The 122,896-nt window shown below is 42.9% G+C and overlaps 2 protein-coding genes, 2 long non-coding RNA genes, 1 other non-coding gene and 1 pseudogene across 5 annotated transcripts; 3 read left to right on the plus strand and 3 right to left on the minus strand.

Annotated features, from left to right (window-relative positions):
• Positions 1 to 4,611: 4,611 nt before the first annotated feature.
• Positions 4,612 to 22,843, minus strand: LOC115111588 (KAT8 regulatory NSL complex subunit 3-like). The gene is made up of 25 exons (XM_065011141.1): positions 22,662 to 22,843; positions 21,855 to 22,083; positions 21,316 to 21,591; positions 21,014 to 21,150; positions 20,799 to 20,827; positions 17,503 to 17,642; positions 13,495 to 13,703; positions 13,127 to 13,297; positions 12,832 to 12,922; positions 12,485 to 12,670; positions 12,238 to 12,369; positions 11,830 to 11,946; positions 11,618 to 11,714; positions 11,382 to 11,455; positions 10,930 to 11,004; positions 10,625 to 10,782; positions 10,354 to 10,417; positions 9,967 to 10,155; positions 7,849 to 8,005; positions 7,510 to 7,587; positions 6,922 to 7,098; positions 6,598 to 6,685; positions 6,276 to 6,403; positions 5,761 to 5,867; positions 4,612 to 5,665 (listed from the first exon to the last, which is right to left on the minus strand). The coding sequence occupies exons 1-25, from the start codon at positions 22,841 to 22,843 to the stop codon at positions 5,429 to 5,431; spliced, it is 3,528 nt and encodes a 1,175-aa protein (XP_064867213.1). The 3' UTR covers positions 4,612 to 5,428.
• Positions 22,844 to 29,521: 6,678 nt separating this feature from the next.
• On the minus strand, positions 29,522 to 31,791 carry LOC115111590 (uncharacterized). The gene is made up of 4 exons (XR_003860820.2): positions 31,690 to 31,791; positions 30,268 to 30,355; positions 30,048 to 30,153; positions 29,522 to 29,817 (listed from the first exon to the last, which is right to left on the minus strand). It is a non-coding gene; the product is annotated as an uncharacterized LOC115111590 (long non-coding RNA).
• A 440-nt stretch (positions 31,792 to 32,231) lies between these two features.
• On the plus strand, positions 32,232 to 35,517 carry LOC115111199 (uncharacterized). The gene is made up of 4 exons (XR_010461498.1): positions 32,232 to 32,345; positions 32,777 to 32,864; positions 34,903 to 35,011; positions 35,222 to 35,517. It is a non-coding gene; the product is annotated as an uncharacterized LOC115111199 (transcript).
• A 1,132-nt stretch (positions 35,518 to 36,649) lies between these two features.
• On the plus strand, positions 36,650 to 88,142 carry LOC115111589 (anthrax toxin receptor 1-like; annotated as a pseudogene).
• A 3,433-nt stretch (positions 88,143 to 91,575) lies between these two features.
• On the plus strand, positions 91,576 to 92,550 carry LOC115111592 (uncharacterized). The gene is made up of 2 exons (XR_003860821.2): positions 91,576 to 91,661; positions 91,924 to 92,550. It is a non-coding gene; the product is annotated as an uncharacterized LOC115111592 (long non-coding RNA).
• Positions 92,551 to 94,365: 1,815 nt separating this feature from the next.
• Positions 94,366 to 109,952, minus strand: LOC115111591 (glutamine--fructose-6-phosphate aminotransferase [isomerizing] 1-like). Its single transcript, XM_029637782.2, has 19 exons — positions 109,868 to 109,952; positions 106,253 to 106,360; positions 105,817 to 105,924; positions 105,522 to 105,647; positions 105,295 to 105,353; positions 105,055 to 105,189; positions 104,902 to 104,963; positions 104,711 to 104,790; positions 104,499 to 104,613; positions 104,159 to 104,322; positions 102,907 to 103,002; positions 102,622 to 102,719; positions 102,311 to 102,431; positions 101,860 to 102,017; positions 97,310 to 97,424; positions 96,483 to 96,610; positions 95,757 to 95,924; positions 95,084 to 95,245; positions 94,366 to 94,963 (listed from the first exon to the last, which is right to left on the minus strand). Exons 1-19 carry the CDS (start codon positions 109,872 to 109,874, stop codon positions 94,919 to 94,921), a joined length of 2,055 nt encoding a protein of 684 aa, XP_029493642.1. The 5' UTR covers positions 109,875 to 109,952; the 3' UTR covers positions 94,366 to 94,918.
• Positions 109,953 to 122,896: the final 12,944 nt, after the last annotated feature.

Consider the following 122,896-nt stretch of genomic DNA (forward strand, 5'->3'; position numbering starts at 1 on the left):
GAGCACACTTCCTGGTAATCCGCCTGGCCCCGCAGCCTTGTGTACGTTGACCTGTTTAAAGGTCTTACTCACGTCGGCTACGGAGAGCGTGATCACACAGTCGTCCGGAACAGCTGATGCTCTCATGCATGCCTCAGTGTTGCTTGCCTCGACGCGAGCATAGAAGTGATTTAGCTCATCTGGTAGGCTCGGGTCACTGGGCAGCTCGCGGCTGTGCTTCCTTTGTAGTCTGTAATAGTTTGCAAGCCCTGCCACATCCGACAAGCGCCGGAGCCGGTGTAGTATGATTCAATCTTAGCTCTGTATTGACGCTTTGCCTGTTTGACGGTTCGTCGCAGGGCATAGCGGGATTTCTTGTAAGCTTCCGGGTTAGAGTCCCGCACCTTGAAAGCGGCAGCTCTACCCTTTAGCTCAGTGCAAATGTTGCCTGTAATCCATGGCTTCTGGTTGGGGTATGTACGTACAGTGTACTGTGGGGACGACGTCCTCAATGCACTTATTGATAAAGCCAGTGACTGATGTGTATTCCTCAATGTCAACGGAAGAATCCCGGAACATATTCCAGTCTGTGATAGCAAAGTAGTCCTGTAGTTTAGCATCTGCTTCATCTAACCATTTTTTTATAGACCGAGTCACTGGTGCTTCCTGCTTTAATTTTTGCTTGTAAGCAGGAATAGGAGGATAGAGTTGTGGTCGGATTTACCAAATGGAGGGCGAGGGAAAGCTTTGTACGCGTCTCTGTGTGTGGAGTACAGGTGATCTAGATTTTTTTCCCTCTGGTTGCACATTTAACATGTTGATAGAGATTTGGTCTTACTGGAGTGTGCTGTTCTATCCTGCCGGTGCAGAGTGTATCCCGCTAGCTGAATATCCATGTCGTCATTCAGCCACGATTCCGTGAAGCATAGGATATTAGTTTTTGATGTCCCGTTGGTAGGATATTTGTGATCGTACCTCGTCTAGTTTATTGTCCAATGATTGTACGTTGACGAGTAATAGACGGTAACGGCAGCTTTCCTAGTTGCCTTCTGCGTGTCCGGAAGGGGCATCCGGCTCTTCGTCCTCTGCGTGGCTTCCTTTTGCGAATAATTGGGATGTCTGCCCTTTGGGGTGTTTGGAGAATATTGTGTGAATCCTGCTTGTTGTTGTTGAAGAAATCTTTGTCTCATCCGAGGTGAGTGATTGCTGTCTTGATATCCAGAAGCTCTTTTCTTCCGTAAGATACGGTTGCAGAAACATTATGTATAAAATAATTTACAAATATCACGAAAAGAAACACATAATAGCACAATTGGTTAGGAGCCCGTAAAACGGCAGCCATCTCCTCCGGCGCCATCTCCTTGGCAATGCCAAGTGTGTATCCTGTGTGTATCAAGAACAATCCACAACCCAAAGGACATCCAGTCAACTTGACAACTGTGGGAAGCATTGGAGTCACCATGGGCCAGTAACCCTGTGGAACTCTTGACACCTTGTAGAGTCCATGCCCTGACAATTGGAGGCTGTTGTGAGGGCAAAAGGGGGTACAACTCAATATTAGGATATGTTTCTAATGTTTGTTCTAATATGTTCCTAACATTTTGTACACTCAGGATATTTGGTAACAAAACATTGTTTTAGAAAATGTGATAAAAGTTAACATGTTTGCGAGGAGACAGACTTTCATATCAGGATGTGAAAACGGTCGTCATAAGGAGGAGACCAAGGCGTAGCGTGATAAGCGTACATTCTAATGTATTAAACGAATGCAACACTGAACAAAACTATACAAAATAACAAAACGAACCGTGAAGCAATATGCCTAGTGCAAACAGGCAACTAAACATAGAATAATAACCCACAAAACCAAAATGGAAAATGGCAACCAAAATAGGATCCCCAATCAGAGACAACAATAAACAGCTGTCTCTGATTGGGAACCAATTCAGACCACCATAGACCTACATATACCTAGACATCATCCATAGATATACAGAAAAACCCTAGACAGTACAAAAACACACATACCACCCTCATCACACCCTGACCTAACCAAAATAATAAAGAAAACAAAGATAACTAAGGTCAGGGCTTGACAGTACCCCCCAAAGGTGCGGACTCCCGGCCGCAAATCTAAACCTATATGGAAGGGTCTGGGTGGGCATCTAACCTCGGTGGCGGCTCTGGTTCTGGACGCCGCCCCCCTTCTTTACACTGAGTCCGCTCTTGTAGCACTGACCCGTGGACCGTCGCCGGAGACCCCGGACTGGGGACCGTCGCCGGAGACCCCGGACTGGGGACCGTCGCCGGAGACCCCGGACTGGGGACCGTCGTCGGAGGCCCCGGGCTGGGGACCGTCGCCGGAGACCCCGGCGCTGGGGACCGTCGTCGGAGGCCCCGGGCTGGGGACCGTCGCCGGAGACCCCGGACTGGGGACCGTCGCCGGAGACCCCGGACTGGGGACCGTCGCCGGAGACCCCGGACTGGGGACCGTCGCCGGAGACCCCGGACTGGGGACCGTCGCCGGAGACCCCGGACTGGGGACCGTCGCCGGAGACCCCGGACTGGGGACCGTCGCCGGAGACCCCGGACTGGGGACCGTCGCCGGAGACCCCGGGCTGGGGACCGTCGCCGGAGACCCCGCACGGTAGGCCTGGTGCCGGCACTGGTGGTACCGGGCTGGGGACACGCACCTCAGGGCGAGTGCGAGGAGCAGGGCGTACTGGACCCTGGAGGCTCACTGGAAGCCTGGTGCGTGGTGTTGGCACTAGTGGTACTGGGCTGGTGACACACACCTCAGGGCGAGTGCGGGGAGCAGGCACAGGACGTACTGGACTGTGGAGGCGCACTGGAGGTCTGGAGTGTAGAGCTGACAACCTGTCCTGGCTGGATGTTTATTGTTGCCCTGCATTTGCAGGGCGCTGGCACAGGACGCAGTGGGCTGTGCAGACTCACCGGAGACACAGTACACAGAGCCTGCGCAGGATATCCTGGTCCAAAGAGGTCTACTGGAGACCAGGAGTGCTGAGCCGGCACCCTCCTTCCTGGCTTGATGGCCATTCTAGTCCGGCCAATGCGAGGAGCTGGAATAGAGCGCACCGGGCTAGAATAGCGCACTGGAGACACTGTGCGCTCTACCGCATAACACCGTGCCTGACCAGTAACATGCTCCCCACAGTAAGCACGAGTCGGCTCAGGTCTCCGATCTGACTCATGCAATCTCCTCGTGTGCCCCCAAAATTGTTTTTTTGGGGCTGCCTCTCGGGCTTCCGTGCAATCCGTGTACCTTCATATCGTCTCTGTTCCTTTATTTTCCGGTATTTATCCTCGCAGTATCACCGTTCCGCTTTCGCTGCATCACCGTTCCGCTTTCGCTGCCTCTAACTCCTCATTAGGACGGTGATACTCCCCTGGACACAGTCCTGCTCAATCTAATATCTCCTCCCAGGTCCATTTCCCCATTAAGAGCTGTTCCTCCTTTTCACGCTGCTTGGTCCTGGTTTGGTGGGTTATTCTGTCACGGTAGTCATAAGGAGACCAAGGCGCAGTGTGAAAGGCGTACATTCTAATTTATTAATCGAATGCAACACTGAACAAAACTATACAAAATAACAAAACGAACCGTGAATCAATATGACTAGTGCGAACAGGCAACTAAACATAGAATAATAACCCACAAAACCAAAATGGCAACCTAAATAGGATCCCCAATCAGAGACAACGATAAACAGCTGTCTCTGATTGGGAATCAATTCAGGCCACCATAGACCTACATACCAAAACCCCATAGATATACAAAAAAAACATAGACAAGACAAAAACACACATACCACCCTCTGACCTAACCAAAATAATAAAGAAAACAAAGACAACTAAGGTCAGGGAGTGACGGGATGTTTGCCACCCACAGCCTAGCCCAGTGCAGTCATTCTGCTGGGCTGTCCTCGCAGTGTCACAATTATATTTTTGGGGGCTCTGCAGCCCTGCTGCCAACACAGAGATGGCATGGGTTACACATCTACTCTGATCTTTTAACTTGATCTTGGTGTCAAGCCTAGTTCAGACAGAATTTTCCCCAGACACAGCAAAGCAGGCAACTTTCCAACTGACATTCCTGAACAGCGAGTATCCAGCAGTGTTAATCCGATGGGGGAAAAATATTTAAATCAGATCAAATATTTCTTCAAATAAAACTAAGTACCCAAGGGCGTATTTGGTGTTTGGCTGTATTTTCATGTCTGGCTTGCTTTTCTCAATGACGGGAACAATCCATGTCAGGAGACACAGTGAGGAAAGATCTCAATTGCATACTCCTCGCATCCTCTCTCCTTCTCAAAACCCATTGGATGAGAAAGTCAGAGGTCCCTGTCCTCAAATGGGTTTTGTGTAGAGGACACAAGGTGTATGCAATTGAGATCTTCCCGTATATACAGGATTTCTACTGGAGTATGTAAGGATAAAAATAACTTGTTTTAGTCTTAGCGTAAATGATTCATTCAGGTTCCAACATTACACAGAATTACAAAAATAAGCCTCCAAAGGCAACAGCAATCCTGGGGAAGGAGTGGAAGACTTGGATATCTTAACAGCAACATCCATTTCTCAATCAAAAAATAGGAATGAAAACATGGGTTATTTTACACTCTTTATTGCAATGATAGAAACAGAAACATATGCCGGATGTGAATATTACTATCTTCAACTCTTCTACTCTGAATATTACTGTCTTCAACTCTTCTACTCCCTCCAAAGTGAGTCTGTGGGTCCTTGTGCGCATCTGGAAGTATGGCTGCTGCTTGCAGGTGATTTAATTAATAATGTAACATGAAGACCATCTTTACCGAGTGGACGTATGTGGTGAAGAAATTCATTCTGAACAGGGCCATTGACATATTCTGTAGTCATGTGACATTTAGTCAATATTAAAATGCACTCATTTTTGGTCCTCCTGATTTACAATTCTTGTGACATCAATTTTGTATCAAGAGTTCCATGTATTCAAAGCAACATCATGCAAATATGAACATGCCATTGACGGATTCTCATGTCAGCATTTTGAACATTTACATTTGACATATCCGCAGACTTCCATTGATTCAGAAACAATAACTATTAAACTTGACTTCATCAAACTTCTAATTCCAATGTCACATCCCCCAGATCATGGTATTCATTGATGTTTTCCTTATGGCTCTTTCAAACATGAAAATTAGTACAAAAACACATCCCGTACGATACAAATCTATATACTTGACTTGCAAGTCTGGCTTTTCAAATACTGACAACACCTAGGATCTTCATAGATGACTATCTGCATACACATTACTGATCATGCTGTCCACTATCTGTGTCACCCATCTGTAGTGTGGCCAAAGTGAACTGGCGATAGGGCCCGTCCTGCTATTCTAGCTTTCCCGAAACAAGGGGTTAAGGAGTTAACCCTGGGCATTCAGCGTGGCCGCCTTGGTTTGGCAGTTCGAGACGTACCGGCACTCTGGGTGGAGATGTGTGACAGGCCGAGGAGGCCACTCGCCGGCTTGGCCAGCCCACTGTTGTTGAGTAGCTGGTGGATGGCAGTTGTCTTGGTCAGCCCTCCAGTGGAGACCACAGGCACTGCCCGGAGCAGAGTGCTGCTGCCAGTATCTATGGAGTTAAGAACCTGACCCTGGGGCTTCCCACCGAGGGCCTAGGGAGAGAGGAGAGGTAGAGCCAGTCAGTAACAATGAGTCAGCACACACAGACACAAGGATACTTTTAGCAGGTTTTTGAGGCTGGGTGTACCTGAATGCTGCCCATGCTAGCTGTTGTGCTGGGCAGGCTAGGGGATTTGGTCACCATCTCCTGTAGACTGAAACTTAGGCCGTGGAGGAGGCTGCTGGCGGAAGGTGCTGCACACAAACACAGCGAGAAGGATTCAGCACAGTTCACATTTAGACACAGTCAATACAGGAAGCTCAACAACACAATTGCTGGTGACGACAGTTGAGAACCACCCCTATTTGTCTATTCAAAATAAGGACCTTGAAAAAACAACCAGAGACATTGCAAGGGTAACGCAAAAAGTAATCAATAACATTGTTTGCTCAGATCGGTTCTCGTGAAGTGCTCAAAGTCATGACATAAAACTCCACTTTAGTCCCATTCTTTTTACATTGATTCTCTGTTCCTCTGCATTGCAATTAACAAATCTGTGAAAATATACTGTACAACATATTTGGTTGTAGTTCACAGTGTTCTGTGAGATAGATCTGCTGCAGTGCCGAGTTAGGACAGTTGTGCAGGCAGGTAGGAGATACCTTGGGCAGTAGCAGGAGCTTGCGCCTGGACTTGTGAGGAGGACCCTGACACCATGCAACTCTGCAGATTGTGGAAAGAGCTGGAACCCGAGCTCTGGGAACTAGACACCCCTGTCAGACTACCAGACCTGCATTAACACACACAATCAATCTACTCAAAGTTGCTCTGATAAACAGAGCTGCTGTGATAGCTACCCTCCCCATAGTTTATTTTCTATACAATAACTTCCAACCAGTCCAAAACTCAATCCGTTTGCAGCACACACCGCTGCCCAACGGGCTAGAGTTTGGAAAGTTGGAGATCATGGTGTGTCAGGCCTACCGCTGGGCTGTGAGTAGTCTGGAGACTTCCTTGGCTCCAGATACAGTCTGTCCCACAGTCACATTCAGGGGCTTCCCAGAGGGTCCCACTGCATTGGAAAACAGACAATGAAGAGAATAAGCCAAATCTGATTGGACAATGCCACAATATGACATTGACAATGGTTTCTAATGAGTTTTGAAATGGTGGAAATGAATATGAATATGATCCATATAAGCCCTACAAATATTTAAATTAACTTGGAAACTATTTCTAATTTTTCTTTACTGAATCATTCATTTAGAGGAGCAGAAAACTGCCCACACTTAAATCTGAGCCAGTTACCTTCCTGTGCTGCAGAGCTGACAGCAACCCCTGCTGACTCTCCATGCAGGATGGTCACCTTGATCTTGGCTTTCTTTGAGGCCTTGGTGGGAGTGGGGCTGGGTGTCTGCCTTCTCTTCAGATGGGCCATCAGTTCATCTCTCTCCAGGCTCTCAGTCTGCTCACTGGATACAGGCACTGAGACACAGACAGACATCACTGACTGGGATATACAAACCAGACCACTTCAACCCTGATAAAAATTCTCAAAATTGTTATATGACCCTGTAAAAAATGTACATCAATTATCTGGTAACCTAATGTAGAAGGCGTAAAATAAACATCTAAAACTAGTTCCCCTACATACCGGTCTTGACGAGAAAAAATCTAAGTAAAAATGGAAGGTTCTCTTCTGCATTGTTCAACAAGTCCAGTAAATGTGGAGGAGTTCAGATGGAGTGTCGCCTTGTTAACGTCCAAAAGTAGAAGTCGCGTGCGTCATAACCGGAATAAACCCCGGAACATCCGGTAGTTGGGAACTCGGCAGAGGCTAATGATCTGGCAATAAGAGGGAGATGGCAGACAGAAGAGAAAAGAGGAGATACTTACCAAAGACACAGGAGGGAGCGCCAGGGGGCAGATTTTTCCTCACAAGCATGTTTTGTTTCATAAAAGCAGCAAACTGGGCTGGAATGAATTAAAAGGGATGAAAAAAAAGGGATGAAAAGATATCAGTTACGTTCCATTGTGCCCTTCTGTTGTCGTGACTGCTCTAACAAGATTCATGTCGAAGAAAACTATTTTCACCATTCAATATTTCATTCATATTTTCCAAAGCCCACATTGGCAATGGAGGGGACTGACTCATTAGAACAAACGCACACAAACAAATGTGTCAAATGTGAGAGCTGTGTGTGTGTGTTCATACACGCAAGTAAGCCCACAAACCTTGTGCCTGCTTGTGTGTGAGCACCGTCCCAGACCGCTGCATATGGGTCTTGAGGAGTTGTGTGGCGGTGATCAGGCTGGACTTCTGTGCCGGGGACAGTCCCGAGGTCTTTGGCTTGGGGCTGGAGGTGGGACTGCTGCAAACACTGGACATGTCCTGAGGACACAACAGAAAACACAGTTAATCAAATGATCAGCAATGTACACTGAGTGTACAAAACATTAGGAACACCTGCTCTTTCAACAACAGTCTGATCAGGTGAAAGATATGATCCCTTTTTGATGTCACTTGTTAACCCCCTAAGGTCAATGTCTGCACCCTGTGGAAATCGAATTAGCATAATAATACAAAATCCCCATAAGAATCTGTCAGCCTAAAATAGAGATGTTTCTTTTATTTGGATGCCGTCTCAAGCCATCCAACACAATCAATCACTCAATTCATGCAAATATGTACAAAAAGTATTTCAGCAGATTTTGTGCGTTTGTGTGTGAAAAGACCCCCCAAAATTAGCGACTTCGTTCGTAGGAAAATATTTTTTTTGTGGGCAAACTTCGGAAAAATCTTTTGAAAGTTAGAGCAATGCATGATGTTATACACTGACTTTTCTTTGACCCAGTTATTTATATAATAAAACAATTAAGTGACCCTTTGGTAAGTATTCAGACCCTTTGGCTTTTTTCATATTTTGTTTCGTTACAGCTTTGTTCTAAAATGTATTACATTGTTTTTCCGCCCCTCAATCTACACACAATACCCCATAATGACAAAGCAAAAACAGGTTAAGACGTTTTTGCTAATTTATAAAGAATAAAACAGAAATATCAAATTTACATAAGTATTCAGACCCTTTACTCAGTAACTTTGTTAAAGCACAATCTTGGCACACCTGTATTTGGGGAGTTTATCCCATTCTCTGCAGATCCTCAAGCTCTATCAGGTTGGATGGGGAGGCATTCAGGCCAAAGAGTTCAATCTTGTTTTCATCAAACCAGAGAATCCTGCTTCTTTAGCTGACTTTTGGCAAACTCCAAGCGGGCAGTCATGTCTTTTACTGAAGAGTGGCTTCTGTCTGGCCATTCTACCACAAAGGCCTGATTGGTGGAGTGCTGCAGAGATGGTTGTACTTCTGGATCGTTCTCCCATCTCCACAGAGGAACTCTGGACCTCTGTCAAAGTGACCATCGGGTTCTTGGTCACCTCCCTGACCAAGGCCCTTCTCCCCCGATTGCTGAGTTTGGCCAGGTGCCCAGCTCTAGGAAGAGTCTTGGTGGTTCCAAACTTATTCCATTTAACAATGATGGAGGCCACTGTGTTCTTGGAGACCTTCAATGCTACAGAAATGTTTTGGTACCCTTCTCCAGATCTGTGGCTCGACACAATCCTGTCTCGGAGCTCTATGGAAAATTCCTTCTACCTCATGGCTTGGTTTTTCTCTGGCATGCACTGTCAACTGTGGGACCTTATATACACAGGTGTGTGCCTTTCCAAATCACATCCAATCAAGTCTAATAGCAAAGGGTCTGAATACTAATGTAAATAAGGTATCTGTTGTTGTTTTTTAATACATTTGCAAAAAAATGTAAAACCTGTTTTTTCTTTGTCATTATGGGGTATTGTGTGTAGATTTATGAGTTTTTATTTTAATTTTATACATTTTAGAATAAAGCTGTAACATAACAAAATATGGAAAAAGTCATGGTGTCTGAATACTTTCGAAAGGCACTGTATGTGCCATCCAGAGGATGAATGGGCAAGACAATATATTTAAGTGCCTTTGAACAGGGTATGGTAGTAGGTGCCAGGCACCAGTTGGAGTGTGTCAAGAATGGCAATGGGGCAATGAGTTTCACACCCAACAGTTTCCCGTGTGTATCAAGAATGGCCCACCACCCAAAGGACATCCAGCTAACTTAACACAGCTGTGGGAAGCTTTGGAGTCAAGATGGGCTAGCATCCCTGTGGAACGCTTGACACCTTCTAGAGTCCATGCCCCGGCGGACTTAGGCTGTTCTGAGAGCAAAAGGTGTTCCTAATGTTTTGTACAGTCAGTGTATATAATTCCTAGCATTTCCTTGTTAGTTTTCCTAAGCGTGACTGAGTGATGCAGGATGTACCTCGGAGCCTGAGGGGGAGATAGGTACTCTGAGGGCAGGGGAAGAGGGGCGGGCCCTCTCTAGGTCAAAGGGTAACTCCCGCCAGGGCTGCTTCTTCTTCTCTGTGTCCAGGTTCCTCAGCTCTCCGGAGCTGTGGCCGTGGCTCTCCGCCCGCTCCAGCACTCCCGACAGGAAGTCTGCTATCTCATCCTACACATGAGAGACAACAGGCATATATCTGCATCAAACGCATTTCACTGACACTATATGTGAAGAGTTTGATGGCCATGGTTTTAATTCTCAAAATTCTTTGGAGTTTTCGTAGAAACTCCTGCACTTAGCCAACCATTGTCTGGATAAAACAAACATGGTTCCTTTCCAAGACAAGGACAAGAAAAATGGACCAACCTGAATGCAGCGATCCACCATGGTCTGTGTCAATCCCTCTGATTTGATCTTTGTTGAGTTGATCCTGAGGAAAGACACCATTTAATCATGACTGAGAAATAAACTGAAATGTCCTCAAATTCTTCAATTGAATAGCCATGCAGAAAATGACTGTGAGCAATCAACAAATTGAAAATTGCTTTCTTAAATTCCAATGTCTTCATATATATTTCAATAGCGTGTGAAGACCACTAAGCCTCCTCAGAGTAAACTCAGGGTAGGCTTAACCCACCTGAGGTTGTCTTCAGCTCCCCCCACCACCACCATGCTGTTGTCGACTCTAAGTTTCTCTCGGAACTCCTCCATGGCTTCTGTGCCACACTGCAAAGCGTTCTGACCAACCACAAACAGCACTGGGGTCTTCATGTCCAGTAAGGGGTCGTCCACATCCTGCCAGTCAACAATACAAATACAGTCAATACAAGTCTATGACTCACATCCCTGACCCGTGAAAGAATGTTGAAACTGTAAGACAAGTAGAAGCATCATATCCTAATGTCTCCACAAGGCAGAAAACTTTGGAGCATATTTCCTTACCCCTCTTGCCCCATTGATTGTTAGCAGAGGAAAGCCAAGACACACCACAGCGGTCAGGTACTCCATGAGAGAGACCTGGGAGAGGACAACCACGTCAATATGTGCGCCAATGTCACATCCACCCATCACACACGTCAAACCGTGGATTAGTATTCAATAACCAACAGATGTATATCTTTCTGAGCATCACAGAGAATTATCTTAGGAAATGTGGACACCATATATACTGAACAAAAATATAAACGCAACGTGTAAAGTGTTTGTCCCATGTCTATGCCCTCCCAGGCCCACCCATGGCTGCGACCCTGCACAGTCATGTGAAACTCATAGATTAGGATCTCATTTCTTATTGACTGATTTCCTGATATGAACTATAACTCATTGAAATAGTTGCATGTTGCGTTTATATGTGTTCAGTATAGATAGAGACAGCATTCATAAAGCAGCCTTACGTGACAGGCGATGAGAGCTCCCACATTCCAGCCAACCAAGATAATGGGTTTGTGAGGGAAGTGACTGTGGACCTGGTGCATAAATGCATTGAAAAGCAAATGAATAGAAGCAAATGAAGACAGATCAGTCTGGTACATAGTATTCAAACAACAATCTCAATTAGCAGCAATGGTCAAATCCATTAGGAACATTAATCTGGATACACAACTTCAGATTCATAGACCAGCCTTACCTCCAATGACTTTGGCCCTGACTGTGGCCAACATGTGCTCCAGACACTGAGCGATACCCACATTGGCTCCACTGTTTACATGGGTACTTACTGGGATGACCTGGGATAGACACATTATACAGTAAGTAATTCAATTACTTTCCCAAAAGCCTATTGGGTGTGAATAAAACACAGAGACGCAGTCACACTTGAGTATGAATAGAATAGATATAAACCTTTCCCAAGCAGGAGAGTTGTGACTGCCAAAATCTAAATCGGCGCGGGGTAGAAAGAGCAGGATTGGTGGGACCTGATGGTACAATTAAGATGAGTGGGGAGCCAGGAAGCTTGCTCTGCAATACAAACAAGCACAAAGATAGGCATCTGGTTATCATCACATCATTTGGGAAATGTAATCAAAGTAGTGCAAGTCAAAACAGTGGTCAAAGTAAGACAGTTAGCCGTATAAAACAGTATAAAGATGAAACTACTAAGAGCTTTCTCTTACTGCCACAACTATCACTTTCATCCCTATTATAATTTGGAATGTGTGTTTGTTTCCATTGTCCTATTCATTCTTTGACTGCAGTGAATTCTGATTGCTCCCAGCACCACTGACAGGGATATCAGCATTAGAGACGTACCGGTTTGTTGTGAGACAGAACGCCCACGGCTGGATCCCACGGCCTCTTCAGGAGCAGAGAGAGGGCTTCTGCACCAGCCGCTCCAGTCTTTACTGAAGACGTCAGCAGCATTCTGTCAATCAGCAAGGGCAACTGCACAGACAGAGAGGAATGGTGAATCACCCTGATAGAATGTATCCCTCTATATAAGAATGCATGTGTCATAACATCAAAGTGTAACATTTTGAGAGAGAGAGACAATGAGTACCTTGCTCTTGAGTGTCTGCAGTACGTCCAGGTAAGCAGCCAGCATGGCTAGACTGAGAGACTCTATCAGGGTGCTGTGTAGCCACTGGGTCAGTTTGGTGTCCCAGTTGACACTGGCCAGTGCATGGCGCACCTTCCGGGCACATTTGTCCACAGCAATCCTGCGCAATACTGGCTCATTGGAGGCCTACGAGTCAGAAGGGTGGTGAGATGGTAAGACAACAGGGACAGGAACTTTGATAGTCATTCAAACTGAAACATGTCAATGCAATATTTTCATGTTGAATCACATTTGAAACAAAATACGCACCACATACAAAAGCATTTAGCTGGTGTTTATGAACTCACATTTTCATTGGCAAGCCGGGCCAGTCGTTCAGCTTGCAGAGCTTTCAGCAGCTTATTAAATAATTTGTTTTGAGTGACCGACCATCCAGCCCTGTAATACAAGCAGTGTGTACCAATATTGAAGTATGAAGATGATCACTATTTGAAATGGAGATTGAGAGACATTAATAATTTAGGGAAAAAGTGTATACAAGAGCTGAGCAAACAAGGTAACCACCACAGAAGTCCGAAATAATGTATATTTTGAAAAACTCTATAGGGTTATTCAAAGGGATGTTGGGTAGAGGCCACTCACTTGTTGATGCGTTCGTCCCAGTCATCAGGGGGTGGGGGACCATCGGCAACTGTGCGAGCAAATAAAACATGTCGCTCACACTCCTTCATAACACTGCGTGCTTTCTGGTTGTCATAGAGTCGGATAGGTGTAGGCGTGACAGATTCCACATCTATTGACAGATCTGATTCCCTGCAAAAGACACAAACATACTACAGTCAATGATGTTATCCAGTTTTAGCAGTCACTTAATTATTGCCTTGATAAAGTTACAAAATCAAATTTGTTCTGAGGCAGAAAGATAGACATGTCTTCAGTGTTGTCATATGTGTGCATAAAATAATTTGGGCATGGAGTCATTAGTGAGGATTATGAGGGTTGACACTCACGGAGTGGCATCAGGTTGGCGACGGGGTGTGACGAACAGCATGCGCGTGGGCCGGGCACTGCTGGCGTCCGGGTGGGCATTCCATGGCTTGGCATAGCTGTGATCCAATAACACCAAGTCCTGCTCACGCTCATGAACAGACAACTGGAACAGCAAGGATGTACCCATCCTCTGCGCTGAAGTCTGGAAGTCCCCACTACGATAGATCCTCTACTGAGACCCCAAGGCTCTACAGCTCTGAGAGAGTGGTCCTTTCAACCCAAGCCTGAAGGGGGAGGAACCATGATCAATATCATACACGTCAAAACATAATGGGACATCACGTCATGTGAGTTGGACCACTCATCTTTAACCCACAGCTGGTTCGTTACAAGCACCCTTCTTATGCATTGGCTTAATAACCAACTTTGTAACGCTAGCTAGCGGCATTATTTTAGCTAGCTAGATTCTTTAGAGATGTTCTCATAATGTTGATAGCAAGCAACATGCGTTTGCTTCATGCATGGCGGAGAGCGATCTGTGCGTTGTTGACATTACTTTATTATGTAGCTGGCTAACTTGCTAACGTAAGCTAGCTACATGCCTAGACAGATGCGCTAACGCCAACTAGCTAGTTAGCTACCTAACACGAAATATGCATTACACTAACGTTAGCGTAGCTTACAGAATGGGTAACTAACAATCATACCGGGCATTACAACGTGGCTACGTAGCTAGCTAACTTGGCGTGCATAGTAGCACGCGCTAGTCGTATTGGCTACTCACCTTTTCATACTACTACCATTGATAGCATTATGTGATTACAATCGAAATCTAATTAAGTTAAAATTCAATAAAATATAAACGTCAAAATCTAAATTCCGTGTAAATTGTCACATTTAAGAAGGACTACTCCGCCTCGGGTTTATGTAAATCATTGATTATAGCCGATTTCCTTTTGTTTTGAGTGGGCGCGTGCCACTGTCAGTACACGGATGTAAAACACCGCCTGGGTAGCTATTTCCTACGGGCGGTGCATGTACTGGGGCCTTGGCCAGCGCCTGCTCTGAACCCTGAAAATCAGTGGCTCTATGTTAACCAGATGGTAAAGAATGTATTAAAAATCTACTCAGTACACAATTGTCAGAAAATGAAATAAAAACTGCATGGTGGATTTCCGTACGACTTTTACCAGTGCGTTCCGTAGTAAAGTGGAGCTGTTTTGTACATTTTGTCCTATGCCTAATTGTCATGATGATGAGAGTTTAGAACACATTTTATGGAACTGCTACTACACACTGTAAACCATGTTATGTAATAATGAATCCATGTATTGATGTGAAAGCTGATTTGTATTTATGTGAACTATTATGATTGTAAAATGTGAAAACAGTCAATAAATATGATTTTTAAACCAATAGCCCCTTACCCTAATTCAAACCCTGGTGTTTTAGGTCCCCACAAGGATAGAAGAAGCCCCCCCCCCCCCAACACCACCACACACAAAAAAAAAAAATTGTCTGAATGATCTGAATGATATTTTTTATTGATATTTTACTGGCAGTAAATGACAGACAACACCAATCATTTCCCCACGCCACCAAAGTACGGGCATGGCACAGCTCGATCATTCTTCTTAAATACGTCATATTTACACCTCTTCATATCAAGTTCCGTCGTGCAGTCATTTGGAACATCGCAGGGAAATGCAGCCCTACACCAAACAAATCAAATTAGCAAATGATATTGTACAGTTCTTTATTTTCATTAGAGCCAACAGTGAACTACTTTTATTCCAACAAACTGAAATGGTAAAGACAACGTGCCATGATTATGACCATTTATAACAACATGTTTGTATCATGTTTCTTACGCATGGCAGCACATCTCATCCACTGTTCCTCCACCTAGACCCTAGAGAATGCCATGTACCATCCAAATGGTCCTGGCAATGGATCATGCCCAAAAAGACACTATGTGATTCATCAGAGTAGGCTTCCTAACACAGCATCAGTTTCTGAAATGTAAAACATAGTTGACATTCTTTTCATTAATTTGTGCTCTACAGGCTAATGTAGGCCTATATGTTTTGTCTTGTTTGTTGAGGGGTTGTTGTTTTGTCCTTTGCCTGGTTTCATATTTTGAAAGATGACACGCAGCATGGGACAGTGGAGGCAGAGCAAACAGGATTACAGCTAGAGCTGTACCTATAGGAAATGAGAGAACAATCAATAAACCCCACAGATAGATTTTCAGTTCCATTTTTGTTCCACATTTTGTTAGCAGTTTAGTTTCTCACTCACTATATGACTTTGCCTCAATGCCCTTTACTTCAGCTTATTATCTGACATACCTAAAATGTAACTGAATTAGACATTGTCATATTAATAATAATTTATTAACCACAGAAGAAGAAACAAACATGTCTCTTTTTGAATTGCAATTGCTCCAAAATTGGAAGAAATCCCCAGAGATTTTGGGGATCATTGGAATGATCAGTTTTGTGCAAGAGCTGTCAATGCCGGGAAAAATATTAGGATCTGAGCTCCGGAAAACTCAGACAGCGAGTACTACAGCTACAAGGGCTTTTAAGCAATGGTCCTGAAGGCAGGCTGCGATCCAAGGTACCGCTTCACCATGATCGACGTGGGCGCATATGGTCTAGAGGGAGATGTGGGAATCTTCTCATGACGCAAGTTTGGCTCCCAACTCATTGCAGGCCAGATGCCGCTATCAAGGCCGGAGTGCTTGCATGGACCCCAAACACAGAGCCCATATGTCTTCGTGGGATACCAGGCATTCCCTCTGAGGGTAAACCTGATGTGACCATATCCAGATAAGATATGCTAACTAAACTCAGCAAAAAAAGAAACGTCCTCTCACTGTCAACTGCGTTTATTTTCAGCAAACTTAACATGTGTAAATATTTGTCTGAACATAACAAGATTCAACAACTGAGAGATAAACTGAACAAGTTCCACATACATGTGACTAACAGAAATTGAATAATGTGTCCCTGAACAAAGGGGGGATCAAAATCAAAAGTAACAGTCAGTATCTGGTGTGGCCACCAGCTGCATTAAGTACTGCAGTGCATCACCTCCTCATGGACTGCACCAGATTTGCCAGTTCTTGCTGTGAGATGTTACCCCACTCTTCCACCAAGGCACCTGCAAGTTCCCAGACGTTTCTGGGGGGAATGGCCCTAGCCCTCACCCTCCGATCCATTGGGATTGAGATCCGGGCACTTCGCTGGCCATGGCAGAACACTGACATTCCTGTCTGGCAGGAAATCACGCACAGAATGAGCAGTATGGTTGGTAGCATTGTCATGCTGGATGGTCATGTCAGGATGAGCCTGCAGGAAGGGTACCATATGAGGGAGGAGGATGTCTTCCCTGTAACGCACAGCGTTGAGATTGCCTGCAATGACAACAAGCTTAGTCCGATGATGCTGTGACACACCGTCCCAGACCATGTTGGACCCTTCACCTCCAAATCGATCCCGCTCCAGAGTACAGGCTTCAGTGTAATGCTCATTCCTTTAACGATAAACGCAAATCCGACCATCACCCCTGGTGAGACAAAACAGTGACTCATCAGTGAAGAGCACTTTTTGCCAGTCCTGTCTGGTCCAGCGAGTTGAGTTGATGCCAAAGAGCTCCATTTTGGTCTCATCTGACCACAACACTTTCACCCAGTTGTCCTCTGAATCATTCAGATGTTCATTGGCAAACTTCAGACGGGCATGTATATGTGCTTTCTTGAGCAGGGGGACCTTGCGGGCGCTCCAGGATTTCAGTCCTTCACAGCGTTGTGTGTGACCAATTGTTTTCTTGGTGACTATGGTCCCAGCTGCCTTGATATCATTGATAAGATCCTCCCGTGTAGTTCTGGGCTGATTCCTCACCGGTCTTATGATCATTGAAACTCCACGAGGTGAGATCTTGCATGGAGCCCCAGGCCGAGGGAGATTGACAGTTCTTATGTGTTTCTTCCATTTGCGAATAATCGCACCAACTGTTGTCACCTTCTCACCAAGCTGCTTGGCGATGGTCTTGTAGCCCATTCCAGCCTTTTGTAAGTCTACAATCCTGTCCCTGACATCTTTGGAGAGCTCTTTGGTCTTGGCCATGGTGGAGAGTTTAGAATCTGATTGATTGATTGCTTCTGTGGACAGGTGTCTTTTATACAGGTAACAAGCTTAGATTAGGAGCACTCCCTTTAAGAGTGTGCTCCTAATCTCAGCTCTTTGCCTGTATAAAAGACACCTGGGAGCCAGAAATTTTTCTGATTGAGAGGGGGTCAAATACTTATTCCCCTCATTAAAATGTAAATCCATTTATAACATTTTTGACATGCGTTTTTCTGGATTTTTGTTGTTGTTATTCTGTCGCTCAAATAAACCTACCATTAAAATTATAGACTGATCATATCTTTGTCAGTGGGCAAACGTATAAAATCAGCAGGGGATCAAATACTTTACCCCTCACTGTACGCACTCTTCTTCTGGTTGATGTCTGTTTATATGTCATGTTGTGAGCTACACATTTGGTTTTGCTGTTTGGATCTTTATGTATTTCTTATTCACATTTTACAAATCACAATAAAGACTACCATAACAGAAGTCACTTCATCAATGTTGTTTAAGTTTTTCATCTTTTTTTGGAGGCTAGACCCTCAAGACATATACCTAACCTTGTGTCATGTGTGGTGGCCTTTCAATGAGGACTTTCCTGCTATGGTAAATGGTGAGAATGGCTGTCCAGCTGTAGACAATAAAGGCTAGACCATCGAGACATTAACCTGATCTACATAACACAGGGTTGTACATGGTCATGTGTAGTGAGTGGCCTTTCAATATAAACCTTCCTGCTATGGTACATGGGTGAGTATCCAGGTGTATAAGGGCAGACCCCTGTGACATTAACCTCATCTGCTTATCTCATGTACAAAGCAGTACACATTTACTGAGTGACTAATTCAAAACAGTAATGTTTTCTGTCACAAGTACAAATAACCAGACAAATACATTTGCAGACATTTTAGATATGTATTTACTCTCACAAGAGGAAAATAGTGATATGTAAAACAATGTAATTACACAGGTAAAAAGTCTGATGAAAGTAACATGTGAATGAGGAAATACAAAACGTTTAAATATATATACTGTATATATACATTTGAAGTTGTAAGTTTACATACACCTTAGCCAAATATATTTAAACTCAGTTTTTCACAATTCCTGACATTTAATCCTAGTAGAAATTCCCTGTCTTAGGTCAGTTAGGATCACCACTTTATTTTAAGAATGTGAAATGTCAGAATAATAGTAGAGAGAATGCTTTATTTCAGCTTTTATTTCTTTCATCACATTCCCAGTGGGTCAGAAGTTTACATACACTCAATTAGTATTTGGTAGCATTGCTTTTAAATTGTTTAACTTGGGTCAAACGTTTCAGGTAGCCTTCCACAAGCTTCCCACGATAAATTGTGTGAATTTTCGCCCATTCCTCCTGACAGACCTGATGTAACTGAGTCAGGTTTGTAGGCTCCTTGCTCGCACACGCTTTTTCAGTTCTGCCCACAAATTGTTTATGGGATTGAGGTCAGGGCTTTGTGATGGCCACTCCAATGCCTTGACTTTGTTGTCCTTAAGCCATTTTGCCACAACTTTGGAAGTATGCTTTGGGTCATTGTCCATTTGCGACCAAGCTTTAACTTCCTGACTGATGTCTTGAGATGTTGCTTCAATATATCCACATAATTATCCCACCGCATGATGCCATCTATTTTGTGAAGTGCACCAGTCCTTCCTGCAGCAAAGCACCCCCACAAAATGATGCTCCCACCCCCGTGCTTCACGGTTGGGATGGTGTTCTTCGGCTTGCAAGCATCCCCCTTTTTCCTCCAAACATAATGATGGTTATTATGGCCAAACAGTTATATTTTATTTCATCAGACCAGAGGACATTTCTCCAAAAAGCACGATATTTGTTCCCATGTGCAGTTGCAAACCGTAGTCTGGCTTTTTATGTCGGACTTGGAGCAGTGGCTTCTTCCTTGCTGAGTGACCTTTCAAGTTATGTCGATATAGGACTCATTTTACTGTGGATATAGATACTTTTGTACCTGTTTCATCCAGCATCTTCACGAGGTACTTTTACTGTGCTGTTGTGGGATAGATTTGCACTTTTCGAACCAAAGTACGTTCATCTCTAGGAGACAGAACGCTTATCCTTCCTGAGCGGTATGATGTTTATACTTGCGTACTATTGTTTGTACAAATGAGCGTGGTACCTTCAGGCGTTTGGAAATTGCTCCCAAGGATGAACCAGACTTGTGGAGGTCTACAATTGGAGTCTTGGCTGATTTCTTTATATTTTCCCATGATGTCAAGCAAAGAGGCACTGAGTTTGAAGGTAGGCCTTGAAATACATCCACAGGTACACCTCCAATTGACTGAAATGATGTCAGAAGCTTCTAAAGCCTTGACATTATTTTCTGGAATTTTCCAAGATGTTTAAAAGCACAGTAATCTGTCTTTAAGCAATTGTTGGAAAAATGACTTGTGTCGTGCACAAAGTAGATGCTCTAACCATCTTGCCAAAACTATAGTTTGTTGTGGAGTGGTTGAAAAACTAGTTTTAATGACTCCACTGTAACGCTCAATGAGTGAATGGGTGTGGAGTCAGGCGCAGAGAGCAAAGGATGCGGGAAAAAACATGCTTTAATGTCCAAAATCAAAGGAACAAAATCGTATACCCATACCAGGCGTAACTATAAAAACAATATAGTACCCTTAGGTAAAATACCAGGACAGCGAGAAAACCCAACAAACACTAACACCTCTCACAAATACAGAAGAACAAGCCTGCACAAACAGAAACGGGCTAAATAAACTTAAATAACCCCACCCTAACAACCAAAAGGTGAACAAGTGAAACCAATTAGACAAAAACCAAACGAACACGGAACAAAGGATCGTTGGCAGCTAGTAGACCGGCAACGACAACCGCCGAGCACCACCCGAACAAGAAGGGAAGCCACCTTCGGTAATATTCGTGACAGTACCCCCCCCTCGGGGACGACCCGGGGGCCAAGGCGCAGGGCGATCCAGATGGAGGCGATGGAACTCTCTCAACATAGATGGATCCAGAATATCCTCCACCGGGACCCAGCACCTCTCCTCCGGACCGTACCCCTCCCAGTCAACGAGGTACTGCAGGCCCCTCACCCGGCGTCTTGAGTCCAGAATAGCTTGTATCGTGTACGCCGGGGACCCCTCGATGTCCAGAGGGGGCGGAGGGACCTCCGGAACCTCACCTTCCTGCATGGGACCAGCTACCACCGGCCTGAGGAGAGACACATGAAACGAGGGATTAATGCGATAATACGAAGGAAGTAATAATCGATAACAAACCTCGTTTATTCTCCTCAGGACTTTAAATGGCCCTACACACTGCGGACCCAGCTTCCGGCAGGGCAAGCGAAGGGGCAGGTTTCGGGTCGAGAGCCAGACCCTGTCTCCCGGTGCAAACACGGGGGCCTCACTGCGGTGCCGGTCAGCGCTCTTCTTCTGCCGTCCACTCGCCTGACGTAATGACTCCTGGACGGCCCTCCAGGTCTCCTTAGAGCGCTGCACCCACTCCTCCACCGCAGGAGCCTCAGTCTGGCTCTGATGCCATGGTGCCAGGACCGGCTTGTACCCCAACACGCACTGAAACGGTGACATGTTGGTAGAGGAGTGGCTTAGTGAATTCTGGGCCATTTCAGCCCAGGGGATGTATCTCGCCCACTCCCCTGGCCGGTCCTGGCAATACGACAGCAGAAACCTACCCACCTCCTGGTTCACTCTCTCCACTTGCCCATTACTCTCTGGGTGATACCCTGAGGTCAGGCTGACCGAGACCCCCAGACGTTCCATAAATGCCCTCCACACTCGGGAGGTAAACTGGGGACCCCGATCAGAAACAATATCCTCGGGCACCCCATAGTCCCGGAAGACATGGGTGAAAAGAGCCTCCGCAGTCTGCAGGGCCGTAGGGAGACCAGGCAACGGGACAAGACGGCAGGACTTAGAGAACCGGTCCACAACGACCAGGATCGTCGTGTTTCCCTGAGAGGGGGGAAGGTCAGTAAGAAAATCCACCGATAGATGGGTCCACGGCCGTTGTGGAACGGGGAGGGGTTGTAACTTCCCTCGTGGCAGGTGCCTAGGAGCCTTACTCTGGGCGCACACCGAACAGGAGGAGACATAGAATCGCACATCCCTTATCAAGGTGGGCCACCAGTACTTCCCCCTAAGACCTCGCACTGTCCTTGAAATACCCGGGTGACCCGACGAGGGTAGACTATGAGCCCATCGAATCAATTGATCACGAACAGCGAGCGGCACGTATCTACGACCCTCCGGACACTGTGCGCAGGTTCCTCCCTTAGCGCCCGCTCGATGTCCGCGTCCACCTCCCATACTACTGGTGCCACCAGCTTAGCCGCCGGAATGATGGGAGTAGGATCGATGGACCGGTCCTCAGTGTCATAGAGGCAGGACAGCGCGTCGGCCTTAGTGTTGAGGGAACCTGGTCGATACGAGATCGTAAAACGAAATCTGGTGAAATACATGGCCCACCTTGCCTTACGAGGATTCATTCTCCTAGCTGATCGGATATACTCCAGGTTACGGTGGTCAGTCCAGATGAGGAAAGGGTGCTTAGCCCCCTCAAGCCAGTTTTTCCACACCTTCAGGGCCTTAACTACTCCCTGTCCCCCACATCATAATTCCGCTCCGGGAGGTTCTTCGGAAAAAAAGCACAGGGGCGGAGCTTCGGTGGCGTACCCGAGCGCTGTGAGAGCACCGCTCCAACCCCAGCCTTGGATGCGTCCACCTCTACTATGAACGCCAAAGAAGGGTCCGGATGCGCCAACACCGGCGCCTCAGTGAACAGCGCCTTCAACCTACGGAAAGCTCCGTCCGCCTCTGCTGACCACTGCAAACGCACCGCCCCCCCCCTTCAGCAGTGAGGTGATAGGAGCTGCTACCTGACCAAAACCCCGGATAAACCTCCGGTAGTAATTGGCAAACCCTAAGAACCGCTGCACCTCCTTTACCGTGGTCGGAGTCTGCCAATTACGCACGGCCTTGACGCGGTCACCCTCCATTACCACCCCCGAGCTGGAAATGCGTACAGGTCATGCTCCAGCAGTCGCCCAAGAACCTTGCGCACCAGAGACACATGCGCGGTGCGTGTAGCGGAGTAGATCAAAATATCGTCAATATACACCACAACACCCTGTCCGTGCAGGTCTCTGAGAATCTCGTCAACGAAGGATTGAAAGATAGCTGGAGCATTCTTTAACCCGTACGGCATGACGAGGTACTCATAATGGCCAGATGTGGTACTAAACGCGGTTTTCCACTCATCTCCCTCCCGAATACGCACCAGATTATAGGCGCTCCTGAGATCCAGTTTCGTGAAGAACTGCGCTCCGTGAAATGATTCCACTGCTGTAGCGATGAGAGGTAGTGTGTAACTAAAACCCACCGTGATGGAATTGAGACCTCGTTAATCAATAGACAGACGCAAACCACTATCCTTTTTCTTCACAAAAAAGAAACTCGAGGAGACGGGTGACATGGAGGGCCGAATGTACCCCTGTCCCAGAGCTTCCGTGACATATGTCTCCATAGCCAACGTCTCCTCCTGGGATAAAGGATACACATGACTCCTGGGGAGTGCAGCGTTTACCTGGAGGTTTATCACGCAATCCCCCTGTCGATGGTGGGTAATTTTACTGAAAGCGATAGCCAAATCGGCATACTCAGCGGGAATGCGCACGGTGGAAACCTGGTCTGGACTCTCCACCGTTGTCGCACCGATGGAAACTCCTACACACCTGCCTGAACACTCATCAGACCACCCCCGGAGAGTTCCATGTTTCTACGAAATCGTGGGATTGTGAATAGCCAGCCAGGGAATCCCTAGCACCACTGGAAACGCAGGTGAATCGATAAGGAACAGACTAATCCGCTCCTTATGATTCCCCTGCGTAATCATCTCCAAAGGAATTGTGGCCTCCCTGACCAGCCCTGACCCTGACGGTCGACTATCTAAAGAGTGCACAGGAAAAGGGGTTCTACCTCTGAGCGAGTCCGCGATCTATAAAGTTCCCAGCTGCGCCTGAATCGACTAGCGCCTTATGCTGGAGAGAGGGAACAAATTTAAGGAAACAAATTAACAAAAACATGTGACCAACAGGAAACTCTGGGAGTGTGGTGCTGACTCACCTGGGGTAACTCCCAGATGAACTCCTCCAGCACCGACCTGAAGTGTGCCCTCTCCGGCCACAACTGGTACAGGAGGAGCCTCCTCCTCCGATCTCCCTAGATGCGGCCCCTCCTAGCTCCATCGGGATAGGAGCGGGAGGGTCAGGAGGTGGAACTAACAGGACCCTTTCAGAACGTCCGCAAGCAGCTAGCAGATTGTCTAACCGGATCGACAGGTCTATCAGTTCATCCAGGCTGAGTGTAGTGTCCCGCCACTCGGCCCTTCGGAGGGTGATCGAACACGGCCCGGAAACGGCGGGTGAACTCCGGGTAGTCGCCCCTCGCTGAGTCGGGCCCGTTCCAGACAGCATTGACCCACTCCAGGGCTCTACCCGTCAGGCAAGAGACGAGGACACTCACGCTCTCCGGCCGAACGGTGGGCAGGTAGAGATCTAGTTGTAGCAGAAATCCCTGGCACCCCGCCGCCGCTCCATCGTACTCCCTTGGAGGCGTAATGCGCAGAGCGCTGGCACCAGATCCCGCCGGAGGAGATGGTAGAGTTGCTGGTGGGAGGGTAGGTGGGGTAGTAGGGAGACCACTCCTCTCCCAACGGTCCATCCTCTCCATCATTTGATCCATCGCTGATCCGATGCGATGGAGGATGGACGTGTGATGAAGGACTCTCTCCTCCATCGTGGGGAGAGGGGTGGTCGCTGCTCCTGCTGACTCCATAAAATGGTGCGGGCTTCTGTAATGCTCAATGAGTGAATGGGTGTGGAGTCAGGCGCAGAGAGCAAAGGATGCGGGAAAAAACACGCTTTAATGTCCAAAATCAAAGGAACAAAATAGTATACCCAAACCAGGCGTAACTAAAAAAAACAATATAGTACCCTTAGGTAAAATACCAGGACAGCGAGAAAACCCAACAAACACTAACACCTCTCACAAATACAGAAGAACAAGCCCGCACAAACAGAAGCGGGCTAAACAAACTTAAATAACCCCACCCTAACAACCAAACAATGAACAGGTGAAACCAATTAGACAAAACCAAACGAACACGGAACAAAGGATCGGTGGCAGCTAGTAGACCGGCGACGACGACCGCCGAGCTCCACCCGAACATGAAGGGGAGCCACCTTCGGTAATATTCGTGACATCCACCTTGGCCAAATACATTTAAACTCAGTTTTTCACAATTCCGTTTAATCCTAGTAAATATTCCCTGTTTTAGGTCAGTATGGATCAGCACTTTATTTGACTTCAACTGTATGAGAATGACTTCAACTGTAGACTTCAACTGTATATAAACTATATAAAAAAGGAGAAAACTGTACATAAAAAAAGGAGGAAAAAGGAGAAAAAAACACAGTAGATTACCCACCACCCTAACATGTGAATAAGAAAAACCAGTTTTTGGGGTGAGACAGAGGGCTTTGTCTCACTCAGAGGGCTCTGTCTCACTCGAAAGCGGACGGAGCGGACACACAGTACTGATCGATGTTCCTGTGGAGGTACATTGTCATGTCCCTGAGAAACGAGAGACATTGATCAGCAGGAGTCATCCATCTGCTGCATAATGTCAGTGTCCAAAGGACCACAGCTGTCTTCCTCTTCCGGCCATTGGAGCTGGGTCGGGGAGATGGGGCGGAGGTTAATGGAGTTGAAGGGCAGAGATCAAGGGTGCGCCTGGACGGTACTTTGGGTGTTGGTGAGAAGGGCCTGGGCGTTGGGGAGGAGATGAACCAGGCTGGGGAGATGATTCATCAAGGGGCGATGAACCACCTGTAGATGGGCCCTCAGGGCTCTGCTCTGTCTCTGGGCTGTCCAAGACACCAACACATTAGAATACAATGCAAATAATCTTAAAACATCTCAATGGGCTCCTTTGAGTTCAAATGTTTAACCAAAAGAACTGACTTTATAAACATCTCAATCTAATTATGTTTGAACTAGCCCCTGCTAATCATTATGATTTGACAACACGGGCACTGAATATTTCCCAATCCCAATTACTCCTATCCAGAAAAGAGCTGATTTCACATGTTCTAACTAGGTCTGCTAAACATAAGATCACAAACACATACACACACACTGTACAAAAGATCTCGGCTTCATGACGAGTACGTTAACAGTGATCTGGCCTACCACCGTTGTGTCGTCAGCAAACTCAATGATGGTGTTGGCCACGCAATCGTTGGTAAACAGGGAGTACAGGAGAGGACTAAGCACACACTCCTGAGGGGTCCCCGTGTTGAGGATCAGCGTGTTTGTTGTTGCCTACCCTTACCACTTGGGGGCGGCCCATCAGGAAGTCCAGGATCCAGTTGCAGAGGGAGGTGTTTAGTCCCAGGGTCCTTAGCTTAGTGATGAGCTTTGTGGGAACTATGGTGTTGAACGCTGAACTGTAGTCAATGAACAGCATTCTCACATAGGTGTTCCATATGTCCAGGTGTGAAAGGGCCGTGTGGAGTGCGATTGAGATTGTGTCATCTGTCGATCTGTTGGGGTGGTATGCGAATTGGAATGGATCTAGGGTTTGATGGATTTGATGTGAGCCATGATCAGCCTTTCAAAGCACTTTATGGCTACTGTGGTAGTCATTTAGGCAGGTTACCTCCGCTTTTCTTGGGCACAGGGACTATGGGGGTCTGCTTGAAACATGTAGGTATTACAGACCCGGTCAGGGAGCGGTTCAAAATGTCAGTGAAGACACTTGCCAGTTGGTCCGTGCATGCTCTGAGTACACCTCCTGGTAATCCATCTGTGAATGTTGACCTGTTTAAAGGTCTTGTTCACATTGTCTATGGAGAGCGTGATCACGCAGTCGTCCAGAACAGCTGGTGCTCGCATGCATGCTTCAGTGTTGCTTCCCTCGAAGCGAGCATAAAAGGCATTTAGCCCGTCTGGTAGGCTCGCGTCACTGGGCAGCTCACGGCTGGGTTTCCCTTTGTAATCTTTAATAGTTTGCATGCCCTGCCACATCCGATGAGCATCGGAGCCGATATAGTAGGAGTCAATCTTAGTCCTGTATTGATGCTTTGCCTGTTTGATGGTTAACCTGATGGCATTGCAGGATTTCTTATAAGTGTCCTAGAAGTGGCAGCTCTAGCCTTTAGCTCGGTGCGGATGTTGCCTGTAATTCATGGCTTCTGGTTGGGATATGTACGTACGGTCACTGTTGGGACGACATTGTCGATGCACTTATTGATGAAGCTGGTGACTGAGGTGGTATACTCCTCAATGCCATTGAATGAATCCCGGAACATATTCCAGTCTGTGTTAGCAAAACAGTTCTATAGCGTAGCATTCGCGTAATTGACCACTTCACTTCCGTATTAAGCGAGTCACTGGTACTTCCTGCTTTAGTTTTTAGCTTTTAAGCAGGAATCAGGAGGATAGAATCAGATTTGCCAAATGGAGGGCGAGGGAGAGCTTTGTATGCATCTCTGTGTGTGGAGTAAAGGTGGCCTAGAGTTTTTATTTTCATCTTCATTAAAGAGCCCATGCCACTAGGAGCACCGCTCCTGGATAAGCATTTTCTTGTTCGCTTATGGCCTTATACAGATCATTGAGTGCGTTCTTATTGCCAGCGTCGGTTTGTGGTGGTAAATAGGAAGCTACGAAATATATAGATAAAAACTCTCTTGGTAGATAGTTTGGTCTACAGCTTATCATGAGGTACTCAGGCAAGCCATACCTCGAGACTCCCTTAATATTAGACATCGCGCACTAGCTGTTATTGAGAAATAGACACACACACCCCCACCCCTCGTCTCATCGGACGTAGCTTTTCTGTCCTGCCGATGCACGGAAAGCCAGCCAACTGAATATTATCCGTGTCGTCCTTCAGCCACAACTCGATGAAACATATGATATTACAGTTTTTAATGTCCCGTTGGTAGGATAGTCTCGAACGGAGCTCATCCAGTTTATTCTCCAGTGATTGCACGTTGGCCAATAGAACGGATGGTAGAGGTGGGTTACCCACTCGCTGACAAATTCTCAAAAGGCACCCTGATCTGCTCCCACTTTATCTCCTTCTTTTCTTGTTGCGAATGACGGGGATTTGGGCCTTGTCTGGGAGCAACATTAAAGAAAAATCTTTGTCCAGTTAGAGGTGAGTAATCGCTGTTCTGATATCCAAAAGCTATTTTTGGTCATAACAGACGGTAGCATCAACATTGTGTACAAAATAAGTTACAAACAATGCTGAAAACCCCCCACAAAATAGCACAAATAGTTAGGAGCCCGTAAAACAGCAGCTATCCTCTCCGGCGCCATTTTGAACATTCAAATTGTTTTTTTCTCCACTTGTTTTCCAAGGTGGTGTTATTCTTCCTCACACATGAAATGGCTCCTCCAAACTAGAATAATGTCTTTGTATGGGTGCAGAGGCTCCTGGTTGTTCCCAGCGTTACCAGCTGTCAGCACCACCAGCACACTTACAGCACCAAGCAGGACTGTTAACCAGGAGCCTCTGCACTTCCTTATTTCTGTGTCTTCATCCAGTATTCTTCAGCATTGAATAGAAGTTATCCGAAAGGGTGCAGTGGCTGCAGTGGAAGGCAGAGAATGCTCTGTTGCTATGAATCCAGTCTGTCTCAATTGAGTCAGGAGGCTCTCATTACTGGGTCGGGGACAAGCACAGGCTGCACACACATGCACTGAGCCTCACAGCAGCGCACTTCTCTTATCTTGTTCTTTTATTTTGCTCTTTTCTTACTGTTGGGAAGTAGGACAAGGGGAAGTGTATTCCAGGCAGCTCCAGAGAAACATATGTAATTGTGTCTAACTTAAAGTCCACAACTCTGACTTTATTTTCCTTTTTTCACATGGTTGAAGAGGTAATGACGACAGAGGTGAAAGAAAGGCAAACCATTCCCTTCTACTGCCATCTATTGGTGACAATCAGTGTGACAAGGTTCTATAACAGGAGCTCATAAGATCAAGTCAAATCACATTTTATTTGTCATGTGCGCCAAATAAAACAGGTTTAGACTTTACCTGATATGCTTACTGTAAAGTCTACACTTGTTATATTCGGTGTATGTGAAAAATAAAATTGTATTTTATTTGATATGATAAGCTCTTGGTATGGAACCTTGTCACACTGATTGTCACCACTAGATGGATAGTTTGTCTTTCTGAAAGTTTCAGTCTGTTTACCTGAGGAGTGAGTATACTATAAACCAGCATAAAGGTGTTAGCCAGCTAACTTGCGTAAATATACTGAATACATTTTTATTGTGTAGAAAGATAGGCTTGTAATGGTCTAACTGATTTAACAAACGAAACGACATGTACCTTTAGCTTTTTTAATCAATTAAATCAATTGTAATTTCTGGTTGCTTATCAAAGTTAGCTGGCTAACTCATTGATTATGCTTTGTAGTAAACCCCTCTGGACTTCAAACCTGTTATGTTCAGTTTCTTCTTAATTGGGAATAGATTAACTAAACATTTCATAACCACAAAACAAATAAGTCAATGACCTGAAACAAACACTGTCAGTAAATGGTGTGTGTGGAATTAAGGGGGACATCTGCATTTAAGGTCCATTATGCAACGGTGCAACACTGCAAATAGCCATTTTAAGTTGTTTATTTACTGGCTTAAACTAGACCTTACAAAAACACTCTCACATCTTTGTGTATTGATATTTTTCCGGCAGTAAATGACAGTTAACATCTATCATGACGTTCTTGAAGTAAATAAAGTATGGACACCCTAAGGTGAGGTGCTGAGTAACAGAGGATGATCTTTACAAATGAAACAGAAAGTTGCACACTAACACGTATCTTTATTTTTTATTTGTATCATGATGTTTTTAACATTTCATTTCAACCAACCCAATTAGTCAAACACCAGAACATTCACATTTGACACAAAGTAAGCTGACAACATATTTTCTTCATTGTATACTGAGAACACAGTGAAGTAAACAATTCACTTCCCCACAGAGCCAAAGATAGGGCATGAAATGGAGGGATCACTCTTCTTAACCACCTTGAATTCACATGCCTTTTGGTCCCACTCCTTCATGCAATCATCAGGAAAAGCTATGGGAGTTGCATACCTGCAATCAAACAATCAACATCAGCAAATCATTTTGTTGTGTAAATCAATAGAATTTCACTCGCCCAGTCTATTAATAATCCCCTGAGAAAGCTTGTGTGGATATTTTGAGAAGATAACAATGGGTTGTAATATTCCTTTAGTGTGATAGATACAGACTGGGAAGGCTGAGGGCTACATAGACCATGCATTTGGTGGGTGCTAGAATAAGGCTGTGTTTACTGTACTTACCCCTGGCAGCATTTTAAACAATCACAGTCCATGCAATCACTGTTCCTCCAGCGGGAACCAGCAGGATGCCATGTCTTGTCCTTGTCGTCACGACAATGGGTTTTGCCTGAACAAGAAAACAATTTAACATATTGTGTCGGTTTGTTGTATTTTTCAATGTACTAGCGTAATTTAAAAAAATGGTGTTTATGAAGGTGGTTAGCTTAGTCTTTTACTTTACCCGGGTCAGAAGTCACAGCTTTCCTGTAGCAATAAGCATGGAACAGTGGAAGTAGTGCACACAGAATTAAAGCTAGGGCCAAGGACCTCTTCACAGGGAGAAGGGAGGGAAAACGTATGTTATTGAGGGGAATAAACAAGCCATTGGTCTACAGTTGAACCTTCAAAACATTGAAGATAAAGAACTAGAAAAGGGAACTGACACATTTAAACATGTTAAAATAATAGTTAATTCACCCTACTCTAGAAAATAAATACCGGTAACTTTATTTTTCCGATGTCTTTTCTCTATGGTGTCGTTTAAATCCAACATCCATTCAGACTCAAACAAAGGTGATTTTGCAGTATTTATTTTTATGTCCACATTATCATATCAAAATGAAACCCCATTAGGCTACTTGCAGTGCATTCGGAAAGTATTCAGACCCTTTGACATTTACACATTTGGTTACGTTACCAGCTTTTTCTAAAATTGATCAAATCTTTTTTTTCCATCATCAATCTACACACAATACCCCATAATTCCTCTTTGGAGATGGGAGAACCATCCAGAAGGACAACCATCTCTGCAGCACTCCACCAATCAGGCCTTTGTGGTAGAGTGGCCAGATGGAAGCCACTCTTCAGTAAAATACATATGACAGCCTGCTTGGAGTTTGCCAAAAGACACCTAAAGAAACAAGATTATCTGGTTTGATGAACCCAAGATTAAACTCTTGAATTTCAAGTGTCACGTCTGGAGGAAACCAGGCCCCATCCCTACGGTGAACCATGGTGGTGGCAGCATCATGCTGTGGGGATGTTTTTCAGTGGCATGGACTGGGAGACTAGCCAGGGTCGAGGGAAATATGAACAGAGCAAAGTACAGAGAGATCCTTGATGAAAACCTGCTCCAGAGCGCTCAGACTGGGGTGATGGTTCATCTTCTAAGAGGACAACGACCCCAAGCACACAGCCAAGACAATGCAGGAGTGGCTTCAGGACAAGTCTGAATGTCCTTGAGTGGCCCAGATAGAGCCCGGAATTGAACCCGATCGAACATCTCTGGAGAGACCTGAAAATAGCTGTGCAGCAATGCTCCCCATCAACCTAAGAGAGCTTGAGAGGATCTGCAGAGAATGGGATAAACCCCAAATACAGTTGTGCCAAGATTGTACCGTCATACCCAAGAAGACCCGTTGCTGTAATCGTTGCCAAATGTGCTTCAACAAAGTACTGAGTAAAGGGTCTGAATACTTATGTTTAAAAAAACTCAAGGGGTCTGAATACTTCCCGAATGCACTGTATGTTACTGGAGTTACAGTAAATTACAGTAAATTAGCAGGAACACAGCTTCTGGTGTTGTTACATATCATGGAAAATCAACCAAATATAAGGCCTTCACCTTCAATATCCTGAAAACGTAACATGCAAAATTACCTACCATGATTCACACCAATGTAGACTGGATTGTAATGGAATTCTACTGGAGTTCTTGTAGGGAAGTACATGCTTTTAAATAAGGGGTATTTTGGAAGTAGCCCAACTTTAGAATTAAATAAAGGGGTGGGGATGGGGAAAGAGTAAACAAAAGTGACAAACATGCTTTGTTAGGTTCAGGGCTAGGGTTAGGAGTTAGGTTTAGGGTTAGGGTTAGGGGTTAAGATTAGGGTAAGGGTTAGGTTTAGGATTAATAGGAGTAGAAGTTTGAATGGAAATACATTTTAGGTCCCCATGAGGATAGAAGAACAAAACGTTTGTGTGTGTTTGTAAAGTCTGGGTTGAGCCAGTAAACAAGGAACTTCATAGCTTCAAAATATGTCCAATAAATTAGATATTTTTATATATTTTTTCTCTGAATTAATTTTATAACTGAACATCATACACACTAAGGGCTACTTATACGTTGCTTTGTTGCGTAGAGGACCTTAAATTCTGATTTACCGAAAGTCACGTGCACCATTTACTGACAGTGTTTGACCCAGCCCTTGTTGAATTCCAAAGGTAAGCTACTTCCAAAAGACCCACAAGCCTGTGTTCTCTACCCTGAAAGATCCCTAGAATTACCTTAGTATCCAGTCTACATTCTTGTGAATCATGGTAAGTTTCTTAAAATTTGGCATGATATGTACAAGTTAGTAGGAATTTGGAGGAGCTGGAACCGTCCTTGAATTTGGTTGATGAAGCTGTGTTGTTCTAACTCCTAATGACAAATAGGTGATGGGGTTTCAGTTGCACATTTGATCATTTTATCACAATGTGGACATAATAAATAATGCTGGCAAAATGAATCTTTTGAACACCCCCCACATATGTGTTTTAAGTCGGAATGGATAGTAGAGGAGGGCATTGTACAAATATTACGTTATTTTATAACCTAGGGTAGGGTCAATGATAAGCTCAAAATGTAGAAATGTGTCAGTTTGGTTTTGATAGTAGTTTATCTAGAATTGTTTTGAAGGTTCAACGCTAGGCCAATGGCTGTTTATTCCCCTCAATAACATATGTTTCCCTTTCTTCTCCCTGTGAAGAAGTCCTTGGCTCTAGCCTTAATCCTGTGTGTGCTGCTTCCACTGTTCCATGCTTTTTGCTACATGAAGCCTATGACCTCGAAGCCAGGTAAAGAAAAATACTATTACCCCCCCCCTCTCTCTCTCACTCACATACACATGCACACACACAATATATATAGTCTGGTTACCAGTCTTTTTAGCTAACATTCCACTCCTGTTATTTGCCAAAGAGACTGGCCTTTCGGCAATCTCAACGTTCAATATGCAGCTGGATTTCCGACAGAGTTGCTATTTGGTTGTTGGAAATAACATTCATATATTCCATGACAACATGTGGAGCCTCAAAAATAGAATTAGAATTATAACAAATAAAATAAAATAAACATTTAGCGGTTAGCTAAGCAAGTTGTTGTATTTTGAGGCTTAAAATCAATGCCAGGGCCGTCTCTAGCCTTTTGGGGTTTTTAAAGCTAATTTCCTGCAACTGTACAAATTTTGCCATGGGGAATAAAGTACGTTTTCTGCAATTCTACACATTTTACCATGTGTGGGAGAAAAAAACGTAGCAATTTTATAACAATGCAATTATACTAATTTTGCAATTGGGCAGAGAGACGTTTTTTTCAGTTTTACAACACATTTTCTGGCGGTTGAGAGCATTTTTAGCAGTTTCAAAGATAATTTCCTGCAATTCTACACATTTTGTATCCATGTTAATATGATATCTGAGTGAAAATGACTAACAAAATCAATGCGTCCCCAGTCAGGATTTGGCCATGATTACTACAAGTTAAGATGGCTGATTAGACTAACTACCAATCTAAAAATTGTTAGCTGACATGGCTAATTGAGTGACTGTCTGTGACTGAAATAACAAGACAAAAAGTGCTGATACACAACTAAATTTCGAAATTACACCTGGTGTATTCTACTATTCTTACTTTCAATAGTAAGTTTAGTAAGTTCCTAAAATATACAGTACAAGTCAAAGTTTGGACATACCTACTCATTCAAGGGTTTTTCTTTATTTTGTATTATTTTCTACATTGTAGAATAATACTGAAGCCATCAAAACTATGAAATAACACATATGGAATCATGTTGTAACCAAAAATGTGTATTCTTAAAAGTAGCCACCCTTTGCCTTGATGACAGCTTTGCACACTCTTGGCATTCTCTCAACCAGCTTCACCTGGAATGCTTTTCCAACAGTCTTGAAGGAGTTCCCACATATGCTGAGCACTTGTTGGCTGCTTTTCCTTCCCTTTGTGGTCCAATTCATCCCAAACCATCTCAATTGGGTTGAGGTTGTGTGATTGTGGAGGCCAGGTCATCTGATGCAGCATACGACCTGGTAGAGAAATGAACCTTCAATTATCTGGCAACAGCTCTGTAGGACATTACTGCAGTCAGCATGCCAATAGCATGCTCCCTCAAAACTTGAGACATATGTGGCATTGTGTTGTGACAGAACTGCACCTTGCAGAGGGGCCTTTTATTGTCCCCAGCACAAGGTGCACCTGTGTAATGATCATGCTGTTTAATCAACTTCTTGACATGCTACACCTGTCAGGTGATGGATTATTTTGGCAAATGAGAAATGCTCATTAGGGATGTAAACAGATTTGTGCACAAAATTGGAGAGAAATTAGCTTTTGTGCTTATAGAAAATTCCTGGGATCTTTTACTTCAGCTCAGGAAACATGGGACCAACACTTCACATGGTGCGTTTATATTTGTGTTCAGTATATTCCATTTGAGAATATAGACTTGAGCTAGCAATTTTTGATAGACTGGTTTTTGTCTGGACAACAAAAATGGTTGCTTAGCAACCATACACCAACACTGGAACATACATCTGTGGAGAAAAATAGAGATAGAGTTCCAATTTGCATAACTTTATGATTGATGATAGCTATGGGGGTTACCAAATCAGAATCAAATCCCCTGATCTCCTCGAGCTCATTAATGACAGAATGGTGATATTTGAAGATTAAAGAAAGGCCAGTCTCTTTGCAAATAACAGGATTGCTAAGGAGTGGAATGTTGGCTAAAAAGAATGATGCGCAGGCTACATCAAATACACATGTACATTGAAAAAGGCAATAAACATATACAGTATGCTATACTATTTTCTTGTTTAGGCATGATCACCCATTGTCGTGATGACAAAGATGAGACATGGCATCCTATTGGTTCCCGCTGGAGGAACAGTGATTGCATGGACTGCACTTGTAATTCATGCTGCTCGGGGTACAACTTTATACTATCACCTACAAAATGCATGGTCTATGTAGCCCTCAGCCTTCCCAGTCTGTATCTATCACACTAAAAGAATATACTGCCCATTGTTATCTTCTCAAAATATCCACACACGGTTTCTCAGGGGTTTATTAATAGACTGGATGAGTGAAATTCTATTGATTTACACAACAAACATATTTGTTGATTGTTTGATTGCAGGTATGCAACTCCCGTAGATTTTCCTGATGATTGCATGAAGGAGTGGGACCAAAAGGCATGTGAATTCAAGGTGGTTAAGAAGAGTGATCCCTCCATTTCATGCCCTATCTTTGGCTCTGTGGGGAAGTGAATTGTTTACTTCACTGTGTTCTCAGTATACAATGAAGAAAATATGTTGTCAGCTTACTTTGTGTCAAATGTGAATGTTCTGGTGTCTGACGAATTGGATTGGTTGAAATGAAATGGTATAAACATCATGATACAAATTAAAAATAAAGATACGTGTTAGTGTGCAACTTTCTGTTTCATTTGTAAAGATCATCCTCTGTTACTCAGCACCTCACCTTAGGGTGTCCATACTTTATTTACTTCAAGAACGTCATGATAGATGTTAACTGTCATTTACTGCCGGGAAAATATCAATACACAAAGATGTGAGAGTGTTTTTGTAAGGTCTAGTTTAAGCCAGTAAATAAACAACTTAAAATGGCTATTTGCAGTGTTGCACCGTTGCATAATGGACCTTAAATGCAGATGTCCCCCTTAATTCCACACACACCATTTACTGACAGTGTTTGTTTCAGGTCATTGACTTATTTGTTTTGTGGTTATGAAATGTTTAGTTAATCTATTCCCAATTAAGAAGAAACTGAACATAACAGGTTTGAAGTCCAGAGGGGTTTACTACAAAGCATAATCAATGAGTTAGCCAGCTAACTTTGATAAAAAATATCAATACACAAAGATGTGAGAGAGTTTTTGTAAGGTCTAGTTTAAGCCAGTAAATAAACGACTTAAAATAGCTATTTGCAGGCTTTCATTCAAATTTCCCCAAAAGTTTACACAACATTTACTGACAGTGTTTGTTTCAGGTCATTGACATATTTGTTTTGTGGTTAGGATATTTTTAGTTAATCTATTCCCAATGCAGAAGAAACAGAATGTAACAGGTTTGAAGTTTAGAAGGGTTTACTACATAGCAACCAGAAATAACAATTGATTTTAAGATTTATTAAATGTCTTTTCGTTTGTTAAATCAATTAGACCATGCCCATTTCAAGGTTATCTTTCTACACATTAAAAAGTTAAAATCAGTATATTTATACTGGTTTATAGTATACTCACTCAGGTAAACAGACTGAAACTCTCAGAAAGACAAACAAGCCATCTAGTGGTGACAGTCAGTATGACAATGTTCCATACCAGGAGAATATAAAATAAAACTGTATTTGTCACATGCACTGAATACAACAGTTGTAGACTTAACACTAAACATTTAATGGTAAAGTCTACACCTGTTGTATTTAGTGTATGTGTCAAATACAATTAGATTTGATTTGATCTTATGAGCTCCTGGTAGTGATTGGCACCACTAGATGGCAGTAGAAGGGGATAGTTTGTCTTTCTCTCACCTCTGTCTTCATTATTGCCTCAAACATGAGAAAAAAGGAAAAGAAAGTCAGGGAGTCGTGGAAGGAGGCTTTAAGTTAGACACAATTACAAAGGTTTCTCTGGAGCTGCCTGGAATACACTTCCACTGTCCTACTTCCCAACAGTATGAAAAGAGCAAAAGAAAAAGGCGAGATAAGAGGAGTGTGCTGCTGTGAGGCTCAGTGCATGTGTGTGTAGCCTGTGCTTGTCCCCGAGCCAGTGATGAGAGCCTCCTGACTCAATTGAGACAGACTGGATTCATAGCATCAGTGCATTCTCTGCCTTCCACTTCACCCTTTTGGATTAGTTATGTTCAATGCTGAAGAATATTGGATGAAGATACAGAAATAAGGAATCCTTTTCTCTCCACTTGTTTTCCAAGGTGGTGTTAATCTTCCTTTCCTGTGAAATTGCTCCTCCAAACTGGAATCATGTATTTATATGGGTGCAGAGGCTCCTGGTTACCAGTGCTGCTTGGTGCTGTAAGTGCGCTGGTGGTGCTGACAGCTGGTAACGCTTGGCACAACCAGGACAGAAGTCAGGGTGAACCATCCTGCTTCGGGGGCTTTGACCTCTACTTCGTTCTGGACAAGTGAGTTTGTCATTCAACCTTCTATTTCCACCTCACCTTTGCTGCTTGTCATGTCTATTGGGGGCAGAGTTCAGTTGGGGAACTGTTGGTTGTTGAGTGCACCTTGTAAAATCTGTGAACTTCGACTTTAAGGGTAGGTAGATAGTGACCATCTTATTTCATATTTTACCAAAGCACAATTAATGTTTAATTTGCAGAAACATCTCGTTGTCACATCTGTCGTTGCCAGTCTCAGTGTTTTCAAATTCTGTCATGATGTCATACTTAGACACGTTCAGGAATGTTATTGTTATTATCATGCCCCCTGGGGCCATATGCAGCAATTTACATTTTATTTTGCCATATGCTGGTAATAATGCCCATGAAAATATCACAAGCGTTTTCTCAATGGTTATTACACTTGTCAAATAAGCAATCTGATATTACATAATTGCTATATTTATGTATACTTTATACAATGTTGAATGCAGTCTGACTAGAGATGTAATATAACCTAATGGGGGAAAAATATATTTTTGGTTCCTGTTGTCACGACTTCTGCTGAAGTCAGCTCCTCTCCTTGTTCGGGCGGCGTTCGGCATCACCGGCTTTCTAGCTGTTATGTTCTGTTAATTACTGATGTCCCCTTTAAGGATGGAGCACCCTTGGTCATGCGCAGTATTGTTCTATGTTATTCTGGTACTAACTAGTTTGAGTAAATGTGAAGCTCCAGTTCAATTGCTTGTATTCCGAGTCTTTCTTATTACATAAATAAGTATTAAGTGTTAAGACACTACACTAGCCATCGCCGCTCCATTTTTCATATATCCATTTGTCTTGTCTTGTTTCCATACACACCTGGTTTACATTTCCCCAATTAAGCTACTTGTATTTAACCCTCTGTTTCCCATCATGTTTTGTGTGTAATTGTTTTCATTTTAGGTAGTGTTCATTTACGCGTTCTACTTTTATGGTCTGTTTGTTTCATGTAGTGCTCTTGTTTTTGGAACTATAATAAAAGTGTGCCTGTTCATAATATTTGCTCTCCTGCACTTGACTTCACCTCCAATACACTATCCTGACACCTGTATCTTTGACAACCAGTATCTTATACAAGGTGAGTATGATGGTGGGACAATGATCGAGCATTTGGTCCAACTATCTGTATTTGTCTCTTGTGAATTTTTGGTAAGCATGGGTAAAAGGCCAGTGGAATTCCCCTTTGGGCCGGGATGAATGACGTGAGCAGATGCTTTCTTGTAAAGTCCTCAGGCCACCCTTTATGGTCCATGATAGATTGCTGGTGAACAGTGGCACATTTGATACTCCATCTGTCACATACAGTAAACATGTATAAGTTGTGCAGTCTGAGCTCCAGTTGAATCACAACAGTCAAATTAACAAGAAAAAATTCTCCATGCTTTACTACAGTTGGGCAAAGAGGCTGAATTTAGCTAATCCAACTACAATCATTGGATTGTATCAATCATTTATGCTACTCTGAGGTTCTCAAATTCAGTGGAGTTTCCCTGTCACTTCTACAGTAGTGTTAGTTCAACCAAATGACATATTGGTTTCCTTAACCCCCACTAGAAAGGCCTGATTATTGTGAGCAAAGACGAGACAGACCTAAAGATTGGGTAAACAAATGGAGCGTCATCTGGTTCTAATAGATGTTGCTACCTTCTGGACTTCAATACTTTAAAACTATAACTTATTGTTTGGATGATTCTCTGTCTAATGTGGAAGAGCAGGCTTCAGCTTCTTCCTCTTTCATTTGGGCCTGCCTTTCCCTCTTCAATTGTTTAAAAAGTCTCTTACTCTTGGATGATTGATTTTCAATTTTCCCCTTAAATCAGAATGCAACTCTAGGCAGACATTTCTGTGGTGGCACAACATTTAGCTAAGTGGAACTTCAGACAGATATGGAATTGTAGGATCCAAAAGACAGATGTAGAGAGTATGATGAACATTTACATACACTACCTACTGCTTTGTGTGTGTGTGCACATTGTTTTAGCTAACAGAAGAATACATGTGAATACAACAAGAATATTAGACACCCAGCACTGTTACTCTGTGCATCCGCTTGTATTTGTACTTGCTGTCCCCCTAATTCTGTTGTAGTCATTCCTCTGCTGCGCTCTTCTACCTGCTCTTCCTTTGTTTGAATTGATATCCCTCCCCTTTTTACCAACTGTCCTTCATTCTCTGTCTGTTCATGACTCCTCTGTGTCTGCAGAACCCTTTTTCCATTAGGTCCAGATGTTTCAATGTTTCAGCCTTTTGGCTGCGCTGTCTGTGCTGAGACTTGTATCCTGTTAACAATGGAAAAAGAGATAATAGGGCAGTGAAATAAGAAGAGAGGAGTAAAAGACAGGAATTAAAACAATGACAAACACACAGACAGAATGAAAGAGTATCTAACCTACCATCTGGCAATTTGATGGAGAGAAATGTTTTGTGAGTTTTCTTCTCTATGATCATTTGCAGTCAAAAATGTGATTTTCATATTTTTATATACATTTACACACTATGAGTTTGGAATAATACTACTGTGAAATTATGATAATTCCTTTTTAGTGTAAGCTGCTTGAAAAGATTGCCTGAAATTTCAGCCTGTTTTGGTGGGATGGAGTTTTGGCCTGCCTGGTGACATTATCAGGCGGTAAATTACACTAAGAGACCAAAAAGAAAGAGTTCCAAACCTGTCTGCCAATAACAGCTAGTTTTCAGTTTTCCCCTCCCAACTCAGACCACTACCAGACAGTCCTAGCAAAATTATTGCTTGAGAAATTGCTCTTTGCTAAGAACCCAGCTAGCACATTTAGTTCCTTGGATGTTGTGTGAACACACGTTTTTGGTTTTGGGAACGGAAGTGAAAATATAGCCTTTTCTGATAAAACATTTTTTTTAGGTTGTAGGGAGGTTCTGAGAACGTTATACTCTGGTTCCTTGACTGTTTTCCTGTGAGGTTTTATGAACAATCTGAGAACAGAAATGATAGATTATTTGGAAGGTTTTTTTAATAACTTCCTTAAAATGTTTCAATAAGACTGTTAATAAAACTGCTAGCTTAAATTGGGTTAACCCTTTTAAATTCCAAGCACAGATAAAACACATGGAAATTAATCATGCAAACACATTTTTTTTATTGTGATACGGCACCAGTGAGATTCAAACCGATAATCTCTTTTCTCTATCCATGGACTTAGTACACTGTGCTAACAGGATGGAAACAAGCACTAATTAAGATCAGGTGTGGCCAATTAATGGGGGAGGCCAACACACCTGAACACACTTAACAAAATAGAGGATAGAGAGTTTTGTTGATGCCGAGAATGGAATGTATGCGCTTTCAAATAATATTTTTAAATAACATACTTAGAATGTTACTAAAGTGGTATCCTCTGAACAATTTGAAAACATGACTTTAAATACAGTCATGTGAAAAAGCAAGTACACTCCCTGGAAAGTTGTATTTTTTTGTACATATTTGGACAGGTGGCTATGTAATCTTCACTTCAACACTATTGACAGATAAATTAGTTTTCCTTTAACAAATGACACTGAAAGATTATACTTTGCAATCATTCATTCATCAAATCTACAGAAATGCAATTCCATACTGCGGAAAAAACAAGTGCACCCTTAGCTTCAATAGCTTGTTGCCCCCTTTGGCTGAAATAACTCAATGTAGCCGTTTCTTGGAACTGTATCAGTCTCTTACATCGACTCAGGGACATTTTGCCTATTCTTTACAGTACTGCTTCAACTGTCATATTTAAGGGCTTTCTTGCATGCAAGTCTCCCCATAGAATTTTGACAGGATTGAGATCTGGGCTTTGACTCGGCCATTCCATAACCCTCCATTTATTATTTTTGAACAATTCTGTTGAAGCTTTGCTTTTGTGTTTTGGATCATTGTCCTGTTGCAATATCCATGTTCGGTTCAGCTTCATCTATTTGACAGATGGCCTCACCTTTTCCTCAAGAATTCTCTGGTACAATGTTGACATCTTGGTTGACTCAATTATGGCAAGTTGGCCAGGCCCTGAGGCAGCAAAGCAGCCCCAAACCATAATGCCACCGCCTCCAATCTTTACGGTTGGTATGAGGTTCTTCTGTTCGAAGGCAGTATTTTGTTTTCGCCAAACATGGCATCTGGCATTGTGGCTAAACAACTACCCTTATGACTCATCTGTGCCAAGCACATTGCTCCAGTAGTTTCAGTCTTTACCCAGGTGTTGTCTGGCAAACGTCAGTCGTGTCTTGGTATTCTTTTTTGAGAGCAGAGGCTTCTTCCTTCCTGACCTCCCATGTAGGCCAAGTCCCTTTCCGACAGTTGACTCATGCACATTGTTTGTGGTAAGAGAGGCATGTTGATCCCTTCATGTTACCCTGTGTTTTTAAAGACTTCTATGACATCTTTTGATCAGCTCTTGGGCTGAATTTGGTGGGATGACCTGTCCTAGGTAGATTGCCAGTGGCCTGACATTTTCTCCATTTGTAGATGACCGTTGGACAGTGGAATGATGCACTTTGAATTGCTTGGAAATGGATTTGTAACCCCCTCCCAGACTCCTGATAATCAATTATCTTTATTTTGAGGGCCCCGGATAGGTCTTTTGATCTTGGAATGATGTGTTACCACATCCATATGGTTAAGACTAAACCAGACCAAGTTTCTAATCTTAATGGAAGGCTGGACCCTCCCAAACCTGTAGGAAACTTTATGCTGAGGTACTGAAATTCCAACAGAAGAACATTGTTAAGAAACATTCTTGGAACAATTTGAGGACAGTATTTGAAAAAGAACCATGAGGAAACCTGGAGGAAACATTATGCTGAACTATTGAAATTCCCACAGACCGTTGTTTCCCAATGTCAGACAAGTTGGAGAATGTTCCAAGAACATTATCAAAATTGAAATGAAATGCAAACATATTTACATTTAGGAAACGTTCTTTTAAAGTAATAATACCACCCCCAAAAATGTTTTAAGTTCCTTAAAAGTGCTCAATTATCCTGCACCATTCCCAGAAAGTTGTGGGAAGGTTGAGAAATGGAAATACTTACACAGGGACTCTTGAAGTTGATCTAAAATTAATCATGTTTATTGTCAGCGTGCTGGAGAGGTTCCAACCAACTCAATGCACCATTGCTTTTCCCAGTCTACGAGACAAGGTCAGTAAATCTTTATTCGCGAATTATGGGGAATTGACGCTCGAGCTACATTCATAAATATATTATTGTTTTTGTGTAGTTTAGGTGTTGATTTAAAAAATTCCCATAGGGCATTCTTACCTGGTGACCTATTTTTAGAATTTTGTGTAGAGAACCCTGATATACTGCACATGTATTGGTTTGAATTATTCTTGTACACCATTTGTTTCTACATAGTATTTGAGGTATCAGTGTGTATTATTTAGTCATTAAGGGTGGATTGTTGATGGAATTTATGTTTAAATGAATGATTAGAATATTCCACCCTGAAATCATATGGTATGAAATTGATTAGAATCATAAAATTATTATTAATGATGGGTGTATTTTTAGTCAGTGAAATTATAATAAATTATAATAAATGTGTTTTAGTCAGAATTAGGGTAAAGCAGTAGATCTGTACAATATGTCTTTATAGTAACTTAAACACAGGCTGTCTTAGCAGAATTCGGTGCCGACCTGGCTAGGGGCCTCTGAGAGATTGGGGAAATGATGGGAAGTACTTCCCACGGTCTCTCTATCTTGTGGGAGGACGGGGAGGGATTCTCACGGCCTCCCCTAATCTTTGTCGGCTGGGTAGTGGAACAGTGTGCGTAGGATACCTTCTGTTTGTGTGCGTAAGGAGTCTGTGTGTAAGGAGCTAGTATAAAATGAATGGTTTTGTACAACGAACCAGCGCTCTCGTGAATAAACATTTTGACTATCGTAGCTGGGCCTCCGTCTGTTTCATTTCAACCAGTATCTTACAAATTCTGGGTTGCAGACTGCGTAGTTTAATTGAATTGGGTTATGAACATTGAGAATTCTCGTAACAAGTACACATGTCAATCAGGAGCTCTGCCTGGGCAGTCCCAGCAGTTGTCTTATATACATACGTTACATACGCATACATAAGCTGACAAGTTATATTTGCATAATTAATCATTACCCTTTTCTTTCATTCATGTGACCAACCAATACTGGTTCATAACATGTGACAGACCAATACCTCACAAGGCTTCTCTAAGCTGAGACCTTATAACTGAGATCTTTCATTCTTGTTCTCAAAACAAGGTCTGGGTGATGACCTTACCCTCAACCTAAAAGAAAACAACCTTCATCGTCCTTATCTACAGCAGGAAATGGGGGCTCATCCAGAGTTGGCAGCTCATTAGTTTCACAATCCTCTGGAAGAGCAGAAAACTTACCAGCCAGGGAGGGAAGAGAAGGGAAGAGAGCGAGAACATAATGTTATAATTGTTTTACACCAACCTTGCTAAGAAAGACCCTCACTTTCCTCATCACTTGTGGTGGTAATGACAGATTGGTATTTTAATGCATTCTTAGTCTAAATTAGTATACGTTTCGCAGTCTGCAGACCTCCACAATCAACCTGATATCCCAAATAAACAATTTTGAATAAGCCTAAATCAATTAGGTATTTTATTAGAATCCCCATTAGCTATTGCAAAAGCAGCAGCTACTCTTCCTGGGGTCCACACAAAACATGATAATACTGAACATCAATAGACAAGAACAGCTCATAGACAGAACTACAATTGTGGGCACGGTTGACCAACCCCCTCCGTCCCCGGCACTCATCCTTCCTTTCCTGGCAGTTTTGCATGTTCTTCAGATAGTGTTTCAGTTTGTCCTTTTAATGGCACATGTTCAAAGTGGATGACCCTTGATAACGGACCTTGCAGTATATGTCTTTGTCCATTTTACTACCAGTACACCAGCAGCATGTGAGACGTTTGAACGGGACCTCTTTCCATGCTCACTCCACATAGACCCATGTTGCACTCCTGAGAGAAAAAACATGAGAGAAAAGGCAGTTGATAGCTTCTGGATGCTGGGTACAGGTTGCTGGCTCGGACTCTCACGGTAGAAGTGGTGAAAGACAGAGATACTGTATGCCATTTTTGTGATTTTTCAGACGATTAGAGGGGGTATTGAGGTTCACACTGTTCTCGGCCAAATTATTTTCCATGCATCTAGATACCATCTGTGGTCACCTTCGCCCATAACCTCGAGGGGAGTATAAGCCCCCCTAATGGGCTTATACTCCCCTATCATTTTGGCAATCTCACTGCAGAGTTACAGGTCAGAGAGCTAATCCTTAGGTAGAAATCCCGACCATCCAGCAGACCCAATCTGGTGAGATTTGTTATTGAATCAAGACAAAACTAAGAAAAGAAAAGAAAACAACAGCAATACAAGTCTATCACTCGAGGTGAGGGAAAACTTCAATTAATTTGGAGTAACTGTCATCCATTACCAACATCTATTTTTTTCCTTTTACAGGCAAGCATGTGAAAAAATACATTTTCATATTTACGAAAGGGCCCCAGGGGACTGGTAATTCCCCTTTGGACACATGACACTTAACATTGTGAATCATGCATCCCCCCAAAAATAAATACTGCCTGTTAAATAAAAAATAAACAAATTAGAATAACAAATCAAATTATCTCTTGATAACTCCATAAGGACATAATTGTGTCCCATAAGGTAATGGTAAAATAGACTAGACACAGTTCTCTCTCTCTGTCCTTCTTGTGGTGTGAATCACACATAGGACTGTTCTTCTTAATTATTTGTTTTTACATAGCCCATAAAAAAGACAATGTCTCCTGTGTTTCTAGTGAGGGTGATCAGGCCTCACTAGGTCAGAGGTCAGTCTGTCCTATTAAGTTTTCCTGTACTTCAGACATTATTTAAAGATATTTCAAACATTTAAAATATTTTGGGTATCAGGTTTACATTCGGGTTTTCAGTACATTTCTTCTAATCAAAAGAATTTGCATGTGTGCAACCACAACTCTGACAATAGAAACTTGTGTGTTTAGACACTGGACTGACAAATCAAATCATGTACAAGTTGGATTATTTGAGTTGTGGAATAAAAGCCACTGTTGGCTGGCTGCTGTCTGGTTGATCGCTGCTAGTTATCATCTTCATCTCAACTCATTTGCGTCTTAACGCGCTGCTGCAGGCGACCTCCTTTTTCTCCACTACCTGTACTGCCACTGCCTCAATTGGTGGATCAGGGAAATGTGTTCATTCATTCACTGCTTTTCTCGCATTGATAAACTGAGAACGCCTGTTTTTGTTCACATACTGTAGGTATATTCTTTGAGATTTTCTAATTTGGTCTTGCTTTACGTTGATTCTTCGCTGGAGATATTTTCAAACAAGGAAGTGCTGCGCGGCACATGAGGTATTTTAACCAATCAGGTTTCCAGAAAGGGCCTGTAAAATGCCAGTAACCAATCAGATGTCAGGAAATTACTCATCTTTCAGCACGAAGCACTACGTCTACAAAGAATATAGACTTGTATGGACTAGCTAACAATATGCTCCGGGAAAACAAGCTTTTGAAAGATGTACAGTTGAAGTTGGAAGTTTACATACACCTTAGCCAAATATATTTAAACTCAGTTTTTCACAATTCCTGACATTTAATCCTAGTAAAAATTCCCTCTCTTGGGTCAGTTAGGATCACCACTTTATTTTATTAATGTGAAATGTCAGAATAATAGTAGAGAGTGATTTATTTAATCACATTCCTTGTGGGTCAGAAGTTTACATACACTCAATTAGTATTTGGTAGCATTGCCTTTAAATTGTTTAACTTGGGTCAAATGTTTCAGGTAGCCTTCCACAAGCTTCCCACAATAGGTTGGGTGAATTTTGGCCCATTCCTCCTGACAGAGCTGGTGTAACTGAGTCAGGTTTGTAGGCCTCCTTGCTCGCACACGCTTTTTCAGTTCTGCCCACAAATTTGCTATAGGGTTGAGGTCAAGTCTTTGTGATGGCCACTCCAATACCTTGAACTTGTTGTCCCCTTTGCCACAACTTTGGAAGTATGCTTGGGGTCATTGTCAATTTGGAAGACTAATTTGCGACCAAGCTTCAACTTCCTGACTGATGTCTTGAGACATTGCTTCAATATATCCACATAATTTTCCAGCCTCATGGTGCCATCTATTTTGTGAAGTGCACCTCCTACAGCAAAGCACCCCCACAACATGATGCTGCCATCCCTGTGCTTCACGGTTGGGATGGTGTTCTTCAGCTTGCAAGCCCTTTTTCCTCCAAACATAATGATGGTCATTATGGCCAAACAGTTCTATTTTTGTTTCATCAGACCAGAGAATATTTCTCCAAAATGTACGATCTTTGTCCCCATGTGCAGTTGCAAACCGTAGGTTGGCTTTCTTATGGTAGTTTTGGAGCAGTGGCTTCTTCCTTGCTGAGCGGCCTTTCAGGTTATGTCGATATAGGACTAGTTTTTCCTGTGGATACTTTGGTACCTGTTTCCTCCACCATCTTCATAAGGTCCTTTGTACTTTTTGCACCAAAGTATGTTCATCTCTAGGAGTCAGAACGCGTGAGGCTTCTTCTCTCTAAGCTAAGACCTTGAAACTGAGATCTTTCGTTCTCGTTCTCAAAACAAGGTCTGGGCGTACTGCCAAATTGCAGCGACTGATAGTGGGGATTCGTTCAGTCAGCCACTAGCATGAACATAGAAATTGGTTTATATAACAGCACATAAATAGAACACATAAATTAGTTATAAGAACAGCACAAACATTAAAATTCCATTACAGTTGTTTGCAAAATAACGACAGGACAACCACGTTCTCACCAAGCTCTAAGAAACATATGGTTCTCAGAACATTATGTGCTAGCTGGGAAGCTATTTTCATTTATTTTTGACCATTTGAATTTAAAACAATCACACTAAGGTACCCTGACATGATTTGATCTTGAGATAAAAACTGCTACATTGGACCTTTAAGTTAATAACTGTGTGTAACTGTAATGCATCGAGAAAAATCCATGCACTGTAATGACATGAAAAGAAACAGCATGCGTCTCATTTTGTCAGCCATGCATACACAGTGACGTAGAGCAACCGTACATTGCTACAGCCCCGTCAGACTGGCCTAATTTAAAATACACGGTCACTCAGGCATGTAGGCATAATGACTGATCATTTACCTGACTCCAACAACACATAACGACTGTTCATTTAACTGACTTCAAAAACACATAATGACCGATCATTTACCTGACTCCAAAAACACTGAGATCATTACTGGGACTGTATTATAAACACATTATGACTGATCATTTACCTGACTCCAATAAGTTCATTACTGGGGCTGCATTACAAAGACATTGACATGTACAGTACCAGCCAAAAGTTTCATTTCTACTATTTTCGACATTGTAGAATAATAGTGACGACATCAAAACTATGAAATAACACATATGGAATCATGTCGCAATGAAAAAAGTGTTAAGCAAATCAAAATATATTTTATATTTGAGATTCTTCAAAGTAGCCACCCTTTGCCTTGATGACAGCTTAGCACACTCTTGCAATTCTCTCATCCAACTTCACAGGGAATGCTTTTCCAACAGTCTTGAAGGAGATCCCACATATGCTGAGCAATTGTTGGCTGCTTTTCCTTCACTCTGTGGTCCAACTCATCCCAACCCATCTCAATTGGGTTATGTCAGGTGATTGTGGAGGTCAGGTCATCTGATGCAGCACACCATCACCCTCCTTCTTGGTCAAATAGCCCTTACACAGCCTGGAGGTCTGTTGGGTCATTGTTTTGTTGAAAAACAGATGATAGTACCACTAAGTACAAACCAGATGGGACGGCGTATCGCCGCAGAATGCTGTGGTAGCAATGCTGGTCAAGTGTGCCTTGAATATTAAATAAATCACAGACAGTGTCACCAGCAAAGCACCCCCACACCATCACACCTCCTCCTCCATGCTTCATGGTAGGAACTACACATGGGGTGATAATCCGTTCACCTTCTCTGCATTTCACAAAAACACGGCGGTTGGAACCAAAAATATCAAATTTGGACTCAGACCAAAGGACAGATTTCCACCGGTCTAATGTCCATTGCTCGTGTTTCTTGGCCCAAGCAAGTCTCTTCTTCTTATTGGTGTCCTTTAGTGGTGGTTTCTTTGCAGCAATTCGACCATGAATCAAATCAAATAAATTTATTTATAAAGCCCTTCTTACATCAGCTGATATCTCAAAGTGCTGTACAGAAACCCAGCCTAAAACCCAAAACAGCAAGCAATGCAGGTGTAGAAGCACGGTGGATAGGAAAAACTCCCTAGAAAGGCCAGAACCTAGGAAGAAACCTAGAGAGGAACCAGGCTATGAGGGGCAGCCAGTACTCTTCTGATTGTGCCGGGTGGAGATTATAACAGAACATGGCCAAGATGTTCAAATGTTCATAGATGACCATCAGGGTCAAATAATAATAATCACAGTGGATTTCGAGGGTGCAACAGGTCAGCACCTCAGGAGTAAATGTCAGTTGGCTTTTCATAGCCGGTCATTCAGAGTATCTCTACCTCTCCTGCTGTCTCTAGAGAGTTGAAAACAGCAGGTCTGGGACAGATAGCACGTCCGGTGAACAGGTCAGGGCTCCACAGCCGCAGGCAGAACAGCTGAAACCGGAGCAGCAGCACGGCCAGGTGGATTGGGGACAACAGTCATCAAGCCATGCAGTCCCGGGGCATGGTCCTAGGGCTCAGGTCCTCAGAGAGAAAGAAAGAAAGAAAGAAAGAAAGAAAGCGAGAGAGAATTAGAGAGAACATACTTAAATTCACACAGGACACCGGATAAGACAGGAGAAATACTCCAGATTTAAGACTGACCCTAGCCCCCCGACACATACACTACTACAGCATAAATACTGGAGGCTGAGACAGGAGGGGTCGGGAGACACTGTGGCCCCATCCAACGATACCCCCGGACAGGGCCTAACAGGCAGGATATAACCCCACCCACTTTGCCAAAGCACAGCCCCCACACCACTAGAGGGATATCTTCAACCACCAACTTACCACCATGAGACAAGGCCGAGTATAGCCCACAAATATCTCCGCCACGGCACAACCCAAAGGGAATGAAGGCCTGATTCACACAGTCTACTCTGAACAGTTGATGTTGAGATGTGTCTGTTACTTGAACTCTGTGAAACATTTATTTGGACTGCAATTTCTGAGGCTGGTAATGAAGGCTCTAATGAACTTATCCTCTGCAGCAAAGGTAACTCTGGGTCTTCTTTCAAGTGACGGTCCTCATGAGAGCCAGTTTCATCATAGCGCTTGATGGTTTTTGTGACTGCAATTGAAGAAACTTTCAAAGTTCTTGAAATGTTCCAGATTGACTGACATTCATGTCTTAAAGTAATGATGGACTGTCATTTCTCTTCGCTTATTTGAGCTGTTCCTACCATAATATGGACTTGGTATTTTACCATATAGGGCTATCTTCTGTATACCACCCTACCTTGTCACAACACAAAGAAATTCCACAAATTAACAAGGCACACCTGTTAATTCACATGCATTCCAGGTGACTACCTCATGAAGCTGGTTGAGAGAATGCCAAGAGTGTGGAAAGCTGTCATAGAGGCAACTTTGAAGAATCTCAAATATAAGATTCTTCAAAAACACTTTTTTTGGTTACTACATGGTTCTATATGTGTTATTTCGTAGTTTTTATGTCTTCTTTATTATTCTACAATGTAGAAAAACTGTTGACCGGTACTGCAGGTATTATGACGGATCATTTTCCTGACTCAAATAACACTAAGATCATTACTGGGGCTGCATTATAAAAACATTGAAAGTAATCTGAGAAGAATGTCACTGCTCTGCATCAGTATGATATCATTGGGGCAGTCCAAAGATGGCAACTATCTAATAAATCAATCAGAGTTATACATTACTGTACACTGTTGCTCTTCAACCAAGGTTACGTGTTCAAATGGAATGTGTGCTTCCGAAGCTATTTTCTGGTAGGAAGAGCATACAGGCCGCAGTTTTGCTACAGTAGTGAAGCCAGACAGCTTGAGGAACTGTATAACAATTACACACAGGGAGGGAAAGACTGCATGCAGCCAAGATAAACATCATCAACAACTGTAATGGTTGGATAGGATGAAGTGTGTACACTAGGTGGGGATACAGCATGATGTGCAGAAGAAGTAGCACAAAGTTAAGTAGAAATATGCTTTCTGTTAGTTGATTACAGAAAATACTGTAGGAAGTGCAAAAGCTTGGTGTGCATATTTGATGCACATTCAAGCCTTTGCGTCAAACACTCTGACTGTAGAGAAGGATCCACATAATAGTGAAAATGTTTAACGACAGATGCTGCCTTTCTACAGATAAAGTACAATTCGACCCCCCTGACTCCCTTTCACAATCCGGTACCTTAACCTCTCAATTTCCTCCAGACTCTGTTATGCAAACTCCTCATCGACATGTCATCTCACTTCGCAGATCTGGGAGTGTGCAGCACCACTGGGTTGAAATCTATCACTTTGTGGAACATCTGGCTCACAAGTTCATAAGGTGAGAATACTTTGTCCCACATTGTTGAAATACCCTGTAGTGAATATAAACTTTAGATAAATTCAATATAAACACAAATATTAACCATTAACCACACATGGTGTGGGTATGATGTATTTCATTGCTTGTTGTGATTGTTAGTGATAACATTAATATAAATGGTCTGGGTATTGTTCATTTCTCTCCAGTCCACAGCTGCGCATGTCCTTCATTGTGTTCTCTACTGAGGGACGGATTTTGATGCGGCTTACAGAGGACAGGTAAGGGAACAATCTTTTTTTTCTTAGGATTTGGGTATTACGTCTGCACAAGATGTCAGCTATTTGCCGATTCTGAACTGAGTTGATTATCAAGAACACAGAAACCAGATAAACATGCAGGATTTGTTCAATTGAATTAGAGACATAAATAAAAATCACAACACCCTCACATTGAGCTCAACTGACAATGCTGTCAATCCTTTGGCAAACTGTATGCTTCAACATGTGGCTTATAATATATCATGTGTTGCATATGTGTCTAATCTTTCTTCAGGCAGTTTCCACACAGGCACTGAAACCTTTTCAATGTTTATGGTCTTCCTGCTATCTCATTTTACACAAGAGTAATTTCCTTACTCTCTGCTGGACAGTGTCCGGTGGCAATAGATCCCTAAATCTAAGCTTGATCTCTTAAAACCTGAAGCACACACAAAGCCCATCACTACTCTCTGAAATGGAATGCCACTTCAATAAATAGATTGTTTCTGTGCTTATTAAAAACAATTGTCTTTGTCATTTCATATCTGTCTGTCTGCTTTTAGTTTACAAAGAAGACTGAATTTCACAAGAAAACAGTAAAAAATAAAATCTGTTAAATATTAATTCACAGTTCTATTTTTTGGGATTAAAGTGACTCACTTGTCATTCAAGATTATGTGCATGCATGCACAAGGTTTAATTCTGTACCCAATGTTTTAGTTTGACAGTATGATTTAATAGTAGCATATCAACCACATGTATCACTATGATGACTCTATTTACATCAATACCTATAGCTACTTCTTTAAGGTCTTGCAATTTACGATTTTCATAGCTTCATAGCTGCAGTTATATCAATGAGATAGGTACTTCTGCAGGGTGGGGGGTGATACATGATGAGTATGAACTGCTCTCTCATCAGTCTTTTGGTCTGCTTGCTCAGGGAGCAGATTCGAAAAGGTCTGGAGGAGCTCCAGAGGGTACTTCCAGGTGGAGACACCTTTATGCACGAAGGCATCCAGAGGGTGAGCTGTCTGATTTTAGCTGAGCTCTGAGCTGGAATCTCTGAGCTGGAACAAAGACCATGGTTCAGAGACAAAATGGCACCTGTATCAGTATGAATAGTTGCTTTATTCACAGGACAGATTTGTGTCCTTTTTCAATCCAATTCCTCTTCTTTTACAGGCCAGTGAGCAGATATACTATGGAAACTCTGAAGGTGTGTAGTTCAATAAAAATATTTCAATTTATTCCTGTTGTACATCTTGCATCATATATTAATTTCTCAAGTATATCTGTTTGTCTATCATTATTATTATTTGAATAGCTCTGTGGAAGCATTTAGATCTGAATCAAAGGTTTTGTGTCTGTTTATAGGATACCGTACCGCAAGTGTCATTATCGCTCTCACAGATGGGGAGCTGCATGAGGACCTCTTCTACTATGCTGAGAGGGAGGTAAGCACAACCTGTCTATTCCATTTGCTTTGGCAATGTAAACATATGTTTCCCCTGCCAATAAAGCTCTTTGAATTGAATTGTATTTAGTTGTGTGAAGAGAAAGAGAGAGAGAGCGAAAGAGAGAGGTCTGAAGGCATCTGCCTTTGGCCTAAAGAGCAGGAACCCAGACTTCATCAAATAAATTGAAAATACAGACATTGTAATCCAACAGGAAACATGGTATAGAGGAGACTGACCCACGGGTTACCCTCTAGGTTACAGAGAGTTGGTAGTCAAATCCACCAAACTACCGGGTGTGAAACGGAAGAGACTCAAGGGGTATGCTAATTTGGTATAGAGCAAACCTAACCCACTCTATTAAATTAGTCGAAACAGGAACATTTTACATCGGGCTAGAAAGTTCATATGGAAATGATCTCCACAGAGAAAAATGGCCTCATGTGTGCTACCTACACTACCGTTCAAAAGTTTGGGGTCACTTAGAAATGTTCTTGTTTTCCATGAAAACATACATGAAATTAGTTTTTTAGTATGTAAACTTCCGACTTCAGCTGTATATATTTAATCCATAAAAAATCTGCCGTTTCCAGCTAAAATAGTCATTTACAACATTAACAATGTCTACACAATGTCTACACACAATTTGATGTTATTTTAATGGACAAAAAGTGGGCTTCTCTTTCAAAAACAAGGACATTTCTAAGTGACCCCAAACTTTTGAACGGAAGTGTATATCCCCCCAATAGAATCCCATACTTTTAACATATTCTCCAACCTAGAGGGGAAGATCAACCATTTCCAGGCCCAGGGACATGTACTGGTCTGTGATGACCTAAATGCCAGAACTGGACAATAACCTGACACTCTCAGCACACAGGGGGACAAACACCTACAGTTGAAGTCAGAAGTTTACATACACCTTAGCCAAATACATTTAAACTCAGTTATTCACAATTCCTGACATTTACTCCTTATAAAAATTCCCTGTTTTAGATCAGTTAGAACCACTACTTTATTTTAAGAATGTGAAATGTCAGAATAATAGTAGAGAGAATGATTTATTTCAGCTTTTATTTATTTCATCACATTCCCAGTGGGTCAGAAGTTTACATACACTAAATAATTATTTGGTAGCATTGCCTTTAAATTGTTTAACTTGGTCAAACGTGTTGGGTAGCCTTCCACAAGCTTCCCACAATAAGTTGGGTGAATTTTGGCCCATTCCTCCTGACAGAGCTGGTGTAACTGAGTCAGGTTTGTAGGCCTCCTTGCTCGCACATGCTTTTTTAGTTCTGCCAACAAATTTTCGATAGGAGTGAGGTCAGGGCTTTGTGATGGCCACTCCAATGCCTTGACTGTTATCATTAAGCCATTTTGCCACAACTTTGGAAGTATGCTTGGTGTCATTGTCCATTTGAAAGACCCATTTGCGACCAAGCTTTAACTGATGTCTTGAGATGTTGCTTCAATATATCCACACAATTGGCCATCCTCATGACGCCATCTATTTTGTGAAGTGCACCAGTCCCTCCTACAGCAAAGCACCCCCACAACATGATGCTGCCACCCCATGCTTCATGGTTGGGATGGAGTTCTTTGACTTGCAAGCCTCCCCCTTTTTCCTCCGAACATAACGATGGTCATTATGGCCAAACAGTTATATTTTTATTTCATCACACCAGAGGACAGTTCTCCAAAAAGTACTATCTTTGTCCCCATGTGCAGTTGCAAACCGTAGTCTGTCTATGTTATGGCAGTCTTGGAGCAGTGGCTTCTTCCTTGCTGAGCGGCCTTTCAGGTTATGTTGATATAGGACTCGTTTTACTGTGGATATAGATACTTTGTACCAGTTTCCTCCAGCATCTTCACAAGGTCCTTTGCTGTTGTTCTGGGATTGATTTGCACCTTTCGCACCGAAGTACGTTCATCTCTAGGAGACAGAATGCATCTTCTTCCTGAGCGGCATGACGGCTGCATGGTCCCATGGTGATTATATTGCGTACTATTGTTTGTACAGATGAACGTGGTATCTTCAGGTGTATGGAAATTGCTCCCAAGGATGAATGAGACTTGTGGAGGTCTACAATTCTTTTCTGAGGTCTTGGCTGATTTCTTTTGATTTGCCCATGATGTCAAGCAAAGAGGCACTGAGTTTGAAGGTAGGCCTTGAAATACATCTACAGGTACACCTCCAATTGACTCAAATGATGTCAATTAGCCTATTAGAAGCTTCTAAAGCTATGGCATCATTCTCTGGAATTTTCCAAGCTGTTTAAAGGCACAGTCAATTTAGTGTATGTAATCTTCTGACCCACTGGAATTGTGATACAATGAATTATAAGTGAAATAATCTGTCTGTAAACAATTGTTGGAAAAATTCCTTGTGTCATGCACAAAGTAGATGTCCTAACCGACTTGCCAAAACTATAGTTTGTTATTAACAAGAAAAATCTCACCTAAGTGTATGTAAACTTCCGACTTCAACTGTACATGGAGGTGACAGCATTCCCGCCGAAATATGCCCCCTAGACACAATTATGACAAGACAACCAACACAACTCCTGAAGCTCTTTCACACATTGGGTCTGTACATAGTCAATGGTAGGCTTCGTGTGGACTCTTACAGTAGGTACACCTACAGCTCATCCATTGGCTGTAGTACTGCAGATGACATCGTCACTGACCTCAACCCAGATTCTCTCAGAACGATCACAGTTAGCACACTGACACACCTATCAGATCATAGCAAAATCACAGTTTACTTGAACAGAGCAACACTCAATCATGAGGCATCAAAGCCAAAGGATCTGCATAATATTAAGAAATGCTATGGATGGAAGGAAATTGTTATATAAACCTACTAAAAAACAATTAGGCAACAACAAATTCAATCCCTTTTAGACACATTCCTGGAAAAAAAATGTTTCACTGTAATAGTGAAGGTGTAAACTTGGCATTAGAATGCCTAAACAGTATACAGTATTTGACCTCTCAGCTTCCCTATCAAATCTAAAAATCTCAAGCAGACAACCGAAGAACATTAACAGCAATGACAAATGATTTGATGAAAAATGTAAAAAGCTATGAAATAAATTGAGAAACCTATCCAACCAAAAACATAGAGACCCAGAAAACCTAAACCTACACCTTCACTATGGTTAATCACTAAAACAATACAGAAATACACTACAGAAAAATAAGGTACAGCACATCAGAAATCAGCTCAATGTAATTGAAGAATCACTAGAATTGTCACGGATTCCCCCGGTACTGCTGCTCATTCCGCGCACCAGCTCCAGAGGTCTACGTCACCGGCCTCTAGGCATCACTGAACTGTTTCATTACGCACACCTGGTTCCCATTCCCCCTGAATAGTAATTGTATATATGTGCCCTCTGTTCACCATTGTTTTGTCGGTTAGTATTCCCATGTCTGTTGGTCTGTGAGTACCTATGCTTGTTATTCCGTGGTTTGTGCACTTGTTATTACGGTTCTCATCCTGCGTATTGTTGTACATTTGCTATCACGGGTCTCGCCCCGTGTAGTGTAGTGCAGGTTTTTATTAGAGGTTTAACTCTTTTGTTCAGGTTACATCCCTGTGTTTTTGTACGTGTTTGTTTTGGGCTTTGTCCCCATGCCTTTTCATGGCATGTTGTATATTTTGGGTGGGGAATTAAACCTCCTTATCACGAATTCCTGTGCCTGTCTCCAATCATTTATACAACGTGACAAGAATCTAACCACTTCAGGGGAAATTGGAACACTCTAAACAAACAACACAGAGTTATCCATCCAAAACAGAGATGTATGGATAAACCACTTCTCCAATCTTTTTGGAAAAACATATAAATAGAAATGATACATGATCAAATACAAATCTTAGAATCAACAATTAAAGACTTCCAGAACCCACTGGATTCTTCAATTACATTGAAGAACTACGGGACAAAATATATACCCTCCAACCCCAAAATGCCTGTGGTGTTGATGGTATCCTAAATGAAATGATAAAATATACAGACCACAAATTTCAATTGGTTATACGTAATCAATTGGTTATACTTAAACGTCATCCTCATCTCTGGCATCTTCCCCAATATTTGGAACCAAGGACTGGTCACCCCAATACACAAAAGTGGAGACAAATTTGACCCCAATAAATACTGTTGGATATGCATCAACAGCAAGCTTGGGGAAATCCTCTGCATTATCATTATCATACATTCCCTCAGTGAAAACAATGTACTGAGCAAATGTCAAATGGGCTTTTTACTTAATTATGGTACAACAGACCACGTATTCACCTTGCACACCCTAATTGACAAACAAAGAGACCAAAACAAAGGCAAAGTCTTCTCATGCTTTATTGATTTCAAAAAAGCTTTTGACTCAATTTGGAATGAGGGTTTGCTATGCAAATTGATGGAAAGCAGTGTTGGGGGAAAAACATACAAAATTATATAATTTATGTACACAAACAAGTGTGTGGTTAAAATGGGAAAAAAACACATTTCTTTTCACAGGGCCGTGGGGTGAGACAGGGATGCAGCTTGAGCCCCAACAAATTGGCGAGAGCACTAGAACAGTCTGCAGCACCTGGCCTCACCCTACTAGTATCTGAAGTAAAATGTTTACTGATGATCTGGTGTCACGCCATGACCGTAGAGATAATTTTATTCTCTATGTTTGGTTGGTTAGGGTGTGACTCGGGTGGGACACACTATGTTCTGTGTTTCTATGTTTTGGCCGGGTATGGTTCTCAATCAGGGACAGCTGTCTATCGTTGTCTCTGATTGGAAATCATACTTAGGCAGCCTTTTTTACTTTTGTATTTTGTGGGTAGTTGTCTTTGTTAGTGGCCTGTACAGCCCTAGTAAGCTTCACGTTCGTTTTTTGTTGTTTCTTGTTTTGTTGGCGACATTTATAATAAAGAAAAATGTACGCTCACTACGCTGCACCTTGGTCCGGTCATTTCCACGAAATCGACGGCGATCGTGACATCTGGTGCTTCTGTCCCCAACCAAAGAAGGATATTCTGCACAGATTCTGTCAGACCTGGGCGCTGACAGTGAATCTCAGTAAGACAAAAATAATGGTGTTCCAAAAAATTCCATCTAGACCCCGTTGCCCTAGAGCACACAAAAAACTGTATATGCCACAGCCTAAGCATCTGCGCCACGGGTTCCACAAAGCTGTGAACGATCTGATAGACAAGGCAAGAAGGGCCTTCTACACCATCGAAAATAACAAAATATTCTACATACCAATTAGGATCTGGCTAAAAATACTTGAATCAATTATAGAACCCATTGCCCTTTATGGTTGTGAGTTCTGGGGTTTGCTCAGCAACCAAGAATTCACAAAATGGGACTCTGCATGCATAATTCTGGAAAAACATACATCGGTGTACAATGTAAAACACCAAATAATGTATGCAGAGCAGAATTAGGCCGATACCTGCCTATTATCAAAATCCAGAAAAGAGCCGTTAAATTCTACAACCACCTAAAAGGAAGTGATTCCCAAACCTTCATAACAAAGTCATCACCTACAGAGAGATGAACCTGGAGAAGAGTTCCCTAAGCAAGCTGGTCCTGGGGCTATGTTCACAAACACAAACAGAGCCACAGGACAGCAACACAATTAGACCAGATCAAATCATGAGAAAACAAAAAGATAATCACTTGACACATTGGAAAGAATTAACAAAAAAAACGGAGAACACCAGAATGATATTTGGCCCTAAACAGAGAGTACACAGTGACTGACACAAAATTAAGGAAATTGTTGTCTATGTACAGACTCAAAATCAAATCAAATCAAATGTTATTTGTCACATACACATGGTTAGCAGATGTTAATGCGAGTGTAGCGAAATGCTTGTGCTTCTAGTTCCGACAATGCAGTAATAACCAACAAGTAATCTAACTAACAATTCCAAAACTACTGTCTTATACACACAAGTGTAGGGGGATAAAGAATATGTACATAAAGATATATGAATGAGTGATGGTACAGAGCGGCATAGGCAAGATACAGTAGATGGTATCGAGTACAGTATATACATATGAGATGAGTATGTAAACAAAGTGGCATAGTTAAAGTGGCTAGTGATACATGTATTACATAAAGATGCAGTAGATGATATAGATTACAGTATATACGTATACATATGAGATGAATAATGTAGGGTATGTAAACATTATATTAGGTAGCATTGTTTAAAGTGGCTAGTGATATATTTTACATCATTCAGTGAGCATAGCCTTGCTATTGAGATAGGCTGCCATAGGCAGACCTGGCTCTCAAGAGAAGACAGTCTATGTGCACACTGCCCACAAAATGAGTTGGAAACTGAGCTGCTCTTCCTAACCTCCTGCCAAATGTATGATCATATTAGAGACACATATTTCCCTCAGATTACAGACCCACAAAGAACTCGAAAAACAAATCCATTGATAAACTCCCATATCTATTGGGTGAAATACCACAGTGTGCCATCACAGCAGCAATATTTTTGACCTGTTGCCACGAGAAAAGGGCAACCAGTGAAGAACAAACACCATTGTAAATAAAACCCATATCTATGTTTATTTATTTTCCCTTTTGTACTTGAACTATTTGTTCATCGTTACAACACTGTATATAGCCATAATATGATATGTCTCTATTCCTTTGTAATGTTAACTGTTTATTTTTTGTTGTTTATTTCACCTTTGTTTATTATCTATTTCACTTGCTTTGGCAATGTAAACATGTTTCTCATGCCAATAAATCCCTTTGAATTTCCCTCTTTAATTGAGAGGGGAGAGAGAGAGAGAGAGAGAGCGAGCGAGAGGGAGACAAGACCACAAATTGTAAACAGAACTTGCACTACTGTGGGCACAGATCAAACACCAGCACCATATACTGTACATCACCTCGGTAACACTTTGATCCCCTCTTTCCAGAGAAGGGAAAGGAGGTCAAAGCGTCTGTCAGATTTATATCTCCCATCTGCCCGGTGAATTAAAAAGGCCCAGTCATTCGCCACACATCTGCAAAAGGAACCAATGATCCCCCCCCCCCCCCCCCCCCAGACTGGGCTGGGATTGGGAGTGCAGGTGCAGCAGGGGTGCAAAGCTGGGGCTTTTTAATCACTTCCAAAAAAACCTGGACACACGCAGACAGCAAGGCCAACCACTCAGATGAAGTGAGGCTGATATCTCTCTCAGTAGCTTTCAAAATGTGTGGGGAAAGTGTCACTTAACAGGGAGCCTTGCAACAATAATTGTTGCAAGGCTCCTGAGCAGGGAGCTTTGCAACAATAGTTTAAAACTTCCTGTCACTCATATTGAATAATATTGTCAGCGTAGCTCTGTAGGGCATTCTTTCAGATGTTCATGAAATGTAACATTTGGCTCATGGGCTCTGTTGGCTCTAGTCTACAGGCTTTTGCCAATAAATGGTTTCCTTCAACGTCTAATTATTTTGATTGAATATCAGTCAGCCAGAGGTCAATGCTCTTAGCTATTTGTCAAATCTACCCATCGGTGTCCAGAGTACACTCTTAGAAAAAAGGGTTCCAAAAGGGTTCTTCGGCTGGAACAAAAAATAGTTATTCAAAGGGTTATCCTATAGGAACAGACAAATAACCCTTTTAGGTTCTAGATAGCACTTTTTTTTCAAAGACTGTAGCTATCTGGAGTGTTGTCAGTGTATGTGTTTTGATTGATGTAGTGCGATTCCAGGTGTCGACAGTCTTTCCTGTTTTTGCTCCTCTGTGAATACCTGACAGGCCAACCGATCGCGGAGTCTGGGTGCCTCAGTATACTGCGTGGGGGTGAAGGACTTCAATGAGACACAGGTGTGCTGACGCATCTTGCTTCATTGTGCTCTGATTTGACTTGGTCTCAAACTATATCCCAAAGATATGGAAAAGAGGCTGGTGGCTGTGTAGAACTGTATGACACTTTTTTTTCTTCCTCAGCTGGCAATGATTGCTGATAGCAAGGACCATGTCTTCCCAGTGAATGATGGCTTTGAAGCACTGCAGGGGGTCATTGATTCGGTAAGAGGTTCAGACTTGACGACTAACACAAGGATCCCACTGGGCAAAAACTCAACGTTGTTTCCACGTCATTTCAACAACAAAAAAATGATACGTGATAAGGTTGAATCAATGTAAAAACTGATTGGATTTGCAAAAAGTCATTAAGGTAAGGGAATTTCATATTTTTTTATCCAACTTTTAACATAAATCAAATGTTATTGTGACATTTTTGGAAGAAAAAATAGACGTTGAACTGACGTCTGTGCCCAGTGGGAAGGTTAGAATAACAGCATCTTTAATGTACACTAAACCATCCATCCAGAGATTGTGTTCAATAATTCTCACTGCAGTACATATCTAAATCCATTAACACATTAATCAAATAGGAAACAAGGGAGAATAGGATTAAAGAAAACAATAAACAGAAATATTCCATCCATCAAAACTCACCAGAAACAGAATTTCAGGAAAACCTGCTGTGACTCTGACCTCCCAGCTTTTGATCCAAGCTAGTGGAGTCTACCCAAACAGGATCAAAGTGTATGCATTCGTTCATTATAGCTTCCACCTCAAAGGTATTGACTTATATTTTTGTATCCGCTCAAACTGTTTCAATAGCGGAGGAAGGAAAGAAAAGGAGAGTCGTGGAGAGGCCATTGTCGCCCGGGCACTGAGTTCCTCTAACAGAGCTAGAGGTCAGTCAGACAAGTTGACTGGCATCTGGAGCCCATTAACAGCATGCTGAAAGCTGCTGGCTCAGACTCAATAAAGAAGGACAGCATGCAGTAAATCAAACCGATCTTCAGGCTTACAACACATACTTTCTCTGAACAGTGGGGGTATAGAGAGAGATATACACCCAGAACACAAGAACAGAGAGGAGCACAGAGAGGAGAACAGGAGACATTAAGCAGACCCTATAAATGAGGTGCACAGGTACACACTGATACTGTAATTGCCAGTAAAAGGAGTATAGGGATTATATTATTAAACCAATACCCTCAATAAAGCAACACACAATGCTCTGTAACAAGCCAGACCTTGGCCCAAAGCCCACATGTCTCTCTTACTTCCACAGATCTTAAAGAAGTCCTGTATTGAGATCCTGGCAGTGGAACCCTCCAGTATCTGTGCAGGAGGTAAGTGTACAGACCTCTGGCCTGTATTTATCCTCTCTGGCCTCAGATCATTAAATCAGACATTTTAAGGCCCCCTCATATTGGAGCGCACAACAGGACGAGACTTGGCAGGGCCAGCAGACTGGTGTGCAGTAAATATCTCCTACACACAGTAGCAGCAACTTCTTTTGTCATGAAGGATTCAACCTGGACTAGTCCCAACAAAACTACTGTACTAAGGACACAAATAATTTCTTTCTCTCTTTTATCTGATGTGTAATGTTGCCGTTATTGTCCATTCTACAGTCTTACAACACACCACTTTCCTCACTGTAAAAATAAGTATTTACGCTTCAGGTTTTCTGCGTTATGTGATATTGGCTCCCACTAAAGCAGCAAATCTCCAAATGTCTGGACAACTGCAGTTGAAGTCTCATTGACAGCAAAATCTCAATTCTTAAGGCATTCAGAAAAAATAGTTTATCTTCAACAACCACTATGGTCAGGGCATGGTGGTTTAGAGTTTGTTGGCTGAATGTGACCAGAGTGTGAGATGCTGAGATGATAGACTCAGATGTTAGCTTGAACACATGGTGTGACAAATTCAGTTCAGTTTTACACTCTAACTGGCTGTATGCCTCCTCAGTCATTGTGTTTCTCTATTCCCTCTCTAGAAACGTTCCAGGTGGTGGTGAGAGGAAATGGCTTCCTCCATGCTCGGAATGTCCATAAGGTCCTGTGCAGTTTCCGAATCAACGACACACTCACCAAGAGTAAGTGGAGCACCAACTCAAAATGAATAAACAAGTGGACCTGTGTTCTGTTTGTTTTAAAGACATGTTAATAATGCGTAAAGAATTTGCTAATCATGCAATAGGACACACAAAGTTGTATTTACTGCAGCTGTAAGAGTAAAAGTGCTCAGGAAATGGATGACAGACGTGGTGTTATGAGTTAGACACAGTAAAAGTCAATGTCTCTTAATGCTTCCCAAAAGTTACGTTCAGGAGATCAGTAGGGGTTCTCTATGCCCAAACAAGTGCCTATGCCATTTGTCTCTGGTATTACTGGTTTTTGATTTTAAAGGGTACATTTGTACTTTAACGGCCTGGGACTGCACCAGAGCTAGAAGATCAAGGGAAACAGTGTCACACACAAGGCAGTCTGGGGAAAAGCCCTGGAGGCACATCCAAGTTCCCCCTGTGGTCTTGAAGTGGCTTAATGGATGTGTGAGACCAGCCCCCTCCGATGCATGCCAACATATAGCTGTGGGAGGGCATGCTCTAATTACAAACAAAGAGAAAATATAGTCTGGGCCTGAGAGGAAGAGGATGAGGGGATGTTTAGGCCATGAATAATTGAATCTGTGGAATTTGATAGCAGATCAAAGTACAGTCTTCAGCTGCGTTCACTATTACGGTTTTATACCTTTTACAGTATGGTGCTACTTAGCAGGAATGAGGACTGCTAACAAATGTCTTCTACTCTGAATTAGTGTTGAAGAGAACGGTTTACGGTGACCCAGAATGTAAATTGTTTGTATGTAATTAAACATCCAACTCCCCAGGCGGAAGACATGGAAAAAATGTAGGAAAAAAAGGATCCACCACCTCTTTGTTTACTTCCCTCCTCCATCCCTTCTTTCAGATGTAAACCCAAGGATATGTGTACCAACTGTCCAGTAGAACGTTTACCCCTAAACAGTTCAGTCATTTCAGACACAGCAGGCGCCATGTCTAATTGGCCACTGTTGGCTCATTGTTTCTTGTGGTTGAGTGTCAATGGCCTCATATGATTGATTCCAATCGTCCTACAGTGCGCTCTTCTGTAATCTGCAGAACTCCCAATGCGCCCCTTGACCATCACCACAGACACCACCACTCCTCTACTGCCAAAGGCTCCAGCCCTCGTAGGAAAGGAGCAATGTGTAGCTACATGTGTTCAGCAACTGAATGTCTGAGTCCATGTCTCCAGGAAAAGCAGTAGCAGCAAATACAGGCCTTCTGAACTTTGGCAGTGAAGAGACGTCGGGAGCATTCCTTCCTCCCTGTGACAGATGCTGCCCTGATGGCTCCAGTGGGCATCATCATGGAGATACAGTGCCTTCGGAGAGTATTCAGACCCCCTGACCTCCACATTTTGTTGCGTTAGAGTCTTATTCTAAAATTGATGAAATGGTTTATTTTCCTTATCAATCTACACACAATACCCCATAATGACAAATAAAAACAGGATTTTAGAAAATGTTGCTAATTTATAATAAGTATTCAGACCCTTTACTCAGTACTTTGTTGAAGCACCTTTTGCAGCGATTACAGCATCAAGTCTTCTTGGGTATGACGCTACAAGCTTGGCACACCTGTATTTGGGGAGTTTCTTGCATTCTTCTCTGCAGATCCTCTCAAGCTCTGTCAGGTTGGATGGGGAGATTCACAGCTATTTTCAGGTCTCTCCAGAGATGTTTGATCGGGTTCAAGTCCCGGCTCTGGCTGGGCCACTCAAGGACATTCAGAGACTTGTCCCGGAGCCACTCCTGCATTGTCTTGGCTGTGTGGTTAGGGTCATTGTCCTCTAGGAAGGTGAACCATCGCCTCAGTCTGAGGTCCTGAGCGCTCTGGAGCAGGTTTTCATCAAGAATCTCTCTGTACTTTGCTCCATTCATCTTTCCCTCGATAGTCTCCCAGTACATGCCACTGAAAAACATCCCCACAGCATGATGCTGCCACCACCATGCTTCACCGTAAGGATGGTACCAGGTTTCTTCCAGACGTAACGCTTGGCATTCAAGAGTTCAATCGTGGTTTTGTCAGACCAGAGAATCTTGTTTCTCATGGTCTGAGAGTCTTCAAGTGCCTTTTGGCAAACTTCAAGCGGGCTGTCATGTGCCTTTTACTGAGGAGTGGGTTCAGTCTGGCCACTCTACCGTAAAGAACCATCAATCAATTTTAGAATAAGGCAGTAACATAACAAAATGTGGAAAAAGTCAAGGGGCCTGAATACTTTCCGAAGGAACTGTGTTAAAGATGAGAATCCACCACTTGTGACATGATAAGACTTTATTCTTTAGAAATGCCCAGGAACCGGAGTAATCCTGATTTTATTGGGATTGTATAGTTCTCCACAAATCTTACTTGACAGACACAGTGCAGCCATGTTATTGTATTCTCAGAAGCAATGTCATGTTAAATTGTCTCAGTATTGGTTAAATAGGCTGGTCTGCACTGTTAGAGCTAGGAACACAATATTTTTGCTACACCTGCAATCACATCTACTAAATATGTGTATGTGACCATTAACATTTGGCTGTGATTTATTGAGTAAGCTTTAACAGTGGGCACATGTCTGCACTCAGTAGTAAAACTTTACATGACCTTTTATCATGAGCACAGCGTAAACTGTGTAACAAAGTGTTGTGACATGAAGCAAAGCTGTTGGCGGCAGCATCTAGATCCCTATGGTATTAAATGGTAGAACCCTTCACCTGAGAGAGGGACCAAAGAGCCCTTTATAGTCAGCCAGTCAAACAGTCTGCCTGTCTTCAAAGAGGCCCTCAACTCTCTCAGTCCCCTTTGATAGCTTAGTATAAGGTGGGTGACCTCTGAGTTGAACTCTGAATGGGATATCTGGCTGAGTTTGTGTTGGCTCTGAGCTCAGCTTGGCAGGCTGCAGTATTGATCTCCCCCTGGTCCCAATTCCTCCCCTCCGTCCTGCAGGGTGTTACTGGAGAGGAGAGGAGCGGTCATCCGTTTGCTGTGGAGCGCTCATGTTGATTTCCTCAGTGCAGGGGTATGTTAACCCTGAGCCAGGATAAACAGGCAGTCTTGGGCGATGACCATGCTCACTGGATCTGTTTTGCAACATTTCATAAGTTGAGGAGGTTCTCTTTAAAAATGAAGGCCAGGCTTTTAATCATTGTCTTTGTCTCTGCTCTGTCAAATGGGTGTCAGGACTAGGGTATTTAAGTATGGTCCTTAAGCATCTCTGTATTATATTAGATTGGTATGTTAAATGAGTTACCATCAAGAGAAATTACAACTGCTCTCTGTTGTGAACACTAATTATGTCACAGTACAATACAAAAAATCCAATAAGATGATGTAATTTCATGATCATTAGTCAATGAACTCCAGACATCAGTTGATATACAGTGCCTTCAGAAAGTATTCATACCCCTTGACTTATTCCACATTTTGCTCCATTATCACGACTTCCGCCGAAGTTGGTCCCTCTCCTTGTTCGGGCGGCGTTCGGCGGTCGACGTCACCGGACTTCTAGCCATTACCGATCCGCTTTTCATTTTCCATTTGTTTTGTCTTTGTTTTCTACACACCTGGTTTCATTTCCCCTCATTACATGTTCATTATTTAACACTCTGGTTTCCCCCATGTTTGTGTGAGTGTTTGTTTTATTGTTAGGCTGTATCTTACGGCTGGTATTATTGTTGCCGGGTTATGTTGTTACGCCCATTTATTCGTGGTACCGGTATTTTTTCCTGCACCATAGTATTGTGTTTTGTACTGTTTTTTTCTTGTATTAAATACCTTGTCCATGCATCTCAGCTCTCCTGCGCCTGACTCCTTTCACCAGTTATCCATAGCCTTGACAGAAACACGCACCTCATAAATGGCAGGAGCAGACAACCCCCCTTTGGCGGTCGAGGAGCGCGTCCAACAGCATGCGACCATGTTGCAACGTCTCGGCACCGCTATGGATCACGTGCTGCAGACGATGGAATGATGGGAGAGAGGAGAAGTACTTCCAGCGCCTCCACCAGCACCACTACACGCACCACGGTTCACCCATCCTTCACCCGGTCCCAGTGGGATTCGACTCCTGAGGGAATATGATGGGACGGCTGCTGGATGCCAGGGGTTCCTACTCAAGCTGGAACTCTACCTGGCGACCGTCCACCCGGCTCCTTCAGGACGTGAGAGCGTGTCTGGCCTCGTCTCCGGTCTCTCAGGGAAAGCCCTGGAGTGGGCCAACGCCATATGGGGGGAAGGAGAAGCGGTGTTGGACCTTTACGCAGAGCTCACCCGCCGCTTTCGGGCAGTTTTCGACCACCCCCGCCTGAGGGTAGAGCAGCGGGTGAACGTCTGTTCCACTTGAGGCAGGGGACGAGGAGCGCACAGGAGTTCTCCTTGGACTTCCGGACCCTGGCCGCAAGCGTGTGATGGAGCAGCAGGGCCCTGATCGATCACTACCGGTGCAGTCTGCCCAAGGACGTCCGTCGGGAGTTGGCCAGCAGGGACACCACTCTCTCACGTTTAACCAGCTGGATAACCTGCTGGCTACCCGCGGATGTCAGGATCGGGGCCTGTCAGTTCCATCCCCCAGCACCACCGCTCCGACGCCCATGGAGCTGGGAGGTGCTGCGCCTAGGGCGACCGGGGGAGGGACAGTTCCCTGCAGCATCTGTGGCCGCAGAGGGCACACTGCTGGTCGGTGCTAGAGAGGTTCCTCTGGGAGTCGAAGCAGCAGGCAGGGCACTCTCGTGTCACCTCAGGTGAGTCGGCACCAGGCTCACCCAGAGCCCCCTGTTGCTCACATGTTTTTGTTTATACATTTTCCTGAGTTTTCCCCGCATTCCCAGCAAAAGGCACTCGTAGATTCAGGTGCAGCTGGGAATTTTATTGACTGATCATTTGCCCATATTTTAGGGATCCCCATTGTTTCTGTGGATATGCCTTTCCCTGTGCACGCCCTAGATAGTCGACCATTAGGGTCGGGGCTAATTAGAGAGGCCACCGCTCCACTGGGCATGGTTACGCAGGAGGGTCACAAAGAGAGAAAGTTTATTTCTTATTGATTCTCCTGCGTTTCCCGTGGTGCTGGGCCTACCCTGGTTGGTATGTCATAACCCCACTATTTCGTGGCAACGGAGGGCTCTCACAGGGTGGTCAGGAGAGTGCTCGGGGAGATGTTTATGGGTTTCCGTCGGTGCTATTACTGTGGAAAGTCCAGATCAGGTCTCCACCATGCGCATCCCCTCTGAATATGCCGATTTGGCTCTTGCCTTCTGTAAAAAGAAGGCGACTCAATTACCATCCCATCGACGGGGGGATTGTGCGATAGATCTCCTGGTAGACGCAGCACTTCCCAGGAGTCACGTGGATCCCCTGTCGCAAGAGACGACAGAGGCTATGGAAACAAATGTCTCCGAATCTCTCGGGCAGGGGTACATTCGGCCCTCCACTTCACCTGCCTCCTCGAGTTTATTTTTTGTGAAGAAAAGGGATGGAGGTCTGCGCACATGTATTGACTATCGAGGCATCAACCAAATGACTGTGAGGTACAGTTACCCGCTGCCTCTCATCACCAGTGTGATCGAGTCAATGCATGGGGCGCGCTTCTTCACAAAATTGGATCTCAGAAGCACTTACAACCAGGTGCGTATCCGGGAGGGGGACGAGTGGAAGACGGCATTTAGCACGACCTCAGGGTACTATGAGTACCTCGTCATACCGTACGGGTTGATGAATGCTCCATCAGTCTTCCAGGCCTTTGTAGACAAGTTTTTCCTGGGCCTGCACGGGCAGGGTGTAGTGGTGTATATCGACGACATTCTGATATACTCCGCTACACGCGCCGAGCATGTGTCCTTGGTGTACAAGGTGCTTGGTCGACTGTTGGAGCATGACCTGTACGACAAGGCTGAGAAATGCCTGTTTTCCAACAGTCCGTCTCCTTCCAGTCCGCATTTCCACTTCAGGGGTGGAGATGGAGAGTGACCGCATTTCAGTGGTGCGTAATTGGCCGACTCCCACCACGGTTATGGAAGTGCAGTGGTTTTTAAGGGTTTGACAACTATCAGAGGTTTTGGTCAGGTAGCGGCTCCCATCATCTCACTGCTGAAGGGGGGACCGGTGCGTTTGCAGTGGTCGGCTGAGGCGGACAGGGCTTTTGGTCGCCTGAAGGCTCTGTTTACCTCGGCTCCGGTGCTGGCTCATCCGGATCCCTCTTTGGCATTCATAGTGGAGGTGGATGCGTCCGAGGCTGGGATAGGAGCCGTGGTCACTCAGCGCTCGGGTACGCCACCAAAGCTCCACCCCTGTGCCTTCTTTTCGAAGAAGCTCAGCCCGGTGGAGCGAAACTATAACGTGGGGGACCGGGAGCTGTTGGCTGTTGTCAAGGCCTTGAAGGCATGGAGACATTAGCTTGAGGGGGCTAAACACCCTATTCTCATCTGGACTGACCACCGCAATCTGGAGTACATCCGGGCTGCGAGGAGACTGAACCCTCGCCAGGCAAGGTGGGCCCTGTTCTTTACCCGTTTTGTCTTCACCCTGTCCTACAGACCAGGTTCCGAGACCACTAAGGCAGACGCACTGTCCCGGCTGTATTACACAGTGGAGCGGTCCATGGATCCCACTCCCATACTTCCGGCCTCTTGTCTGGTGGCACCGGTGGTGTGGGAGCTGGACGCGGATATCGAGCGGGCATTACGTACAGAGCCCACTCCCCCCCAGTGTCCAGCTGGGCATCTGTACGTTCCATTTGCTGTTAGCGACCGTTTGATCTATTGGGCCCACATGTCATCCGGGCATCGGTTGGACAGTGCGCTGTCTTAGTGGGAAGTACTGGTGGACCACCTTTGCTAAGGACGTGAGGGTTTATGTTTCCTCCTGCTCGGTGTGCGCCCAGTGCAAGGCCCCTAGGCACCTGCCCAGAGGGAAGTTACAACACTTGCCCATTCCACAACAGCCGTGGTCGCACCTGTTTGTGGATTTCCTGACGGATTTGCCTCCCTCACAGGGTAACACCACAATCCTGGTCGTTGTGGATCGGTTTTCTAAGTCCTGCCGTCTCCTCCCTTTGCCCAGTCTCCCTACGGCCCTACAGACTGCGGAGGCCCTGTTCACACACGTCTTCCGGCACTACGGGGTGCCTGAGGACATTGTATCTGATCGAGGTCCCCAGTTCATGTCAAGGGTCTGGAGGGCGTTCATGGAACGTCTGGGGGTCTCGGTCAGCCTTTCCTCAGGTTTTCACCCCGAGAGTAACGGGCAGGTGGAGAGAGTAAACCAGGATGTGGGTTCGTTTCTGCGGTCTTATTGCCAGGACCGGCCGGGGGAGTGGGCGGGGTTCATACCCTGGGCAGAGATGGCCCAGAACTTGCTCTGCCACTCCTTTACCAACCTTACCCCTTTCCAGTGAGCACTGGGGACCCAGCCGGTTTTGGCGCCGTGGCATCAGAGCCAGATCGAGGCTCCTGCGGTGGACGACTGGTTTAGGCACGCTGAGGAGACCTGGGACGCCACTCATGTGCACCTTCAGCGGGCAGTGAGGTGTCAGAAAGCCAGAACAGACCGCCACCGCAGTGAGGTCTGGCTCTCAACCCTCCACCTGCCCCTCCACCTGCCCTGCCGGAAGCTGGGTCCGCGGTTTGTGGGGCCATTTAAAGTCCTGAGGAGACTGAACGAGGTTTGTTACAATTTACAGCTTCCCCCAGATTACCGTGTTAACTCCTCGTTCCATCTGTCTCTCATCAGGCCGGTGGTAGCTGGTAAACTCCAGGAGTCTGAGGTGCAGGAGGTTCCTCCGCCCCCTCTGGACTTCGAGGGGGCCCCGGTGTATGCAGTCCGATCCATACTGGACTCGAAGCGTCGGGCGAAGGGCCTTCAGTACCTCGTGGAGTGGGAGGGGTACGGTCCGCAGGAGAGATGCTGGGTGCCGGTGGAGGACATGTTGGACCCTTCGATGCTGCGGGATTTCCATCGTCTCCAACCGGATCGCCCTGCGCCTCGTTCTCCGGGTCGACCCCGAGGCCGGGTTCGGCGCGCTGCTGGAGCCGCACGTCAAGGGGGGGGGGGGGTACTATCACGACTTCCGCCAAAGTCGGTCCCTCTCCTTGTTCGGGCGGCATTCACCGATCCACTTTTCATTTTCCATTTGTTTTGTCTTTGTTTTCTACACTCCTGGTTTCAATTCCCCTCAATTCCCCTCATTACATGTTCATTATTTAACCCTCTGGTTTCCCCCATGTTTGTGTGTGTATTTGTTTTATTGTTAGGTTGTATCTTACGGCTGTTATTATTGTTGCCGGGTTTTGTTGTTTTGTACTGGTGTTTTCTTGTATTAAATACCTTGTCCATGCATCTCAGCTCTCCTGCGCCTGACTCCTTTCACCAGTTACCCACAGCCTTGACATCCACATTACTGCCTGAATTCAAAATTGGTTAACTATATTTTTTCCTTACCCATCTACACACAATACCACATACCGACTAAGTGAAAACATTTTTTTTTATTTGCTAATTTATTGAAAATAAAATACAGAAATATATAATTTACATATGTATTCACACTCCTGAGTCAATAGTTTGTAGAAGCACCTTTGGCGTTGGTGATTATAGCTGTGAGTCTTTTTAGGTAAGTCTCTAAGAGCTTTGCACACCTGGATTGTACAATATTTGCCCGTTATTCTTTTAAAATTCTTCAAGCTCTGTCAAGTTGATTGTTGATCATTGCTAGACAGCCATTTTTCTAAAACTGAATCATTCAATGTCGTCTTGGTAAGCAACTCCAGTGTAGATTTGGCCTTGTGTTTTAGGTTATTGTCCTGCTGAAAGGTGAATTTGTTTCCCACCATGGCCTCTTGGTGAAATCCCTGAGCATTGTCCTTCCCCCCCGACAACTGAGTTAGGAAGGACGCCTGTATCTTTATAGCGACTGGGTGTATTGATACACCACCCAAAGCCTAGTTAATAAATCACCAAAGGGATGTTCAGCGTCTGCTTTTTTTCTTTTTACACATATACCAATCAGTGCTCTTTTGTGCGAGTCAGTAAAAAAACTCCCTTGTCTTTGGGGTTTAATCTGTGTTTGAAATTCCCTACTCGATTGAGGGACTATGGATATTTGTATGTGTACGGTACAGAGATGGGGTAGTCATTTATAAATCATGTTAACCACTATTGTTGAACACGGAATGAGTCCATGCAATTTATTATGCGATTTGTTAAGCACATTTTTACTCCAGAATGTATTTAGGCTTGCCATAACAAAGGGGTTGAATGCTTATTGACCCATGACAATTCAGCGTTACATTTTGCATTAATTTCTAAAATTCCCTACAAACAAAATTCCACTTTGACAATATTTGATATTTTGTGTAGATCAGTGACACAAAATCTCAATGGAATCCATTTTAAATTCGGCCTGTAACACAATTTGTTTTTGAAAAAGTAAAGAGATGTACAGTGGCTTCAAAAAGTATTTACATCTAAGCTCCTGATACATGTCTGCATCTGCGTCACTTCTCGAAAGGTCAATGGATTCGGATGATTGAAATGGAAGTTTGATCTGTGCAGTCTGAATTACACTCTGACTAACAGCAGAACCATTATGGTTTGTGTATGGGTGACCCTTCGTTCTCCTCTACTCCTCTAGGTGTGAAGCCATTAATAGTGGAAGATACATATCTCCTCTGTCCTGCCCCTATTCTACAGGAAGAGGGAATGTAAGTACTACCATAACTGAATGAATATCAGGTTCTATCTTTATCTGCCGATATTTCTGTCACCCATCCTCACCACACTCTATCTCTTTACACTCCATCTGTGTTCCAGGGCAGCCAACCTCTATGTCAGCATGAATGAAGGTCTTAGTTTCATCTCCAGTTCAGTCACCATTACAACTGTGAGCTGTGTAAGAACAAAATGCACCACCCCACTGTGCAACACAACTATGTGCTATGCCGTACCCCATCAAAGACTCACGGGAACCAATAACTGTCTCAAACGATGCCTTATTATGTTATTCCCCTGTAGTTACACAATAACAGGCACTTGAACTTTCTGATGGTTCTCAGCCTTTGCACTGTTGTGCAGCTCAGTAGAGACTGAGTTTGACCGGTGTCCCTCACTCTCTGTCTGTCCCAGTCTAATGGAACCATCCTGGCCGTCGCCCTGCTCATCCTCATGATGCTCTTAGTCTTCATGCTGCTCTGGTGGTTCTGGCCTCTCTGCTGCACTGTGGTGAGTCACATACATTATCTGTCACATTCACACTCATGGACAGTGTCTTACAAGCTGTAACCTTTTTAGATGAAACACAAATTGCCCTATACGGTAGGTAAACGTATGTGTAGCTTACAGGATTTCCACTAAGTCTTTTCTGAGACAACTCTTTATACTGTTTATACACTGTGATCATGGATTTATTTTCCAGAGTTCTTTTGTATGACCTTGGCACACTCAGAGCACCTTACTTACCTGAACAACGTTCCCATGGTGAGATGGTTATGAGTTAGTGAAGGATGACACTCCTTGGCCTTATTGGCCTCCAATTGATTGTGTTAGTCCATTATGCCCAGAGGTCACCAGAGGTCAAAACCCAGTGGTAAATGTGTGCTGAAGTAATTAGTCCCTCTGTTGAAGTCATTTGTTCAACTGGAGGTCACAGAACCGCTGCCCCCTCAGCTCATGGAGGTCAAGGGCAATGTAGCTTCTCAGTATTGTTCTAGTATTTAGACAAAAACATTGAGAGGAGAGAGGAAACTTACGCCATCATCAAGATATGGGAAGTAGGTTACACAATCACACAGTGTTCATGTTTGCCAAAGCTCCTAAAACAAATTCCATGAGGTCACATCTTTTTCCCAGAATACATAGGTTAGTCATTCTCAGAATAACTCCATGCCAACTCCAATCTACTGCCTCTCCCTCCCAACCATGCCTAACCAAATGCAACACTTATGGTCTATGGTGTGTATTGCCCTTTCAATATCTGTTTTACCAGCCTGGAAACAGAAAAGTTGGAAAGATGCAGAAAAATATGCCCGTTTTTACTATGTTACTCTCTCTCTCTCCTTACCTTTATAGTTCTTGTCAGTTATTTTCGGTGGAAATCCTTGCCCAGCACTGTTTAGGAAAGTGATGCTAGGTTACCATGGGAAATCAGCTAGTATTCCAGGCTTTGGGAAGCACAGAGGAAAATAAGTATCATTTCAAGTCATGTATATTAATTGTCTTGGCCAGGTTATTTTCTAAGTGTTTACAGTTATAGTTGCTCAACATTTTGTTGGCCATAGACACACCACAAACATGTATCTTGCTATAGATTGAGAAGAGAATCTGAGGAAAATACAGTTTTATCTATATTTCCTAACCATTTAAATTATTCTAATATTCTACTACATCATCACAGGGCTCTGCCTAAATCCAACAGGAAGAGCTGGTAGTCAAAAGCTGTCTGTAAAATGTTTTAAGATGTCCTTAAAACGCTTTACACAGGTTTCCTTGAATTTCATCACAGTTGAAAACAGAAAAACAAGTGCGCATGGAGCATACACTCGCATGCCCTTTACTCTCCCCCACCCCTCTTCCGCTCCCCACCCAACCAACATCCCACCTTTAGGAATCTGGATGGCAGATTTCTAGGTCAGTCGCTTGTAAATAGTTGAACAAGGGAGAGAAAAAAACTATTCCTGAGCCATGTGATTTCATGTAACCCTGTTTTTAAATGTGTATTTTGAAGTACATGTTTGTTTTCTTTCATTAAACTCTGTCTCTTCACCCCCCCACAACAGATGATCCATGAGCCACCACCACCAGTACTGGAAGACAGTTCGGTAAGAAAAAATACATGAAAAAAAGAAACCCTTCACTTAATTACTGTTGGAGTGTAGGTTAGATTTTCCACAGTATGTCTGACTTTATAGTTAGAGATTGTCTCTGGAAGGGTAGAGAAGTCTCTGTTCACTCACCGTAGCACAATGATGTGGCTCTAAATGTAATGGCCATTAAGCAGAAGAGAAATACACTTTCAGCCATTTGTTTTATAGGTAAAGTAATAATACTTTTGGTGGATAGTTTTAGTGAAATAGAGAGAGACACTACTGTAGGCTACCAGGTTAAAGTTGACTGACTGACATGTAGCAAAACCATTTAGAATGTTAATAGGTGTTGGAAACCATTGCTTTTGGTCCATTTTCTTCAATTATCACAAACCTCACTGACCATTTGGAATATTCCCCATGATTTTATAGACTGACATTTGACCAAGATATTTATTCCGCCCCATTTGCTGTGGTTTTGTCTTTGAAGTAGTGTCATGATAGATATGTAGTACTGTATCCACCATGTTCAGGACAACACCCTCCCACTATGAAGACCTGTCTTTTCCCACACCTCATGTAGTCCTAAACCACCCTTTACTCCCAGCAAATACATTCCGATAAAAAAGGCAGGAGATCTTCTTTGATCACTGTACAACTTGATAATCAATTTCTATACCCCCCATGTACAGTGTGATAAAAAGAAAGCTGAGAATAATTGTCCCTTTACTTCACTGTATGGGATTTTCTTTAAGTTTAAGGTTTCAACTAAGGCCTTATTTAAGAGCCATCTGTTTGGAATCCTTTCCTTGAAATCCCTCCTGACCTCTGGAAATTCACTGACTAATCAGATGAAACTATCAATACTTCACAACAATAAATACTTTCACAGTGAACAACAAACAGCACCGCAAATGACTCTACTTACAAACATTTTCAACTGTCAACAGAATTCTACCAAATGTGACTCAGTTAAACGTCATAAAGCTTTTTTTACAGCACATAAATGTTGCAATTAATTCCTTTTATTATAGACCCATTTTCTTTGTGGGGGGGGGGTACGTGTCTATGGTTCATCAGGAAAGAATAGAGAGGGAGGTGTATACCGTAGTGACACAATCCAAGTACTTGTCTTCTCAACTGATATCATTATGATTATACCAGTGCTTCTTTTAGATGTTGATTTTGTAAGATATCAATTGTCGTAAAATCACCTCATTAACCCGGCACATGGAATGTCCACACAACATTGGTGAAGTTAGCATCTCCCCTACTCCAATTCAATTAGATCATATAGGAGGTATCTCTTCCTTTTTTCTGTGAAGCTCTTTGCCCATTGTCTGTGTCTCTCTGAGGGTCAGTGAGGGTGATGGCGTCAGCCTATTGTTATTGCCACCTCCTCCCTGGCAGGCCCTGATCATAGTCCTGATGGATTCAATTAGTCTGAATCTGGGCCTGTGAAAGAGCTGAAACATGAGGAGGTGGGCTGTGGACTCTGTCATTTCCTCTGATCTGACGCACGCCACGGACGGGACTGGAGGTAATGTGGCGAGGGGGAGAGTGAGTAGATGGAGACTGACTTAGAAAATAAAGGAAATCATACCCAGGACCTGAAATATTAGACAGAGCAGTGTATATGAAAGATGGAGAGACAGGGGGCTTGGTGTTTAAACTGTATCTCAGAACCAATGGTACCAGTGTGTGTGAAATTATCAATCATCTCAGACCTACATTTTTATTAACCCTGTCTTAGATACTGTGAACCAAATGTGCGATATTAACACCTGTCTTTAACACTCTCTCTATTTCCCCCCACTTCAGGATGAGGAAGAAGATGGGATGCCCAAGAAGAAGTGGCCCACGGTTGATGCTTCCTACTATGGTGGCAGAGGTGTGGGTGGAATCAAAAGGATGGAGGTGAGCTTCCCTGGAGCCCTGCTGTGTTTAAGTTCTGACAACCAGCTTTCATTCCCACTACTGTACTTCATACTACTGTAATGAACCTGCCCTCCCTCACAATATACAGCTGTCCTCTCCATGCTATTTGACATAGGAAGACTGTTTGAAAGAACAGCAATGGCAAACAACCAAGCACACACTAAGTGGTTGATCCGACTGCTTGAATGTGGTTGAAATTAAGCTAGACCGGTCTGAAAACCTCTTTTTATTTGTCAGGTGCGTTGGGGTGAGAAAGGCTCTACTGAGGAGGGAGCCAAGCTGGAGAAGGCCAAGAACGCCAGGGTGAAGATGCCCGAACAGGAGTTTATACAGACCCCGACTCGCATCCTCAACAATGGCACGCGCAAGCCTCCTGGCCCTCATAAGTGGTACTCACCAATTAAGGTATTGACCTGGACAATACATTGCACACACAGTTGTCAAGTTCAATCACATACTCAACATAGGTTCCTTTATATATGGCCATGTATTTGACTGATAGGATGGGTTGAAGCTGGAGTTTATTATGTAGGCATTTCATATTTTAGTGTTGGGGTCCCAGTCCTTACGTGACCACTGGTATGGAGCCTCTACACACAGGGCCAGGCACGAGTTAAAGGCATGGTTCTATATGTCCTGACAGTCAGCAGGGGATGGCTAATTGAAACCAGATACACACTGGACTGACCTCCAGGGGACAAGGGCTGCAGAATCAGTAGTTTTGTGTAGAAAAACAGATTATTTTTGTTCTGCCCCCTTCCCCAACCTCTTAGCAATGGCTGGGTCTATGTAGAACTCACAATGAGCAAATATAATTTGTTCAGGTTCTGGCTTTGATAATAATTTGGGTCAGCTGTTTTATAATTAAATTGAATTTCTATCTACAATGTGAACACTCTAATTGGTAAAAGATAGACATGCATTGAGAAAATGATGAAGTTATGGGTTGAGTTCGAAGATAATCCCTGGAAATTCATGTAAAGTATTAGTATAGTGTGTCAATAGCGACTTATAGTCACACCAACACAAAACCATGCACAAAACGCATCTTATTGGTATTGTGTACTGCTTTGTGATTGCAGGGCAAGCTGGATGCTCTGTGGGTTTTGCTGAGGAAAGGCTATGACCGTGTGTCTGTGATGCGACCACACCCAGGAGATAAGGTAAGACCCAACATGCTGGATTACATGTAGACAGAGCAAGGTTCATGTGAGGCCCCCTTTTCCAATCCAACTCTGCCTGCGTCATATGGAACCGAGGGCTCCATGAAACACGTCATGGTTTCCACTGGAGGAAAATGTAATTATTTTTGCAATTTTCCTGATCAAGCAACCTGTAACCAACCAGCGTATAGTTACACAAGTGTTCTGTACAGAAGTCTCTAAAACATACTGTAGCTATACTATTATATCGCCACATGATGTTCATTGGCCAATCTATCAGATGTTGTGACTTTCAACTATTAAACAATAAGTTTTTTAAATAAGTTATACTTCAATAGGGAACTATGAAATCCAAGCAAAAAAAATATTGTGTAAAACATTTTTACTTGTCATTTGCTAAGGGGTACAGTCCATTATTCCATTAGAAACTCCATCACTCCCCCCCCTCTCCTCCTCCTCCTCCTCCTCCTCCTCCTCCATAAAGCCAGTCTGTGTTTTTATTTGGTGACGCATGAATCAGGCTTTGCATGATGAGTACATTTTGAAGCAACAGAAAATGTAGCAACATAAATGGGTACAGCTGCCAGTAATAAAACACACATACTGTAGAAAGAGAGGACTGCTGGGAAAACTACAGTAGTAGTGAGCTGGCACCCATGACTTTAGAAACCCCCCGATAGTTACAGGCTGTGTTGAGAGTTCCAGGCTGCGTTGAGAGTTACAGGCTGTGTTGAGAGTTACAGGCTGTGTTGAGAGTTACAGACTGCGTTGAGAGTTACAGGCTGCGTTGAGAGTTACAGGCTGCGTTGAGAGTTACAGGCTGCGTTGAGAGTTACAGGCTGCGTTGAGAGTTACTGCCAGCGTTGAGAGCTGTGCATACATAGACTCTACTTCCTCCTTCACAGGAAGTTCAACCGGAATTAATGTGTGGCTATTCAGGGTGGATGGAGCTAAAGTGCATTGTCAGCAAAGTTCTTCAGTCATGTCACCTGAGGGATGGGCTCAAACAAATAATTATCCAAAGATTTTAGCATTTTCCAATGTGGCTGATTTATTAGTTGTTCCTTGTACATAAAGCTATGTGGTTAATTGTGTAACTTGTTGAGGCGAATGTGAAGATATTACAGTAAAGTACACAGCAGGGCGAGGGGAAGCATTGTGCCCTTGCGGGGAGCACATGAAAGGCCTGTTGCACTGACTGAACACAAAATGTCCAATGAGGCTTTTTATTCTTAGGTACAACAGCTTACTGCAGCTCCATTGGGCTGCATACCCCACTGTAAGATGATGAATAGAGACAGTGGAAATTATAGAGACATCAGAAAACTTGGAATGCTGTCATGAATTTACCTTTGCCAGCACATGAGGGGAAATAAGACTTAAAAAGCAAAAATCTAAACGAGCAGACTCTATTCTAATGCCTATCACACTGTAAATGACTGCTGACATTAATAACAACTAAGCCGTACATAATTAAGAGTAGGAGTGAAACCTCGTCTCCATAAAGCTGTTAGTTCATTAGTACGCAGAGAGCTCTGTAGTTTTCTTGTTGACTCTCAGTAAACAAACCTGCTCTGGTTGCAATTAAGATCTCAAATTAAGGCATTGTTTTTATAGTTTCCTCCAAACCAATGCAGCTGTGGGAGGGAAAGAATCTGGCAAGGATTCCAGCAATACTCCCACTAAACATCACATACTCAGTCCGATTCCCTTTACCCAATGTTCCAGTGCACTGACAGGGCTAGTGGGGAGAGAGCTGAGCCCCTGCTTCCTCTCCTCTGCCCCTGTGTTGATGCCAGGAGAGAACAACTGCCCCCTCTCACTGAAGCCACGGAAGTTCAAGGCCAAGTGCAGAACTGCAGAAAACAGAATCCCCAGTCAATGGAAAAATGTAAATAACAACATTTTTAGAAGACAATCATGGTACCAATAATTGCTTCTAATATACCAGATGTATGTCCTTGGACCAATTTTAAAATCACACACAGAATAAGTTATAAGGACAATTTAGTTGCCAATGGCAGACTGAGGACCCTGGTTGGCCTTCAACTAGAGTTATTCAATAAGAGGGGGGAGCACTGAGCTAGCCTGCAACATCACTTCCTGGATTAGCTCAAACTGAGCATGTTATGTATCCTTGAGATGCCATCTTAACCAACTTCATTTGGCTTCAATGTGCTATTGAGTCTTCACATAGGAATGAATGGTGTCACATGATCAATGGCTTTGTCCATTCACATTGGTTGGGGCTCTAATGAGGAGCTGTACTGTTTTCAATTTAAGACACAAAGCAAACATAATGGTGTGGTGGCACACAGCAAGGGTTGCATCAGCTGTAGATGTTTCATCCACATTTGGTATTCATTGTTTGACGTCTTAGTTTGTGCTTTGAAGTCAGAGAGCTGCACTCAAGAAGTAAAACCTATTTGTATTCATTTCAGGTAGTCTTTCATAAATGTACTATTTGTCAAAGGTCAGGGGGTAGTCAAATAAAAATCTGCTCTGCTACGTGAGTCAAGGGAACAGGAGTGTTGATTTGAATTAGTGGTTCAACCACAGCAGTCAGTAAAGGTCTCACCAGCCTGCCTCAATGTTCCTACAGGATGAGGCTCCTCATGCTCTCTCACTTCAGTCCTCTCTCAGGCTGCTCGACAGGGACTAAGATAGACCCAGACAACTGGTAACCTATCCACTGTAGTTGGATTGCAAGGAGAGAGGTAGGTAAGACAGCTTAACCGATTTAAGCACAAAAGAGGGTATACACGCAATATTGTCACTGACAATAATCCTGACCAGAGGAAAGCTCGCACAGAATGCAAAGCATGTACGTAGGGTTATTGTTTAATATTACAAAACATAAGCCAGTGTTACAAAACACTGACTATTGTTTGGAATATAAATGCATAAATACATCCAAACTAAACTGCCTCCTCTTTCTAGTATCCTGATGGCTAATGTCCAATTGCTGGAAAATAAACTTTGTGAACTCACAGCAAGGCTTCAATTGCAGAGGGACATCAGGGAATGCTGGGACTTTGTTTTTACTGAGACATGGCTTACGGACAATACAATCGGCTCTGCTATTCAACCAGATGGCTTCTCCATATTTTGAATGGATCGAATGGCGGCTTCTGGTAAGAGTCAGAGAGAGAGGGGTATGTTTTCTCATAAACAATTCCTGGTGGACCTGAGTTGAAAACTTTGCAAGCTCCTGTTAACCCGACCTGGAGTCATACAGTTGAAGTCGGAAGTTTACATGCACCTTAGCCAAATACATTTAAACTCAGTTTGACAATTCCTGTCATTTAATCCTAGTTAAAATTCCCTGTCTTAGGTCAGGTAGAACCACCACTTTATTTTAAGAATGTGTAATGTCAGAATAATAGTAGAGAGAATAATTTATTTCAGCTTTTATTTCTTTTGTCACATTCCCAGTGGGTCAGAAGTTTACATACACTTAATTCGTATTTGGTAGCATTGTCTTTAAATTGTTTAAACTTGGGTCAAATGTTTTGGGCAGTCTTCCACAAGCTTCCCACAATAAGTTGGGTGAATTGAGTCAGGTTTGTAGGCCTCCTTGCTCTCACACGCTTTTTCAGTTCTGCCCACAAATTCCCTATAGGAATGAGATCAGGGCTTTGTGATGGCCACTCCAATACCTTGACTTTGTTGTCCTTAAGCCATTTTGACACAACTTTGGAAGTATGCTTAGGGTCATTGTCCATTTGGAAGACCCATTTGCGACCAATACCTAACTTCCTGACTGATGTGTTGAGATTTTGCTTCAATATATCCACATATTTTTTCCAGCCTCATGATGCCATCTATTTTGTGAAGTGCACCAGTCCCTCCTGCAGCAAAGCACCCCCCACAACATGATGCTGCCACCCCCGTGCTTCACGGTTGGGATGGTGTTCTACGGCTTGCAAGATTCCCCCTTTTTCCTCCAAACATAACAATGGTCAATATGGCCAAACAGTTCTATTTTTGTTTCATCAGACCAGAGGACATTTCTCCAAAAACTAAGATATTTGTCCCCATGTGCAGTTGCAAACCGTAGTCGGCTTTTTTATGGTGGTTTTGGAGCAGTGGCTTCTTCTTTGCTAAGCTGCCTTTCAGGTTATGTCGATATAGGACTTGTTTTACTGTGGTAACTTTTGTACCTGTTTCCACCAGCATCTTAACAAGGTCCTTTGCTGATGTTCTGGGATTGATTTGCACTTTTCGCACCAAGTACGTTCATCTCTAGGAGACAGAACGCGTTTCCTTTCTGAGCAGTATGACGGCTGCGTGGTTCCATGGTGTATACTTGCATACAATTGTTTATACAGATGAACGTGGTACCTTCAGGTGTTTGGAAGTTGCTCCCAAGGATGAACCAGACTTTGAGGTCTACAATCTTGGATGATTTATTTTGATTTTCCCATGATATCAAGCAAAGAGGCACTGAGTTTGAAGGTAGGCCTTGAAATGCATCCACAGGTACACCTCCAATCGACTCAAATAATGTAAATTAGCCTATCAGAAGCTTCTAAAGCCATGACATAATTTTCTGGAACTTTCCAAGCTCTTTAAAGGCACTGTCAACTTAGTGTATGTAAACATCTGACCCACTGGAATTGTGATACAGGGAATTATCAGTGAAATAATCTGTCTGTAAACAATTGTTGGAAAAATGACTTGTGTCATGGACAAAGTAGATTGCCAAAACTATAGTTTGTTAACAAGAAATTTGTGGAGTGGTTGAAAAACTAGTTCTTGAGTGTAGGGGGCAGTATTTTGATGCTTGGATGAAAAACGTACCCAAATTAAACTGCCTATTTCTCAGGCTTAGAATCTAGAATATGCATATAATTGTCAGATTAGGATAGAAAACACTCTAAAGTTTCCAAAACTGTCAAAATATTGTCTGTGAGTATAACAGAACTGATATTGCAGGCGAAAACCTGAGGAAAATCAAACCAGGAAGTGGCCTCTATTTTGAAAGCTCCATGTTCCATAGCCTGCCTTCGCTCCATTTAAAGGGATATCAACCAGATTCCTTTTCCTATGGCTTCCTCGTGGTGTGAACAGTCTTTAGACATAGTTTCAGGCTTATATTTTGAAAAATGAGCGAGAAAGATCACATCGCGTCATTGTATGGCTGGGTGCCTGCAGCGTTTTGTATGCGCAACAGCTTGGAGCATCCATTTTCTCTCTCCTAAGGAGCTCCATTCCCGGTTGATATATTATTGATTATATATTGTAAAAACAACCTGAGGATTGATTATAAAAAACGATGCTATTTGTAATTTTCGTCTGCGATGTCGTGACCGCTGGAGCCTGTTGATTTCTGAACATAACGCGCCAACCAAATGGAGGTACTTTGGATATAAAAATAATCTTTATGGAACAAAAGGAACATTTATTGTGTAACTGGGAGTCTCGTGAGTGCAAACATCTGAAGATCATCAAAGGTAAGCGATTTAATTTATTACTTTTCTGACTTTCATGACCAATCTAGTTGGCTCCTAGCTGTTTGTAATATTTTGCCTACTGAGAGAGATGTGCTTACATAAACGCTTGGTATGCTTTCACCGAAAAGCTTTATTGAAATCTGACACACCAGGTGGATTAACAACAAGCTAAACTGTGTTTTGCTATATTGCACTTGTGATTTCATGAAAATTAAATATTTTTAGTGATTTAATTTGAATTTTTGGCGCTCTGCAATTCAGCGGTGGTTGACGAAAATGATCCCGCTAATGGGATGGGTGCATCAAGAAGTTTTAATGACTCCAACCTAAGTCTATGTAAACTTCCGACTTCTACTGTAGGTAGAGTTCAAATGACCATGCATAGATAATAACCAGAGAGTAGCAGCAGCATATAAAAAAGGCGGGGGGGGGGGGGGGGACAATGCAAATGGTCTGGGTAGCCATTCGATGAGCTGTTCAGGAGTCTTATTGCTTGGGTGTAGAAGCTGTTAACTTCTTATGGTATAGGGGACGGTTGCGTCCCACTTGGGCAAAAAACAGGGAAAATGCAGCGCGGCAAATAAAAAAAAAATGATATAAAAATCAAACTTTCATTAAATCACACATGTAAGATATTCAATTAAAGCTACACTCGTTGTGAATCCAGCCAACATGTCCGATTTTTAAAAGGCTTTTCGGCGAAAGCATAAGAAGCTATTATCTGATGATAGCACAATAGTAAACAAGAGGGTAGCATGTTTCAACCCTGCAGGCGCTACACAAAACGCAGAAATAAAATATAAAACATGCATTACCTTTGACGTGCTTCTTTTGTTGGCACTCCAATATGTCCCATAAACATCACAATTGGTCCTTTTGTTCGATTAATTCCGTCCATATATATCCAAATGTCAATTTATAAAGTGCGTTTGATCCAGATAAAAACAGCTTCCAAAAAACGCAACGTCACTACAAAATATTTCAAAAGTTGCCTATAAACTTTGCCAAAATATTTCAAACTACTTTTGTAATACAACTTTAGGTATTTTTAAATGTTAATAATCAATCAAATTGTAGACGGGTCTATCTGTGTTCAATACAGCAGGGTAGCCTAGTGGTTAGAGCGTTGGACTAGTAACCGGAAGGTTGCAAATTCAAACCCCCGAGCTGACAAGGTACAAATCTGTTGTTCTGCCCCTGAACAGGCAGTTAACCCACTGTTCCTAGGCCGTCATTGAAAATAAGAATTTGTTCTTAACTGACTTGCCTAGTTAAATAAAGGTAAAATAAAAAAAATAAAATACAGAAAGACAACAAACCATGCTACTTTTCACATCTTGCGCACTCTTAACAGTGTTACCCAGTTCCTAGATGGCCTCCTTCATTGCACAAATGAATAACCTCAACCAAATTCCAAAGACTAGTGACATCCAGTGGAAGCGGTAGGAACTGAAAACCAGTTCCTAAGAAATATCGTTTGCCAACGAGAACTCACTGAACAGACACAGACCTAAAAAAAATGCTTCTGAACGGTTAGTCCTCTGGGTTTTGCCCTGTTATACTCACAGACATGATTCAAACAGTTTTAGAAACTTCAGAGTTTTCTATACAAATCTACTAATAATATGCATATCTTATATTCTTGGCATGAGTAGCAGGAAGTTGAAATTGGGCATGCTATTTATCCAAAAGTGAAAATGCTGCCCCCTATCCCAAAGAGGTTAAGAGGTACCGCTTGCCGTGCAGTAGCAGAGAGAACAGTTTATGACTAGCGTGGCTGGAGTCTTTGACAAATTTTAGGACCCTCCTCTGACACCGCCTGGTATAGAGGTCCTGGATGGCCGTAAGCTTGACCCCAGTGATGTACTGGGCCGTTCGCACTATCCTCAGTAGTGCCTTGCGGTCGGAGGCCGAGCAGTTGCCATACCAGGCAGTGATGCAACCAGTCAGGATGCTCTCGATGGTGCAGCTGTAGAACATTTTGAGAATGTGAGGATCCATGCTAAATCTTTTCAGTCTCTCGAGGGGCAATAGGCTTTGTCGTGCCCTCTTCACATCCGGCTTCTTCACCTGCGGCATGGTCTGAGATCAGCCACCCACATAGTGGATGAAACGGTGGGTTTGCACATCCGAAGAATTTCTGCACAAACGGTCAGAAACCGTGTCAGAGAAGCTCATTTGCGTGCTCGTCCTCCTCACCAGGGTCTTGACCTGACTGCAGTTCGGCGTCGTAACTGACTTCAGTCGCAAATGCTCATCTTCGATGGCCACAGTCATGCTGGAAAAGTGTGCTTTTCACAGTTGAATCTCGATTTCATCTGTACCGGGCAGATGGCAGACAGCATGTATGGCGTCGTGTGGGAGAGTGGTCTGATATCAACATTGTGAACAGAGTGCTTCATGGTGGCAGAGGGGTTATAGTACGGGCAGGCATAAGCTATTTTAAACTCATAAGCTCATTTTATCGATGGCAATTTGAATGCACAGAGTTACCTTGATGATTTACCTTGATGAGATCCTGAGGCCCATTGTTGTGCCATTCATCCGCCACCATCCCCTCATGTTTCAGCATGATAATGTTTCGGCATGATAATGTTTCAGCATGATAATGTTTTTGATAATGTTGCAAGGATCTGTACACATTTCCTGGATGCTGAAAATGTCCCAGTTCTTCTGGCTGGCTTGCATATTCACCAGACATGTCACCCATTGAGCATTTGGGATCGACTTGTACGACAGTATGTTCCAGCATAATTTTTGCACAGCCATTGAAGAGGAGTGGGACAACATACCACAGGCCACAATCAATAGCCTGATCAACTCTATGCAAAGGAGATGTGTCGCCCTGCATGAGGCAAATGGTGGTCACACCAGATACTGACTGGTTTTCTGATCCACGTCCCTACCTTTTTTAAAGGTATTTGTGACCAACAGATGCGTATCGGTATTTCCAGTCATGTGAAATCCATAGATTAGGACCTAATGAATTTATTTCAATTGACTGATTTCCTTTTATGAACTGTAACTCAGTAAAGTCTTTGAAATTGTTGCATGTTGCGTATACATTTTTTGCTTCAATTCATGCTTCACACACATCACAGCTGTTGCTACCAGACTTTTATTACACTGCTCAATTTATACACTACGAATTGTGCCTTCATACGTTATACTTATGCTAAAATCTATTATTCTATTCTATTGCAATTTACTTTATGTTCGTATTCTTATCTTTTACTATTTCTTATTGTTGTTGCATTGTTCTGAAGGAACCTGCAAGTAAGCATGTTGTTGGACACTGTCTACCATGTGTATCCCGTACATACGACTAATAAACTTGAAACTACATGAATCTTAAAGCATAGGCCTATGTACTCTCTGTTCTTTGCATTGATATTGTTTGGGATAGCATCACAAACATCTTCTTTTGAGTAAAAGTTTTGCAGCAAGGATTTTTCTTTGGATTTAGCACTGACACTATGCAGACATGAATCATGATGGGAAATCACAGCATGTGTGTTGGTCTCCCTAACCCAGTCATTTTGAAATAGAAATGTCGATGGTGGACAGTGCGCACACACTCTCTTAAAAAGGTTGCCATGCTGTAGGAACATGTGGTGTAGCAATCAATCCATTCAGTTTGTAACAGTTTGAAGCAAGAGACATTTTTATGCCTCCAGCTAATTCAACTGACCAGCACAACTGACAAAGCAATACAATAGCATAAAATAAAATCTCCTCACTGGTGTCTGTGAAACATCAATGTGACTGACTTTCCTAATTTTTATCATGAGATCTGTGTCTCTTAGATATGAATAGAGACTGGAGAATGTATACATGTATTGCTTTTTACTTTGAACCACACCACCTCTACAACTGACCAGTGGATTCAGAAACAATACATTGTGTTATTCTAACCTTGTCGCTCTCTTACATTTCAGGGCCGATGCATGAACTTCACCCGGGTCAAGTCCAATCCTCCTCGCTACCCCCACTACAACCATCACTCAGCCCCCATCTACACCCCTCCAAGAGGCTGCAACCCACCACCTCCCCAAGGCAAACTCCCCCTTCCCACCGGCAGCCCCCCAGCCTCCCCCTCTCCATCCTCCACACTGCCTCCACTGCTCTCAAAAACCCCTCCTTTTTCTACCACTCCTCTTCCTCCCATTACTCCACCTCCTACCATCACACCCCCACCTTACACTCCTCCTCCAACTCCAGCCCTCCCTCCAACCACTCTGCATATACCCCCTCCTCCTATGTGCCCCCTTCCTCTCCTTGCATCCCCAACCAGCTCCCTGCCCCCACCCCTGCCCTGCCCCCACCCACTCAGGCCCCTCCTCCAGGACAAGGCCCCCTGCCCCCACCCCCTGCCCGCCCACCACCACACCCATCTTTGTAAATCCTCAGCAGTGATTTGGAGGGCAGGGGTTGACTAGTACTAGTACAAGGAAGATCAACAGGAATCACAACTCTCCCCTCATTCTACTGCCACCCAGGATATCTGTGTGGCTCACACACTTGTCAGCTATTTGTTTACAGTGGCCCATGTACACATGTAGGTCAAGAGTACAAAGAGAAGTTGTACTTGATGTTCCACGGATATCTCCTGATGGACAGCTTTCCTTATAGACAGATCTATGTTGTCCATAGCTGGTCAGGTCTGCACAAAACACTGTTACCTTGTCATGGCAATAAGGGCTAAGCCCATCTGTCCATTCTACAACCAACAGAAGAATGGATCGATATCGTCGTAACAAAGTAAAGCCAAGTGTTGGATGGTTGCCTGTTTTAAAAAATGAACGGAGGCTCTTGAGAGATGGCTGAGGTATTAAGTTCAGAAATAAATTGAGAGATGTCTCCAAATGACATTCCAATAATGTATCGGTCTGAATTTTCCACATGCAATATTTGTTTTTCACTGACAAACAAGTTATTATGAGCAGCGGAAGGATTCTTAGAATCACAAAAATGTTCTAGTGTCAATGCCCTGCTGCATTGCACAATTACTGTCAAGTCGAGGACAATGTTTCTTAATGACAGCATAAAGGATGATTTTACGCCTTAAATGTGCCTTTAATTAAAAACAGAATGTTATTGGAGAGCAATTACATTCCAGTGGTTTAAATAATTTGTTCATCCATGTGACAGTTTGATTCATATGATGGGTCTTGGTTGGTTTATAGCATTCCTAAAATGTTTTCTACATATAGCGTGTATAAATATGTCTTACTTTTTGTCTTTGTATTGTCCATTCAGTGTTGGATAACTATTTTGCAGAGTATGATTGCTGTGGTGAACAAAATAATCATTACGAATAAATTACAATAAATGTGTGCATACGAGTCCTCACAATTATGCCAAATTCCTCAGAATCAGCACTATCAATGGTTAATGTTATATAGTTGGGTTTACAATGTTGTATTTCATCTCAAAATGTTATGACGTATATATTCTTGGCCTTCCCCAAAAAATGTTTATTTTTTTTGTGTCATTGCTGCTCCTGTGGTTCAATGTGGTTTATTGAAGTCACATAAAAAAAAAAAAATCTAATTACATATTGTGTAACTGACCAAAGAATATCATAGGTTGTAGCGGTATTTATTAGAGAGGGGTAAAGAAAGGTTTTGTTCGGGCGCCAGGCAGGTATTAACCATGCCGAAAGGAAAAAGAGTAGAATAGAGAGAGTACCACTACCAGACCCACACACATCAGCAGAAGAGACTGCCTAGAGTGTAGCCTGTTTACCAGATAGCCAGTGGAGAGAAAAAAGAATACACACCATATAAAACCCACATCACAGCACAGGGGTAACCCAAACACGAATACCTCATACAATAATACTAATACTAATAATGGCAGAGCAATTCAACAGCAACTTCATACAAGAACGAACCCAGTCATCGCCACAAGGTTAACGATGGTTAGCCTCTGAACCGGGCCATAACGACTTCAACTATTGATGCTAAAATCTATAGGCAGCCTATGGGTCAAAATATTCCAAGCACAAGTTGGATTATGTAATGCTTTGAGTTGCCCATAAAACAGGATGAGTTTTATGTAAACACACTTGAACAAACTATATGTCTTATCACACCCAGACACACATGTTGGCAGGCATCTGCATGTGTGGTTCTGTGCCAGTGACTGGGATCTTGTCCACACAATGGATCAGAATCTCCCCTGCAGCATCAGACACTTTCCTATACCTCCAGATGAGGTGTAATATAGACCAGGCCTTCTGTCTGTCCATAAGAGGAAGATTGGAGACAATCGTGGAAAGTTGGCTTTGTATTGAGTCAAGTTCATGAAAGTACATATTGATGTACAGATGTCTGATTTTGTATAGTAAAAGGCGCATCCAAATATTTAGCCATCTGAATATGTGTAGAAAAGGAAGGTATTTTATGTTGGGTCTAGAAAACTTGAAGTGGAGTCACTCTCTGTGTTCCTTTGTGAAGGAATCCTATTTTCATTACAGACGTATTGACTTTACATGCACCTGCCAGGCTCTCAGGTCAAAATAAGTGTACTGTAGCCTGGAGACTGGAAAGCAAGGCAGTATAAGAAAGTACAGATTTAGCTGTCATTGCTATGTAACCAATTGTCATTTAGAATTTATGAAGTAAACGTTGAATCCTTTAAGTAATTTTTTCAAATTGTGTCTTTTTTATGATTTGTTGTTATGCACACATACACTGAGTATACAAAACATGCTCTTTCCATGACATAGACTGACCAGGTGAATCCAAGTGAAAGCTATGATCCCTTACTTATGTCACTTGTTAAGTCCACTTCAATCACTGTAGATGAAAGGGAGGAGACCGATTCAAGAAGTATTTCTAAACCTTGAGACAATTGAGATATGGATTGTGTATGTGTGCCAATCAGAGGGTGAATGGGCAGGACAAAGGATTTAAGTGCCTTGGAACGGAGTATGGTAGTAGGTGCCAGGTACACTAGTTTGTGTCAAGAACTGCAATGCTGCTGGGCTTTTCACGCTCAACAGTTTCCTGCATGTATCAAGAACGGTCCACCATCCAAAGGACATCCAGCCAACTTGACAACTGTGGGAAGCATTGGAGTCAACATGGGCCAGCATCCCTGTGAAACGCTTTCAACACCTTGCTGCTCTGAGGGTAAAAGGCGGGGAGCAACTCAATATTAGGAAGGTGTTCCTAATGTTTGATTTGCTCAGTGTAGTACAATGCTTCTTTGTGACATTTGAAGCAGCGAGAGCAAAGTCTTGAATTGAAAAACACTGATTTAAAGCAGATTGATACAATTCTTGACCTGTGAAATGTACTATTTCGATGTACTTCATGGGGCTCCTAATGACAAGGTGCAAGCAGGCAATGTCCCATAGTTTAAACACATCACCAGAGACTTGTAAAGAGATTAGTAGACTTACCTCACATTTCATAAAGCCACCCTCTTATCCCCGAATCCCACCCAGCTGGGTCATAGGCATGCTCCAAACTCATTCTGGAAGACATCCACATGCCATTATTAGTGGACCTATTTCAGTGCCTCTTTTAAAAATGTTCAAAACTAAAAGCATACAAAGAGAAACATTACATTTACCAGCTGATTAGACATCACTGAAGCAATACGTTTTTCAGCCCCTTTATTTTGAATACCTTGCCCCTAATGTTGTTAAGGATGTTGGAGTCACTGGGTTCTCCAACTATGCACCATTTACTAACAGTGCACAGACTGTACCTCCCTGCCTCAATCATAGAAAAAAAGTAATAAATGTGATTTTGTGGCTAACAGCATCCAGATGTTCATATGTTGAATTATGTCACATCTACAAATGGAGTGAGCTATCTAGGAAAATATTAGACATCATCTAATCTGCAGGAAATTTGGAAAGGCTGGAGAAAAGGCGTGCCAGTATTAATTATACATTACATAATTGTGTTTTGGGCATATAGTGGGAGTGTTATAGGGGACATTTGGACCAAATAAAACAATTGTTCACTTGAATCCTCAAACTGAGGAATAAATATATACCAAATATTACTATGTATTAACCAAATAACTCAGAACAAACAACCTATAGACACAAGGCTTTGGTTGCTTTAAATGGTATATAGAATATTATCCTTTATGTCCCTAGATCACAGAGAAAGGAAATATGATGCTCAGCTGCTTTCATTGACCCCTTCCATAGCAGCCAAACACAATGCAAGAAATGTCTTGGCAGAAGTTGCACACTTTCCACTCCTTATTTCTTCCAAGCCATTATGACATAGTGTTCAAATTCACTGTGTCGTCCTAAGGAGGCCAGCCCTCATCCATCTATAAAGCACGGTAAATGCCGTATCTGGTGGCCCCTCACACTGGATTCAACAGAAGGCAAATAATAACTCAAGAACATTATGACCCAGTAAATCCAGTAGAAAGCATCTGGTTATTCTTTCTGGGATCTAAATGACAGTCGAGTATTCTTCTATTGTGATAAAAGTCAACCGATTACTGCTGTAAGACAAAATGCTCCGGTAAACTCCTTAGTTGAACACACCCAGTCAGTAAATTGATAGGAGTAGGCATCAACAGTAAACACACAACAAAAGCTGTCAATGGACTATACAATAGTCTTCATAATGAGCAGAAGAAATTAGTGGAGATGGATGAAATGAGGCAAGGAGAGGAAGCCACTTTAAACTGTTGAGATGCACCCTTGGCTAGGTGTGGCAGCTGCAGCAGCTGTTGATAGTTATTCAAGATCAGAGGTAATTGCACTGTTTGTCCCTATATTAGAAGCCTTGCCCTTGTGAGTTTATAATGAGGACTGAAAAACCCAGAGAATTGAACGCTTAAGCAAAAAATGATGGTATGACACTGAAAAGGTGCGTAACAACAAAGGACGTTTACAACGCCTGCTGTCGTCTTTTTGACAGTGAAATATCTTAAAGGACTAAAACATATTTTCAACAATGTTCACTGTGGTTAGAGGATTTAGACTTTTTGGCTGCGTGTATAAGGCTATGGTTGCCTTTAGTGATTGCACAACTCCTGCACTTGAGGCCATTTTAGCACTAAGCCATTGCAATGAAACAATTCTGGAGGCTGCTCTTGTTTTTACCAACTGTTGTGCATGTTTTCTTTCAGCCATACTGAAGTTCAACACAGCCTTTAGGTTGATGCTGTCAGTTGTCATTTCTCATCAGGACATAAATGTGTGTTCAAGTGTCAATGATCGCTGTTATACCTCCAAGGCTATTGGTTCCAAAACTGGCCAAACTGAGAAAGACTTCAAGACCATCCAATCAATTCTGCAGGCTTGTTCAACTCTTTGTCAGTGCTCCCTGTCAGTTTGCTCCGCCATCTTGGCTTTCAACAGATGCATTGCACCAGGTGTCTCCGCCATGTTGGTTCTACGGGGGTACGTGAGACCAATGTTCTTCACCATCAGGACTCTCACTGGATACTTTGAAGAGGCACTCGCCTTCAGTTGGGACTTGATTCATTGCTTTAAGGAAGTGCTCTTCTCTCAGCAGTTCCTCCTAAAGAAAACACTCCTGTTTCTGTCCCAGTTGGCTCTTCGCATCTTTACCTGACCACTTTGTCTTGAATGAATATCGTTTTAATGACTTTTCCTCCAGTAAAGTAACTTGAGTAATGCTTTTCTTATAACATCCTTAAGGAACTGTGCATCCTAGGACTATTGCTTCAACGTCCCTTCATGTGTTTATTGTATTTTCAACTGGCATATTAACTATTAAAATGTTTCCTTAATTCTTAGTTGAATCATTGTCCAACTGCATATTTGGAAATCTTGGCAAGTTACAGTATCTGCCATAATGGCAATTTTATGGATGAGATAGGGACATTAACCCAACGGTACACTGTCAAGCCCATTTTAAAAAGACAGTGAAAGTAAAGTACTAGACACTTGTAACATCATAATAGTGCCCCACAAGTTTCCAACAGATGTTCCAGGGGCTGAGTGTTAGTGCAGTGGCCTTGTCCATACTTCGAGCCTGAGCCTGTCAAAGGCCTGCATTTTTCCGAGTTACCAAAGCACCTCCAGTGTAAAACATGGTCTTTGCTAGGATCTTTCAACGTTGGCAGATGCAAAGGGCTCAGTAAATGTAATACAATGAAAACAGTTGCAAAGACAGGTAACTCTTTACTTGGGGAAACCCCCTTTTCAGGTAATTAAGGCCTGATTGCAAGATATTAAGGTGAAATACAAATAAGCAAAGAACCTGTCTCGAGTTTTGTCAGTGACCCTTTTGCATTCAAACCAGCATACTGCTTTACTCCTTGGCTTATGACACATTTGGGAGAGCCCACAGCTGACATGTTACGTTCTGAAACAGCAGCTACATAGTCAAACAGGCTTACTGCATTGCTCTGTAGGCGTCTTGTAGGCAGAGCACTTACAAACCCCTATCAACAGCGTCTCTAACACCACACCTTTGTTTACTCAAAACAAAATGAACATAGCATGGTGTTTTGTTGATAGCATAACCCATAGTACAGAGACCTCTTGAACATAAGTTGCTGTATACAAAAACATTAAATTGAAAAGAAAACCATGGTCCCAATATTGCAATCAAATTGGTATGGTGGCAGGACATGGGTGGACAAAACCTTGGTGCAGATTACGCTCATCAGCAACTCCATTTCTCTTGTAAAAGGAGTTGAGTTATTGTAAAACAAAGACCCAAACTGAGCCCGGGTAACAAAGCAACAAAAAAAAATGGGCCAACAAGAACAGAAGAGTTGAAAATTGCTAAACTGTCATCAAGTCACAATGCTAGTAACATGCCTACAGAGTAATAAATGTTGATCATTGGTCCACTAGTCTTCATTGTCCATCTTCAGGAAATTGATTGACTTAGAATTTTACTAGACGCATGATTATGCCAGGACAGTCAATTATTCAGACGACCAACTTGGTTTAAGCAAGAGTTTAACCCTCCTATATGTCTGTCAAAACACAATGAGTGAATCATTGTCAAGTTGCTTTTGTAACCTAACCAATGATTCAAAACAAATAGGTGCACAGTAGTGAACACAAGCAAGTCTGAAGCAAGTTTCATATTGCCCTTAACACCTTCAAAACTTGCATAGGAGACAAATTCTATTGATTTGTCATGGTATTTTGAGTATAACAATGGAGAGTTCTCAATAGTCTCTGGAACAGGTCAGTAGACTAAAGCATGACTTACGACACCTTCTTGGAAGCACTTCCGATGTAGTCAGGCCTATAGCTCAGAAACATGATTTAAATCAATCACTGATTTATTAGACAATGTACTTAATGAAAATCACATTTATCATTTACGTCCCTGAGCCTCCATTGGCCCTTGAAATGCTAAGTCTGATCGTGTGGGCATTTATATATCTGATTGGCTGGTCTAGAGCCCACCCCTTACCCAGATAAACAGTAATTGCTCTATTATAAATCAGATCATGATGTGGGTAAAAGGTTCCAGCTCACCTGTACAAGCTGAAATTCCAGGCATTATTTCCCAAAAAGGGTGTTTTCATTTTCACAATGTGTCATTTCTACCTGTGTTAAAAAAATAAAGGATATGTGACTTAACTGCACTGCCCCTTTAATAATTGACTCAACACACACAAGCGTAACAGATAAACAGTTCAAACGACAGATGTTTCTCTAGCTGCCAAAGAAAACAGATCTCAACAGACCAAATTATTGCACCAATGAAACACCAAAATAACCAGTAACTTCAGTAAGATTTTCATGTGCAGACTCTTGACAACAGCTGAATTAAATGTAAAACCAGCAGCACGTATCCAACATTTAAGTTATGAGCACTGTTGTGTATCATCCAAAATGGATACAGCTCAGTCTTTTCTTCAGTTGGATCATTAACTGCCTACAGTCCAGTAACCCATGGTAGCACCCAAATGCCAACATTTACTGCCAACCCTTCCCACCACTGAACCCCCCCCCCAAAAAAAAATCATATCTATGATGTAACAATGTCTTCAGATGTGTGTTTTGAGAAAAGAGACAGATACAGTACATGTTTAGTGTACCAGAGTAACAATTGCATTAAAAAGAGCAATGACACACAAAACAGGAAAGTTTCTGAAATGGGTTTTTGGATCTTCAAAAGGACGCGTTTCACTCTACAGTCACAGACTTGGCCAGGTTCCTTGGGCAATCCACCTGTATTGGAAGAGAAGAGGCAGACATTTCTACATTTACCAAGAAACAACACTAAGAAATTAGCTCCCCATTATGAATGCCTACAGTAAGAACCCAACTCAGTGACAGTGCAGTACTCACGTCAAAGCCCCTGAGCACAGCCAGGTGGAAGGAGAGCAGCTGCAGGGGGATGACACTCAGGATGCCCTGCAGACAGTCCACACAGTGCGGCACTTTGATGGTGCGGCTCGAGCTCTTGGCAGTCTCGTAGTCATCTTTGTCACAGATCACGATGGGTCGGCCCTGTAAACCAAACAAAAGGCATTATGCTTCCAGCACACCATTGTCATAACCTTTAACCTGGAGTTGTGTTGAAATGTGAAACTTTGGTCCGTCCTTGAATAATAGCTTTGTTGACTCATGTCTCAAACCCAAAGCTTAGGTCCACATCTGTGGTAGATTAGTGAGAGTGGTGATGTCATGTAGAAAATAACTCCTCCCTTGCACTTTGTGGTGAATGTGAGGACCATTTGATATTACTGCATTGTGAAAACAAATCTAATATGTAAAGTATGTGTGCATGAAGCACTTAATATCCATGTCTTGGAGTTGTTATATTTCTTTTTAACCTGGGAGGTAGGTGGTCACTACAACAGCTAGCGGACATACCACTACCAGAAAACAAAATGTTTATTAAAAGTGAGTTTAACAACCAGATAACGTCATTGGCAATGGTTTACTGTGGTTCCAACCTTTCAACAGTTGATGGGGTGGAAAGCTAAATGGTGTTGAGATATCGTGCGTCAGTTCTTACCGCACGGGCCACCACCTGCTGCAGTGCATTCTGACACTTGGTGTAGGTGTGGTCTCTCATGATGATCATGATGACGGGCATGAGTTTGTCGACTAGGGCCAGAGGCCCGTGCTTCAGCTCCCCGGCCAGGATGCCCTCTGAGTGCATGTATGTGATCTCCTTGATTTTCTGGAGAGAGCGACACACCCAACACCTCATTCAGATAGGAAACCACATTCCCATACACATTGAGGGACACACAACCTCAGAAAAACACCATGCCAACACAACATAAGTTGAGTATGTATATCTTATCTTCTTAAATTCTAAAGGGAACAGTGGACTGGCCAGGGAACACTAGATCAGATCCAGGAGCACAGCACCCTGACCCAACACTGTGTGCCTCAGATACTGGAGGATTGGCAGTCAACAGAACTTGAAGAATCCCTAAATAGTGTAGAGTGTGGTTGCAATTATGCAGAGAGACATTTCTAAATCAGTCTAATTAGTTGCTGTGATTAAAAACACAATTCCAGCAGGCTAGACTCCATTAGGTCTTGCGTGAGGCTGAGGCAGAACAATTATTGTGGGCTATTGGAAAGTGAAACGACTCTGGGCCAATCTTCTCCTGAAGTATCTTAACACACGGATCATAATCTCATTTAGGAGTGGAGATTCCTGTAGAATACAGTTCTGAAGAGACAACGTTAAGTTTCAGGAGGCGGAGATCGAGGTGGGCATGCTGACCAGTGCTCCCTCCAGGCAGGTGGCATAGTGGTAGCCTCGACCCATGATGAGAACACTCTTCTGCTGGTACAGCTCTGCTGCCAGCCTCTGGATCTCATCATCCAGACTAAGCACCTCCTTTATCAGATCTGACACAGAGGGGGGAGGGAGGAGCAGCAGGTAAACACATAGCGAGACAGGTACAAAGAGGAAAACAATGAGTAATCTTAGTCCAAGGTTATGAAATGAGATACCCCCTACAAAATATTCCTCTTCAATTGGTCGGTACATTTGGGAGAACAACATGTCAGAAAATCAATTTCATCAAACCAAACTCCTGGATGAAAGACAATACAGTAACACCCATCCTATTACAGATCAGCAGACCAATGTTAACAGGTCCTGGAGACTGGGGTCAATGGGGGGGTTGGGTCAGGGAGAGGAGGGAGAACATTTAACACAAGGCTTTGGGTCCAGAGGAGTGTGTCAGGGCAAACAGTCAGGACAGACCCAGCTGCTGAAGCCTCCCCACTGTACACTCTCGTTCCCTCTCTAAGGATACCACCACAGCACAGTCATTGCATTAGCTCTCTGACAATGCATATTGTTCAAACAGAAACAGTCCAGTTGGAGCAATAGGACAGACCGAGGAGACCCACTACAGGCCTCTGCTTTCCCATCCCTCGCTCTGGCTGCGCTGACTGTGACCATTACTTACTGCGGTCTATACTACAGTAGGTCAGTGTGTCGAATAATCTACACATCCCTTTGAGCATCACATACAAAGGTTTATGGTCATTAACAGCACAGTGCAATGTCTTGGTAGATGTGTGTAGGGTCTGGTCTACCTGGCAGAACTCTCAGGCCCTGGATGATCTCACGTCGCCGTGGCTGCATGGAAATCCTGTCGTCGCACATCAACAGCGCAAACATGATCAGAGCCACAAATTGACTGGTGTAGGCCTGCAAAACAGACACAGCCAGACATAATGCATGCTTATTAATGCTCCAGCAAGAAGCAGACAGTACAGAACACAGACGTCCCAGGTGTCTCCTAGATGCTCTTCTCTCGTCTGGTTCTAAACAAAAGGAATCATAGTCTTCCATCTCCTCATCCTGGGCCAGAGACAGCAGAACCCTTCGTTTAGCAAAGGGCCTGGGTTGCCTGATCCCAAGGTTACTTTGCAGTACAGTATTGGAGAAGAAGAGGCTTGTCCGCCTGTTTCGTTGCCAGCTCCACAGTAATAATGTGCAACAGATGAGAAGTGGAGCAGCTGGGCTGCAGGATGGGCTGGACACAGATCGGGCCTCTATTGCAGGACAGGAGAGGGGAGAGCTAGCACAGTTATGAGGACACAATCTGGCAACACTACAGATGAACACATCCCCTGACAATAAGACACTAGGGCAGGAGGTAGCCTAGCAGTTAGAGTTTTGGGACAGTCACCGAAAGGTCGCTAGTTTGAGTCCCAGAGCCAACAACGTGAAACATCGGTCTATGCGCCCTTGAGCAAGGCACTTAACCCTAATTGCACCAGGGCCACCGTTTATAAAATGGCAGACAAGGCCGTAATCCCACGCCCGAGGGTGTCTAAGGGGGAGTTGGGATCTGCAAAAAAAATACATTTCAATTGCACAAGTATAAGCCCCCACCAAATTATTATTACTAACAAAACAGCAAAGAAACAGTCAGCCCCAACTACAGTAGAAGTAGAACCATGATGCGCTTGTTTTTCATGCTTCTGAAAAGTATCACCACCACTCACACATATGTTAGAAGGCTCTCCGTACCAGTTTAGGATTTCTAAAAATCAACGTTCTTCAAGAGCCCAAGCCATTTGACGGACCTACTGGACGCGGTCGTAATAGCTTCTACACCTGCCTTGCTTGCCTTTTGGGGTGTAAGGCTGGGTTTCTGTTAGAGGTCGACCGATTAATCAGGAATGACAATCGGTAATCTGCATTTTTGGACACTGATCATGGCCGATTACATTGTACTCCACGAGGAGACTGCGTGGCAGGCTGACTACCTGTTATGCGAGTGCAGCAAGAAGCCAAGGTAATTTGCTAGCTAGCATTAAACGTATCTTGTAAAAAAACAATCAATCTTAACATAAATCACTAGTTAACTACACATGGTTGATGATATTACTAGTTTATCTAGCTTGTCCTGCGTTGCATATAATCGATGCGGTGCCTGTTAATTTATCATTGAATCTTAGCCTACTTCGCCAAAGGGGTGATTTAACAAGCGCATTCGCGAAAAAAGCACTGTCGTTGCACCAATGTGTACCTAACCATAAACATCAATGCCTTTCTTTAAAATCAATACACAAGTATATATTTTTAAACCTGCATATTTAGTTCATATTGCCTGCTAACATGAATTTCTTTTAACTAGGAAAATTGTGTCACTTCTCTTGCGTTCTGTGCAACAGAGTCAGGGTATATGCAGCAGTTTGGGAACTGCTGAGAACTGTGTGAAGACTTTCTTCCTAGCAAAGAAAGCCAATTTCGCCAAACAGGGGATTATTTAACAAAAGCGCATTTGCGAAAAAGGCACAATCGTACCTAACCATAAACATCAATTCCTTAAAATCAATACACAGAAGTATATATATTTTTTAAACCTACATATTTAAAATAAATCCAGGTTAGTAGGCCATATTAAACTAGGAAAATTGTGTCACTTCTCTTGCGTTCATTGCACGCAGAGTCAGGGTATATGCAACAGTTTGGGCCGCCTGGCTCGTTGCGAACTAATTTGCCAGAATTTTACGTAATTATGACAGAACATTGAAAATTGTGCAATGTTACAGGAATATTTAAGACATATGGATGCCACCGGTTAGATAAAATACGGAACGGTTCCGTATTTCACTGAAAGAATAAATGTTTCGTTTTCGAAATGATAGTTTCCAGATTTGACCATATTAATAACCTAAGGCTCGTATTTCTGTGTGTTATGTTATAATTAAGTCTATGATTTGATATTTGATAGAGCAGTCTGAAAGAGTGGTGGTAGGCAGTAGCAGGCTCGTAAGAATGAATTCAAACAGCACTTTCGTGTGTTTGCCAGCAGCTCTTCGCTGTGCTTCAAGTATTGAGCTGTTTATGACTTCAAGCCTATCAACTCCCGAGATTAGGCTGGTGTAACCGATGTGAAATGTCTAGCTAGTTAGCGGGGTGCGCGCTAACAGTGTTTCAATCGGGACGTCACTCGCTCTGAGACCTTGAAGTAGTTGTTCCCCTTTGCTCTGCAAGGGCCACAGCGTTTGTGGAGCGATAGGTAACGATGCTTCGAGGGTGGCTGTTGTTGATGTGTTCCTGGTTCGAGCCCAGGTAGGGGCGAGGAGAGGGACGGATGCTATACTGTTACACTGTCAATACTAAAGTGCCTATAAGAACATCCAATAGTCAAAGGTATATGAAATACAAATGGTATAGAGATAAATAGTCCTATAATTCCTATAATAACTAAAACCTAAAACTTCTTACCTGGGAATATTGAAGACTCATGTTAAAAGGAACCACCAGCTTTCATATGTTCTCATGTTCTGAGCAAGGAACTTAAACGTCAGCTTTCTTACATGGCACATATTGCACTTTTACTTTCTTCTCCAACACTCCACCCCCATTTTTAAACCAATTGAACATGTTTCATTAAATATTTGAGGTTCAATTGATGTTATTGATATATTATATTAAGTGTTCATTCAGTATTGTTGTAATTGTTATTATTACAAATAAATAAATAGAAAAATCGGCATCGGCTTTTTCTGGTCCTCCAATAATTGGTATCGGCGTTGAAAAATCATAATCAGTCAACCTCTAGTTTCTGTACAGCACTTTGTGACATCAGCTGACGTAAGAAGGGCTGTAGAAATACATTTGATTGATCTAAAGCCAAAGGCATGGTTGTAAAACCGTCACACAGCTATTTTCCTTGACAGCACTGGAACCACAGTCCCTCACAACTGACAGTCCTAGCCATCCATTCAGATTTGTGGCAGTGCATTTAATCCGGTTAAAACCTATCACTCCATCCAGAATGTCAAGAGGACAGAGGCGCACGCTAGCCTGTGAAAACACACTGACGAAACCATGTCCCTGAGAGGCCTCAAATGTGCCACACATCCTCCTCAGGCAATACGGCATGATGAGCAGTTATTTTTAATATTTTTTATATAAGGGTACAAGCATGCGCCAGGTTCAATTCAGACAAAGACCACAGATGGCTCTCATTTGCTTACATTCCCTCCCTCAATATCTATTGTTTAGCTATGGGGGAGAAGCGTATTCAAGACGTGGTGCAGTCTCAACTCCAGCAATCCCCTTCATTCTCCCTGACCTTGTTTAGCAGGCATAGATGTGGAGAACCCCAATTCTGAAAACAAGACAGACATCACCAGAGTCATCCAGTTTAATGTCCCCCGGAAGGTTCATCTGAATAATATTATGAAACGATACAAAACGGAGTCAGCAGGAGCGTGTATTGAGCAGAGGGTGAAATACATAATGTCCTCTGATGTGCTGTGCGTGGGCCAGACAAGCAGTAAAGGACAGCGTCGTTGAGGCGTGCTCGCCAGGCTTTCTGCGCTGTGCCGGGGCCTTGGAGCTGCCGGAGGGTCCCTGAGCCAAGCCCGAGAGCCAGAGCAGGGAGGGACCGGACTCTTTTTCTACTACCCACCCCTCCCTCCCTCCCTCCTCAGCTGCTGAGTGGAACTCACTCTAGGATCAGTGCTCATAGAGGGAAACCATGGATCCTTACCTTTTACAAGAATAAAGATGAGAATATCAGGCACTATGGGTTCTGTGTAGAGCAGTGGAATATAGCAGTTTAAATAACCTCTCTTACAAAGGGATCCAGACACTAATTTCAGATGAAGTTCTCTAATTTCAAGGGAGAAAGGGGTTAACCACATGTTCTGTGTATTGAAATTAGCACCCAAGTGCTTCAGGGTTTGCCTTAACTATACAGATACCACCAGCAAAGCATATTGGCGTGAACCTCATGTCCTTGCAATAATAAGTATACACGGGTGATTATATAGACCAAGCCAAAGCGAAGCTGCCTCTGGACTTCGTAACGCCGCTCCGCCTAATTAGGAAGGAGACCATTCCATTCATCTCCAACAACTCTACTGCAGCCTGACCAACTGAAACACTCTGGAGAGGGATAGGAGGAATTCCCCCGCCCTAATAGGCTATCCTGAAGGGATTTTTTTCCACCCACCACAGAAGTAAAAGAAGTTGAGAGAGCAGAGTATGGTGAATGGAAGGTCTCCTGTTCCAACAGCTGAGTGTCTACAGGACAGTACACTACGCAAGTCAGTATGGGAAAAGAATCAGTCAGGAGAAGTGCTACACAGAGCAGCAGCGAGCCGGTCCCCCTCACCTTGGTGCTGGCCACTCCTATCTCTGGCCCAGCGTTGATGTGCACCCCACAGTCTGTCTCTCTGGAGATGGAGCTGCCCACTGTGTTGGTGACGCCCACCGTCAGGGCTCCTCTCTCCTTACAGTAGCGCAGGGCCATCAGGCTGTCTGCTGTCTCGCCTGCACACAAAAGGTAGCAATGCAAATCAGCACTCAGGATAGATACTGGAACAGGTTGGACTATGTGTATATACTGAATACAATATCAGATTTTATAGGCCGCAATAACTGATATCATCAGGTCTTTACGTTCAGCATCAATACATGAAGAGCGAAAGCAATTGCTTTGTGTGCATTGTCATTGGGCTGAGCATGTACTTGTACGAGACATTGCTGAAGCTGTATTGTGTGGGGAAATGAGTACAGACAAAGAAGCAATGTTCAGGTCCTTGAGGAGATAGCGATCCTCCCACCTGATTGGCTGATGAAGAAGCAGACGTCGTCACGGAACACTGGTGTGTTTCTATCCAGGAAGTCGCTGGCCAGCTCCACCATAACAGGCAGCTCTGTCAACTCCTCCAGTACCTGGCGAGTCTGTGGGGAAAGATCCGCACTGGATCACACATGACATCCACACTGAAAAACATGTTTCCATGTACAAACCAGAGTAAGAACTTACTCGTGTCCTTGTTTTTCCCTATCTTGGAGCCTTAGGCTCCAGTTGACTCCATTTTATGCTGGTGATATCATTCCTGCCTTATAGAAAAGGTCATCAGTTACTCACCGCCACCCCAGCATGGTAGCTGGTGCCACAGGCGATGAGGATGAGCCGTCGACACCTCTGGATCTCTTTAATGTGATCCTTCAGTCCACCCAGGGTTACTAAGGATACAAACAATCAAAATACAGTAATCATGTCCCTTTTCTTGGTATGTATTCAGATAGATATTGATCATGAGGATACCACCTTGATGGGTATAATGACAGACATGAGAGGGGCATAGTGTGCATTGTGCAGCAAATTGGAGTGTTTTGTGACTTGACTATTACACAGGAAAGGTCATCTCACCTGTGTTGTCATTGAAGTTGACCCTTCCTCTCATGGTGTTGACCACAGACTCTGGCTGTTCAAAGATCTCCTTCTGCATAAAGGAGCTGTAGTTCCCTGAAAAATGTTCCAAAAAACATTAGATCAGAGTCCTCAACAACATCACTTAAAGCCTGTTGACTTTGCATTTTTATAAAGTGTTAGGCATTTTGTAAAGGTTACTGTTGACACATAATTACTACTAAAAGGAAGCCAGTCTGGAAAACATGTTGTTTAGTGCTCTAATTCAGTCTTTTATTGCTGTTGGGAGGTAAATAACACAGGAGATAAATGACAGGAATGATCTTGCTCTTTAATACAGACATTTATCAGGCATGTCTTGACTAAATAAAATAAGCAAGAGCCTACAGGGAGATTGTTGTTTCCTCACACGGCCCTTTGTGACAATGAAATACGAGAGGGTTTTGCAAGCCCACCTCTGCGGAGACAGAAATTTAGGTCATATGAATTAAGTTTATTTCAGCAGAGCTCCTGGAATCGAGGCTGAGGAGAGAGCGATGGAGGCAGAGGCTTTAATGATAGGACCACAAAGGCTTGTCTCCTAAAACTGACTGGTAGTGTATTAGCACCCTCTGCTGGAGACATGTGGAGCAGCAAGCTCAATATAAAGTCCTGCTAATGACCCAGGTACTGTACTCTACATTGGTGATTGATGTGATCTCCATGCTGGGGCCAGGGTGTCTGAGCCCCTAAAGTACCTTTGATGTCAGCCAGGCAACCCCATAAACACCTGGCTGTGTACGCGTGGTGTGTGCTCGCGCACGATTGATATTAAAGGTGTGCCTGTGGCTGCCACTCAGCCAAGGTGGAGAAAATAGGATTATGCTCCATTTTTCAAGCACTGCCGTCGTTATTGACCAATTACAGTAGAAAATGTAGCCTACATGGTGATAAGGCAACAAGTGCGTCCAACAGCAGGACCAGCTAACATGCCCACTCCAGCTAGCTAACATTATCCGTTTACAGAGTCACGTTTAACAAGAAAAAGTATTATTTACTCATTCGTTTTTTTAAATGAATAATTCCTGTTGCATTATGCCGCCCCCAGTAAATATGACCCTTGTATAGTGAAATTATTCTGACTGTATTGCCAAAGATAATCAGCAATTCCAGCCATTCTTGGGTTCTCAAAGTCCTAGTAGCACCATCAACATCTTTACAGAGGGTTGACCCATGACAGTGCTGTACCCCCAGCCCTTACCCTCCCCCTCACCCTTCATGATCTGCTGCAGCTCCATCTGCAGGGTCTGGATGGCGCGGGCAGGGTGGTCTCCGGCTGTACGCTTGATGCGGTGGATGGTGAGCCGTCCGGCCGTCACTGCTGCCACGTCATCATCCTCCAGGAAGATCACACGGTTGGTGTGCTCAATCACCGCGCTGCCAGGACAACGGAGCAACAGTGAATCCAAGTTAATGATGTTGTTAATTCCCACTTTCCTAGGAGAAAACATTCACCAAACAATTGTCTAGACTGATTCTAAAAGTACAGTTTATCTAACGTTGCATGAGTGGGATATGAGTAATATAGAGAACAACAAGGTGAGGAGTCTGACCTGGCATCAGAGGCAAAGTAGTACTCCACAGACTTCTTTTCCTCAGCGAAGAGCGTGTGGCAGGTGTCCTGCTCCATCCTGGGCAGGGTGGGGCAGCCCTTCTTGTCCTTACCAGCTGGGGAGATACAGTAGTGTACTAGACATAAAACAGCTCCCGGCTGCTCATATTCCATTCTGACTCACTGATAGAGAGCAGTTAACTAATAACTTACATGATCGGTACAGGATAGGAATGTGATCTGTGGACAGCTTGTGGTCACTTTTCACCCCAATAAGCAGAGGACCTCCCCTCCTATTTACATATAAACAAGTACAATGATTACATAAAATTAAAAGATGCATGTTTAATGGATATTATTCCTATACAACTCAAGGAGTATGTAGAAATGCAGTAGCAGTGTACCGGGTGCCTACAGCCTCTCCTGGGTAATGGACACTCTTGAAGACCAGGACAAACGCTCCTTCCTAGGAGACCAGATAAAACCATGTTAATCACAAGACGGGTCAGAGGGCCTTGTTTCTGGACAGTCTGCTCTGTAGATGAACAGGCTCCTACCAGCTGCTGGGTCACTCTCTCCACCAGAGTAGCAAAGCTGAGGTCTTCACTCTCACGGTTGTCATACATGTACTTTACCAGCTTGGCAATGGTCTCTGTGTCCGTCTCAGACTCAAACTCATAACCCTTGCTCTCCTGTGGAATGGGAGAGAGTCAGTCATGGAAATCTCGCTGATAGCCTTGGCTAATGAAAGAAACCGACTGCCTTGGGAAAAATGTTGAAATGTTGCTTTTGCTCACCAGGAATTTCTGCAGGTCTTTGTAGTTTGTGATAATTCCATTATGAATGACAATGAACTCTAAAAAAAGAAATAATACACATATACACTTTAATAATAATAAACGTTCCTCATTACTCTCTATATAGTCAGTCAACGTGAGACCACTACATCTAGCAGAATGTGATGCCTATACAGGAAAGAGGCCCTAATAGTCCTAGAAGTTTAAGAAATCTCTATGGTACTGACCGTTGCTCTTGTCAGACCTTTGTGGGTGGCTGTTGACAGGGCTGGGGGCACCATGGGTAGCCCAGCGAGTGTGGGCGATGCCAAGGTGGACATCAAACTCCACGTCCATGTCCATGTCCTGCTGCTCTGTGGGACCAACACAAACACTGTTGAAAGGCAAGCCTCAAAATCAACTGATATGTGCCCAACATAAAGTAGGTTTGAGTCATTGGTATTGTAGAAATATTTATTTCTGTACAATCCACTTATCTACTCAGTAAACATCCTTACTGCTGACAACGGGTAGAAGTCTTACTTGTGAGCTCATCGTCAAGAGCCTTCACTTTTCCCGACTGCTTGATCAGCTGAATAGACCGGGCATTGGCCTCCCATTCCTTGCCGTTCCCTCCATCAATTCCAACACCTGGTAAAAATAGTCTTATTGCTACAGAGTACACAAATATGCCTCTGTTGTGTGATTTTGTAGCAGTTATCTTACACATGCTACAGTTTGATAACAGACAGAGCATCAATGTAAGCGTGATTAGATTGACAGGCCTGCTCAAGACAGGGGCATACAGTGAGGCCAATGGACAGTCATTGTTCTTAATGTTAGGAGAGAGAACAAAAACATGACTCCTGTAGATAAGCAGAATAACTGACGCCTGCCTACAGTGAGAGGGAAAGGCACCTAATTAACATGCAGACAGACCGACGCAGACAGTGTGTTGAGACAAGCCGTCTCATCTCACCGGCAGAGTCATAGCCACGGTACTCCAGACGAAGCAGGCCTTTGAGGAGGATCTCCAGGATCTCCCGGCGAGTCCGTGGCACATGGTAGTTCAGATAGGCAAAGATTCCTGACAGAAGGAAGGAACAGGGAGACAGATTTAAACTAGGAAGTCAAACAATGATTTGCAACAAAGGAATTTCACTACAACTCTTTTAAGGGATTAAGTGAACAAATCCTAATAGTGGGTATTACCGTTTGCTTTTGGTGGTCTGTGATTAGGTCAATAGAGACCAAATAAAGCATGCATGCTTTCTGTTCATATATGCCGGTTGTGTCAGAAACGCTGAAGGTTCCATTGGCTAGCTAGCCTAGCTGATGTAATCTGCAGGCAGTTCAATTATTGGCTCACTACAATTCACAGCAACAGCTTCCCCAAGGATTTCTACACGTGAAAAGTTTCAAACGTTAACACAAGTAAAACATTTAAAAATGCTCTGGTGCCATCTATCATGATATAGGAATTGGAAACAATGGTTCTGTGTGTAACTACAGAGTAGTTCACACACCCATCTGTTCCTGAGGGCACAGCCAGCCCTGGATGTTACCTGCAGTTTTTACATGAAACAGGGAAGTCACCTTGAGAAATGGACAGTGGGAGACACAGTGGAACAGGGTGTTCTAGTGTTGGGGCAATATGCTGACAGAAGGATCAGGTGCTCTAGGCTATGCTTTTGTGCAATTCAGAACTCATCTGAGAAGACTGATACCAAATGAAAACAGTGCCATTTATTACAGACATGCCTGGCTGAACAGAGGTTGGCCTACATACCTTCACCACCTGGTATGGCAACTGCTCGGCCTCCAACCGCAAGGCTCTAGAGGGTAGTGCGGACAGCCCAGTACATCACTGGGGCCAAGCTTCCTGCCATCCAGGATCTATATACCAGGCGGTGTCAGAGGAAGGCCCTAAAAACTGCTAAAGACTCTAGCCACTCTAGTCATAGACTGTTCTCTCTGCTACCACACAGCAAGCGGTACCGGAGTGCCAAGTCTAGGTCCAAAAGGCTTCTACCCCAAGCCATAAGACTCCTGAACAGCTAACCAAATGGATACCCGGACTCTTGCATTGACCCCCCCCCAGTTTTACGCTGCTGCTACTCTCGGTTTATTATCTATGCAGTCACTTTAACTCTACCTAAATGTACATATTACCTCAAATAACCGGTGCCCCTGCACATTGACTCTGTACCGGTACCCCCTGTATATAGCATCGCTACTGTTATTTTATTGTTGTTCTTTAAAATTTTATTTAGCCATTTTAAAAATTTCAGCTTATTTAGTAAATACTTTCTTCACACTTATTTTTTCTTAACTGCATTGTTGGTTAAGGGCTTGTAAGTAAGAATTTCACTGTAAGGTCTACCAACACCTGTTGTATTCCGCGCATGTGACTGATACAATTTGATAAGCCTATTCGTGCCCAATTTCCTTTGCCCTGCCCCATTTTCTTCATGACAACCATCAATCACCCACATAAGCTCACAAATAGAACAATGGCATAAAGCTTCAACAAACTAGTGAAAATAAACAAACCTAAATAATGAAGGCTAAGAGACAATAGCTATTCTTAGGATAACACAATAATCAATGACAAATTCCCAATTAGAGGAGGATATAAAGGGGCGGTGATAAAATAGTGACTATGTAGAAGCACTGCAAAGGAAACAGTGCAACAGAGCATCCATTGAGAGCAAACTGGCACATGGGGAAATCGAGGATGGTAGCGGGGGGACCGATGAGGGCAGCGGGGAGGGGGGAGGAAGGTAGCGGGGAGGGGGACCGAGGAAGGTAGCGGGGAGGGGGACCGAGGAAGGTAGCGGGGAGGAGATCGAGGAAGGTAACAGAGCATCCATTGAGAGCAAACTGGCACATGGGGAAATCGAGGATGGTAGCGGGGGACCGATGAGGGCAGCGGGGAGGGGGGAAACCGAGGAAGGTAGCGGGGGAGATCGAGGAAGGTAGCGGGGGATCTAGGAAGGTGGGGGGGTCTAGGAAGGTGGGGGATCTAGGAAGGTGGGGGGATCGAGGAAGGTGGGGGGGATCGAGGAAGGTGGGGAAGGTGGGGGGATCGAGGAAGGTGGGGGGGATCGAGGAAGGTGGGGGGGATCGAGGAAGGTGGGGGGATCGAGGAAGGTGGGGGGGATCGAGGAAGGTGGGGGGTCGAGGAAGGTGGGGGGGTCGAGGAAGGTGGGGGGTCGAGGAAGGTGGAGGGGGATCGAGGAAGGTGGGGGGGATCGAGGAAGGTGGGGGGATCGAGGAAGGTGGGGGGGATCGAGGAAGGTGGGGGGGATCGAGGAAGGTGGGGGGGATCGAGGAAGGTGGGGGGATCGAGGAAGGTGGGGGGGATCGAGGAAGGTGGGGGGGATCGAGGAAGGGGGGGATCGAGGAAGGTGGGGGGGGTCGAGGAAGGTGGGGGGTCGAGGAAGGTGGGGGGGTCGAGGAAGTGGTGTGGGGGGGGTCGAGGAAGGTGTGGGGGATCGAGGAAGGTGGGGGGCAAGGCAAGGTGGGAACACGGCTCAGCTTTGTTCAGAACGAGGGTTAAACAGACTAGGAAAAATAAGGCTCTCGTAAAAATCTCAGTGCATGTCAGCATTACCACCATTATTTCCTTAGGAATTAGCCTGCAGCAGTTCAGTATAAGGAGCATCTATTTGGGGAATTTTTCTGACAGAGACGACAGTGTCTGATTGTCTCTTCTACTAATAGAGTTCAGCGTGCTAAGCTCCCACCACCCTTAAAAAGCGAATCATCCACACTATTTATTTATACTGGTTCTGGCTGGCTTTTCAAAACAGAGCTGGGCGCTTCAGGAACTTGTTGTAGAGTCAGCAGATGAGAGATGAGGGGAGAACTAATCCATCACTATTCTAATATTCAGACACTGACAGGTTAGAAAAGTAAACACAGCTTCCAATCATTTAAAACCCCCTACATCATTCGAATCAATGTGGAATAATCACTGTCTATCATCATTACCAGTAGTGGTCTATATTCTAGCAAGGAATGAAACTTTGCGCCGTGCGTGCGTTCTGTCAGTCCTGTAGCAAGCTAGTATGTAACCTGATGAAAAGAAGGGTAGTTAGCCAATGGTCGCTAATGAATCCAAGTATAGAGTATAACGTGACATACAGTAACATCAATGAGAGGAATTATGGAGCGATAAACTGTCAATCAAGTAGCTAGCAATGGCTAGCTGGCTAGTTAACGTTAGCTAGCTACGCTAAGTTAGCTAGGTACTTATTGGAAATGGGTGTGTAGCACACGGTTTATACACATCAAAACGCGTAGTCGCCCTCATGACAATTTGTCTGATAACATTGTTAGCTATAAAACATCTGATCTAGCCAATTTACAAGTTCACTTAAAAGATATGAACTCAATAATTTGATGTTAGTAATTTGTTTTGTCTGGCAAACAAACTAAGTTATCTTTCTTTAGATGGAAGCTCAGCTGTCTGACTGAAAACATTGACATCTCCCCAAAACCAGTTCTGTGTTAATCTCACAAATTGCATGTGTAAACCGTTGCAAATGTACACCTATTTAATTTATTATATCTAGCTAACGTTACTTACCACACATGTCAGCTTCTCTTGCAAACCAGCTAGTTTACACCAGGCTCAGCTCAGTTCCTCATCTGATGAGTCAGATGGTCCCGCCCTCTTTAAATCCACTGAATGGGATCCAAGTAGCCTCAGCAGGCTTCCCTTATTGGTGCAACGGCTGTCAATCCCGATTTTTACCTCCGACGCACTCACGTAGGAGCAGGATGGAGATAGGATATCCATGGGCTGTCAGACTAGTATTGGACGTACTTGACTACTCAGACCTAATAACTGAGGATAGCTTCATATTATTTTTAGATTTTTATAAAGCATTTGACACAGTAGAGCATCAGTTTCTCTTCCACTCCCTTGAGAGACTTGGCTTTGGGGATTTTTTCTGTAAGGCTATTAAGACTCTCTATGCAAATGGTAACATCTCTATCAAATTGAAATATGGCACCTCACCTAGATTTGAGTTAAAGAGAGGAATTAGGCAAGGTTGTCCTATCTCTCCGTACCTGTTTTTATTAATCACCCAACTTCTTGCAAATTCTTTAAATAATAGTCCTGTACAAGGTATTTCCATAGCTGGTAAAGAAATTATTATAAGCCAGCTGGCTGACGATACTACACTTTTTCTGAAAGACGCTAACCAAATTCCCATATCGATCAATGTGATACAATCCTTTTCCAAAGCGTCTGGTCTATATCTTAACATTAAGAAATGTGAACTCATGGCTGTCAAAGATTGTGTGACACCTTCATATTATGGTATTCCAGTAAAAGAAGAACTTACATATTTAGGCATAACCATTACAAAGGATCAGAAGTCTAGAGGCTTACTGAATTTTAACCCTCTTATTAAAAAAACCAGAACAAACTAAATCAATGGCTACAGAGGGATTTATCTTTAAAAGGTAGAGTCCTAATAACCAAGGCTGAAGGTATCTCTAGACTAACATATGGTGCTCTATCTTTATATCTTGACCGTAAAATAAGCAAGGAGATAGACCAGATGCTTTTCAACTTTCTTTGGAGAAACCGTACCCATTACATTAGGAAAACTGTTGTAATGAACACTTATGAGAATGGTGGACTGAATTTTCTGGATTTTACTACTTTAAATAATACTTTCAAGATCAATTGGATAAAACAATTCCTAAGAAGACCCACTTCTATCTGGAATTTTATTCCTCATCATGTCTTCTCTACTTTTGGTGGCCTTAACTTCATGTTGTTCTGCAATTATAATATTGACAAAGTTCCAGTGAAACTTTCTGCTTTTCATCGGCAGGTTTTCTTGTCATGGTCCTTAATTTATAAACACAATTTTTCTCCACACAGATATTATATATGGAATAATCGGGATATATTGTATAAAAATACCTCTCTGTTTTTAGAATATTGGTTCAGAAATAATATCCTATTGGTGAGCCAACTGGTAAATGCAGAGGGTTTTTTACTCAGTTATAAAGAATTCTTATCACTTTACAAGGTCCCTGTAACACCTAAAGATTTTGCAATTGTTTTAGATGCCATTCCCTCAGGTGTTGCTATGTTATTCAGGAACATGTCAAGACCTGACTCTCAGAGCCTACCTTCTATTGACCCTGTTGACTCATCAGTAGGAAAGATTTGTTTATCTTTTGGTCCATTCAACAACAGAGCGATACGATCCTTGTTTCAGCAGGATGTTGTATCTATACCTTATGTCATGCCTTATTGGAATGGATTTATTGATAATATCTGTTGGAAAAAAGTTTGGATGTTGCCACAAACATACCTACTTGTTAACAAAGTTAAGGAAGTTTCCTTTAAAATTATTCATAAATATATTATTCTGCCAACCACTATATGAAGAAGTTTAAGGAAAACATCAACTCAAATTGCTCCTTTTGTAATGACCACCCAGAAACAGTTGTGCATCTTTTTTGGCATTGTATGCATGTAAGAAAACTGTGGCAAGACATCAGTAGGTTTATAATTGAACACATTTATGAAGATTTTACACTATTGTGGAGAGATGTACTGTTTGGATTCTTTACATACAATAGAAATAAGCGGAATCATTTTTATGTAATTAATTTCATTATTCTTTTGGCCAAATTTCATATACACAAATGTAAATTTACAAACAGAAAACCACATTTTCGTACCCTACAAAAAGAAATTGAACTGTATTTTAAGACGGTTAAATGCTCTACTAACAAAAAAGCTGTTAGATTTGTAAGAATATGCATGTCCCTTAAGGTCCTTGTGTAATTGTAATGTGATATTGTACCCCCTAGCTCGATTGTCTATTGTTTGTAATCTATGTATGCTTGTGTTCCCTCATGTGCTTTATGTATTGATTTGTTGTTAATAAAAAAATAAAAAATAAAAAAATATAAAAAAAAGGATATCCATGGGCGCGAGTGAGGAGATGGAAAGTATTTCTCCCCAAAATCTCACCAGAAGGAACAAATTGTTGGTTTCAGCCATGCTATTCTCATTTTCCTTATATTGTTTACCTAACAAGCATCAGGTGACTATTTTTCGGAATACTCAGATACTTAAATTTATTAATTTGTTCTTGTATGAAGACATATTTTGTTTACAAACTTACGAAGAAGACTGAAAGCTGTATTTACTTTTTATGTATACAGTAACTAAGATACTGTTTTAAAGGGCATACAGGTCTGCTCTGATTTTACATGGGTATTGTTCTATTTAGTTATTAATACTTATTTCCAAGTGAAAAGGGTCTTAGGAACATGTATATGTAAAACATTTTTTATTCCATTTTTTATGATGAGTTTTCATATGTACTTAAAATAGTAGGTACCCTTTTATTTAAATTATTATTTTGTATTTTATTTCTCAGAACAGTTCCTGATTACACTAAAGAGGGTTTTTAGTCTCGGATAGCCTGATAATGTCTAGCTCAAAGTTTATGGAATAAGCTATTTTTACTTTAAATTGACCTAAATGGTGCAGATCTCGGTTCCTTATCGTTTACGTTCACTGCTCCTACGTCTTTGACTCATCCTGTTACAGTTTATACTTTTATATAATCTTTGTTGTTTTGTCTTTGTCTATAGTTTCTCTTAATGCTTGGGGGTTACGAAACAATGTGAAGCGCAAGGCCTTATTTTTATTTGCTAAACAATTTCGAACAGATTTTTGCTTTTTTCAAGTCTCACTCAATTTCGGCTGATGCCAACTTCTGGAGGTCGCAGTGGGGCAACGATATTTGGCTTTCCCATGGATCTGAACGCTCCGTTGGTGTCACTACAATTAAAAATACCTTTGGTGGTAATATTCTACACTCGGAATGTGACCCCTTTGGTCACTTTATTTGTCTTGTGATCAGTTACAATGACATTACGCTCATTACTGTCAACTTCTACGGGTACAACACCAAACATGAGAATGATGAGTTGCTTGAATCTATAGAGAAACATATTGAAACAACATTCATTGGTTATCTAAATTTCCCTATTCATTATTATTGATAGGAGGGGAATTTAACATTACTATAGATAATTCAACTGATAGACGGTCCCCAGGTAGGCTAACCAATCAGAATTTGGGTTTAATACTTTTTATGGAAAAGTTTGATCTTACTGATATATGGAGAGAGAGGTTTCCGGCCAACAGATCATTCACTTGGAGTAACAAAACAGGTTCCAGACAATCCAGAATAGATTTTTGTCTTATATCCAAATGTATTGGTAGTGAGTGTGTTACTACAAATATTTGTACTACTCCCCTCACAGACCATAGGGCAATTTACATTGATATCTAAATATTTACCCCTGATACTAACCATGGTAGAGCATCCTACTGGAAGCTAAATAGCTCATTATTAAATAATGATATAGTTAAATTTGAGGTTAAAGATCTGCTCTCACACTTTTGGGAAAGGGCTTGTGAAGAAAAATCTTATTGCAAGAACTGAGAGCTCTTTAAATTTGAGGTGTCCAAATACATTAGAAAATATGGTAGTAATCTTGCTTAGACCAGAAGAGCTGAGGAGGACAAGGTGATCATTAAGATAACTTCCCTTTCTCAGAGGTCCCCAGCCGGCCTCTCGGGGGAGGAGAAGATGGAACTAATTGAGTTACAAAATAAACTGGATAATATATATAGATTAAAAGCAGAAGGAGCCTTTATTAGATCTAGGAAAAATGGATTGAGGAGAGAGAACAGAATTCATCCTATTTCTTTAGACTTGAGAAATTTCACTCTAAAAATAACACTATCCATAAGTTAAACATTGATGGTGTTATTACAGATGACCAAAAATGAATCGCTAAATACTGCAGCAATTTTTACAGAAAATTGTATAGCTCTACGTACAGTCAGGAATCCACAGATATGTTTTTTAACTAACTGAATCATGTTCACTCTATCAGTGATATAGAATCTAAACAGTGTGATGAACCCATCAAAGTTGAAGAGATTATAGAGTCTATCAAACATCTAAAGAACAATAAATCACCAGGTGTTGATGGAATTACATCAGAATTTCACAAATGATTTTCTGAACAAGTAGCTCCCTTCCTATTTGAAGTCTTTTTAGAGAGTATTAAAAACAATGTTCTCCCTCCTACAATGAGTCAGGGGTTAATAACACTGATACCTAAGCTTAAAAAATAAGTGCTGCTCATCGATAACTGGCGTCCAATTTGTCTTCTTAATAATGACTATAACATATTAGCCTTAGTACTTGCAAAAATAATTAAAGAAGTCCTGGATGCAATCATTGATGAAGCACAGTCTTCATGAGGAACAGACATATTTCTAACAATGTCAGACTAGTATTAGACATACTTGACTACTCAGACCTAATAACCGAGGATAGCTTCATATTATTTATAGATTTTTATAAAGCATTTGACACAGTAGAGCATCAGTTCCTCTTCCACTCCCTTGAGAGACTTGGCTTTGGGGATTTTTTTCTGTAAGGCTATTAAGATTCTATGCAAATGATAACAGCTCTATCAAATTGAAATATGGCACCTCACCTAGATTTGAGTTAAAGAGAGGAATTAGGCAAGGTTGTCCTATCTCTCCGTACCTGTTTTTATTAATCACCCAACTTCTTGCAAATTATTTAAATAATAGTCCTGTACAAGGTATTTCCATAGCTGGTAAAGAAATTATGATAAGCCAGCTGGCTGACAAGACGCTAACCAAATTCCCACATCAATCAATATGATACAATCCTTTTCCAAAGCGTCTGGTCTATATCTTAACATTAATACATGTGAACTCATGGCTGTCAAATATTGTGTATATTGTCTTATATCCATACATATTATGGTATTCCAGTAAAAGAAGAACTTACATATTTAGGCATAACCATTAAAAGGATCAGGAGTCTAGAGGCTTACTAAATTTGAACCCTCTTATTAAAAAACCCCAGAAGAAGCTATATCAATGGCTACAGAGGGACTTATCTTTAAAAGGAAGAGTCCTAATAACCAAGGCTGAAGGTATCTCTAGACTAACATATGGCGCTCTATCTTTATATCTTGACAGTTAAATAAGCAAGGAGATAGACCAGATGCTTTTCAACTTTCTGTGGAGAAACCATACCTATTACATTAGGTAAACTGTTGTAATGAACACTTATGAGAATGGTGGGCTGGACTTTACTACCGTAAATAATAATTTTAAGATCAATTGGATAAAACAATTCCTAAGAAGACCCACTTCTATCTTGAATTTTATTCCTCATCTACCTTTGGTGGCCTTAACTTCATGTTGTTTTGAAATTATAATATTGACAAAGTTCCAGTGAAACTTTCTGCTTTTCATCGGCATGTTTTCTTGTCATGGTCTTTAATTTATAAACACACATTTTCTCCACACATATATTATATATGGAATAATCGGGATATATTGTATAAAAATACTGTTTTTAGAATATTGTTTCCGAAATAATATCCTATTGGTGAGCCAACTGGTAAATGCAGAGGGTCTTTTACTTAGTTATAAGGAATTCTTATCACTTTACAAGGTCCCTGTAACACCTAAAGATTTTGCAATTGTTTTAGATGCCATTCCCTCATGTGTTGCTCTATTATTCAGGAACGTGTCAAGACCTGACCCTCAGAGCCTACCTTCTATTGACCCTGTTGACTCATCAGTAGGAAAGATTTGTTTCTCTTTTGGTCCATTCAACAACAGAGCGATACGAACCTTGTTTCAGCAGGATGTTGTATCTATCTATACCTTATGTTATGCCTTATTGGAATGGATTTATTGATAATATCTGTTGGAAAAAAGTTTGGATGTTGCCACACACATACCTACTTGTTAACAAAATTAAGGAAGTTTCCGTTAAAATTATTCATACACATCACAGACAAACTGAATTGGTCCACTCACACTGACAGCGTCGTGAAGAAGGCGCAGCAGCGCCTCTTCAACCTCAGGAGGCTGAAGAAATTCGGCTTGTCACCAAAAGCACTCACAAACTTCTACAGATGCACAATCGAGAGCATCCTGGCGGGCTGTATCACCGCCTGGTACGGCAACTGCTCCGCCCTCAACCGTAAGGCTCTCCAGAGGGTAGTGAGGTCTGCACAACGCATCACCGGGGGCAAACTACCTGCCCTCCAGGACACCTACACCACCCGATGTTACAGGAAGGCCATAAAGATCATCAAGGACATCAACCACCCGAACCACTGCCTGTTCACCCCGCTATCATCCAGAAGGCGAGGTCAGTACAGGTGCATCAAAGCTGGGACCGAGAGACTGAAAAACAGCTTCTATCTCAAGGCCATCAGACTGTTAAACAGCCACCACTAACATTGAGTGGCTGCTGCCAACACACTGTCATTGACACTGACCCAACTCCAGCCACTTTAATAATGGGAATTGATGGGAAATGATGTAAATATATCACTAGCCACTTTAAACAATGCTACCTTATATAATGTTACTTACCCTACATTATTCATCTCATATGCATACGTATATACTGTACTCTAGATCATCGACTGCATCCTTATGTCACTAGCCACTTTAACTATGCCACTTTGTTTACTTTGTCTACATACTCATCTCATATGTATATACTGTACTCGATACCATCTACTGTATGCTGCTCTGTACCATCACTCATTCATATATCCTTATGTACATATTCCTTATCCCCTTACACTGTGTATAAGACAGTAGTTTTGGAATTGTTAGTTAGATTACTTGTTGGTTATCACTGCATTGTCGGAACTGGAAGCACAAGCATTTCGCTACACTCGCATTAACATCTGTTAACCATGTGTATGTGACAAATAACATTTGATTTGATTTGATTTAAATATTATCCTGCCAACCACTATATGAAGAAATTTAAGGAAAACATCAACTCAAATGGCTCCTTTTGTAATGACCACCCAGAAACAGTGTTGCATCTTTTTTGGGCATTGTATTCATGTAAGAAAACTGTGGCAAGACATCAGTAGATTTATAATTGAACACTTTTATGAAGGTCTTACACTATTGTGGAGAGATGTTCTGCTTGAATTCTTTACCTATGATAGAAATAAGCTGAAACATTTTTATTTAATTAATTTCATTATTCTTTTGGCCAAATTCCATATTCACAAATGTAAATTTACAAACAAAAAAACACTTTCTTACCCTACAAAAATACATTGAACTGTATTTTAAGACAATTAAATACTCTATTAACAAAAAAGCTGTTAGAATTGTAAGTGTATGCATGTCCCTTAAGGTCTTTGTGTAATGTGATATTGTACCCCCTAGGTCAATTGTCCATTAATCTATATATACTTGTGTTCCCTCATGTATTGATTTGTTGTTAATAATAATAAAAAATAAATACAAAAAAAAGGAGATGGAAAGTACATTTGTGAAGTGTCAACCAACCAACCAATATTTATTGGTGGCTATATTGTTGTAAAAAAATCATGAAAACTAACATTTGCTGTTTTGGTCTTAATATAAGGTTTAGGTTAGGCATAAGATTAGCAGTTTGTTAAGGTTAGTTTTAAAATCACATTTAAAAATAAAACATTGAAATAGGTGGGGTTTATGTCTGTGGTTACTAGTACTAACCGTATTTATTCAAAATAACCATATTTATTCCCAGTTTAGTTTGATAAAATGTTTGTCACCATATTTGTTTGTTACTTTAGATCTACCTTATTTTAACAGACCGTGGACTGGACAGAGATGTGTTAGTGGATGATAAATTCCCAACAAAAATGTATAATTTATAGAGGTGTTTTTAATTGCTTATTATACATTCACATAATAATAACATAGTTAAAAACCAACACAAACTCAAGCTTTCCTCCAGACCATACTCCATCTGTGCACCATTTCCCTGTCAGGTTGACAGATTATTTGGTTGGCAATTTCATATCATATCAAACTGTCACATGCGCCGAATATAACGTGTAGACCTTACTTTAAATGCGTACTTACAAGCTCTCAACCAACAGTGCAGTTCAAGAAAGAACTACATTCAATGCATTAAAGAAAATAATTTCATACTTAATTCAATGCATTTTATTTATTTACATTATACAGTGTGCACATTTGTGTTGTATATGGACGGAGTTGTGCTTTTTAAAAGGCTCAGTGCAGTCCAAATGTATATATTGAACAACAGCTGATGAACCAAACACTGTAAAGGAGTGAAACAATTTATCAGTGTTATTTCCTGATAGCTGCTGGTTGAAAATACAATCTACACAGGACCTTCTAAACAGCAGGTTTGCATGTGTGGGAGTTTCTGCTTTCCATGGTGACATCACCATGCGGTAAATTAATAGACCAATAAAGAGCGTCAAACCTCTCTGACAATGACAGCTAGTTCTCCATTCTCCCCTTTGCAAAATCCTTACTTGATGTCGTTTTTTGCTAAAAAGCTATTTTGCCCATTTGAATGGAAATCTTTTACAGTAAGGTACATAATTGTTACCCAGAAATGAGGTGATAAGCATATACAAACGGCTGCATTGGGCCTGTAATAACCAATACTTACTGAGTTATATGGTGTGATAATACTAGAAACTGTAATAAATGAATCGTCAGACAAGCTGGAATCCTTCACCTTAGAAGCCTTTCAAAGCAAGCAGCAGGACAAAGACAGTACATCTTACCCACTGAAACACATAGCCAGAATGACTTAACAGCTGACAATCTCTGAGAATTGCTATGAAGTTCACTGAGAAATCTCTCCAAATAACCCTGCAGTTCTTCTTTTACCACTGCTGTGCTTTAGACAGGACTCTACGATGCTCATTAATCCACTATAGGATGGAGTCAGGAGTGGGCGCTGGAGGGTAGAGGGTAAGAAGAATGTCTGTAGAGTCAGTCGATTCCATTGGACTCAGCCTTGGACAACTTCCTCTTGCTCATCCTTCACCTGGGAAAGAACATGAAATGTTAGGTTAGTCTTGTGAAAAGAACATGAAATGTTAGGTTGGTCTTGTGAAAAGAACATGAAATGTTAGGTTAGACTTGTGAAATTGAGAACTGGACCGACAGGCAAGTTATTTTGTACAGGGTACAAACCTGCTCTACCCCTTCCACTTCAGGGACATAGAACTGCAACATATTCTGTATGCCACTCTTCAGTGTGACCATGGAGCTGGGGCAACTGGTGCAGGAGCCCTGCAGCTTCAGCTTCACAATGCCATCCTCAAAGCCGCAACACAGGACATCTGCCCGGACAAACTGAGCAATCGAGGGAGAAGGGCCTTGGTCAGGGAGGTGACCAAGAACCTGATGGTCACTGACAGAGCTCCTCTGTGGAGATGGGAGAACCTTCCAGAAGAACAACCATCTCTGCAGCACTTCACCAATCGCACCTTTAAGGTAGAGTGGCTAGATGGAAGCCACTCCTCAGTAAAAGACACATGACAAGCCTGCTTGGAGTTTGCAGGCACCTAAAGGACTCTCAGACCACGAGAAACAAGATTCTCTGGTCTGATGAAACCAAGATTGAACTCTTTGGACTGAATGCCAAGCGTCACGTCTGGAGGAAACCTGGCACCATCCTTGTTACGTTCCCCAGTTTCTGTGTTGTGGGTTTGTATATGTGTGTATTTCAGGAAATGGCTTCCTGAAGTCCTAAGCAGCTGATTGGTCGGCCCCATTGATGATTGGAGCTCTGACCCCACCCCCTCGTCAGGAGATACAGCTGTTTTCAATTACCGACTCCTGCAGCTTTAAAAGCGAGAGTTTCTTTGTTAGGAGGAGGGAGCTTCTGGGTATGTCCACAAAAAACCCTCACACCGTACTTTTGTTGAGTTTGCTAGGGACAAAGTCTCTGTATAATCGCTGGGGTTCAGCCAGCAAAGCTAACACCTGAGCTGATATTCGGGAGTTGATGCTGTTGGAAGATTTTAAAAGCAACCTCCGTGATAGAATTGTAGTTCATTTAAATGAACAGAAAGTGGCCCAGGCAGCAGTGTTGGCAGATGAGTACGCTTTGACACACAAGACCATCTTTGGTGCACTTCGTTTTGAAGGCTGAATGATTACATCAGTGCCTCGATCGGGTCGCTTTTCCACCGACGACCCTAAGCCTTTTCACAAAATCAGTGAAGGTTTTTACTGTCACCAAAAGGGTCAAATGATTGCGGACTGCCCGGTTTTTGAAAAATACACCAAAACAGTCCCTGTCACCATCCCCTAAATTGAAAAGCGTGGGTTTAGTCCAGTCTTTGGCTCGTCCGTTGGACCGAGTTATTGATTCAGCATTTAGGAAACCGGATCCCATCTATGCTCCATTTATCTCTGCCAGTTGTGTTTCCTTAACTGGAGAACAAGCAGATCAAAAGCACATACAAATCTTACGAGACACTGGGCGGCGCAGTCAGTAATCGTTACTGATGCTTTACCCTGGTCTCCTGAAACGTATTGTGGCTCGCATGTCATATTATAGGGTATAGAAACAAAAAACGCACTTGTACCATTACACTGGGTCCACAGTGTCAGACTTGGTATCAGGACATTTCCATGTTGGTGTAGTGTCTACACTGCCAGTAAAAGGAGTCACATTGCTACTAGGAAACGATATTGCTGGTGGTAACATCACTCCTGTGTTAGAGGTAGTAGACAACCCAGAAATCAAAACTACAGATGATAAATTGGTTCAAGCATTTCCCCATGTTTTTCCTGCTTGTGTTTTAACAAGGGCACAATCTCGCAAGCTAGGAGATGTGGTGGATTTGACTAGTTCCATTTTTGAGAAGGTTGAAGTAGAAGACAATGCACTGAGTATTCCTTCTGCAAGGCCGATAGTTTTTACCCCTGTAAAAACTAAGGCAGGGGAAAGCGAAATCGCTCACCAACTACATGACATTCTTTTGTCTTTCAACCCGAGAAAGTGATTGATGTCTCCTTTTTGACATTGTCTTCACAAGTGTTTTGCTTCGGTAATTTCCACTGTGGAAGCTAAAACTAAGGAGACCGCCTACTTTATGGAAGCAGCAGTTTTGATGCGTAAATGGGCAGCTCATGACACCGTTAGTGACTGGAGTGAAGTGTGTCAAGTGGTTGTTCCTACACCGTTCTGACAGCAGGTGCTGTCACTCGCCCATGACCAGGCGTGGTCCGAACATTTGGGGATCACAAAGACTTATAACCGAGTCCTTTGACATTTTTTCAGGCTGGGTTTCAAGTCTGACATTGTTCACTTTTGTAAAACATGTCATGTATGTCAACTCACTGGGAAAGCAAATCAAACAGTTTCTCGTGCGCCGCTCTGCCCGATTCCTGTGGTGGGGGAACCGTTTGAACGAGTGATACTCGATTGTGTAGGTCTGTTGCCGAAAACCAGGTCAGGTAACCAGTTCTTACTAACAATGTGCAGTGCTACTCGATACCCAGAGGCTATGACTCTCCGTACTATAACGGCTAAGACTGTGGTGAAGGCAATAGTGAAGTTCTTCTCTACATTTGGACTCCCTAAAGTAATCCAAATTGATCAGGGAACCAACTTTGTCAAAACTGTTCTCAAATGTGTTAAAGACACTGTATTTCCCATCAGGTCTCCAGTCCATATCATCCAGTCAAGGGGACCTCGAACGCTGGCATCAGACGCTAAAGGCGATGCTACGCAAGTATTGCATGGATACCAGTACCGACTGGGATAAGGGGGTGCCTTTTGTCCTATTTGCGATCAGGGAAACAATACAGGAGTCCTTAGGGTTCAGCCCTGCTGACCTTGTGTTTGGACACACCCCACAGGGTCCGCTAAGAGTTTTGAAGGAGCATATCCGATCTCCTACACCCAGTAGCACCCCTAAAAATGTGTTGGATTATGTCAGTAAGATGCGAGAGACTGCACGCCGCATGTGGGTTAGCCCAAAAGTCTCTCTCCTCGTCTCAAAAACGCATGAAGTTACATTATGACAAAGATGCTGTTGGCCGTTCTTTTGCACCAGGGGATCAAGTTGTAGTTTTGTTGCCAATCCCTGGCTCATCTCTGTCGGCACGTTTTTCTGGGCCATATCTTGTGGAAAAGTAACTCAGTGACACCAATTATGTGATAAAGACCCCAGATCGTAGGCGTTCTTCCCGTGTGTGTCATGTTAACATGCTGAAAGCATATTATATACGTGACTCTCCAGACAGCTCCTCAGGTAAGCAGGTCCAGCGCTCCGTCTCCAGTGTGGCTGCAGTAGTTCTGAAGCCTGGCTGGGACCTAGAAGAGGATAAGGAGGACGGGTTGGAGTGTCCCAGTGCTTGCCACCCCAACTTTGATAAGCCTTTTAAGTTGGAGGTTGACGCTAGTATAGTGGGGGTGGGTGGAATTCTTTTGCAGGAAGATGAGGGAGTGGATCGGTCCGTCAGTTTCTTCTCCCGTAAGTTCAACTCGTGTCAGTTAAGCTACTCCACCATTGAACAAGAGACGCTGGCTTCATTGCTAGCCTTACAGTTTTTTGAAGTATATGTGGGCTCCAGTGCCTTGCCTATACTGGTCTTCACGGACCATAATCCTTTAGTGTTTTTGAAGCAAACGTACAAATCAGAACCACCTCCTTATGCGGGGGGGTTATGAAACTGATAAGAGCTCCTATA

Source organism: Oncorhynchus nerka, linkage group LG27 (assembly GCF_034236695.1).
Source record: "Oncorhynchus nerka isolate Pitt River linkage group LG27, Oner_Uvic_2.0, whole genome shotgun sequence".
Lineage (NCBI taxonomy): Eukaryota > Metazoa > Chordata > Actinopteri > Salmoniformes > Salmonidae > Oncorhynchus > Oncorhynchus nerka.

Coding starts and splice junctions, on each gene's coding strand:
- LOC115111588 (XM_065011141.1), bottom strand. CDS start 22,843: ATGCCGTACGGGTTAAAGAATGCTCCAGCTATCTTTCAATCCTTCGTT. Junction 8,006..9,966: donor TCTCCCCCTCAGGCTCCGAG/GTACATCCTGCA, acceptor TTGTGTCCTCAG/GACATGTCCAGTGTTTGCAG. Junction 5,868..6,275: donor AGCTCCTGCTACTGCCCAAG/GTATCTCCTACC, acceptor GTTTGTGTGCAG/CACCTTCCGCCAGCAGCCTC.
- LOC115111591 (XM_029637782.2), bottom strand. Junction 105,354..105,521: donor AAGGTCTGACAAGAGCAACG/GTCAGTACCATA, acceptor TTCTTTTTTTAG/AGTTCATTGTCATTCATAAT. Junction 95,925..96,482: donor CCTGCCTGGAGGGAGCACTG/GTCAGCATGCCC, acceptor CGCTCTCTCCAG/AAAATCAAGGAGATCACATA.